Source organism: Manis javanica, chromosome 6 (assembly GCF_040802235.1).
Source record: "Manis javanica isolate MJ-LG chromosome 6, MJ_LKY, whole genome shotgun sequence".
In the NCBI taxonomy this organism is placed as follows: Eukaryota; Metazoa; Chordata; class Mammalia; order Pholidota; family Manidae; genus Manis; species Manis javanica.
The window spans coordinates 108,162,330-108,284,225 of NC_133161.1; the positions used below are offsets into that span (position 1 = coordinate 108,162,330).

The 121,896-nt window shown below is 46.6% G+C and overlaps 3 protein-coding genes across 12 annotated transcripts; 2 read left to right on the plus strand and 1 right to left on the minus strand.

Annotated features, from left to right (window-relative positions):
* Positions 1-10,677: 10,677 nt before the first annotated feature.
* On the minus strand, positions 10,678-93,856 carry OGDH (oxoglutarate dehydrogenase). Of its 8 annotated transcripts, none has more exons than XM_073239196.1 (24): positions 93,739-93,856; positions 69,864-70,107; positions 59,623-59,814; positions 58,129-58,231; positions 52,875-52,919; positions 33,565-33,680; positions 30,438-30,592; positions 30,177-30,323; positions 29,797-29,887; positions 29,262-29,441; positions 27,733-27,861; positions 19,132-19,311; positions 18,698-18,850; positions 18,055-18,211; positions 17,737-17,865; positions 17,277-17,427; positions 16,919-17,046; positions 16,644-16,822; positions 16,203-16,274; positions 15,770-15,898; positions 15,245-15,317; positions 12,049-12,212; positions 11,705-11,859; positions 10,678-11,600 (listed from the first exon to the last, which is right to left on the minus strand). In XM_073239196.1, exons 2-24 carry the CDS (start codon positions 70,080-70,082, stop codon positions 11,480-11,482), a joined length of 3,168 nt encoding a protein of 1,055 aa, XP_073095297.1. In that variant the 5' UTR covers positions 70,083-70,107; positions 93,739-93,856; the 3' UTR covers positions 10,678-11,479. The 8 variants fall into 8 exon arrangements, with proteins under 8 accessions (XP_073095297.1, XP_073095298.1, XP_073095301.1 ...); XM_073239197.1 differs by lacking the exon at positions 58,129-58,231 and adding an exon at positions 58,353-58,443; XM_073239200.1 differs by having other exon boundaries at positions 18,055-18,157; positions 93,739-93,855.
* Positions 93,857-93,973: 117 nt separating this feature from the next.
* TMED4 (transmembrane p24 trafficking protein 4) lies at positions 93,974-103,000 on the plus strand. 2 transcript variants are annotated; one of them, XM_017658612.3, is made up of 5 exons: positions 93,974-94,112; positions 100,947-101,047; positions 101,136-101,261; positions 101,481-101,627; positions 101,983-103,000. In XM_017658612.3, the coding sequence occupies exons 2-5, from the start codon at positions 100,964-100,966 to the stop codon at positions 102,130-102,132; spliced, it is 507 nt and encodes a 168-aa protein (XP_017514101.1). In that variant the 5' UTR covers positions 93,974-94,112; positions 100,947-100,963; the 3' UTR covers positions 102,133-103,000. The 2 variants fall into 2 exon arrangements, with proteins under 2 accessions (XP_017514101.1, XP_017514099.1); XM_017658610.3 differs by lacking the exon at positions 93,974-94,112 and adding an exon at positions 100,661-100,857.
* A 1,817-nt stretch (positions 103,001-104,817) lies between these two features.
* On the plus strand, positions 104,818-112,231 carry DDX56 (DEAD-box helicase 56). 2 transcript variants are annotated; one of them, XM_073239206.1, is made up of 14 exons: positions 104,818-105,448; positions 105,535-105,696; positions 106,165-106,325; positions 106,455-106,625; positions 106,735-106,825; positions 107,297-107,541; positions 107,844-107,963; positions 108,431-108,544; positions 108,638-108,732; positions 109,749-109,822; positions 109,918-110,007; positions 110,418-110,523; positions 111,542-111,612; positions 112,000-112,231. In XM_073239206.1, the coding sequence occupies exons 1-14, from the start codon at positions 105,389-105,391 to the stop codon at positions 112,072-112,074; spliced, it is 1,635 nt and encodes a 544-aa protein (XP_073095307.1). In that variant the 5' UTR covers positions 104,818-105,388; the 3' UTR covers positions 112,075-112,231. The 2 variants fall into 2 exon arrangements, with proteins under 2 accessions (XP_073095307.1, XP_073095306.1); XM_073239205.1 differs by having other exon boundaries at positions 104,842-105,448; positions 111,997-112,231.
* Positions 112,232-121,896: the final 9,665 nt, after the last annotated feature.

Genomic DNA, 121,896 nt, shown 5'->3' on the forward strand with positions numbered 1-121,896 from the left:
CCTGCCTACAGCCACCGCTATCACCATGAAAAGGCAAAAAAATCTGGTCCAGTTGAAGATAGTTACACCTGAGAAAGGATCTGCAGAGGCAGACCTAACCAGTCTCCCTGAAAAAGAATTCAAAATAAAAATCATAAACATGCTGACAGAGCTGCAGAGAAATATGCAAGAGCTAAGGGATGAAGTCTGGAGGGACATTACAGACGTCCAGAGGGATATTACAGATGTCTGGAGGGAGATTACAGAAATGAAACAAACTCTGGAAGGATTTATAAGCAGACTGGATAAGATGCAAGAGGCCACTGATGGAATAGAAACCAGAGAACAGGAAGGCAGAGAAGCTGATGCAGAGAGAGATAGAAGGATATCCAGGAATGAAACAATATTAAGAGAACTGTGTGACCAATCCAAAAGGAACAATATCTTCATTACAGGGGTACCAGAGGAAGAAGAGAGCGAAAAAGGGATAGAAAGTGTCTTTGAAGAAATGATTGCTGAAAACTTCCCCAAACTGGGGGAGGAAATAGTTGCTCAGACTATGGAGGCACACAGAACTCCCGAGAGACGGGATCCAAAGAGGTCAACACCAAGACACATAATAATTAAAATGCCAAAGATCAAGGACAAGGACAGAGTATTAAAGGCAGCCTGAGAGGAAAAAAGGTCACCTACAAAGGAAAACCCATCAGGCTATCATCAGACTTCTCAACAGAAACCTTACAGGCCAGAAGAGAATGGCATGATATATTTAATGCAATGAAACAGAAGGGCCTTGATCCAAGGATACTGTATCCAGCACGATTATCTTTTAGATATGAAGGAGGGATTAAACAATTCCCAGACAAGCAAAAGTTGAGGGAATTTGCCCCACAAACCACCTCTAAAGGGTTTCTTAGAGGGACTGCTCTAGATGGGAGCACTCCTAAAAAGAGCACAGAACAAAACACCCAACATATGAAGAATGGAGGAGGAGGAAAAAGAAGGGAAAGAAATAATCATCAGACTGTGTTTATAACAGCTCAATAAGCGAGTGAGGTTAGACAGTAAGGTAGTAAACAAGCTAACCTTGAACCTTTGGTAACCACAAATCTAAAGCCTGCAATGGCAATAAGTACATATCTTTCAATAATCACCCTAAATGTAAATGGACTGAATGCACCAATCAAAAGATAGAGTAATAGAATGGATAAAAACGCAAGACCCATCTATATGCCGCTTACAAGAGACTCACCTCAAACCCAAAGACATACACAGACTTAAATTCAAGGGATGGAGAAAGATATTTCATGCAAACAACAGAGAGAAAAAAGCAGGTGTTGCAAGACTAGTATCAGACAAAATAGACTTCAAAATAAAGAAAGTAACAAGAGATAAAGAAGGACATTACATAATGATAAAGGACTCAGTCCAACAAGAGGATATAACCATTATAAACACATATGCACCCAATACAGGAGTACCAATATATGTGAAACAAATACTAACAGAATTAAAGGAGGAAATAGAATGCAATGCATTCATTTTGGGAGACTTTAACACACCACTCACTCCAAAGGACAGATCCACCAGACAGAAAATAAGTAAGGACACAGAGGCACTGAACAACACACTAGGACAGATGGACCTAATAGACATCTATAGAACTCTACAACCAAAAGCAACAGGATACACATTCTTCTCAAGTGCACATGGAACATTCTCCAGAATAATTCACATACTAGGCCACAAAAAGAACCTCAGTAAATTCCAAAAGAATGAAATCCTACCAGCCAACTTTTCAGACCACAAAGCTATAAAACTAGAAATACATTGTACAAAGAAAGCAAAGAGGCTCACAAACACATGGAGGCTTAACAACATGCTCCTAAATAATCAATGAATCAATAACGAAATTAAAATGGAGATCCAGCAATATATGGAAACAAATGACAACAACAACACAAAGCCCCAACTTCTGTGGGACACAGCAAAAGCAGTCTTAAGAGGGAAGTATATAGCAATCCAGGCATATTTAAAGAAGGAAGAACAATCCCAAATGAATAGTCTAATGTCACAATTATCGAAATTGGAAAAAGAAGAACAAATGAGGCCTAAGGTCAGCAGAAGGAGGGACATAATAAAGATCAGGGAAGAAATAAATAAAATTGAGAAGAATAAAACAATAGAAAAAAATCAATGAAACCAAGATCTGGTTCTTCGAGAAAGTAAACAAAATAGATAAGCCTCTAGACAGACTTACTAAGAGAAAAAGAGAGTCAACACACATCAACAGAATCAAAAACGAGAACAGAAAAATCATGACAGACTCCACAGAAATGCAAAGAATTATTAGAGAATACTATGAAAACCTATATGCTAAGAAGCTGGAAAACCTAGAAGAAATGGACAACTTCCTAGAAAAAAACAACCTTCCAAGGCTGACCAAGGAAGAAACACAAAAGTTAAACCAATTACGAGCAAAGAAATTGAAGCGGTCATCAAAAAACTACCAAAGAACAAAACCCCCAGGCCAGATTTACCTCGGAATTTTATCAGACATACAGAGAAGACATAATACCCATTCTCCTTAAAATTTTCCAAAAAATAGAAGAGGGGGAATACTCCCAAACTCATTCTATGAAGCCAACATCACCCTAATACCAAAGCCAGGCAAAGACCCCACCAAAAAAGAAAACTACAGACCAATATCCCTGATGAATGTAGATGCAAAAATACTCAACAAAATATTAGCAAACAGAATTCAAAACTACATCAAGAGGATCATACACCATGACCAAGTGGGATTCATCCCAGGGATGCAAGGATGGTACAACATTAGAAAATCCATCAACATCATCCACCACATCAACAAAAAGGACAAAAACCACATAAACATCTCCATAGATGCTGAAAAAGCATTCGACAAAATTCAACATCCATTCATGTTAAAAACTCTCAAGAAAATGGGCATAGAGGGCAAGTACTTCAACATAATAAAGGCCATATATGATAAACCCACAGCCAACATCATACTGAACAGCAAGAGGCTGAAAACTTTTCCTCTGAGATCGGGAACAAGACAGGGATGCCCACTCTCCCCACTGTTATTCAACATAGTACTGGCGGTCCTAGCCACAGCAACTAGACAACACAAAGAAATACAAGGAATCCAGATTGGTACAGAAGTCAAACTGTCACTATTTGCAGATGACATGATATTGTACATAAAAAACCCTAAAGAATCCACTCCAAAACTACTAGAACTAATATCAGAATTCAGCAATGTTGAAGGATACAAAATTAACACACAGAAATCTGTAGCTTTCCTATACACTAACAATAAACTAATAGAAGGAGAAATCAGGAAGACAATTCCATTCACAATAGCATCAAAAAGAATAAAATACCTAGGAATAAACCTAACCAAGGAAGTGAAAGACCTATACCCTGAAAACTATAAGACACTCTTAAGAGAAATTAAAGAGGTCACTAACAAATGGAAACTCATCCCATGCTCCTGGCTAGGAAGAATTAATATCGTCAAAATGGCCATCCTGCCCAAAGCAATATACAGATTCGATGCAATCCCTATCAAATTACCAACGGCATTCTTCAATGAACTGGAAAAAATAGTTAAAAAATTCGTATGGAACCATCAAAGACCCCGAATAGCCAAAGCAATCCTGAGAAGGAAGAAAAAAGTGGGGGGGGGGATCTTGCTCCCCAACTTCAAGCTCTACTATAAAGCCGCAGTAATCAAGACAATTTGGTACTGGCACAAGAACAGAGCCACAGACCAGTGGAACAGAATAGAGACTCCAGACATTAACCCAAACATATATAGCCAATTAATATACAATAAAGGAGCCATGGACATACAATGGGGAAATGACAGTCTCTTCAACAGATGGTGCTGGCAAAACTGGACAGCTACATGTAAGAGAATGAAATTGGATCACTGTCTAAACCCATACACAAAAGTAAACTCAAAATGGATCAAAGACCTGAATGTAAGTAACGAAACCATAAAACTCTTAGAAAAAAACACAGGCAAAAATCTCTTGGACATAAACATGAGTGAATTCTTCATAAACATATCTCCCCAGGCAAGGGAAACAAAGGCAAAAATGAATAAGTGGGACTCTATCAAGCTAAAAAGCTTCTGTACAGCAAAGGACATCATCAATAGAACAAAAAAGTATCCTACAGTATGGGAGAACATATTCATAAATGACAGATCTGATAAAGGATTGACATCCAAAATATATAAAGAACTCACACACCTCAACAAACAAAAAGCAAATAATCCAATTAAAAAATGGGCAGAGGAGCTGAATAGACAGTTATCTAAAGAAGAAATCCAGATGGCCAACAGGCACATGAAAAGATGTTCCACATCGCTAATCATCAGAGAAATGCAAATTAAAACCACAATGAGATATGACCTCACACCAGTAAGGATCGCCATCATCGAAAAGACAAACAACAAATGTTGGCAAGGTTGTGGAGAAAGCGGAACCCTCATACACTGCTGGTGGGAATGTAAATTAGTTCAACCATTGTGGAGAGCAGTTTGGAGGTTCCTCAGAATGCTCAAAATAGATTTCCCATTTGACCCAGGAATTCCACTTCTAGGAATTTACCCTAAGAATGCAGCACTCCAGTTTGAAAAAGACAGATGCACCCCTATGTTTATTGCTGCACTGTTTACAATAGCCAAGATATGGAAGCAACCTAAATGTCCATCGGTAGATGAATGGATAAAGAAGATGTGGTACATATACACAATGGAATATTATTCAGCCCTAAGAAAAAAACAGATCCTACCATTTGCAACAACTTGGATGGAGCTAGAGGGTATTATGCTCAGTGAAATAAGCCAGGCAGAGAAGGACAAGTACCAAATGGTTTCACTCATATGTGGAGTACAAGAACAAAGGAAAACTGAAGGAACAAAACAGCAGCAGAATCACAGAACCCAAGAATGGACTAATAGTTACCAAAGGGAAAGGGACTGGGGACGATGTGTGGGGAGGAATAAGGGCGGGGAATAAGAAAGGGGGCATTACGATTAGCATGTATAGTGCATGGGGGGCACAGGGAGGGCTGTGCAACAGAGAGAAGACAAGTAGTGATTTTACAGCATCTTACTACGCAGATGGACAGTGACTGGGAAGGGGTATGTGGGGGGGACTTGGTGAAGGGGGGGAACCTAGTAAACATGTTCTTTCTGTAATTGTAGATTAATGATACCAAAAAAAAAGAGAAAGTCTCAATATATAAATAGAAAATATAAAGAAGAACCAAATGGAAAATTTAGAAGTAAAAGATACAATAACTGAAATTCAAAAACTCAATGGATAACAGAGCGTTGGGCGGCTAGAAGGAAGATCAATAAAATCACCCAATCTGAACAACAGAGAGAATATTGACTGAAAAAACCGCAAAAACCAGAGACTCAGGGACTTGTGGGATTATAACAAAAGATCTAATATTCATGGTCATTAGAGGCCTGAAAGGAGAGGGGAAAGAGGGCTGCTGGAGAAGTACTTAAAGGCTGAAAACACCCCAGATACGACAGGAGACACAAATGTACAGATTCAAGGTGAGCAACTCCCAAAGCGGATAAACCCAAAGGAATTAATGCCAAGACACATCATGAGCAAACTTCTTAAAACCAGAGACAAGTGACAATTGTTCAAAGAAGCAGGATAACCAATATGAAAAAGGATTTCTCATCAGAAACTACGGAGGTCGGAAGGAAGTGGTACAGCGTTTCTCAAGTACTGAAAAGACAAGAACTGTCACACCAGAATCCTATATCCAACAAAAATGTCCTTCAGGAATTAAAAGGCAGTTAATAGATTCTCAGGTGCAGGAAAACTAAGAGAATCTGTCACCAGCAAACCTACCCTAAAAGAACCAAAAGAAGTTCTCTAAAAAGAAAGGACATGATACAAGAAGGCATCTTAGAATACCTGAAAGGAAAAGAAAAAAATAACACAGAAAATGTTGTTAAACAAAATACAATTTCTTTCTTCTCATGAGTCTTCTAAATTATGTTTGGTGATTGAAGCAAAACTTAAAACACTATCAGATGTGGTTCCAAATGCATATAGAGGAAATAGTGAAGGCAGTTTTATTATTATTATTATTATTTATTATCCAATGTATCATAGTGGTTCAACAGTCCCCCCACCCCACTCTGCTCCCCCTTGATGACCACTAGTCACTTCTCAGTGTCTATGAGTCTAATGCCATTTTGTTCCTTCTGTTTTGCTTTGTTTTTATATTCCACAAATAAGTGAAATCATATGGTTTTTGTCTTTCTCCAAATGACTTATTTCAGTGAGCAATAAGCTCCATCCATGTTGTCACAAATGGCAGGAATTCTTTTCTTTTTATGGCTGAATAATATTCCACTGTGTATATGTATGGCCCTGAACCTAACCCCTCACTGTCACCATCAACATCACTCACACCTCACCATAACTCTAAACCTCAATCTCGCCCTTGCCCTCACATTAAACCCAGACCCTAACTCTAATCATAACACTATTCTCCCTGTACCATTCATCTATTCATCTTTATCCATTCATCTATTGATGAACAATAAGGTTGCTTCCATTATCTTGGCTGTTGTAAATAGTGCAGCAATAAACATAGGGGTGCATATATCTTTTCAAATCAGGGATCTTGTTTTCTTTGGGTAAATTCCGAGGAGTGAATTACTGGGTCAAATGGTATTTCTATTTTTAGTTTTTTGAGGAACCTCCATCCATATTGTTCTCTACAACCGCTGAACCAATTTACATCCCCACCAACAGTGTAGGAGGGTTCCTATTTCTCCGCATCTTTGCCAGCATTTGTTTTTTCCTTGTCCTTTGGATGGTGGCCATTCTGACTGGTGTGAGGTGAGATCTCATTGTGGTTTTAATTTGCATTTCCTTAATGACTAGCGATGTGGAGCATCTTTTCACGTATCAGCTGGCCATTTGTATTTCTTCTTTGGAGAAGTGTTTGTTCAGGTGCTCTGCCCATTTTTTGATTGGGTTATTATTTTTTTTGGTGTTGAGGCATATGAGTTCTTTATATATTTCGGATGTTAACCTCTTATCAGATGAGTCATTTATGAATATATTCTTCCATACTGTATGGTACCTTATTGCTCTGCTGCTGGTGTCCTTTGCTGTACAGAAGCTTTTTAGTTTGATGTAGTCACACTTGTTCATTTTTGGTTTTGTTTCCCTTGCCCATGGAGATGTGTCCAGAAAAAAATTGCTCGTACTTATATTCCAGAGATTTTTGCCTATGTTTTCTTCTAAGAGTTTTGTGGTTTCATGACTTAGATTCAGGTTTTGTGATCCATTTTGAGTTTAGTGTTTGGAGTTAGACAATAATCCAATTTCATTCTCTTCCATGCAGCTGTCCAGTTTTGTCAACATCATTTGTTGAAGAAGCTGGCTGTCTTTTCCCCTTGTATATTCATGGTTCCTTTATCATATAATAATTGGCCATATATATATATGGGCTTACATCTGGGCTCTCTAGTCTGTTCCATTGGTCTATGGATCTGTTCTTGTGTCAGTACCAAATTGTTTTGATTACTGTGGCTTTGTAGTAGAGTTTGAAGTCAGGGAGCATAATCCCCCCAGCTTTATTCTTCCTTCTCAGGATTGCTTTGGGTATTTGGGGGTCTTTGTCTTTCCATATGAATTTTAGAGCTGTTTGTTCTAGTTCATTGAAGAATGCTGTTGGTATTTTGATAGGGATTGCATCTAATCTGTGTATTGCATTAGGCAGGATGGCCAATTTGACAATATCAATTCTTCTTATCCATAAGCACAGGATAGATTTCCATTTCTTGGTGTGTTCTTTCTCTCAAGTGTTTTTCAAAGTACAGGTCTTTTACCTCCTTGGTAGGTTTATTCCTAGGTATTTTATTCTTTTTGATGATTGTATATGGAGTTGTTTTCCTGATTTCTCTTTCTGCTAGTTCACTGTTAGTATATAGGAATGCAACAGATTTTTGTGTACTAATTTTGTATCCTGCAACTTTGCTGAATTCAGTTAATTCTAGTAGTATTTTGGTGAATTCTTTAGGGTTTTCTGTGTATACTATCACATCATCTGCAACTACTGAGAATTTAACTTCTCCCTTACAAATTTGGATGCCTTTTTTCTCTTGTGTTGTCTGATTGCTGTGGCAAGGCAATTGTATTTTAAATGGAAAGGGTAAGGGATGTAATGAGGGCACATTTTCTACACTTTACTTGAATTGGTAAAATAATACCAGTAGATTGTGATAAGTTATGTATATATAATGTCATACCTAAAGCAATTGTTAAAAAACTATAACACCAAAGGTCAAAACACCATAGATAAATAAAAATGGAATTATTAAAAAACATGTAACCCACAGGAAGGCAGAGGAAAAAAAGAAATGAAAAATGGAATGAACAAACAAAAATAAAATAAAATGGCATTCCTTAAGCCCTACTATGGCCACAACTACATTAATATAACAACTAAAATATAACAACTAAAAGACAAAGATTAGAAGAGTGGATTAAAAAAACACAACTCAACCATATGCTGTCTACAAGACACTTAAAAAATAATCTATAGGCAGGCTGAAACTAAATGGAGAAAAGACATACAACTATATATATATATATATATACACACACACACACGTGTATATATATATATATATATATATATATATATATATATATATATATATATATATATACACACACACATATGCAAATATTAACACAAGAATAGCAGGAGTGGCTACATTACCAGATAAAGTAGACTTTAGAGCAAAGAAAATTACCAGAGGGCCCAGAGGCACTCAGCAGACTTTTCCACGTGGGCACCCCTGGAAGGCCGGATCAGAACAGGTGCAGGGAAGGGACACTAAGAACTGTGTGTACAGGCCAAGGGCCGCCAAGTGCAGTGGAACACCCAGCTGGGGTCCAGCTTTGGGTATGGGGACAGGGCGTCTGCCCACCTGACACCAACAGATAGGGGGCAAGGAGGGGAAGTGTGGGAGGTCAGGCCACCATCCAAGCCCCTCCCCTACCATGCATGCAGGGGTGAGGGCAAAGGGAGGGTCGGTGAGGCCCTAGGGGGAGGGGGAGGCCCTGGGTGAAGGTGGTCAAAGGTACCAACTACCAGTTTTAAAGTCAGTCAGGGGCATGCAGTGCGCAGCCTGGTGGCTAGGTAGCCATACTGAATGCACCGTATGTTTGAAAGTAGCTGAGAATAGATTTCAAGTTCTCATCACACACACAAAAATTGTAACTGTGGTGAGGGATGGCAACTGGACTTATTGGGGTCACTTCACAGTATGTGCAAGTATGGAACTATGTTGTACCCCTGAAGCTAATACAACACTGTATGTCAATTGTACCTCAACAAGAATGGCCCCCAGGTGGGGATGGTCGCAGTGGAGGATCTCTGCTTGGAAAGCATGCAGAGCGTGGGAAACCTGGGACATCTCCCTGTAAAGGATGGGGTCACCCTGGAAGGTAGGCACCTGACCCAATCCCGCCCACTGTGCGCCAGGCCTCCACTCAACCTGCGTCGGAGCCCAACAGGTCCGGTCTCTCCCCAGCCAGCAGAGCCTTCTCGCACCGTGCTCTCTTGCACACCAATAGGCCCCACCCACACGCCCCCGCACGTGCACAGACGCACGCGCCTTGACTGGAAATCACACAGGAGGCACTCATGCACACGCGTTGCAGGCTTGCGAACTTGTACACGCACGCACACACTCGTTCGGGAGCGCGCAAGGGCTGGCTGAGTGCAAAAAAGGTCCCCCAAAGTGGGCCCAGACCTTTGTAGGGCCACAGAACACCCCGGCAGTGGGCAGGGCCTCCAACTCGCCAAGGCACCACAACGTTGGCCAGCTGCCTGCCAGAGCTCAGGGGTCTCTCCAAGAAGGAAGGGCTATTCTGCCTCCTTTCTTGGCTTCTCAACTTCATTAATGTTCTATTTTTCATTTTTATATTGAGATACATATAATAAAACGCACAAGACCTGGCACAGTTTTCTGGCTTCTTTCAGCTCTAGTTCACCCTGCCAACCCCATCAGACACAGGGCACACTGGTCACAGAGCACACCGGGTGCAGGCACACGGGGAAGGAAGACATTCTGACAGGCTTCAAGATCAAGGATCCTGGCTGTGGCCTAGAGGATGGGGTGACCATCAGGGAGCTGGCTACTGGAGGGTACCCCCTTGTCCACACCCAGGCCTTTTCCTGAGTTGTCTCTTGGTGCTGGGACCTATCAACACCACAGGAGGCCAAGCCTGGCCTCGTGTGCTCTCAAGATGGTATGTCTAAGATGGAAAGAGCACCCCCGGGGCACCCTCCTTAGGTCCAATTAAGGCTCGAGCTTCGAGGGTGCACTAAGGGGCCAGGGATGCTCTTGGGCGAACCCATCAGACTCCCAGCTCAGGCATATCACAGAGCACTTTTTCAGGTGGAGTGGGGAGAAGGGCAGCAGGGGAGGCTCAGAAAGCAGGATGCCCCAAAAACAATCTGCAGAGGACTCAGCAGGTGGGAAGAAGAGGTGTGGCTCCACCCAGCCCGTGGAGGGGCTGTTTTCCAAGCAGGAAGAGATGCCTGAGCCAGCCCCTTCCTTCAGGCAGAAGTGGAGCAGAAAGGATGACGCACACACAGGCCCATAGGGAACTTAGTTTATGTGTCAAGCCAAATGCAATGCGAAGTTTTTTTGTTCTTTTTTTTAACCAAAATAAATAAATCAGAACTGTCCCTGTGATGGGTGAGGGGAGCTGGCCCTCAGCCTCACGCTGCCTGCCCATCCACCCTCCCCTTCTGATTACTTTGGCATGGCAGAGAGAATGCTTCAGTCTCCACTGTGAAGGGACACAAGGCAGGGGCCGGCAAGGCAGCAGGACCCACAGCAGCCAGCGTCCTAAGCGTGAACCCTGTGCTGCCCAGGACCCTCCTCAGGGGTCCATGTGGGCACTGCAGAGTGGACCTGCCCTCTCTGTGCCATGTCAGGCCAAGGGTACCTCCTTCCAGCTGCCCAAGCAGCCCTTCTGTTCACTGTGCAGCCAGGGCCCTGACAGAGCACCAGCCTCCATGCAGCCTGCAGCAGCCATGGCTTCTCTAAGGCCTGGGACTCAGCGGGAAGAGGAAGTTACCCTGGTCCAAGTGCAGGAGTCCCCCTGCTGGGTGACAAGGACTGCTAGTACTTGGGAAGCCATGAGGCTGGCCCTGTGGGGTGAAGCTGGGGGCGGGGCACTGCCAAGATAGTTGCAGGGGCTTCCCACTGTCTCCAGGTAGGCTGCTCAGTTGGACAGAGGTCACAGGGCCTGGGGTGCATCTGGCTTTGGGGGCAGCCTGACTCCTAGGTGAGTGGGGGTGTTCGGTACAGCGGCAGAGGTGGGCACGCTGAGGCTCTATGCTGTAGTTGAGAAGGGACAGGCAGGGATAGAGTGGGGGCAGTGGCCCACAGAGCCTATAAGAACTTCTTGAAGGCATCCAGATCAAATGCTGTGTCCAGTAGGCGCTGCAACTCTGTGAGGTGAGTCTTCTTGTTGCCGGTGGCTGGAGCCGCTGCTGGGTCCCGGCCGGCATACCTGAGGGGGTGACAGGGAGTGGTGATGGCAAAGGCCACGAAGGGCCTGAGCATGGCACCGTCCCCTGCCCCTGCTAGCTGTGCACCTGTGGTGCTTGGCCTTACCACACAGGCTTGGCACGGTTTATGGTGGTCCGCAGCCTGGGCTTCACATAGTCGTAGTAGCCTTGGTTCTTGTGCTCCTCCTGGCACCAGGCCAGCTCGGCGTTGGGGTACTTGTGGACCTCCTGCAGCAGGAGGTCGAATGGGAACGGTGACAGCTGCGGAGAGAGAGGCGCTCCCGTCAGGGGATGCTCGACAGTGGTGGGGCTCAAGGCCTGAGGGGGCAGTGTTCCAGGCTGGCTGCTGGGGAACCCCTAGTAGGTATTTCAGAAGCTCTGAGAAGGCTCCGGGGGGTCCTGATGCCCAAGGAGGGGTGTGGGACTGGCTTCAGTCCCAACTGCCCTCACCTGCTCGATCCTCGTGATGGCCACCTGCTCTGCCACGCCGCGTGCCTTGCGCTCTCTGGTGAGATCATAGTACACCTTGCCGGTGCAGAAGAGAAGTCTCTTGACATTTTCTGGGTACTGTGCTGCAAGGCCATCTTCCGGGATCACCCGCTGGAAGTGTGTTCCTATGACAGAATCCCCAAGTAGGGTTCCTCTCAGGACTTGGCTGAGGATGTCCTTCTGCTGGGGCCTGCGAGGCAGGGCTCCCCAGGCTGACACCATACCTTGTGGTTCAGGGACTGTGCTGCTCCCCAACCTGCTGGCCTCTGAGGCCCTGGGATGTCCAGACCCAGAGAGCTTGGAGAAGCACATTGCCCATAACAGGCACGGTGGGCAAGGCCAGCCCTGGGGGGCAAGTGACACCAGTTCTTTCCTCAAAAAGCCTGTCTCAGACTCGGGGCAACTAAAGTTATCGAAGAACCCCACTGCCATTCTGCTGACTCACTCCTCATGAGCATGTACATACTGACACTTCCTACACGGCTGAAGCAAATATCCAGAAGCTCCTGGGTGGGACTGTGCTTCCAGGAGCAAGGCCAACTTCATGAAGCTGTGTCCAAAGTGAGGGGCTCATTGACAGACATACATGCGGCACCCCAGAACAAGAAGGAAACACCTCCACACGGAACAGGCTAGAGAGGAAGCCTCTGTGAATGCCGCTCACGGGAAGCTGAGGGCCTTTCCTCTGAGATCAGGAGCAAGACCACGATGCCCACCCCACCACATTATTCAACACAACACTGGATTTCTAGCCAGAGCAATTAGGCAAGGAAAGGAAGTAACAGGCACCTAAATTAGAAATGAAGTAAAATGAACTCCTTTTGTGGATAACACAATCTTATACATAGAAAAAAACCCTGGGGACTCCATAGAAAAACCTGTGAGGTTTTAGTTAGTAGTCCTGTTAGGACTAATAAACAAATTAAGCAAAGTTGCAGGAAAGAAAATATCCCTAAGAACTCAGTTGCATTTCTACACACTAACAAAGTAAGAAAACAATCTCATTGAAAACAGCGTCAAATCTTAATAAAAATATAAAATACTTAAGAATAAACTTAACCAAGGAGGTAAAAGACTCGTATACTGAAAATTATAAAACATTACTGAAATAAACTAAAGATACTGATAAATGGAAAGATACTTGTGGTTTAGAGATGGAACTTAATGTCATGAAGTTAATACTACCAAGGCAATCTACAGATTCAGTGCAGTACCTACTATAATCCCAGTGACTTTTTTTTTGCAGAAATAGAAAAAGCCATCCTAAAATTAGAGGTATCTCAAAGGACCCTGAATAGCCAAAACTATCTTGAGAAAGAACAAAGCGGGAAGACTCTCACTTCCTGATTTTGAATCCTGCTACAAAGCTACAGTAATCAAAACTGTGGTCCTGGCACAGAGTACTGACAGCCCAGAAATTAACCCTCACATGGATGATCAAATGATTTTTTATAAGGATGCCAAACCATTCCACAGGTAAAGGACAGTCTTTTTAATGCACGATGCCAGGAAAACCGGATTTCCACAGGCATGACACTGGACCTGTACACCATATGCAAAAATTAACTGAAAATGCATTAAAGACTTAAATGTGAGCTAAAATCATAAAACTCTTAGAGGAAAAAACACAGGGGCATAAGCTTCATAATCCCAGGTTCTGCAGTGATTTCTGGTTGTGACAACCAAAGTCACAGGCCACAGAAGCAGGAGATGAACCCTGGGTCACAGGGACAATTCAAAATTTTGTGCAGCAGAAGACAACACACAGAATGGAAAAAATAGCTATAAGTCACAATCTGAAGAGGGATTAATATTTAGCATAAAGAAAACTCCTAAAATTCAACAACAAAACAACACAATTAAAAAAATGAGCTTGAACACACATTTCTCCAAAGATATGCAAATGGACAATAAGCACATGAAAAGATGCTCAATATCACTAATCATCCAGGAAATGCAAATCAAATCCACAATGAGGTCCCACTTCACGGCCACTAGGATGCCTTTTATTAAAAACAAAAGCACAATACAGAAAACAAGTGCTGGCCAGGATGTGGTGAAATAAGAACCCCTGTGCACTGTGGAGAATGTGAAATGGTGCTGCTGTGTACACAGTATAGCACCCACCCCCAGAATTAAACCTAGAATCACCACGTGACTGAATAACCCCACATCTGGGTGTCTGCCCAGAAATGGACTCAGGGTCTTGAAGAGATACTTGCACACCTGTGTTCACAGCTGCATCACTCACAATGGCTAATCTATCTACAGAAGCACCCCAAGTGTCCACTGATAGATGAATGGATAGACAAAATGTGGTCGATTTACAATGGTACAGTATTCACCCATAAAAAGGAAGGGAATGCCGACACCTGCCATAGCATGGATGACCCTTGAGGACAGTATGCTGAGTGAAGCCAGTCACAAAAAAAGGACCAATACTGCACGACCCCACTTACATGAGGTAACAGTCAAATGAGATGTTGGGAGTCGGGGCTGGGGAGCGGGGGATGGGGAGTTACTGCTTAATTGGGACCGAGTGTCAGTTTGGGAAGATGGAAAGTTCTGGAGATGATGGTTGGGATGCTGCATGACACTGTGAATGTGCTTACTGCCCCTGAGCTACACGCTTACAAATGTTAAGAGTGTAAATTTTGTTATTATATGTTGTTTACTATAACAACAACAAATTGGAAAAACAAATAAGGGGTTCATCCTGACTGAGGAACACAGGAGGCTGGCCATGGCTCAAGGTGGCTCCCCTGCCCAGGGAGCTGGGGATGCTGTCTCCGGGGAACGTCAATGCTGCAGGCTGCACCTTGCACCACTGTGCAGCTGTGGTGCCCGCGGCCCCATCTCTGGGGTCTCTGCTCCGTGCCTCCTGGTGAGCTGCTGTCACCCTCCAGGAGCAGCACCTGGCAGTGGTGAGCACTAAGCTCTGACTCACTCTGCTGCCTCTGAATGAGGCCTGGGGGTGTACCAGGGCAAAGGTGCAGGTGTGGGTGGGACGCAATTGGTAATGGAAGCTCCAACTTCTGGGCTGTTGTGTGGGTGGTCTTCACCCAATGGCCAAAAATGTGGCACAGGGTCATGGGTGTATGCCCAGGCCCCACAGAGCAGCAGGAAGAGTCCTGGACCGCCCACCCCTTGTGCCCACCTGGAAGCATCTCATCGAAGCTAGTCCTGGCCTCGGGATGTCGCAGCAGTGACTTCGGGGTGAAGACGATGAGCTGAAATGCAAAAGCACTGGCTCAGGACCCAAGAGGGGTCAGCACAGCCTGCACAGGCTTCGGCCCCAGGCAGGCCAGGCACTTGCCCAGCTCTGCAGTCAGGACGGGCTGGGGAGAGGCAGGCCCACAGCCTGTCTGAACCTGGGCACGCCCCACCCTGTGTCTGGGAAAGAACTTTGAGCTCCTCCTCAGCATCCCTGACCCTGTCCTATGTCCACCTGGTGCTCACCTTGACCTGTGGCACAGGTGCTGTCCTCCAGACCATCACACACACTGTGACACACCTTCTACTCCTACCCAGGAGCTGTTTCCTGGGCCTCTACTCCCATGACCCTGCCCAGGCTCCCCTCCTCCAATTCAGAGCATCTCCCATCTCCAAGTCCATCCTCCTACTGGGCTGGGGCCCTGCACTCCTTGGTCCAGGCCTGTCTGAACATGGACATCCAACTGACCGGCTTCCGGAAAGGCAGGAGAATCTGGCGGCGCAACACGTGGAAGAAGTTGCCAGGGGTGGAGCAGTTGACTACAATCCAGTTGCAGTCGTACAGCTGGTTAATGTCAAAGTTGGCCTCCTCCAGGTTCTGCAGCGAGGGGTGGCCAGAGGCCGGTGGCACTGAGCACCCGCCTGGGGCTAGGTCTCAGCCTCGGGTGCCACACTGCACTGCAGGCCCAAATAAGGGGACAGGACAAGAGCTACTCCTGCTCGCCTCCTGCTCGGACCCGGATTCTCGGTCTCAACCTCCTGCAGCTCTGAGAGGTACAGCCTGGCCCACAGAGCAGAGGCCTCGGCAGGGAGCTGGCAGGTGGCCCTGCCTCCCCTCCTCCTCACCCAGCCCTGGGGATCCCAGGGGCCAGAGCAGGGGAGCCAGGGGCGGCTGTCCTCACCGGCAGGACATCTGGATCATCGTTGCACATTTGCAGGAACCGCTCTGGCCTGGCAGAGGAGTGCTCTGGGCCCTGGAACCAGACACACTATTACTGTCCGCAGCCTCTTGCATGTGGACATGTGCTACGTCTCTTCCTTAATGATTTGTGCACTTCTGCTCTGGAAATGCCAAATTCTCGGCTTGGCTGGCATGTTAGTCCCCCACTCTGAAGCATGGAGGCGGCATACCTGCCTCAGGAGTAGGCCCGCCCTGCACAGGGCCTGGCTGGCCTGCATCTGCCACCCCCACCCCCTCCCCAGCCTCTCATGGAGGGGAGAGCAGGACCTGCTTTCCTGCCTTCTGGGACGGGCAGCACCCGGGATGCCCGCAGGACCATCTCTGGGTCAGGGTCCTGAACAGCCCCATACCCTAGGCTGCAAGGGGATGGTGGCAGGCTCACCATGCCCTCCATGCCATGGGGCAACAGCAGTACGATGCCATTCTGCCGCACCCACTTGGCTTGTCCTGGGCAGATGAACTGGTCAATGATGCACTGGGCCGTGTTGTGGAAGTCACCAAACTGAGCTTCCCACAAGACCAGGGCATTAGGACTGGCCATGGCGAAGCCCAGCTCAAAGCCTGCAGGGCAGGAGGGAGCAGAGCAGACCTGAGCAGCCAGGGTGGGAGCAGGGGTGGGGGTGGGGTGGGGTGGGGTCTCACGGCCACAGCGCTCACCCAGGACCCCGTACTCAGACAGCGAGCTGTTGCACACAGTGTAGGGGGCCTGGCTGGGCCAGAGGTGGTTCATGGGAATGCAGGTTTTCTTATCCACATTCTGATCGTGTAGCACGTGGTGGCGGTGGCTGGGGCAGAACAGCACAGGTCAGTAGGCAGGGGCCAGGCCTGTGCTCTGCCCATGGTGGCAGCAGACACACAAAGCACAGTTCCTAACAGAAGAACCCAAACCAGAGCAGGGAGGTGCCTCTGGGTCTGAGGCCAGCCAGCTGGTCGCCTGTAGCGACTTGGGCAGAAGAACAGCACAGCCCCCACCTCTTGTGTGTTAAAGGGCCCACAGTAACCCTGAGAGTGGTACCTGAAGGTGCCCCGCTCCACATCCTGGCCACTCAGCCGGATATGGATGCCCTCCTTCAGGAGGGAGCCGAAGGCCATGTACTCCGCCAGGGCCCAGTCCACGGTCCTGCTCTTCACCAGCTCCCCGCGAGTTTTCAAGATCCGGCTCAGCCCTGCGGAGATGGGCGCTCACCGGCTGCTCTGCATGCTCTCCCCCTACCAGGCCAGAGCCTGGCCATGGCTTCTGGAGTCCTAACTTGCCAGGGAGGGACAGGGAGGCATGGAAGGCAGCTGACTGCAGGCTGGGCCACAGAGTGGTGGGGACGCACTCTCCTTTCCTTCACAGTCTGGCTGGCCAGGGACCACCCTAGGGCAGGGGCGACTGGGGCAGGGTCCCTGTCATTCAACCACCCAGCTTTGACCCAGGGAAGTCATCACTGTGCTCAGCCCAATGCTCCCAGAAACCAGCCAGGTGTGGTTACCTCCATGAATGGTGAAGTTCTCCACGGGCACGGAGCTGGCCACATTCCCAATGTGTGTCAGAATGTCCTCTGTCAGGCCAGTGGAGGGGCAGGTCATGCTCCTGGGCTGCCCGTCCAGGGTGAAGAAGCCTAGTAGAAGGGGAGACAAGCTGACTCCCGGCTGTCACCTTCCAGGAGCTGAAATGTGGCCACATAAGATGGTGGGAAAGGCGGCCTAGGCTGTATCCCTGACGGGTTGGCAGTTGGGGATCTGAATCAGGGGCCTACAGGGGTGCTCTGGAGGTGAGGGAAGGATTCACTGTGATACCCCTCACTCACCAGGCCAGGGGGAGTCCAACCAGTGCTTGATGTGCAAGATCTTCTCATCCTTGGACCTGGCAAAGGCCTCCTCACAGATCTTGTCATACTTGGAGATCTCCTCCTGGCAGGTGGCATGCACGGCTGTTGGGTGCTCTGCACAGGCCCACCTGCCACACTGCAGACCGCAGGACCCTGACCCCACTGCCTTCCAGGGGCCTGTGAGAACCTGCCCCATTCTACTGTTTCCATTCCTGCATGCCAGCTGTAAGCCTGATCTAAGGTTGAGCCCCCACCCCAACTCCTCCTGCACAGCCTGAGGTGGGTGGGGGTGAACCCCACACCTGCCCTAGTCTCAGTGCCGCTCCCACGGCTGCCTGGCGGTGATTCAGCCTGCCTGTTGCTTACTGTTCCCACACAAACCCACCAAGCTGGCCAGATCACACCAGGCACTTAGGGTGGATCCTTCACCTGCCTCTTGCCTGCACGGGGCTGGCAGCTGGGAGGGCCCACGGGCACCTCTCCTGGGTACTGTGCCCCCCAGTCCTGCCAACTCCATGGAGCCCTCAGGACATTTTGCATTGAGATGCTGTGGCTGTGCACACATCCTCCCTGGGATCCTAGAATGCACAAAAGCAGCAGTGGGCAGCGGCCCGAGACGCACCTCGTACTCGGGCTGGTTGACCACACCTTGGGATACCAGCAGCTCTGCATACTTCTGCAGCACTGGCTTCTGTTTCCGGATCTGCTTGTACATGAGTGGCTGTGTGAACATGGGCTCGTCCATCTCGTTGTGGCCATTTCGCCGGTAGCATACCTGGGTACAGCCAAGATGCTGGCATCAGGGGCTGCTGGCTGGACTGGGGACTCATGAGGACCCTCACTCCAGCATGCCGCCTTGGGCCACCTCCTCCGGAGTCAAGGTCCTGCCCATTCTCCCTCACATGTAAGATGAAATAGGAGTGACCTGGGAATGTCCTGGGAGAGGACCCCACCACCTTCTCCCCTAGTGTGGCTCACCTAGGCCGACCTAGGAGTCCTCAGGAGGGGCAGCGAGGTTAGTCTCAGCGCTCTCCAGGACACAGCATGGTCACTCACCAGGTCTACCACCACGTCCTTGTGGAAGGTGCTCCTCCACTCGGCTGCCACCTTGCACACATACATGACAGCCTCCGGGTCATCCGAGTTCACGTGGAAAATGGGGGCATTCACGACACGGGCCACGTCGGTGGGGTAGGGTGAAGAGCGGGCCATGCGTGGGTCGGTGGTGAAGCCTATCTGCAAGGGACAAGGGACAGGCTGTGGGCAGTGCTAAGAGCAGGCAGGCCAGAGCGAGGGTCACTTGCTGGCAGTCGCTTGGACTAGTCTGTGTAAGTTCCTAAATGGCCAGTGAGTTTTTTTCTCTTCCCATTCTGATAACAAAATTCATGCATGTTCGTAGAGTTTGGAAGACTGACAGTATACAAAAATTCAAGTTAACTTGAAGTTCCCTGTATTTCCACCAGATACAGTGTAAATATTTTGATGTTTTCCTTTCCAGACTATTTTCTTTGCATGCATATACATATAATATACACCTAAAATTCTTATTTTTCACTTTGTTCAATTTATGAGCACCGTTTCTTTGAAAAGAAAATGTAAAGGTTTCATAACACCACTAAGATGAACTAAAATCCAATTAGTTGTATATACATAACTCATACCTGCATTTGAAATGTATTTTTATGAAATGTTTCAAACACATGGAGAGTGTAACAATACTGTAAAGATCACCAGCAAGCTCATAACCCTGTGTGAGCAAACCGTAGCAGTCCAGGGCCTTTCATGGCCATCAGGGTAACATTCCTCCTCCCCGGCCCTCCGGGGGAGCATGGCCCCAAGAGTGGAGGGCACTACTCCTGCATGTTGCCTCATGGATGTCCTGTGTCTGTAAACAGTACAATCTTTTAGGCTTGTTGGTAACTTCATAATCTTGATATAACTTCAGATTGGGAAAAGTTGAGAGAATACAAAGGGCGCTCTCCACCTCTCTTCAGGCCCACCACTCTGCCCCTTTGTTACTTATTCTCCTTGCATTACCTGTGCACACACACACCGTTTCTCTTGGGCCACTGAGGGTAAGCTGTAGACTATCCATTTCCTAAAGCGACATCAGGGCCGGTTCTCAGCCTGCCTGATCACAGTCTCTGCACGGTCCATCAGCTGTGCTACCGCTTCAAGACCCAGTCCCCAGATCACACAGCAGATGTCACCTCTCTGTATTCTCCCTGAATCTGGGAGGCTCCCAATTTCCTTGGTTTCTCATAGCTCTGATATTCTGAAGTGTATTTCCATTTGTTTTCAACCAGAGATAAACACTCCATGCCCCTTATATACATTGTCGCCCTCTGTGTGGTGCAAATTCTTTGTGACTTGCTTTCTGCTCCACGTCTTCATGGCTCCTGCACACACCTCTGCCTCCTGCAGCAGAGCCTGGTGGTGAATGCTAAAGGCCAGACACATGTCCTGTGTACACCACAGTACATTCCTCCACGCTCCTACTGGTGGGCATGTGGTGGCTTCCAACTATCACTGCACATTCTGTCACATGGCTCCTCGCCAGTGACACTTGAGTTTACCTGCAGTGGGTGCCTAGGAGGGGAGCCAAGGTCTGCAAGGGCACCAGGCTGTCCTCAACGCCATCAGCCTGCTCTCGCAGCTGGTGGTGCTCTGTGCCTCCGCTCACCATCTTGTATCCAGAACAGCAGGCCTCTTAGTGATTGCACAACACTACTTCGTAGGCTGCACCAAATCTATGCAAAGACTCTTCTACTGCTAGACATACATCTTATGTCCTCATGTTGCAGCAGTGCACATATCGTTTTAACATTCTTATACACAGATGTTTAGCATGTGATGACTTCCTTAGGAAAGAATTTTAGAGGTGAGACCCTAGGTATGTTTGTAGAGAAACAAGGTCCTCAGCAGAGCAGCCACTTCCTCTCCTGCTACAGACCTTACTGACCCCACACCATGTCATGATGTGTCAAAAGCAGTAAAAAGATTAAAGAAAACAGCAAAACTGCAGTTCTTAGAGAAGTCTGAGAATTATTTATGATGATAAATTACTTTGACACAATCTCCTACATCGCCATGACTAAGGAAAAGATTGGAAACATCCAGAAACCAATGAGAACATTAAAAAATGATGTACCAAGGAGAATTGTGATGGACACTTAGAGATCTTGAATCACTACCCATTTGGGTCATCCATTTAGAGGGATGAGGTGGGGAACAGTGGGCGATCTAACATGCATGCTCTATCCAGAACCTCACAGAAGTCACCTGAGGCCTCAGGAGTCTAGCCGCCCTCCCCAGTACTACTGTCACAGCTTCTGTCTTCACACACCTGTGGAGACAGGCGTGCTCCACATATTGCTCTGTTCCCTGCTCCCGCTGTACAGTGTGTGGACCATTCTGACAGTGCACGTGGGTCCAAGGCTTTTACATGGCTCACTGCATCACACTCATGCCCGCAGCTGACTCACACGATGCTGAATCATGGGCCAGTACTATTCTGTTAATTTATGTATATTAACTTACATGTATTAATTTGTTTAAGCCTTGTAACGTGTATGGATGTATCTTAAGCTATTGGCCAGCTCCCTACTGATCCAGTGATGGGAATTTGTATTTCTGATCTTGCTGCTGCAGGCATTTTTTAGAAACGCCTCTCTCCGGACATTCGGGAGCGTACTAGTAGGAGGAACTGCTGGTTTGAGAGCCAGAAAGACCTGAAGGGCTTATCTGTTCATCCTAGTGCAGCCATGTCCACTCCAGCCCATCAGCTGGTCCTCAGTTTCAACGGGTCTGATTGTGGGAAGCACTTCCTTTCATTCAGTGAAATCTTCCTGTTAATTGCTACCCATTCGTGCTAATTCCCCATCATATACTTTGCTGCCTAACTCATTCATCCATTTGAAAACAGCTCTCCTGCCCCCAGGCATCTCCTCTCCCCTGGGCTGCTGGGCACAGCTTATTGGCTTCTTTCTTGTAGGGTGGGTTTCAGACATTCTGCCATCCTAAGTCCCCTCTGGACACAGTCTCACATTAAACCAAAATGCTTGCCTTTCTGTCATGAGAACATTAAGCCCATGGCTTATCTGTGTTACTTGTGTAATATGATTCTGGAAGTGTTATTAAATGTTTATATTGCAAAGAAAGAATGTTTCAAATTAATGATCTAAAAGCAGAAGGAGACTAAATTAAACCCAAAGGGAGTAGAAGGAAAGGAGTAACAAGGAGCTGGTATCAATGAAATATAAGACAGAAAAAGTGAGAAAATGCAGTGAAACCAGATCTGTTCCTTGAAAACAACAGATCTATAGCCAGACCACCAAGGCAAAACGAGACAAGACACAAACGACCAGAACAGGAAATGGAAGAAGGGGCACCACCGCAGGTCCTACTAAGAGAACGTGACTATTAACTTCATGCCCACCCACTGTGCCGCTTCAGTGTACAGATTCCACCAGACAGAAGTTACCAGTACTCAAGCAATCAGGAGCAGCCTGAACAGCTCTGCATCTCACAGGACCCTCACTTCTGGAGGATGGACAAGATGCACTTTCCCTACCCCTCCTCTCGGTACAGCAAAAATCCCAGGATTCTGCACAGAACAGATGTAACTCTGAAGGTTGACAGGAGACAGGCCAGCTGGGGCCCCGGTCCCCACGTGCAGCTCAGTGACAGTCCCCAGGGCTCTCTTTCCGCCTCTTACCTCCCACGCTGGGAGCCAGAGAAGCAGGCTGCTCAAAAGGCCAGCAGCCAGACAAAAGGCAGTTCAGAGGAAAGCCAGAGTGAGACAGGGACCATGGATGTAGTCAGAGTAGAGTGAAGGCCTCCGGAGGGGGCAGGGCAGGATATGTGCAGTCAGAGCAATGTAACTACATGCAAGGAAACCCCCTACTAAAACTCTATGTTAAACATTAAGCTGTAGAATCATTCTTCAGTGAGATCGGTTAATGTTCCCCAGATAAAGAAGAGTAGCACATGTTTCATTATGTTAATCATTTGTAACCATGTGTAAGATTCACTTTAGCATGCTAAAAGGCCCAGGTCTATGTGCTGTCTTTCCTCCTTCAGATCTGACAAGGTGATTTTGCAAACTGACCAACTAACTTAGAATGCAGACCCAGCTGTAGACGGCATGGTAAAAGGCAGGAAGAATTCCATCTTAAAGATAAGATTGCTTTTTAACACCCAAGAAGTTCAAGAGGCAGGATTCTTTAGCAAATACACAATACCTCAGCCCACCTTGGGGGCTGGGCAGGCAGCCTTTTGATATCCTCCCAGACCAAGGCGCTGGTGTCCCAGAGAGAAATCAAGGCAGGAAATTCCTTACGTTAAGTTAACTTTTAATATTCAGGGACCACTTAACAAGTCCACACCCCTAAGTTTTTTTCATGTTCTCGAAAAATCCTCAGCTGCCTATAAAATCCCCTAGACAATGCACCACTACAGGCTCTCTTGTCCCCTCCTGGCGTGAGCCGGGAGCTCTAGTCTCTCACTTTATTTCTAAATAAAAGCCTCTCCTACCTTGAGTGTTTGTGGAGCTCATCTTCGGCTTCGTGAACAAGAACCCCGGCATCAAGAGGACCAGGACCAGGCTGCCTCGACAGACATGACACTCTCTGTGGGTAACCGCCCTGCTGCAAGCCAACCACACAGAAAACCCTGTGGCCTGCCATACCTGCCCCGGTGGGCGCCCAGACTGTGGTGTCAGCGGGCCCAGGGGAGACAGCAACAAAGCCCGCTGGCCCACCGCACCTGCTCTCCCCTCCCTGGGGTACTGACAGACATGGTGGGGAAGCTGGGCTCCACCTCCCACAGGTAGGAACAAGTGCTTCCCATCCAGGTGAAAAGTCCAGAGCAGGCCTGCAGTGTAACAGGCTCCTGTTAAAATGTCCACTCTACCCAACTCAATCTACAGAGTCAATCCCATCCCTAATCAACATACCAAGGGCATTTTCCACAGAAATGGGACAGTCTTAAGATTCATGTGGAACCACCAAAGACCACAAAGAGCCAAAGCAATCTTGAGAAAGAAGAATGAAGCTGGAGGCACCACACTTTCTGATTTCAAACTCTATCACAAAGTCATGGTAACCCAAACAGGGCAGCACTGGTACAGGAGTAGACCCACAGGCCACCGGAGCAGGAACTCAGAAATCCACCCATGCCTGGCCAATTAATCTACCATAAAGGCGCCAGGGATACACAGTGGGGAAAAGAGAGTGTCTTCAGTGATGGGTGGTGAGAAAACTGGACAGCCACATGCAGAGGAGTGAGCCTGGACACTGTCTTACATCACACACAAGTCAACCAGGTGAGTGTCAACAAAAAGTTCCAGAAGAATCCTCAAAAAACTACTGAAAAGTGAGTTTGTAAAGAATGCAAAACAAAGAATGCAAAACAAAATTATATTTCTATACTCTGGTAATAGTTCAAAATTTTAAATTTGAAAAATTACCACGTACAATAGCTTCAAAATAATGAAATAGTTAAGGCATGAACCTAATACAACATGTAAGAATCTGTATGCTGAAAACTACAAAACACCTATGAGAGAAATGAAGTAAGACCCCAACAAAGGAGAGATGTACTGTGTTCTCAGGTCAAAGGGCTCGACATCATCTACTTATTACTAACTTGGTGCCCAGTCAAACTGCCATCATAGCTTTTTCTGGAAATTGACAAGCTGATTCCAAAATTTTTAAGAAAAAACAAAGGACCTAGAACAGCCAAAACAATTTTGAAAATAACCAAGTGGAGGACTCATACAACCTGATTTTAAGACTGAAATAAAGAGAATGAGGTACTGGCAAAAGGCCAGACAGATCAGTGGACAGCACAGAGAACCAGCACAGACCACACACCGTAGTCAACTCATTTCAACAAAGGATAATCCTGTCAACAAACCACTGCAACAACGGGGTATCTACAGGCAAGAAAAAGAACTCTGAACTCCAACAGCATAGACTTCAATATAAAGTCAAAACTATAAAAATACTAGAAGATGGGGGAAATCTTTAGTAAAGCAAAGTTTTCCTAGATCTGACAACAAACACATAATCCATAAAAGAAAAAATGCATGAACTGGACTTCATCAAAATGAAAAACTTTTGCTATGTGAAAGATCTGGTAGAATGAAGATAAGCCACATAGGTGAAGAAAAATCTTCGCAAAACATCTCTGATAAGGGACTTGTATCCAGAATCTGTAAAGGACTCTCAAATTTTAATTAAACAAACAACCCTCCTAATCCCCCAAACAGGCAAAACGGCACAAATGCTCAGCAGAGATGGTTCACACAGGGAAAGCTGCTTGCCACCGCCAGCCTCTGGGGTCCGAGCAGGAGGCAAGAACTTCAGCTCATTAGAATAGCTGATGAATGAAGTGTGAACACCGTGAGCTAGCAAGGACGGGGGCAACAGAAACTCACTCACCATAACACAGTACAGATGTTTCGGAAAGCAGCTTGGCAGGCTCTTATGAAGTGTAACATATACATGACACATAATTCCACTTCCAGGTATTTACAGAGTAAGGAGAACTGAGGCTCACCACAGTCTGCATGTGAGTGTTCATTTCATAGTGACTTCCATCATCAAAGTTCAAAGCTGGGAACAATTCCACCCCTCCCACAGTGAACAGATAAGCAAACTGTGGCACAGGACATGAGGGCTGTGCTGGCCGGGGCAGCCTTCAGGGGCCAAGACTGCAGGGCTCTGTTTGTCAGACTTCTGAAAAATGCAAAATCCCAGTGTCTTCGGGGTGGGGGTGGGGGCGCTGGGAAAGGAATGATAGAACTCTTCTGTCTTGAGAGGTACATGATTATACACATCTGTCAAAACTTGGAGAACTACATACCACCACGGGTGACTTCTACCGAGTGCAAACTACAACAATAAACAAACTAATAAAAACAATGCATGTTTAATCCTTGTCTCCAGACTTAACCCTGTCACTTGTGCCTCAACACCTGAACTTGAATGCTGCAACCTGATTCTGCTGGACAAGTTCTTCTCCTGAACTCTGGGCCAGCTACATGTGCCACCTTCTCTGCTCCCGCCTGTTACTGGTAAGTGTGCTGACCATGGCGGGGCCGTGTGGAGCCCTGCGTGACACACAGCCTGCTGAGTGCCCGTTTTCCTGACTGTGGGCAGGACTGAAGGCCATGACCAAGGGCCTGGGTGGCCCTTCATGACAGTGACACATCACTCATCTAGGTGGAGATTCTACGCATATCTTTTTTCAGAGACTAGAACCTATCCTTTTTATTCCTTACAATGAAATTTTAAAAGGCTTTGGCACCTCTCCTTTTTCTGGGATTCATAAGAAATTGTGAAGTGGGTTCTGCCATCAGAGCAAGTAATCTTTTTAAATCTGGGATGGAATTCATCTGACTCTGAATACTCATGGATAACTGTGCTTTTTTTAAAGAAACTACACCTGTGTCTTGGCTCCCAGCCCTCTGAGCAGCCTTCCTCTGGCAGCACCTGGCCAACCCACATGCGAGGAGCCCGCCCTGCCCTTGGTCATGTGCACAGAGCACAGTGCAGGGAGGGGGTGTGCTTGTTTTTAGGCCTCTCCTTTCCCTTGCATGTTTCCAACACTCCTCCCTATGCCATCCTTTGACAGAACACAGGTCACATACTGATACTGCAGCAAGCTCCCTTGCCTGAGTCAATGTTCTCTCCTGTGAAATGGGGACAGAATCCCTTGTGGCCATACAGCATAGGCTCAGTTAATGTCTGGGAAGCACCTGCTCAGTGGGCACTTACAAGTGACTGTGGTCATCATATTGTTTGGGGTACTCACACTGGGTGGATTTCTCGCCTGCTTCTGTGCCTGACCTTCTGGGCTCTGGCATGGATAACCTCCCCATTTAGTCCATGTTTAAATCCCCCTCCTTCCTCTCTACTCCTGCTGGGACAGCTGCAGCTGTTTCTCGGTCCCTCTGACCTGTCTGCATGGAGCAACATTCATCCTTACCAGTCACACAGCATCCACACGCAATGAGAGCTCCACAGTGGTCCCTAGCACAGGGCTGTCCTTAAAGGCCAGTATTTTGTTAAACAAACATGCACATGTGTTGGTGAGATGGCTGCTGGAGGAAATCACATACAACAGTGATACATATTAGAGTTGGGCAGAAATATTTACTTACAAGAATGTTTATCACATCATTATTTAAAACAGTGAAAAATGAGAATCCTAAAAGTCTAAGATAACCACATGGCAATGTATATTTTGTGAAACAACCTATAATGGTTATTTCCATTAAAATTAGTATTTTAAGAGTATATAATGTCATGAGTAAACAATGTGGTAACTGTGTATACAGAACTCCAGTTTCTGAAGAGCCATCTATATGCTTGTGTGTCTAAGGAAAATACTGTACAATAACATCACTATTTTTAAAATAGTGTAATTAACATCTCTCCATTTAATAAAAGACAGTCTTTCATGTTGTCCAAATTTTTTGTAATTGATGTATCTTAATCAGAAAACAATGAATGTTCTACAAAATTAAGGGATGTCATTATAAGTAAGACTGCCATGAGCATGGGACCCTCAGGAGACAATCTGGTCAGAAACCTGATGACACTGCCTCGGCGGCCTTCTCTGGTATGAAGACCTCCTGGAGCAGGTTACCTGGTTGTTGACGACCACATGGACAGTGCCATGAGTCGTGTAGGATGGCAGGTCGCTCAGGTGGAATGTCTCATACACAATGCCCTGGCCGGCGAATGCAGCATCCCCATGCAGGAGGATGGACATGACCTGCAGACATGCAAAGGAGACCCCAAATGCAACACATATTCACCAGGCACCCTGGATAGTAAGTCATGACCTGCTTTCCAAAAAATAATGTGTTTTGAGATAATATCAAACTCAGGAAGTGCCAAGAGAACATTGAGATCCCTAGCACCTCCCAACTTGCAGGCAGTCCGGCAGCCCACTACACATCTGCACACCGGCCACCCTGCTGCCTACCCTGGACACAGGACAGCAGTGCAGGCCCACCCCATCCAGGGCTGCTACTGCTCCAATGTGCCCAGGCCCACATGGGCTGTGCTGCATGACACTCTCCCACCAGGAGCTGCTTCTCATCCCCTCATTCAGGTGTGTGTCCTTGGCTTCAGATGCTCTGCCTGACCAGACTCAGGAATGGTGCATGCCCCACGGAGATACCCGAGCTGCTGGCCTCAAGCCTGGGCGGTAGGCTGTGATCTTCCTCTACACTCACCATGTCTTCTTGGCAATGAGCACAGTGATAGCATTTGTGCAAGCTATTTCTCTGTCCCATCCATGTCCCCTCCATGGTCCTCAGCACCAGGAAGGGAAGGTCCACAATGGACTTCCAGGAACAAATTCTGGATTTTTAAAACCAAGCCCCATGCCCTGTCTTCAGTGCCAGTTTGAGAAGGCCTTGTCAGGAGTGGGACCGCCGGGTCCCAGATGGGCATGTCACTTCTCCCTGCAGGGTCTCCTGTGACATCTCGGGTGCTGTGCCAGCATCTCAGGGCTGGTCTCCCTTCTGGTAGTACCCAGAGCCCATCCCAGGCCTTGTGGCTGTCCCTGCCCACTATGTCTGACGGTGCCCCAGCGGTTGCCCTGACCCTGGTAGAAGCAGGGCTCTGCGTGGGCCTCCTACTGCAGGGGAGGGTGGGGGTGGACAGCTGCTTTCCCACGCAGATACCCCTAGGGCTGCACCAAGTCAGCCCTGGGCCCAGCCAGGTTGAGCTCAGTGTTGCACCACATTACAGAACCAGCTCATTGCATTTACAAAAAATCATGAAGTTTTTCTTAAATGCTGAAGGTCATGTAACACTCCAGCTCCCTGAATTGTGAATTTCCCAGGAACCAGGTGATGGCCTGGGGGTTTTTGAAGAGCAGCAAGAACAGGTGTGCAGGACTGGGATCCAGACCTGTTGCTGAGGACAGGCTCTGCACAGGAGACAGGGGGCCGCATGCACAGGACCCCTCCCCAGCACAGTGACTGGCCACCACGGCGAGAATGTGTGAGAGTACCACCTGTATGCAGGCCTGTTTAACTATTGCTACTTTTCGAATAATATTTTGTTAAATCCCAGAAGTGTAACATCTGTGACAAGCCCAGGGCTGGGGGCCCTTTGGGTCCATTTGGCCTCAGAACTACCCTGGGTGCTCCCATGGCTCACCTTCTTGCCCTCGGTGTCCCCGCAGTAGAACTGCTCTGCTTTGGTCTTGCCCATCACCACGGGGTCAGCAGCCTCGAGGTGGGAAGGGTTTGCCACCAATGACAGTGTGATGTTTCTGTCAGTCACACGGTTGATCCGCCGGTGATACATGCCCAGGTGGTACTTCACGTCCCCGGAGCCCTGACATTGCAAACATCATGTCTATCCTGGCAGCCCTGCTTGGGGCTGTTTCTGCCCAGAAGCCCCTTCCTGGGAAAACTCTCAGGATGTTTCTCTCTCAGGGCGCAGGGAGGTCCTGGCCAGAGGTGCACATCCTCGTCCCCAGGGGGATATGGTGGGGGCTGCAGGGCCTCTGACTTGCTGGCCATCTCTCTTTTCTCTGAGGGGTCAGCCACGGACCACCTCCTTTGTGGATGGCATGGAAGATCCTGGAAGATCCCACCCTTCGTAAGTCCTTCCCGAGAAACAAGTGGGGCCTGGGGTCTTGTGGGCTGGAGCTATGCTGGAAGCTTCTAAAGGAAACCAAGGGCCTCACCTCATCAGCTGCCTCAAGCTTTGAGTCAAACTGACAGAAGATCTGCTCTAGCTCCTTCCTGATGACATTCGCAAGCACATTCAGCCGCCCCCTGGAACACATGGGGTGAACAGGGTGTGGGCAATGCTGGTCATCACCCCATGGACAGGCAGCCATGAGTGCCAGTCCACAGCCCTTGCACTCACCCACCCTTGGCTGCGGCCCCATGTAGGCATTAGGGTTCAGTGTTTCTGAGATGCAGTACAAGGTCTGAAACCACCAAGGGCCTTGGTGTGATGGTGGCACAGGGGGTTGGGGGCTGAGGCCTTGGTGTGAGGGTGGCACGGGGGGGCAGGGGGCTGAGGCCTTGGTGCAATGGTGGCACGGGGGGTGCGGGGCACCTGTGTGGCATGCCCATGATGACATAGTCCACGCCGTGCTCGCTGGACTTGTCGATGATGGTCTTGAGGGCAGGGATCAGCACCTCGCAGCCTTCCAGGCCAAAGCGCTTCTCTGAAGACCACTTCCGCTGCAGGAAGTCCTCAAACCTAGATGGGAAACATGCCACCCCCAAGAGCCGTGGAACCAGGGCCAGCAGCACTTGCCAGAGGCGGTGACCACACCAAACCCACCCACTGGGTCAACCCCAAAGTTGCTCACACCTGGTGGACCGCACAAGCCTGGCGAGCAGGGTCCGCTTCTCATCGCTGGAGAACTGCATGATCCCAGGCGTCTCGAACTTCTGCCGGATCCACTGGCACTGCTCCAAGTCGTTGATGAACATGAACTCCACCCCAATGTGCTGGCAGTAGGCCATCTGTTCACACATGGCCAAGGGCATGCTCACCTGGGTGCCGGCTGCCCCAAGCTGGAGGGTTGGGAGGAGCAGGCAGCCTCCCTCTCCAGAGCAATGGGCCAGTCGTGACCCAGGGCCCAGATGGAGGGCAGTGCAGGCCTGGGCCTGCAACCTCCTCCCACTGCCCACATAGCCACAGGATGCTTCCTGTCGCACAGGGCCCATCAGGCAGGGAGGAGCTGGGAGAACCACTGGCCCAGGCACATCCTGGGGGCAGGAAGGCACACAGGGCAGCAGGGCTCCTGGGGAGACAGCTCTGGCCTCAAGGCCAGGCTGCTGGCATTATAAGAGGCCCCTGCTGCCATGGGTGACACGGCTCAGTGCCACTTGAGACTTGCCATGTTTAGATCTTAAATTCTCTCAATAACAGACTCCTTGTGGAAACTTCAGGTCCTACAGAGGTGTGACAGCACATGTTACTAGACAGGTCCTGGAAGCAGGTGCTTCCCACGGCACCCTTAGCACCCTTGGCATCCATCTGGGGAAACTCAGGGCCAGCGGGCTCCGTGGGGAAGAAATCAGAGAAAGCAGGACGGCCACAGGTAAGCCCAGCACAGGTGAGTGAACAGGTGAGCTGCAGTTCGCTGGAAAGCCCTCCATAGTGTGCCGGGGCCCATGGCTTTGCTGAGCCAAGGGACCGCGGCTCCTCTCACTCCTCCACCTGCCAGCCATCCTGGGTCAGAACAAAGCAAACCTCAGCCTGGCAACAGAGCTTGTATAGACCCCACAGCAACCACACTGCCCATGCAGTCTGAGAACTGGTCCTGCTCAGTGGCCCCATCCACAGCCCTTTGGTTTTTGACAGCCATAGAACCAGTTGGCATGGCACTGGGCAAGGATGTGCCGGGGTCCAGGTGGTGGGCCTGGACCTGACACCAGGGCCCTGGTCTTCTGCTCCCACTTTCCAGAGCCGGGGAAATGTGCTTGGTGATCACGAAACAGAATGACTGCCTGAACAGAGGATAATGACCAGCCACTCACTCTTGCTACTGTCCCAGCAAGTGGGCCCCGGTGTGTAAGCAGTCCTGTTACCCTGAAACACATCTCCCCGTAACATCTCAGGTGGTAAACAAGGACACAGACCCAGGGACTGGACACGCTGGCCCACATACCTGCCTTGGGAGCCAGTATCAGGCGTGACATCTACTGAGATGGGGGAGCTTGACAGCTCCCATCTGCAGAAGGGAGCCTACCCAGGTAACATGTGTGAGAAACATGGCCAGCCACTGTCGCTGTAAGCACGAGCTTTCTCCGTCAGCTTCACATAGGTCTCCCTGGGGCCCAAGTCTGAGCTGCCAGCCTGGTCAGGGGAACTCCCCTCACATGTAGGGGAGCAAGGCGTGGCCACGCTCAGGCCCAACAGGCAGCATTTCCATTACTGAGCAGCCAAAGGCTTACAGAAAATGATTAGGCCAAAACTCTAGGAATCAGTACATCTGCACTGTCATCAGCATGAGTTTAGCTACTAGCCTGGGCATGTGGTCACCAAGCCTATGGACTGTTTTGTTTTTCTTGTTCTTGGCTCAATACCCAGGAGAGGACAGGAGCCAGCTGTAGGGGCTGATTTGTAGCTTCTCTCTCTGGCAACACAAATATTAGGAGATATACATTAGGAAGCCAAGAGGTCACGATCGCTCCAGCTTTCCAAAGAGCAGCAAGCTGATCATTAGGTGAAGGGACCAAGAAAACTCCCTAAGTTGTCAGCCACCTTGCATGTGTGCAGACTGCATCAGCTCACATACCGCACCATCATCAGGTTTACCCCAGTATTTCTAAACTGAAAGAACAGCGCACCCTGAACCTGGGGTGTGGGGAGCTCTGAGCCAGGAGGTGCTATGGCTGGGACCTGGGGTCCAGGCCAGCTGTTCCCTACAGTAAGAGCCAATTACTGGGCTCCAGGATCAGCCTGGCTGAAGGTGCGAGCTGGGGGGCTGTGCACCCTTCAGAGGAGGACGCCCTGGCACTCACCATTCAGAGAGGAAGTCAGCCACAGGGCTCAGAGCCCCCACCCACCATTCTGCTCCCCAGGAAGGAAAGGTGCTGGGAGGTGGGCCCGAGAGGGACAGGCACAGTGGTGGCTCGCTGGGGCACGGCACCCCCAGGAGGCTCTCCAGTTGGCAGGGAGGGCCGGTTACGGGGCTGTGCTCCCCACACAAGAGCACCTATGTGGCGTGGAGCAAAATCCAGAAGCCACCGAGGGACACTTGGAGCCCAGCTGGGCGGCAGGTCTGACAAAAGAAAGTGGAGTGGCTTTGGGGAGGCCATCCTGGAAGGACTGGAGTCCTTTCTGGGATCTGGACTACAGAAGAACTGAGAGCAACAGAAACATGGCCACACAAGTCACGGCACTGTTTTTAGGAGAGACGAGCCAATTCTCACATTCTATCTAATCTAACACATCAACACATTATCTCTTCAACCCTTAGAGTTATTCAGACGTTTCGCATGCTTAGAGGGCTCAACAGTCACATGTCCTACTAGCCCCATTTGGACAGAGCAGGTGCAGATTTTATGGTCAAGGTGGTGAGGCTGGTGCAAACCAGGAAAAAGGTACAGATCCAAAGGCCAACCCCCTAGCTGACCTTTCCTCGTCTCCCTGCCCCCACAGCTCTGTGCTCACCCCTCCCTGGGGCCTCTCCTAAGCTGGCAGCCAAGGCTGCCCCACTTGCCAGGTGCACAATACACAGGGGTCTCACATGTCTGAAATAATTTGCACTGGACTAGGATGCAGAGAGATTTTTTCTCCTTTCTGTAGTTGATTGTAAAAATAAACAACATGGATTTTTATCTACAAAATAGCAACAAAGTTCCATTTCCCTTACATTAAAAAAAAAAAAAAAGGACCAAGAAGAAAAATGTCTATTCTGGAGGGTTTTTTTTCCCAACATTGATTTTTACAAAACTCCACAGATTTTTCTGGCTTTGTTCCTTACCTCCAGCCGCCGGATTATCTCCCGCAGCGGCAATGCGGACTCCTGGCCCCCGATGAATGTGGTAGTGGGCAGGTGGAAGACTTTGTCTAGGTCAGACTCATCCAGACCGTAGAACCCTGAGGGTGGGAGAGACGGGCACAGCCACACAGCCCAGTTTATGGAAAGTGGAGGGGGCTCCCCAGGGAGAGAAAGGGTAAGAGAACAACCATGAAAACCTCTGATATGTATGAAAATACAGCATAATTACAGCCAAAAACACAAACTTTAGCAACAAACAGAAGCTGAGAATATTATTGGGCATCACAGGTAAATGAGAATCAAATTTGTATTGTCAATATCCAGTGGACCAATACTCGAAATTTAGAGAAAAATGTATTTCAAGGTCCCAAAGACACAACTGATTTTGGTATGAGAAAGCACTGATCAGTGAGTCAAAAAGCAGATAAGAAAGTTAAGGGGGAACCAAGTAGAAAATGAGGAATTGGCACAGAAGGGGTCACTCATGTCTCACGTGGCGAGTGGCAGAAGTAGGGAGACTGAGGTGTGAGGGGCTGCACTCTGCTCCGTGGACAGGGAGGGCGGTTGGCAGCAAGGAACCCAGTGTCCTCTGGTGAAGGACGGAGCCCTCTCCCAGGAGAACTCCAAGCTGCATACTCCAGACAGTCCCTGTTAGCTGCATGTCTGACTTTGCTCGGCTTGGTCCAATATTGGCACACATTTACTGACTGGTGGTTATCTAACCAACTAGCCACTGACAGGCTCCCTGCTCATGCTTCCTGGAGCCCCAGCTCTCTGCAAGGTGCTCCTCTTCCAACAGCACATCTCACATGTGTAAGCTGCTGCAGGGCTCAATTCAGCATCCTCCCAATTGTCCTCAGTGGGGAAGAGATTTGGGGAACAGCCACCAGGCCAACACTGCAGGCTGAGCTCCCATCTGCCCTGAGACAAGAGTGGCTGGAACCAGACAGGTGCAGGGAGAGTCCCTTCACATCAGTGGCCTGGCACCAGGATGAAAGCTGAACCCCAAGTCAGCACCCCGGTCTCCAAGGCCAACCGCAGTACAGTAGACATCCTGTTTGAGGCCTAGTTAGGTGTACATAAGACCTATGGGCTGGCACAGGACTCAGTAAACACAGTTGTTTTCTGAACTGTGGAACTGTGGAAAATGTACATTTCCAGGCTCCAACCCCAGAGTGGACTCAGATGGTCACAGGCGGGCCAGGAATCTACCGCAGGGCTCCTATTCAAGCTGGTGTGGCAACCACAGCCTGTACCTATCTAATGCTTCAGGATACATTTATGAAATTTAAAAGCCAACACTACATTTTCCAGATCCTTTTGTTTTCATAAAAACAAAAGCAACTTGGCCTTTTTACCTGGCGGGGGTGGTGGCGGCAGCTAGGTTAAGTCTATGTATAGTGTCCTGCAGCTACTCTATCAAGAGGGCAGGCCACACAGGGGCCTGGTGAAGCCCGTGGCTCTGGCCGGCCACAGCCCAGCTGTGGTTTGTGGAGGATGAAATACTCAAGCCAGGAGGCTAGACTGTCCAGTGTGCTCGCAGGGAATGCTCTGTGGGGAGCTACCCACATGGTGTGTGCACCAGAGGGGAGCCTTCAGCACAAAGAGCCCCTGGTGTCATGTATGTGCGGTCCCTCACTCCTGTCACCCTGAACTAGTAAATCTCGGCTCAACCTCAAAACCGCTGGCCCTTTTTCTGAGCTTGTGAGCCAGTCTGGAAATTAAGTCTTGGGACATCTGATTCTGGAACGTGGAGAGCCATGTTCTGACCTGCTCCCCTCTAACTGCAGCTCTGCTCTGGGGTCAGGTATGAGACTACGAGATAGCTCTGCAAGGTGGACAAGGCTGACCACTGGGAAAGTCTCTGGGTTCCCGTTTTTCAGACTTGGAGCAAAGTCAGCCACCCAGGAACTCTGACAAGTGCAGACAAAAAGGCCCCCCAAAATAGCTGCTTTCTCTGAACGGGGAGGTCAGAGGTAGCCTAACAGGACAGAATGCTTTCAGGCAATAACTGCTCTATTTTACCCAAAGGCACAGAACACACTTCAGCCCTATCTACACCCTTGTAATGCTGCAGCTGCAGGCACTGTGACCTTTGACCCATCTCCAAGGTTTCAGAGAAGGGCCAAGAGGGAGCCCAAACTTTCATCCCCTCTGGGAGGCAACTAGCCAGAGTACTCCACCAGTAGAGCAGTGTTCAGATCTGCCGTAACTGAGACTTAAATAAGCTCCCAAGTCTCATAATACCCCAAATGTCCTGGTTTCAATTAAAGAACAAATCACTCATAACAAGAACCAGGAATATCTCAGACTGAGTGAGAAAAGATAATAGACACACACCAAAATGACACAGATGTTACAGCTGTCTGAGATTCTCAAGCAGCCAGCACCACATGATTCAGTGAGCAGTTAGAATAGGAGACAAACGAAAAGCAAACAAACAATTAAGTCTCAGCAAAGAAAGAGAAAGTCTCTACAAAAAAATGAGGATATAAACTAAGAGGATTTGAACCTTAACAAAGTTGTCAATATGAGGGGAAAAAAATGAAAAAATAAAATAACACACACAAAAAAAACCTGAAGAAATAAAGAAGGACCATACGGGAAATTTTGAAACTGCAAAGTATAATTATCAAATTAAAACTCTGTAAGTACACTCAACAGCAAAACTCAAAGACCAGTGAACATGAAGGCAGAACAACAGAAATGAACAAATCTGCAGAAGAAAGAGAAAAGAGAATGGAAACAAAGTGAAGAAAGCCTTGGGAATGTGTATGCCATAATACAGATTTCATATTTGTGTAGATGAATCCCAGGAGAGAAAGCATGGCTGAGAAAGGGCACTGGAAAAAATGGCCAAACACTTCCCAAATTTGGCAAAAGACTTAGACCCACAGATTTGAGAAGGTGAGTGAGCTCACAGGATAAACCCAAGGAAATCCATGCCAGAACACACTGCTATTAAACTTCTGAAAATTACAAAGAAAAAATTGTGAAAGCATCCAGAGTAAAATGATGCCGTACTCTGAGGGGAAAGCCACTCAAATGATAGTGCGATGCTCACAGAAACCACGGAAGCCAGGGGCAAGTGGCACAACACTCTTCAAGAGCAGTAAGAAAAGGACTGTGTCCCCAGAATCCTATGTCCAGTAATAATATCCTTTAGGGAGCAAGGGAAAATCACAACTTCTCTGAGGAAGGGAACTAAGAATCGGTCACTCTACATGAACAGCGGAAGGGGTTCTCTAAACAGAAGGGAAAGGACAGCAGAAGATACCAGACACAGGGAAGGAAGAACATGGAAAGCAAAATATGGGTGAATAAAACATTTCATTCTCCACATGGGTCTTCCAAATTATACTTGAATGGTTGAAACAAAATTTGTAACACTGTCTGATGTGGCTCTAAATATATGTGGAGGAAATAGTTAAGGCAATTATATTTAAAATAGAGAGGGAGGAAAGATGCATGGCAGTATGTTTCTCTGCATTTCACTTGAGCTGGTAAAACTATGGCACCGGGAGCTTGTAATAAGTTATGTATATATAATGTTGTACCTAGACAACCACTAAAAAGGCTAAAAACCACAGGGATACAATAAAAAATACTTTGTATAAAGATGAATTTTAAAATACAGGCTTAAAAACCCACAGGAAGTCAGGAAAACTAGAGAAATGAAAAAGACAAACACAACATGAAGAATAAAACGCTACACTTAAGTCCTAAAACATCAGTAATGAAACATAAATGACTTAACTATACTAACCAGAAGACAGGCTGGCAGAGTGCATTAAAAAAACAGTACCAGGAAAACAATTCCATTCACAATTGCATCAAAAAGAATAAAGTACCTAGGAATAAACCTAACCAAGGAAGTGAAAAGAACTATACTCTGAAAACTACAAGACACTTTTAAGATAAATTAAAGAGGACACTAATAAACGGAAAATCATCCCATGCTCACAGCTAGGAGGAATTAATATTGTCAAAATGTCCATCCTGCCTAAAGCAATAAACACATTCAATGCAATCCCTATCAAAATACCTATAGCAAATAGTTCTGAAATTCATATGGAATGACAAAAGACCCCAAACAGCCAAAAGCAATCCTGGGAATGAAGAATAAACCAGGGGAATTATGTTCCCTGACTTCAATCAAGCTCTACTACAAAGCCACAGTAATCAAGACAATTTGGTACTAGCACAAGAACAGGCTCACAGACCAGAGGAACAGAACAGAGAGCCCAGATATAAACCCAAGCATATATGGTCAATTAATATACGATAAAGAAGCCATGGATACACAATGGAGAAATGACAACCTCTTCAACAGTTGGTTTCATGGTAAGAGAATGAAACTGGATTATTGTCCAACCCCATACACAAAAGTAAACTCAAAATGGATCAAAGACCTGAATGTAAGTCATGAAACCATAAAACTCTTAGAAAAAAACAGGCAAAAATCTCTTGGACATAAACATGAGACACTTCTTCATGAACATATCTCCCTGGGCAAGGGAAACAAAAAGCAAAAATGAACAAGTGGGACTATATCAAACTAAAAAGCTTCTGTACAGCAAAGGACACCATCAGTAGAACAAAAAGATGTCCTACAGTAGGGGAGAATATATTAATAAATGCCATATCTGGTAAGGGGTTGACATCCAAATTATATAAAGAGCTCACGCACCTCAACAAACAAAAAGCAAACAAGCCAATTAAGAAATGGGCAGAGGAGCTGAACAGACACTTCTCCAAAGAAGAAATTCAGATGGCCAACAGACACATGAAAAGATGCACCACATCACTCGTCATCAGAGAAATGCAAATTAGAACCACAATGAGGGGCGGAGCCAGGATGGCGGTGTGAGTAGAGCAGCGGAAATCTCCTCCCAAAACCACATAAATCTATGAAAATATAACAAAGACAACTCTTACTAAAATAGAGATCAGAGGACACAGGACAATATCCAGACCATATCCACACCTGCTAGAACCCAGCGCCTGGCGAAGGGGGTAAGATACAAACCCCAACCCGGCGGGACCCGAGCACCCCTACCCCTGGCACCTGGCAGGTGGAGAGGAGTCAGCAGGGAGGGGGAGAGAGCCCAGGACTGCTGAACACCCAGCCCCAGGATCCCCGACCAGAGTGAAGACACAGTGCATGCGTGGGGTCCTGGATACTAGGGAAACAGGGTAGCAGGACCGGTGAGCGGGTGCCTGAGGCTGACACCGGAGAACAAAGAAACGGGAGCGGTTTTTTTTTTTTGGCGAGTGCTTTTTGAAAGCCTTAAAGGGACAGGGACCCCAATACTAGGGAAACAGGACAGCAAGACGGGTGAGCGGGTGCCTGAGACCGGTGCCTGAGGACAAAGAAAATCGCGTGTTTTTCCCTTTTTCTTTGGCGAGTGCTTTTGGGAAGCCTTAAAGGGACAGGGACCCCAATACTAGGGAAACAGGGCAGCAAGACCGGTGAGCGGGTGCCTGAGACCGGCGCCTGAGGAAAAAGAAAATCACGTGTTTTTCCCTTTTTCTTTGGCGAGTGCTTTTTGGAAGCCTTAAAGGGACAGGTACCCCAATACTAGGGAAACAGGGCAGCAAGACGGGTGAGCGGGTGCCTGAGACCGGTGCCTGAGGACAAAGAAAATCGCGTGTTTCTCTCTCTTTTTTTTTTTTTTCCTTTTTCTCTTTTGGGCAGGACACTTAGCCCTGAGGCAGGGAATCTGGGGATCTCTGGGCACTCAAACCCCCTGGGCAACAGGGAGCACAGAGGCCCCTTACGGAGATAAATAGCCTCCTGGACGCTCCCCATCCAACGGGGCTCCACCATTTTGGAGGAGAAGCCCCAGCCAGGCCACGCCCACCGCAACAGCGGAGATAAACTCCAAACCAACCGGGCAGGTAGCTGAAGCCCTGTCTGCACAGAGCTGCCAAGCATAAGCCACTAGAGGTCGCTATTCTCTCAGGAGAGGAAGGCCACAAACCAACAAGAAGTAAAGCTCTCCCAGCTGTCACTCGTACCAGCTCTGCAAACTATCTCTATCACCATGAAAAGGCAAAACTACAGGCAGACAAAGTTCACAGAGAAAACACCTGAGAAGGAGACAGACCTAACCAGTCTTCCTGAAAAAGAATTCAAAATAAAAATCATGACCATGCTGACAGAGATGCAGAGAAAAATGCAAGAGCAATGGGATGAGATGCAGAGAAAAATACAAGAGCAATGGGATGAAGTCCGGAGGGAGATCACAGATGTCAGGAAGGAGATCACAGAAGTGAAACAAACCCTGGAAGGATTTATAAGCAGAATGGATAAGATCCCAGAGGCCACTGAAGGAATAGAAACCAGAGAACAGGAACGTATAGAAGCTGACACAGAGAGAGATAAAAGGATCTCCAGGAACAAAACAACACTAAGAGAATTATGTGACCAATCCAAAAGGAATAATATTCGTATTATACGGGTACCAGAAGAAGAAGAAAGAGGAAAAGGGATAGAAAGTCTCTTTGAAGAAATAATTGCTGAAAACTTCCCCAAACTGGGGAAGGAAATTATCGAAAAGACCACGGAAATACAAAGAACCCCCAACAGAAAGGATACAAGGAGGACAACACCAAGACACATAATAATTAAAATGGCAAAGATCAAGGACAAGGAAAGAGTTTTAAAGGCAGCTAGAGAGAAAAAGGTCACCTATAAAGGAAAACCCATCAGGCTAACATCAGACTTCTCGACAGAAACCCTACAGGCCAGAAGGGAATGGCATGATATATTTAATGCAATGAAACAGAAGGGCCTTGAACCAAGGATACTGTATCCAGTACACCTATCATTTAAATACAATGGCGGGATTAAACAATTCCCAGACAAGCAAAAGCTGAGGGAATTTGCTTCCCAAAAACCACCTCTAAAGGGCAGCTTACAGGGACTGCTCTAGATGGGAGCACTCCTAGAAAGAGTACAGAACAAAACACACAACATATGAACAATGGAGGAGGAGGAATAAAAAGGGAGAGAAGAAAAGAATCTCCAGACAGTGTATATAACAGCTCAATAAGTGAGCTAAGTTAGACAGTAAGATACTAAAGGAGCTAACCTTGAACCTTTGGTAACCACGAATCTAAAGCCTGAAATGGCAATAAGTACATATCTCTCAATAGACACCCTAAATGTAAATGGACTTAATGCACCAATCAAAAGACACACAGTAATAGAATGGATAAAAAAGCAAGACCCATCTATATGCTGCTTACAAGAAACTCACCTTAAGCCCAAAGACAGGCACAGATTAAAAGTCAAGGGATGGAAAAACATATTTCAAGCAAACAACAGAGAAAAGAAAGCAGGGGTTGCAGTACTAATATCAGACAAAATAGACTTCAAAACAAAGAAAGTAACAAGAGATAAAGAAGGACACTACATAATGATAAAGGGCTCAGTCCAACAAGAGGATATAACCATTCTAAATATATATGTACCCAACACAGGAGCACAAGCATTTGTGAAACAAATACTAAGAGAACTAAAGAGGGAAATAGACTGCAATGCATTCATTTTAGGAGACTTCAACACACCACTCACCCCAAAGGATAGATCCACCAGGCAGAAAATAAGTAAGGACACAGAGGCACTGAACAACACACTAGAACAGATGGACCTAATAGACATCTATAGAACTTGACATCCAAAAGCAACAGGATATACATTCTTCTCAAGTGCACATGGAACATACTCCAGAATAGACTACATAGTAGCTCACAAAAAGAGCCTCAGTAAATTCCAAACTATTGAAATTCTACCAACCAATTTTTCAGACCACAAAGGTATAAAACTAGAAATAAATTCTACAAAGAAAACAAAAAGGCTCACAAACACATGGAGGCTTACAACATGCCTCTAAATAATCAATGGATCAATGAACAAATCAAAATAGAGATCAAGGAATATATAGAAACAAATGACAACAACAACACAAAGCCCCAACTTCTGTGGGATGCAGCGAAAGCAGTCTTAAGAGGAAAGTATATAGCGATCCAGGTACACTTGAAGAAGGAAGAACAATCCCAAATGAATAGTCTAACATCACAATTATTGAAACCGGAAAAAGAAGAACAAATGAGGCCTAAAGTCAGCAGAAGGAGGGACATAATAAAGATCAGAGAAGTAATAAACAAAATTGAGAAGAATAAAACAATAGCAAAAATCAACAAAACCAAGAACTGGTTCTCTGAGAAAATAAACAAAATAGATAAACCTCTAGCCAGACCTATTAAGAGGAAAAGAGAGTCAACACAAATCAACAGCATCAGAAATGAGAACGGAAAAATCATGACAGACTCCACAGAAATACAAAGAATTATTAAAGACTACTATGAAAACCTATATGCCAACCAGCTGGAAAACCTAGAAGAAATGGACAACTTCCTAGAAAAATACAACCTCCCAAGACTGACCAAGGAAAAACACAAAAGTTAAACAAACCAATTACGAGCAAAGAAATTGAAACAGTAATCAAAAAACGACACAAGAACAAAACCCCAGGGCTGAACGGATTTAACTCGGAATTTTTTTTTTCCCGATTTCTTAAACGTATTTTATTTTTTTAAAATCACTTTATTTTTGTTCTTGTTGAAGGACATACAAGGAAATTATGTATACCATAAAATGCCCCTCTGGTAATAATGTTGAGGGTGGCATGCTTGAAATTTTCTTACCTACAGGAAAACACGTGGCAGGAATTATTTACTCTGTCATATGTAAGCATGGTAGAGAAAATAACTGAGGTGCAGAGAGGTTTTTTTTTTAGGGGTCAGAACCAAAGTCAGCACCATTTGCAAGGCAATAGCAAAATAGCAAAAGAATCTTGCAATTTTCTACAAACTTCTGCCTAGGGGATCCTCTGTCTCTAGGGACCCATTACCCTGGGACAGGGAGTGATGGCACTCTTTCCATAGCTCCCCAACAAATATCGGACCTCTGTTCATTGCTGTGCTAGTGGTAGAACAGGGCACGCAGACAAGTTCCTAAAATTGAGTGCGTGCGTGTGTGTCTTTGTGAGCAGGCGTGTGTGCATGTCGGTAGATGCGATGTGTCCTCGCTGGAAAGGGGAGGTGAGAAGCTGTACCACTCTGAAGAAACTGTATTTTAAAAACAAAAACAGAGAAGAGGTACGCAAAAAGGTGCTACTTTTTTCTCATCTTTCATTGAACCTACAGCATAAGCACATGATAACAATTTGTGGACCATAGATTCCTACTGTTTGAATTGCAATATATTTGCTCCTCTCTTATGCTCCGTGCATACACATGCCCTGATTTATCTTTTTTTTTTTTTTGAGAGGGCATCTCTCATATTTATTGATCAAATGGTTGTTAACAACAATAAAATTCTGTATAGGGGGGTCAATGCTCAATGCACAATCATTAATCCATCTCAAGTCTAATTCTCATCAGTCTCCAATCTTCTGAAGCGTAACGAACAAGTTCTTACATGGTGAACGAATTCTTACATAGTGAATAAATTCTTACATGGTGAACAGTACAAGGGCTGTTCACCCACACCTTTGTACTGAACATCACAGAAACTTTCGGTTTTGATCACGCATTATGAACTCTAAACAATCAGGTCAAATATGACTATTCGTTTGATTTTTATACTTGATTTCTATGTGGATCCCACATTTCTCCCTTTATTATTATTATTATTTTTATTTTTAATAAAATGCTGAAGTGGTAGGTAGATGGAAGATAAAGGTAGAAAACATAGTTTAGTGCTGTAAGAGGGCAAATGTAGATGATCAGGTGTGTGCCTATGGACAAAGTATTAATCCAAGCTAGACAAGGGCAACAAAACATCCACGGATGCAGAGGATTTCTCTCAAAACAGGGGGGGTGAGGTTCTAAGCCTCACCTCTGTTGATCCCCAATTTCTCACCTGATGGCCTCCCTGCAACTGTGCCTGTCTTAGGTTGTTCCTCCCTTGAGGAATGTTACCCGTCTCTGGCTAACCAGTCATCTTCCGGGGCCATACAGGGAGATGTAAAGTTGGTAAGTGAGAGAGAAGCCATATTGTGTGAAAAGATTAGCTTTTTACTTCTTTGCAGATTTATGCCCTGTGGCTTCTATGCCCAGCACTTGTCTCGAGGTATCTTAACCACCTGGATTATCTCGGAATTTTATCAGACACACAGGGAAGACATAATACCCATTCTCCTTAAAGTGTTCCAAAAAATAGAAGAGGAGGGAATACTCCCAAACTCATTCTATGAAGCCAACATCACCCTAATACCAAAACCAGGCAAAGAGCCCACCAAAAAAGAAAATTACAGACCAATATCCCTTATGAATGTAGATGCAAAAATACTCAATAAAATATTAGCAAACAGAATTCAACAGTATATCAAAAGGATCATACACCATGATCAAGTGGCATTCATCCCAGGAATGCAAGGATGGTACAACATTCGAAAATCCATCAACATCATCCACCACATCAACAAAAAGAAAGACAAAAACCACATGATCATCTCCATAGATGCTGAAAAAGCATTCGACAAAATTCAACATCCATTCATGATAAAAACTCTCAGCAAAATGGGAATAGAGGGCAAGTACCTCAACACAATAAAGGCCATATATGATAAACCCACAGTCAACATTATACTGAACAGCGAGAAGCTGAAAGCATTTCCTCTGAGATCGGGAACCACACAGGGATGCCCACTCTCCCCACTGTTACTTAACACAGTACTGGAGGTCCTAGCCACAGCAATCAGACAAAACAAAGAAATACAGGGAATCCAGATTGTTAAAGAAGAAGTTAAACTGTCACTATTTGCAGACGATATGATACTGTACATAAAAAATCCTAAAGACTCCACTCCAAAACTACTAGAACTGATATCGGAATACAGCAAAGTTGCAGGGTACAAAATTAACACACAGAAATCTGTAGCTTTCCTATACACTAACAATGAACCAATAGAAAGAGAAATCAGGAAAACAATTCCATTCACAATTGCATCAAAAACAATAAAATACCTAGGAATAAACCTAACCAAAGAAGTGAAAGACCTATACCCTGAAAACTACAAGTCACACTTAAAAGAAATTAAAGGGGACACTAACAAATAGAAACTCATCCCATGCTCATGGCTAGGAAGAATTAATATCGTCAAAATGGCCATCCTGCCCAAAGCAATATACAGATTCGATGCAATCCCTATCAAATTACCAGCAACATTCTTCAATGAACTGGAACAAATAATTCAAAAATTCATATGGAAACACCAAAGACCCCGAATAGCCAAAGCAATCCTGAAAAAGAAGAAGTAGGGGGGATCTCACTCCCCAACTTCAAGCTCTACTACAAAGCCACAGTAATCAAGACAATTTGGTACTGGCACAAGAACAGAGCCACAGACCAGTGGAACAGATTAGAGACTCCAGAAATTAACCCAAACACATATGGTCAATTAATATTTGATAAAGGAGCCATGGACATACAATGGCAAAATGACAGTCTCTTCAACAGATGGTGCTGGCAAAACTGGACAGCTACATGTAGGAGAATGAAACTGGACCATTGTCTAACACCATATACAAAGGTAAACTCAAAATGGATCAAAGACCTGAATGTAAGTCATGAAACCATTAAACTCTTGGAAGAAAACATAGGCAAAAACCTCTTAGACATAAACATGAGTGACCTCTTCTTGAACATATCTCCCCAGGCAAGGAAACCAACAGCAAAAATGAGCAAGTGGGACTACATTAAACTGAAAAGCTTCTGTACAGTGAAAGACACCATCAATAGCACAAAAAGGAACCCTACAGTATGGGAGAATATATTTGAAAATGACAGATCCGATAAAGGCTTGACGTCCAGAATATATAAAGAGCTCACACGCCTCAACAAACAAAAAACAAATAACGCAATTAAAAAATGAGCAGAGGAACTGAACAGACAGTTCTCTAAAAAGGAAATACAGATGGCCAACAGACACATGAAAAGATGCTCCACATTGCTAATTATCAGAGAAATGCAAATTAAAACTACAATGAGGTATCACCTCACACCAGTAAGGATGGCTGCCATCCAAAAGACAAACAACAACAAATGTTGGCGAGGCTGTGGAGAAAGGGGAACCTTCCTACACTGCTGGTGGGAATGTAAATTAGTCCAACCATTGTGGAAAGCAGTATGGAGGTTCATCAAAATGCTCAAAACAGACCTACCATTTGACCCAGGAATTCCACTCCTAGGAATTTACCCTAAGAAAGGCATCAAGTTTGAGAAAGACAGATGCACCCCTATGTTTATCACAGCACTATTTACAATAGCCAAAAATTGGAAGGAACCTAAATGTCCTTCAGTAGATGAATGGATAAAGATGTGGTACATATACATAATGGAATACTACTCAGCCATAAGAAGAGGGAAAATCCTACCATTTGCAGCAACATGGATGGAGCTGGAGAGTATTATGCTCAGTGAAATAAGCCAAGTGGAGAAAGAGAAATACTAAACGATTTCACTCATCTGAGGAGTATAAGAACAAAGGAAAAATTGAAGGAACAAAACAGCAGCGGTATTACAGAATCCAAAAATGGACTAACAGGTACCAAAGGGAAAGGAACTGGGGAGGATGGGTGGGCAGGGAGGGATAAGGGGGGGGAGAAGAAAGGGGGTATTAAGATTAGCATGCATAGGGGGGGAGGGAGAAAGGGGAGGGAGGGCTGTGCAACACAGTGAGGACAAGTAGTGATTCTAAAACCTTTTGCTATGTTGATAGACAGTGACTGTAATGTGGTTTTTAGGGGGACTTGGTATATAGGGGAGAGCATAGTAAACACAGTATTCTTCATGTAAGTGTAGATTAAAGATTAAAAAAAGGAAAAAAAAAGAAAAAGAAAGAAAAGGGGGATTACTCCTTGATAGGATAAAACTATTGGTAAATCAAAGATTAACGCATGCTTTAAATATCCTTAATTTTGATCACTTAAAAGGTGTCAGATGATCGGCTATGGAGGTACTCTTTTCTGATAATATTTCTTTCTCTTAATAAAAAAAACAAAAAAAGAAAAGAAAAGCAGTTCCTGTGTGCTGACCTCCAATGAGTTCTACACAGTGGTATAGAGGGCATGTCAAAGTGTGGGCAAAGGGTCTGTTTGTTTTTATGCAGAAGATCAAGGCCTAGCTTGGCTACCCAGAAAATGAACTAAGATATGATATGAGGAGGAGCTTGCGGCATCTGCACTCTCTGGAGGACTTGTGCCAGGGGATGATCATCAAAAAGCCTCCACAGGGATCCGGGCAATGCTGCGGTTGTGGCTGCATCCATCCCACCGTTTCCTGGACTTGCCACTGGAATGAGGAGGGAGATGTCTAGGCTGGCATGTGCATGCAGTGAGACAACGAATTTGAGTGGATCTGTACTGTTGGAACTCAACCAGGAGTTGGGAGGGGTGCAAGTTGTAGCGCTCCAAAATCTTACGACTATAGACTATCTACAGTTAAAAGAACATATGGGATGTGAACAGATCCCAGAAATGGGTTGCTTTAATTTGTCTGATTTCTCTCAGACTGTTCAAGTACAGTTGGACAATATCTATCATATCATAGACAAATTCTCACAAATGCCTAGGGTGCCTAACTGGTTTTCTTGGCTTCACTGGAGATGGCTGGTAATTATAGATTTGCTTAGTTTATGTGACCGTATTCCTATTATGTTAATATGTGTGCGCAAGTTAGTTAGTAGTTTAAAACCTATACATGCTTAAGGTACTCTACAAGAAGATATGTCAAAGAAATAATCAATCCTCCCATGTTTTCTTCCATATGCTACCTCTATAGCTTTTCTTCTTCCTTCCTAATTACAACCCTCAAATAGAATTCGTGCCTCATATCGAATTTACTGAGCATCATAATTCCTCCAGGTGGTAACCTCGAGACAAGTGCTGGGCATAGAAGCCACAGGACATAAATCTGCAAAGAAGTAAAAAGCTAACCTTTTCACACAATATGGCTTCTCTCTCACTTACCAACTTTACATCTCCCTGTATGGCCCCGGAAGATGACTGGTTAGCCAGAGATGGGTAAGATTCCTCAAGGGACGAACAACCTAAGACATGCACAGTCACAGGGGGGCCATCAGGTGAGAAATTGGGAATCAACAGTGGTGAGGCTTAGAACCTCACCCCCGTTTTGAGAGAAATCTTCTGCATCCGTGGATGTTTTAAGGCCCTTGTTTAGCTTGGATTAACACACAGTCTACAGGCACACACCTGATCATCTACAATTGCTCTCTTACAACACTAAACTATGTTTTCTACCTTTATCTTGCATCTACCTACCACTGCAGCATTTTATTAAAAATAAAAATAATAATAATAATAAAGGGAGGAATGTGGGATCCACATAGAAATCAAGTAAAAAAATCAAACGAATATTCATATTTGACCTGATTGTTTATAATTCATAATGCGTGATCAAAACCGAAAGTTTCTGTGATGAATGCCCTTGTACTGTTCACCATGTAAGAACTTATTCACTATGTAAGAATTCGTTCACCATGTAAGAACTTGTTCGTTATGCTTCAGAAGATTGGAGACTGACAAGAATTAGGCATGAGATGGATTAATGATTGTGCATTGAGCATTGACCCCCCTATACAGAATTTTATTGTTGTTAACAACCATTTGATCAATGAGAGATGCCCTCTCCAAAAAAATAATAATATTGAGCTACATATTTCCTAGAAAAAAAAAATAACAGATGAACATGAAATACATTAATTTTATAGAAAATAACTTTAGATAGCCAATTCATTTTTAGTTGGCTATATTTTTTAAAAAATGGAACCATATATGCCTGAAGATAATTTTATATTGCTTAATATGTGGTCATTTTTTTTGCTCATTTAAAATTATTTCTGACTTCTTTAGTATAACTGAGTATGTCATAGTTCAAAATATCAGGTATCTAAACAAGCATGAGAGTCATTATTTTATAACATGTATTTTAAGGTATTCTTTAACCAAGAATATCAGTGCTTTAAAAATCACCATACTACTAGTTTTCTTATTTCTTATCAGTAGCAGAAGAGTTCCTTTGTTCTTCTTTTGGTAACTATAACTTCTTGGAATTCTGTTGTAATACAGAGAAAAAAATCTAGTCTGTAATGGATGTTATAACAGAGTTTACTGTCATAATTCAAGGCTGTGAGAGCTCTAAGGTAAAAGAGAATCACTAGTTATTGCTATCTGAATACTAAGGAAAGAGCAAAGGCAGAAAATCTTTAACAGACATATACTTGACAATAGACTTCTTTTACTTAAATGGGAAATCTAGAATATGCATTAAATTGACTGAAGACTCCCTTAACTGACGCATGTCTAAAGCCTGCCCAAAGGAAAATCAGTAACTGGATTGGGGTAACATCCTTTAATTTCCAGTTCCTTTAATATTCACTCTTTATTAGGATGAGGGAGGCTTCAATCTCTACTACCATGCATGTTTATTCTTGTGATGTAAACACTGGAAATAAAATTCCTCATCAATGTAAAAAAAAAAAAACACCACAATGAGGTATCACCTCACAGCAGTAATGATCGCCTCCATCCAAAAGACAAACAACAAGAAATGTTGGCGAGGTTGTGGAGAAAGAGGAACCTTCCTACACAGCTGGTGGGAATGTAAACTAGTTCATCCATTGTGGAAAGCAGTATGGAGGTTCCTCTAAAAACTCAAAATAGAAATACCATTTCACTCCTAGGAATTTACCCTAAGAATACAGGATCCCAGATTAAAAATACATACGCACCCCTAAGTTTATTGCAGCAGTATTTACAATAGCCAAGAAATGGAAGCAACCTAAGTGTCCATCAGTAGATGAATGGATAAAGATGTGGTACATATACACAATGGAATATTATTCAGCCATAAGAAGAAAACAAATCCTACCATTTGCAACATGGATGGAGCTAGAGGGAACTATGTATAGTGAAATAAGCCAGGCAGAGAAAGACAAGTACCAAATGATTTCACTCATCTGTGGAGTATAAGAACAAAGAAAAAACTGAAGGAACAAAGCAACAGACTCACAGAACCCAAGAATGGACTAACAGTTACCAAAGGGAAAGGGACTGGGGAGGATGGGTAGGAAGGGAGGGATAAGGGGGAAAAGGGGGCATTACGATTAGCACACATAATGGAGCTGGTGGGTGGGGGACACGGGAAAGGCAGTATATACAGAGAAGACAAGTAATGATTCTATAGCATCTTACTACACTGATGGACAGTGACTATAATGGGGTATGTTGGGGGAACTTGATTACTGTGGAGTCTAGTAACCATAATGTTCACGTAATTGTACATTAACGATATCAAAAAAATAAAGAAAAACAGTGCCAAACTATAGGCTTATATTTAAGATACTTCAAACATAATGAGATAGGCAGATTGATCATAAAATGGAAGAAGATACATCCTGTAAACACAACCAAACAAAAGCAAAAGTGGCAACATTATCACCAGATAAAGTAGACTTCAGGGCAAAGAAAATTACCAGAAACAGTGGGATGTTATACACCGATAAAAGGTCAATCTACCTAAAAGACACTGTAATACTAAATGTGTGTGTACCAAACAACAGAGCAAAATATGTGAACCAGAAACTGAGGACAGAAGGAGAAGTAGACAAACTCAGTTATAGGTGGAGACTTCAAAACTTCTCTCAACAACTAATTGACAATAGATAGAAAATGAGCAAGGATATACAAGGACCCAACAATGATCAACCAGCAGGATCTAATGGATATTTATAGAGCACTTCATCCAACAACAGAATACACATTCTTTTCAAGTACTCATGGAACATACACCAAGACAGACAATATGCTGGGCCCCCCAAAACCCCAACAAGTTGATTATAATTGAAATCATACAGAGTGCGTTCTCTGACCACATGGAATCAAACTAGAAATCAATAGCAGAAAGATAAAAGGAAAACCTTCAAATTCTTGTAAACTAAACAACATGATTTTAAATAATCCATGGGTCAAAGAGGAAATATCAAGGGATAATACAAAAATACAGTTAACTGAATGAAAATGAAAGACAACATCAAAGTTTTTGGGAAGCTAAAGCAGCCCTCAGAGGAAAATTTACAGCAGGAAATGCACACAGCAGAAAAGAGGAAAAGCTTCTAATTGGCCATCTAAGTTCCCACCAAAAGAACCTAGAAAAAGGAGGGGTAAAGAAACCCACAAAGAAAGAAGAAAATAATCAAGAGCAGAAACCAAAGATATTGAAAACAGCAGAGCAACAAGAAAATCAACAAAACAAGGGACCCCATACTCTGAAAAGATCAGTAACACTGACAAACTTTTAATGAGTAATAAAGAAAAAGAGAAGACACAAATGACCAATATCAGGAATGAAATGGGATCTGCATACAGACCCTCACATGCAGAGAAGACCCTAAGAAAATACTATGAACAATGCTTTTTATAAACATTTGACAACTCAGGTGGAATGAGCCACATCTGGAATAACACACTCAACATGAAATAGGTCATCTGAAGAGTTCCATGACTGTGAGGAAACTGAATTCATAAATAAAAACTTTCTCTAAGTAAAGTTTATGTGAAGAGAAGGGCCCTGGAACAGCTGAGACAATACTGAAGAAGAAGAAAAAAAAACTTCAGCATCTACTTTACTGATTACTGAAAAAAGTTCAGTAATCAAAATAATGTGGTCCTGGCGGAAGGGCAGACACAGATTATAGGAAAGAACCTGACCCACAGCCAACTCCAGCCAATTTTTAACAAAAGTACAAAAGCAATTCCCTGAAGGAAGGACAAACTTCAGGTAACGGTGCTGATGCAACTGGACATCTGTAGGCAAAAACAAGAAACCCCACCACAAAACCTTGACCTAAGCTTCATATCTTATACAGACATTAACTCAAAATGGATCACAGGTTAAATATAAAACTATAAAATATTCAGGAAAATATATGGAAGAAAATCTTTGGGACTGAGTGCCAAAGAAAGAATTCTTAGGCTTGACACCAGAAACATAATCCATATAAGGGAATATCGATACAATGGACTTTATTAGAATTTAAAATTTTACTCAGCAAAAGACTCTATTAGGCAAAGAATAGAAACAACCCAAAGGCCCTTCAATGAATGACTAGTTAGTACAACTGTGGGGCACATGAGGCAAGGGTGCTGCTTGGCAGGGGAAGGAATATGCTAGTATTGCAGCCTGGACCCAACTCCAGGAACCATGCCGGTAGAAAAATGCCAATTCCAAAATGTTCCCTATTTTGACTCCATCCGTGTAATGGTCTTGAAATGACAAAATTACAGAAATGGGGAGAAGAGGAGTGATTGCCAGGGGTTGACCCGGGGGTGGGAGGGAGAGGACATGGGCATGGTTACGAAGGGCAGCAGGAAGGGCCCTGTGGGGCCAGAGCACCCATGTGATGGGCTAGGATTTACTCAATCCTGCCACTGCGGGAACTGGCTGAAAGGCACATGGGATGTAACACTACAAATGAATCTACAGTTACCTGAAAAGAAAAGGTTTAATCAAAACCAGAGCCTGACCAATGAGTAAGACGAGGAAGAGGGGGACTTGCGAGAGGTGCCTGGCACAGAGGAAGCTGCCTGAGCGAGTGACAAGAGGTGCACGGGCCCGGCAGGTGGCTCTGGATTCTTCAGAGGCACTCTGCCCAGAGCCAAGGGTCTTATTTTATCACATGTTTTTATCAATATTTCAGCTGTCCTTCAAACACAGGAAGACCAAGAAGGAAATCCTGTGAAAATGACCAGGAAGCAGAGTCTGAGAGAATCCAGAGTCCAGCCAAAGGTGGGCACAGAACGTGGTGGGGGTGGGGATGCATGGGGGCGCCGGCACAGGGAGGGTAGGCAATGGCGGGGGGGGGTGCCCTGGCGTGGGGGTGTGCCAGTGTTTAGAAGGTGGTGTGGCCCAAGCCCCACTGGCTACCATGGGGCGGGTGGCAGCCTACACTGCTGCTGGGGGCTCAGCGAAGCCGTGGGGAGACACACATGAAGGTGAAAATGCTTTCATGACACAAAATGGAGAAGAACAAAGGTGACAGAGAAGGGGCTCTCCCTGCTAAGAGCTAACAATGGGAAAACATACTTCATAACAATGGACAGTTGCATCAGCTTTCCTCCAGGTGCATGCTGGGGAAAGCCGCACACCCTGTCCGAATGAAGCCCTCAGCTCCAGAAAGGGGACACTCGCATGTTCATACCTCCTACTGTCAGCATACGCAGTCGGTCCTTGAAAACTGCAAGATCTGAGAGGCAGAGCGGGTAGCAGGGGTGAGCACAGAAGGAAGAAGACAGGTCCATTAGTTAGAACACCCCAACACCCAGAACCGCACACCATAGTTGCAGGAGTGCTAGGACAGACACAGACAGCAGAGGAGGATGGGGTGGTGTGGGGGACAGTGACCAGTGAACACGGGGACAGCTTGTGGACAGCTGAAAGGGAGCTCGGGGACTACGCCACTTCCCACACTTAGAAGCCTCGGTCAGCAGCCAAGACCGCCTAACCTGCAGCCTGAAGCGGCTGACCAGAGCTCTTCTGGGAGGTCACACCCACCCAACCTAGACTACTTCACAATGAAAAAACTGGAGAAAAGAAAATGAAAAGGCCTCATTTCTCATGTGCCATCATCAGAACTGGAGCATCAGGCAATGGGCCAGACACTAAAACCCAAGATTCTGATGGCTCTGAAGGATGGAAGTGGGTCCTTGGTGGCCAAGGGAGGGCGGGCCAGAAGGGATCTAAGCTCCAAGAGTGAGCCAGGAGCCATACATTCTCTTCCTGACTGAGCCATTCTGAAAGCCTCCTTGCTGATGAGAGTCACGATGTGTATGTGGACACACAGACATTTCTCCAGACCTGGTCACCAAGGTGCATGGGCCTAAAAGTGGTTGTGTCAGGGAGGTTTGTGGTAATGGCACACAGGACCCAGGGCCAAGTGGTCTGAGTATCGCCCCTGCTTTGCAGCTGACCCTGCCTGGGGAGCTGAGGAAAGCCAGCCGATGCTGCCTGGAAGCTATTGGCAACAACTCTGACCCAGACTGCACCTGCATGCTGTGCTCCCCTTGGCTGCAGACACCATGCGCACAAAGGCCTCTGAGCCCTGATTTCTAAGATAGCAGAACATCCCATCTCTGCACAAAGGGCTACCTTGCTCTGGGCAAGGATGAAGAACCTTCATTCCCCCTACATCCTCAGAACCAAGACAGGACCACACCAAGCAGCCCCAGCCTCAAGGAGACCACAAACGCACAGCTCTCCAGAATCTGAGGCAGTGTGACAAAACATCCACATCTATTTGCTCTGGGTACTGAGTGTGTGGATGCTTTTGTTTTTATCTGTACCTTTTTGTATTTGAATCAAACACGAACAGGATAAACCAAAGGAAAGTAGAAAGAGAACAGAAGGCGGGAACTGGTTGAAAGTCACAGAGCACTGGGTCCCCAGCACTGTGTCCTGTAAGACCTTAGTATCACTTCTGTGTGTACAAGATGCTCTGCTGGAGTGGCTGGGATGTGGTGCTGGGCTCAGGACTCCAATCCTGGACATCCAGAAGGCAGACTCCTGTGGCCCTGGCCTGAGCACCTGCTGGATCCCCCCTGGGGATCTGACCTCTCCCTCCACTCAGCTGTCCGGTGGCGCCAATAAATATTAAGTGAGTCACTCTCTACTGCTCTGAAATTACGGAAGTTGATTAAAAATCAAATGTATTTTTCACTTAGTTCTCCCAGCCATCAAGGGAGCAAACTGACCCACGAGCTTTGGAAAGATGTGAAGATGGTGGGGTGGCTCATCCCCTTCTGTGCTGGGGACAAACTGATGCACTTAAGTAGCTGAAATGCTGTCCTAAGTCTGGACTCTTGAATTGGCTTTTTAAAGATTTAAGTTCACTTCCTAAGACTGACAATTAGCAAACACTAATGGTAAAGAGAAGTCCCAATGTCTCCTCCTTTTACTCATAGAATTTGTTTTGAGTTAGTTATATTTAAATCTCATATTAAAGTAAATCTTAATTGACTCTCACTATGAGTTGCTGTACTACAGAATTTTCCCAGAAGCCAGACATGATGGCAATTTAAGTGGGTCCAGTCCAAACATTGCACTTGAAAGAGAGAGGAGACTGCACAAGTCAATGAACTGCCTCTCAGACCTCTCAGCTTAGATCGGGCTGGAAAGGAGACTGCTCAGAAGCTAGTCCTGGACACCGGCTGAAACAGCATAGGCGTGGCTACATCTGCAGCTAGTGTGCTTCTAGTTAAGATGGCAATGGCCCCACCCCCAAACCAGTGCCTGAACGGTCAACAGCCACACTCTGGTCTTTAGGGCCAGCCAGGGAAGGCCTGGGTAGGAACCCTGACCCTGCCTGGCAACCTCTGTGGCGCCCCAGGGACTAGGGTTGGAAAGTGTGCTCAGGCACCTCACGTTAGAGCTCACTGTCCTCCACAGGCCACTGGCTGACAGCACAGCCTTGCACAAAGTAAGATGTGCTTCTGGGATCTGCCTGGAACCTGGCCCACAGACACATCCTGGGAAAAGGTACCTTGCTCCCAGCAATAATCACCCACACAATTGTGGAGTGTAACCCACACCTAACTGAGAGACTGTTATTACATGGTTTTAAAATTTTAGTTAAAACTCTAACTGTGCCACCTAGCACTGTCCCTGCTGCATCCAGTGTGTCCCACATGCCCATGATGCCTGGCGGAACCCCTCTGTCCCAGGGCTACCCAGTGGCCAGCAGCTGAGTACCCCAGCCAGGTCTGTGGAGACAGGTAAGAGGCCGCCTAAGTACCTCCCCACCTGCTACTTGGAGTAGCAGGGTGTGCTTCTGAGATGTTCAGATGGGGCTCCTTGGCCAGAACTTCCTGGCTTCTCAGAACTGGCTGGAAGAGGTCAAGAACCCAGAGGAAACGGTTCCCAAATCCCACTCTATGTAAACATCTCAAGTGGGCATAAGCCCTGCATTGCACTGCAGACCAGAGGCAGCTGCCCTTGCCAGGGGCTCATGCCTATTGCTGTCTCTCCGCCCCATGTGTATCTCCAACAGCAAATGTGCTCTCAAACCTTGGGGAGTGAGTATCACCTGGGCCCATTTTCCCACAAGAGAATGGAGAAATGGCTTCTATATCCATAGGGAAATCTGTAGGAAAAGGGGAAGGGCAGCTCAGGAGAGGTGTGGAGACCCAGGGTGGGGTGGTGTCATGTGACTCACACTACCACTGCAGTCTCTCAGACACCCAGACCTGTATGCAGGCCACACATCCAATCACAGCCCCATCCTCAGCACTACCACTCCCATGTGGCCCAGCAACTCACTCCACCTGTTTGTGAATTTATCTCAGCCAGAGTTCTGTAGCTACTGATCGATTTCAAAAGACTTAATAATCACACTAGCTCACACCTCCAGAGCTTGTAAGCTCCAGGCACTGTTCTAAGGAGTTTATTCCATTCTGAAGCAACCATACAGATGAAGAGACAGGGCACACAGGTAGGGTTAGGAGAGCCGGGCTCCCTGAAGAAGCTGGCTCCAGAAGCCAGGCCCTGTGATTCGGATGAGACTGTCTGGTGCTACTACAGAGTGGTTGGGCTGGACTAGCTCTGTTCTGGAAGACCTACAAACATCAAGTGAGCAGCAGCACCTCAAGACTAATTTTCCTGCAGACTCAAATGCTTACTAGGTTTATACTATTTCCATTTTTTGCAGCTAAAGAATTTATCATCACTGTTTGTCACATTATTTCAAATTCTCAGGATGAAAATGCACTTTCTGCCACAAAGGTGGAGATGTTCGCTTATTCACCTGGACAGGGTGATGCCGAATCTCCCAGAAGCACAAGGTCCTAGGGATATGACTCCAGAGGGAGTGGAGTGTCAGTGCGGCCATGATGACCTAGGAAGAACCAGGAGGAGCAAGAGGCCCTGCCTCGGGCTGCCACCCATAGGCCCGGGCTTTCCCCCATTTGGACATGAGGTCTGGCCTACCTTCTTCCAGGGGCCCCCTGCCTGTACCTGTCCACGGCAGCTCTCTCGTGACCTAGCCAGTCTCATGGGGGGCAGGGGAGAGCTTTGTGCCCCCAGCAGTTCTAATGAGAGTTGAGAACCAAAAAATGTCCGGTTTGATACCAAGAAACTGGCCACCATAGACACCACTGGAGAAGAGGACCTCAGGAGATACAGTTCTGGGCAGGGAGGGCGTCCCCCAACTTCCCATGGGCCTTTGGGTTCAAATGCTTCTCCCTGTATTAACACAAGCTTCGAAGGCCCCTGCCAACGGTGGCTTGGCAGCAGGGGGCCCCAGGCCTCTCTCCTGGGGAGGACTCATGGTGCAGGGCGAGGGGCCTCAAGGCAGCTAGCGTAGGCTGGGTAGGGCCTGGTGCGGGAGGGGCTAAGTGATGAGGGGGAGGATAGTCTCCAAGTGTCCTGGGGTAACTACAAAGAGAAGCCCATTTCCTGGAAGCAAAAAGTTGTTGCCACTGAATAAAGTAGAAAGACTGAACTCAATCTCCATGTGCAATCTGAACTGGCCCTGTTGAGCCACCAGGAGGCCTCATTTCTCAAGTCTTTCTTCCTAAAACTGCTAATGTGCAGATACAAAGGAGAGGAAACCCCCACCATCAGGGAGCTTCTGAGACAAGGACAGAGCAATGACCAACTGCCACATTGACTCCACAGCCTATGCTAGGTTCTGACCTTACCTACGAGCGCCTGACTACGAGTGTCATAACGTGGTGATACCAGAAGGGTCTTCGGACATCGCAGAGCATCAGAGACTGTTATTCAGACAAAGAGTAGTGCGGCAGGGCGGCAATCATCAGTGGTGTTAGCATGTGCACAACCTGGCCACATCAGGATTAGTTGTGCATCATTTCTCAGCACAGGGCAGTAGTGCAAGACGCAGCAGACTGGTAGAGGAGGCTGGGTGCGGCACACCTGACAGCCGCCTGGGCGCCACATGTACCTCCTGCACGCCGGGATGCCTTCCCAAGTTTCCTCGGTGTGATCACCGGCTGTGAGAGTGGGATAGCCAGCTGCACAACGTGCTAGGATTCGCCCTGCCAAAGGTAGGCCCTGACGGCTCACCAGCGGACCGCACAACAGCAGCTGTGAGTAAGGCTCATCTGGTGGGGTCTGAAAACCACAGCCAGAAGAGCTCATGTCTGCAACTTCTGACCTGCCTGCCCAGGGGGGCCATCTTTTTCTCTGTGCCAAAAGCCTTTTCTGCTCAGAATTTTACTTTCCAATTTTGAGACTTAGACAATTGGGCTCATACAATCTGGCTGAAAAGCTGGGAAAAAAGTAACTTGCCCAAAACACTCTAAGGCTGCATTGCCAGTAAATTTCAAGTGATCATAACGAAGGAAACTTAAGAGTCTCTCCCTTAGTCTGTGGAAGCCCTGGCTCACAGCTACGATCAGAGGAGCTGAGCAGCACGGTGCTCACTGCTCTCAGACCCTCACCAAGTTTGTCTGTGGATGAGATAATGTCAGCGGGCACGGAGGAGTCCAGATCCGCATCCAAAATCCCAAGGGGGTCCAGCTGCGCTACATGATGCCCACGTATCTATGAAAGGGCCAGCGATGGAGGGAAGGACACACACAAAAGGACAGGAGAAAAAAAAAAGAGGGAAGGGGTAAAAAAAAGTAAAATTACATTAAATTAGCATTTACAGACTAATTCTCACCCACGTTTGAAGAAACAGTTACTGGAGCATCATCAAAATTTACACAACTAATTCCGAGAGGATCAAGTTTTGCAATGTGGTGACCCCTGACCTGGAAGCAACAATACAAGCAGTCGTTAAGCAGGTGCCGCGGGCTGTGGGCGTAAAAGTCACCCTCGGTCAAACCAGTCACCCCAAGTAATAAAACCAGTACTGTCCACGAATGACCTTTGCCAAGGAGGATAAACCTCCGGGGTTATGATAAATGTGCAGTCTAAGGGTCCCCCTGTTGGCGCCCTTGGATTCCCTGGGTAACATTAATGTGAAGGGCTAGGGACTTGCTCTGCTGAGAAGCCCTTGCAGCCCAGGACACAGAGATATCCTGAGAAGAGGAGGTGAGGGGCCCCTTGGGCCAGAGAGCCCACATCACTTGGGTCTGCCTGGGTCAGGGCCCAGGGACCCCAGCACCTGACCTGAACTGTTCAAAACCAGAAGGAGAAAGAAAACCCCTCCCAACTTTGCTTGAAGTCTTGAACATTTTATCCACAGTTACTGGCCAGCAATTTGAGATGAGAGAGGCCACAGAGGGTAGGGTGCCTGAGGCTGTGGACTGGCAGGTGGTGGTGCCCAGTGAGTCTCCTTCCTACAGTCAAGAGCACCAGGAGGAAGGGCGTGAGTGATCATACAGCTCTGCAAGGGCCCTCTTGCCACTGCCAGGCCCCTGAACCCATTCCCTAGGAAATAGCACTGGAGACGGGGTAACAGGGCAGCGCCTCTGCCTGCCTGCCCTGCCAGGACCACCACAGACCAGGAGGCTAGAGTCTGGACTCTGCCCGCCCTTCCTCTGATGGACTGGCCATTAGCCGGAGGGCTCACTGTGGGCTCAGTGGCCTCTCCCTACCTGGTGGGCTCTGCTTGTCCTCAGGGTCCCCTTGGGTTTATTTCCTCTTAATGCACTGGGAAGGGGACAGTGCCTCACGGGGCAGTATGCCCCACGCAGTGACCATACGCCCCCTTGAGGGTCAGGTACTGTCTATGCTTCCCTAATGGTAAATCTTTCCTGCCAACGTATGTAAGAATTAAGGACCTGTGTGCAGGGCAGGTACCATGGTGGATGGATTTGCTCAAGTAGGGTAAGGCTGTCCTGGCTCCTCTCCCTGGCACACTGTATTGCTGCCTCCCAGCCCTGGTGGCCAGCATGCCCTGAGCTTGGCGGGTGCCAGCTAAGTGGCAGTGCTCCCATGAGGCTGACAGCATCCTCTCAGGTGGAAGCCAGCCGGCGCCGCCTTACCTGGTAGGCTCTGATGAGAGACTGCACTGCCAGGTGGTCCTCCACCAGCTTGTCCACATTGGGCTGGGCTTCCACCAGGGGCTGCACTCGGGCTGCAGCCGACAGGAAGCCTGTGCCCAGGGGGAGTGGGCTCTGGTAGGCAGTGCCTGGGGGTGCCCCCGCATTGGTGTTTCGGAAAAAAATGTCCCATGACTGAAGAAAAAGAGGGAACACATGTGTTATTACCCCACTGCTCACCTCGGGCCTAGTTACTTACCTTTGGCCAAAAAAAATTTTTTTCTTGGCAGGCAAGTCATGTTCTGGTCTTATTTGTCCACTAACAGGCTGACCTCCTCTTGCTCTGCACAGCCTGACTCTACCTGGAGGGTGGGTTTCTCTTACCCAAGCCCGACACTGCAGCTGCTCCTCCATCTAGACCCAAAGGCTGGGGCCAGGCAGTTCTGTGCACTTGCTGGCTCCCCAGGAGGCAGGTGATCAAGCTTCTCTGCAGCACAGCCCTGGGTATTATATGGAAGACCCTCCCATCTGTTGCTGCCCCAGGTCCCCCAGCCCCAGGGACTGCCTAAGGGGGACTGAATGTACTCTGTGCAACTCTGAAAACGCCAGGCCTGCCTGGCTTGAGCTCTTAACCCTGCACACAAGGTGAAAAGGGGTACGCAAGCCCGCACTCCTGGCTGCCACGCAAAGCATCCCCCCTTCCTGCCCCCAGAGACGTAGTCCTGTCTGTGCTTCAGAGCTGAGGGCAGACAGCTGCATCTCAGCACTGGGTCTTGGTGCACTTCCTTAACATTCTGTATACAGCTTATTCACCTGGAAAATAAGGATAAAACCTATATTCTCCACAGGCCTGCTGTGAAGACTGAATCACGTAGCTGGAGGAAATCAGGACACAGTCTAGGCAACACAACTTTTCTCCACTTCAATATCCTGTGTGCTGCTGTGAGCTCACTCACTACTTTTCCTACTACGTTAGGCTGTTCCATGTCTGACTCATTCAGTTTATAATCTGTATAATACATGGACTAGAACTGTTAATTCATCTCATATTAAGATGTGAGCTTTTAAAAATTAATTTACAGGTCAGAGAAACAAACTCCTTTGTAAAAAGAAAAGAAACTATTAAAAAGCAGTAAGTTTAGAAACATGAAAACATTGTCTTTCTTCTCTGCCATATGATTTCCAGTTTCTAAGATTCCTCCATAAGTAAATTCTAATGATCAGGCTGGGTGGAAAATCCAGAGAGGAGGCTCCATGGAAAATCCAGAGAGGAGGCTCTTCACGTCTGCATTCGCCTTCCTTGCGCCGCCACCACGATGCTCCCCAGATGTATTTGTCCAGGCCTGGGTGGAGAGTGAATGGGTCTGTGTGTGTCTAGACAGAAACCATGAGGCTAGTCCCACAGGTCCTCTGCCTTTCCAAACATACCCTTCAATGCTGTGTAGGACACAGATGGGTCCCAAGAGACAGCTCCTGCCTGCCGCCAGTCACAAACATGCCCCAAACTCATGCAGCAAGCTCTAGCCTTGGATGCCTGCTTCTTGCTAGAACAGTTTTGAAGGAGCTTTGCAGATGTTTAAACCATTCTACAGTAAGAACATATTTCTTTTGTATTCAGAAAAATTCAGTTTTAAAAACCAAACTATAAGGGTGATGATGGTATGACCCAGCAAATGTACTAAAAGCCAGCTGTGCACTTCCATGTGAACTGCACCTCGACAGTAATTGTAAAATGTTTAAACAAATCTAACCATTCAAGGTTTTACTGTTTTTATCTTTCTGGTTAGTTTTCACATGACAGCTGATGGTATTAGAGATTTGTGGTTCTCTCCTGGCACCTGCTGTGTCACCAACATGAAGCAGCTCTCAGCTGACAACTAGGACATCCCTCTGCATCAAGCTGGAAGCCCCAAGCCTGTCACTTCCTCTGTCACACTGGCTCCCATGGCCCTCACCCTAAGCCTGCTGTAACACAGGTGCAAAGCAGTGTGCCTTCCAGAGAAAGCTGCCTACTTACTACTGGAGAAAAGGAGAGGCAGCTCACTGCCAACTCCCTGGGGCAAGGGCAGGCTGCCTTCCTGCTGGGCACCTGCTGGGTGCCATTTCAAAGATGCAAGAGACACACGCTGGGCACCCCCAAATGTTTCTGACTTGTAGAGCTTTTCCAGCGGGTCTGAGGGAGCTCCCTGCATTCTGGGCACAGCTCTGGCCTAGGACTCTCTTAGGCTTCTGCAGGTCTCCAGTAACTGAGGGCCCAGCATACAAGGGTACATACATGCTTACACGCAGGCAGGGTACCCATCAGATGAGTAACCAAGAGTAGGGCAGCCTTGACACAAACAGCACATTCACCCTGCCTTACCCTACCCAAAGCAGTGATGAAGTGATAGGGATGCCTGTGCAAAGGCTGCAGGCCCTTCCAGCCCAGGCCCTGCAAGGGGCCATCACCACCATACAGCCTCATCTTTCTCACCTTCTTTTGTGCTTGGGACAAAACTGCAGGTGATTTCCAACTGGAGGAGGCCCATGCTCAGCTGCAGTCCTGCACAGCTGGAGGCAGCCAGGAAGAACTGGTTCATGCTTGCACTGGGTGCGCTGAAAGCCACTGATAAAGTGTCTTTCCTGAACCTCTGCAGTCCTCTGCCCAAGAGCCCACCCACCTGCAGCAAGCTCCTCCCACCACAACCAGAGGGACAGTTGTGGAGAGGCAGAGGTATGACCACATACACCTGGCAAAGCCCACTGTGTTGCAACTTAAAACAATGCAACGTAGGCCGGACCTCAAAAAAAGATATAAAAAGCAAGCTTCTGGAGTCACTGGCCTGAAGGTGACCTGTGAGATGTGCTTCTGCCTCTTCAGGGGGCTGTCCTCCCAGCATCCCGACCCTGCATCAGTCCCCAGCCAATCCACCTGTCAGCCCACGTCCTATTTATGCCTGGCTTAGTCACTGTCTGGAGAGGGGCCTGTCTGAGGGATGCAGCCTCTACACACCTCGGCTGTCGGCTCTGCTGTGTGCCCCCTGCTGCCAGAACCAAGGAGCATCCCCAGAGGCTGAAGCGCCTGGTGGTCACAGGGAACCTCTCCCAAACGAAGAGGGCTTGGCCCACTGCTCTCACTTGAGCATGGCCCTCATGCCACCTGAGGCAAGCAGTCCTCAGTTCTTTGATGAGTGAGAAAACTCCACTACCAGTGTATGCCCCCTGCACTGGGGTTTTCTCCTGAGCCCAACTCAGTCCTGACGATCCTTGGTTCTTGTCTGGATGCCCCAAGCCTATAGCTTGATGTGGGAAGAGGTGGTGACTTCTATCTTGACAAGTACTTCAAGTGACAAAGAGCCCACAGGAATGGCTAGCGGGGCCGGACTTGACGGTCAGCATGGCCTCCTAACAGCATGCCTCCTCTGCCCGGCTGAGGACAGCTCTCCAGAAGGGAGGGCTCCTTACCCATGAGGCGGCCCTGCCACACTGGCTCCTGTAAGGGTTGCCACCTGGGGCCTGGGCGTGGCCTCCTGCACCAGCTGGGGTGAGCGAGGCGGGCAGCCCAACCCCACCATGCTGCACGGTGCTCACCCCCTCTGTGGCTAGCCACCTGCAGCTGCCACAAACATGCCAGGGTCATGGCAGACAGTCCCCAACTGCTCATCTACCTGCTTGCACAGCTGCCTCTGAGATGAGGAGGGAGGCGTTGGAGGCCTGAAGGGTTGCGTCTCAGCAGAAGGGTGGGCAAGGGATGGCCCTGCCCCAGGCCAGCTCTTTTGGCAGGACCACGAGCATCTCCCCAAGGGTAGAGGGTGCACTGGATATGTTTCATGGCAGTGAGGCTGTCCCTCAATGTCCAATGCCACAACCACAGACGAGGTGGCTGTGCATGGTGTGCCGAATAGCGTGAGCCCCTCAGCAGTGAGGCCAGTTAGAGGACATGTATCTAGGTGGCAATGCCAGGGAAGGGGAGATGGTGTTCAAGGGGCAAAGAGGCCTGCGCTGCCTGGGCAGCTGGGCTGAGGAACCCAGGACAGGCATGTAGCCCCAAGGAGGGGGCAGATAGCTGGCAAGAGACTAGAAAGGTGGGCCAGAACTGGGTTGGATGCTCAGAGCAGGAGGACAGTGCCCTGGGGGGAGGCATGCGCCTGCCACCCTCTCCAAGGGGGTTTGTCCATCAGCTTGTTCGTGACACTACTTACCCAAAACATGAATAGATTTCAACTGTAAATAAACCTAATGTTGGGCTGAAGTGAAACCAGAACTCTGGCTTTGATTTTAGATAACTGAAAGCATCATAGTAGATGAAGCTGTTTCACAAGCCACCGCCCCAGCTGTGTGCCCAGCAGATCCTAGGAACCCGCACTGCCCCCACAGGAAACTCCTAGGGGCTGCAAGCACCTTCCCTGCGACGTCACAAGGAAGCCAGTTCAGCCTGGGTTACTGAAACCCATTCTGGCTGGCAGATGCCATGACTATGGGGGGCTGACCAGACCATTTCCCCCTGCCCAAAGTTCCCTTTAGGTGCCACCCCATCACCTGTGGCTCCAGCTTAGCTCTGGAACAAGCCCCACTTGCCCACCAACACACATGCTCTGTACCCTGGGCACGTCACCTGAGGATCACCACGACCCCTGCCAGGTGCCTGCCAAGGACCCAGATCGAAAGCCACCCAGGGTGGATGGGGGAGCCTCTAGCTGCCTCTCGAATGCATCAAACCCCAGACTAAAAGGCCATTCCACAGATAAACTGACCTCAGCTTGGGTGTCCAACCCCAGTACACCAGAGACAACCAGGCTGTAAGGTTCTGTTTTAACAATGCTTGTTAACTGGCACCAACATGAAATTCAGGGCAACAGGCAACAGAGGAAAATGAGGCATGGCCATCCTGAAACAAAGGTGTGGCTGGAGCAGGCCAACTCAAACAGACGGACAGGCAGCAGTTCCTGGGGCCAAGGACAGGCACCAGTGACTCACTGACAGGTGCTGCTCTAAGAGGCACGTCTCCCCAGGGCCCTGGCATAGGGACTCTTGGGCTGAGAAAGTGTGCTGGTGAATTACATACTGCATCTGGAGTAACCAGCTTCTGGACATACTAGCCCAGCTATAGTGTGACACTCAATAGCCCTGGTGCGCACAAAAGGCTGCTCTGGATGGTCTCCCCAAGAGCCTGAGGTGCCCAATCTGTGCCCACACCTGGGCCCCAAGCCTTTCCTAAGAACTCTGTGTGACTGTGACTGCCCTAAAGTCCTAATAGGATGCCTGGGGGTCTGAGGTCACGGTGAGGGGCTGCTGTCAACTGCCCATCCCTAAAGAACTTCATGAAAGAGTCGGCTTTAGAGCTAAGCAGGCTCCAAGAGAAGGCGCCACAAGGACGAGTACCTGACCCCCCCACCTGCAGAGCTTTGCAGTGGAGGGCAGTCTGGGGAGGTGGGCACCAGCAGGGGCAGGGACTGTCTTGTAGTGGGAGGGCTGAAGCTGGGGCCATACCAGGGTGTCCCTAAGGCACCGATGCCAACTGAACAGTGCTGTGCTGTCTACAGAGAGCAGCTGAGCACAGATGAGGGAGCGTCTCCAGCCTCCACTGCCTCAGCCCCACCACACCAGAGAGTCTGCAATGGCACAAGGGTATTACATGGCTCCCCTGAAACTAGGGGGCCGTCAGACCACTACAGTAGGGCCCTGGGGACTGCCCAGTGGCCAATCCTCCCACGCTTGTGCAAATACCCATCAGGGCTAGGGCCCATGGGTCTGACCGCCAAGGCCATGGGCAGCAGTGGTGGTGTGAGCTCTGGCCAGGCCTCCAAGGCCATGGTCTTACCTCTCCCCTTGGAGAGTCTGAGGACCTATGAGGGGTCACTCCAGCCCCCGGGCAGATGGCAGGGCCTGGCAAACAGCTGGCACCACATGCTAGGGATGAAGGCAGTCTGCAGGGAGCCTCAGTTACAGAGCCAGGAATCTCGAGAAAGCCTCCACTGGTGGTGTTCTTAGTGGCTGGGTTGGGGGTGGTCTGCTACAGAACGCTCCTGGGAAGCAGGCCCCTGGACTCATGTGATGGCCTTCTCAGCAGCTTCTGAGAGTTTGCACTGCCCTGCAGTGTTCCTCCACCCAGACCCACATGGCCATGAGGAAGCCTGTGCAGCCTTACCAAGCTGCTGCTGAGGATTTGGAGATGGGCCTGTAAGTCCCGATCTTAGAGAAGGCCAAGCTCACAACCCATCCCAGACAGCAGCCCAGAGCCTGAAGACCTTCAGACCTGGTGGCCTGGCCAGTCTGATGCAGGGAGGAGTGGGAAGGTGGATGGGGCAGCCGTTCCAAAGTGCCAGCCAGGAGTTGAGGACAGCCACCTGTGTTCCCTGGGGGAGTAGGTTATTTTCATCTGTCCTCAGTCCTTTGATCACTGGCAGCACTAAAAAATTGTTTCTGCTTAAAGTTTTGCTTACTCGCTGAAGGGTACTCATCAAGACACCTCACTCCCACACACAACACCCCACCCACTAGGCCCCCAGTGCAGCTGGTCTGACACCCTCCAAATGCCCTCTGACTGCTGAGGGGTCCACTCTCCCATCCACTTCACAAAATAAACAAATGTCCTGCTTGGTCTTGGAACCTTTCTTTCCACTTAGGTTGCAGCTCAGATTTCTGATCTTCGCTGGCTGCCTTTGGTTCCTGGCATGAAACCCCTGAGCCCAGAAGTGCTAGAGCAGGGTTCCCCAACCCTGTCCCAGCCCCTCCTCCTGAGCAGACAGCCTGTCCCTCATCCAGCCCCTTCCTTACCTTTCAAAGCTCAGTATAGCTGGCGCTCCCTCAGAACTGACCGGGCCCTCTCTGCGGATGGCTGTTCAGCTGGTACCCCCAGCCTGTGAGCTCAGGGCCCTGCACCAGGCCTCCTGATAGTCACGTATCCAGCCCTCCAACAGGACTGGCAGAGCCCACACCACTGCCCAGAGAGAAGGCACTGTGGCACATTCTGGTACACAGGGGGCAATTCTCCCTCTCTGTTAGAGTAAGACACTGGAGCAAGGGGACTCTCAGCTCATTACCTGACCTAATACAAAAAGCCACTGTGGCTGAGATTCCTGATGTCGGCAGTTCCCAAAGGTTGTTCAACAGCTGTGACCCCTGAAATCCCACCAAGTGCACCATGGGCCCCAGATTCAGGCTTCCCCCAAAGCCAGCACAGCACTGGGCAAACCACAGCCACTTTTGCAGGCAGTCACAGCAACTTCCAAGCTGCAGAATGGCAGGCACAGGCCACGCAGCACTGGCACAGGGTGCCAGCCTCTCCACTGGCCAGGCTCTCACAGAAAGCGGCAACCTGGGCTTCACGTGCAGGCAAGGGGCAGCTGGGCTCCCCAGGCTTGAAGGATTTGAAGGATGGTGGGGCTGAGCCCGAAGAGATAGGACAAAGTTGGGGCTCTTGCGTCAGGTGCCACCCAGCACGCGGTTAAGAAAACATTCCCTTGTTAGGGCCACACCAATGCATTTATGGAAGAAATGACTCAGGTCTGGGATCTGTTTTAAAATATTCCAGTGGGCCCCACCAAAAAATACACCAACAACCAGAAAAGTGGGCAGAGGGAGAGGTTTTTAAGGCCCCACAAACTGTAGAGAACTGCTGTAGCGAGGGTGGGTCTCCTCATGGTTCATTTATACTCCTCTCTACTCCACGTTTGGAGATACGCTAACATTTTTAACCTACCAGTAGGAAAGCAGAGTGCAGCAGGCAGGAGAGCACGCATATGGAAGGCTGTCCTGTAGCTGCCCACATGCTATGCACAAGAAGGGAGACAGGATCACCCTTGGGACAAGGAGCCCCACACCGCAAGCCATGCAAATGGGAGACCCAACACATGATCAATGGGAATCTTAAATCTAATTTACTATCTCAACCTAAAGTATCTGTTCCAAAACCAGAGTGCAAATGAAGCATTCTAAACAAAGTGAAATGTTCTAAATTCTTTCTTGGGTCACTGATGCCTCCGAAAACCTGATGGTGCCCCTTAGAGAATAAGCAACCTTGGGTTTAGGCCTGAATCAGCTTAGAGAGGTGACTGATTTCACTTTGCTGGGATAGGGAGGAGGGGGCCTGTTGCATGCCTACAGTTTACACATCTTGTCCTTTTCCTTCTGGAAGATGCCATGTTCCCTACCCAGATGGCAGTGCAGAGAGCCTGGGCCAAAGGCACCAACCTGCACGTGTCCTCTCATTAAACTTAAAGTTGTTCTCTGAGGGCCACACCCACACCCCTGCACAGTCCGTCCATTGGGTGCCCACCTTGCCTGCTGAGCCTGGAGCCCCATCCTCCCCTGGCTCTTCCCCAGCAGGGTCCTGTTGGTACACGCCACATGAGATGCCAGCCCAGGACACACAGACACCCCCACGGCCCCAAGGGCCTCCCCGTCAACTGTGCCACCTTCTTTGACACCATGTGGGAAAGATGCTTTTCAAGAACAGTTGGGGCACAGTCCTGTCAGGGCAGCAACCACCTAGTATGGACTACAGCCGTCCAAGCCCACAGCACACCCCAGTGGGAGTGAGCCTCTGGGAGGCAGCCTGGGCTCTGGGTGATGGCATGGCAGTGCAGCCCCCCCAGTAACCAATGTTAGGGCTCTGGGAGACAGGGGCAACTGCACGGAAAGGCAAGGAAGGCAGGGGACTCTGCCTGCCTCTCAATTTTGCTGTGAACCTAAACACTGCTCAAAGCAGTTAAGTCTTAATTTAAAAACTGTAATGGTAATGATATTAATACAAATACTAATAATGATAATAACCCAATAAACTTCAGGAGTGGAAAAATCTTCCCATGGAAAATTGGCATCATTTCTGCGTCACTGGCCTAGGATTGTACCTCCAGAGGGCCTCTGCAATAAGCTTCCAGCAGGAGATGCTGTGGCAGGTCCAGCCTGCCTTTCAGAGTTCTGTGCCACAAAGCTTACTGCACATCCTGCCAGGTGCTGGCCCTGGGCACAGATGCCCCTGCTACCTCACAGGGAATGGAGCGAGGCCACCCAGAAGCTGGTCTCTCTAAGGCCAGACATAACAGAATGCTTGGCTGTCACAAAGGTGTCATGTTTGGGAAAAGGAAGGGCCATGTGACCCAGAACCTCTGGGTGGAGCTTCCTCTAGGAACAGCCCGCAGTAGCTGCCTGTGGGACCTCATGTGCCCATGCTGGGTAGGCCTCCCCTTAGGGCTCCTCTTCTGGCAGTCCATGTGTTTGCAGGCAACGCAAGAGGCCCCAGACCCATTCCCAGGGAGCCAGGCCTCACCTTACCAGTCAGCAATGTAGCTTCCAGGCTGCCGTGGAAACAGGGAAGGACCCAGCTAGATGTCCCCCTTTGCTGAGCAATGAGGTTCAGGCCAAGAGTTGGCTTCTGATGACACAGAGCTGGTGGCTCCAGCAGCCACACAAATGTGCCCATCTTAAATGTCAGCAGCACTGATGTACAGCTTATTTTCAGCGACCCCAAAGAAACAGACCACCTTTTGGTGACAAGACCCCAGATTCACAAGTAAGGAGGAAGCCAAGTCAACAGTGGTGATGGCCAGCCTCCACTGGGTACCTCCTGAGCGCAGACCTAAGCCCCTCACACACACAGCCCCCTACAAATCTCCCTGCAGCCTGTGACTGGAACAGAAGAGTGCTACCCTCCCACCCTTGCTGTGGGCCAGCTGCCCAACATGAAAACCAAGCATTCCTGAACAAAGTGCTGTGAAGGAGTTCTGCCACTGGGCTCATCCCAATCAAACAGAGGTGTGAGGAACGGTCTGAGGAGCACCTTCCAGCTGCACAGAGGGGGCAGGAAGAAGCCTGCATAGAATTTGCTTTCCAATCAGGAGAAAGACACGAGAACAGGGTCCTAAGATGTCATTCACACAGCAATTCCACGTGACGGCCAAAGGCTTTCATAGGAGAGTGGGCCGGGGAGCATCCTGCAGGGCCATCCCTCCTGTCCGTTTCCCCATTCAGCATCTCCGTCCTGTAGCAGGCCTGTGAGTCCCTGGATGCAGGCACATGCTCCTTCACACCCTGGTGGGTTAGACACGTCGTCTGTCTTGGGGAGCGAAGCACAGCAAGCAAGAGGGAACACCCTCCGGAGAGGCAGTTCCTGTGAGGCCTGAGTGTTGGCCAAGCTGGGCTGGTGCAGAGGGCTTGGGTCTGTGGCTCCCAGTGCCTGGCCTCCTCAGACCACACACTTACCTGGATGCCAGGCAACATCGGGCAGTGACATCAAATGAGGACACGACTTCTGTGAGCCTTACCTTGTGCACACTTTTGGGGTTGTCCAGCCAGGCAGAGTACATTTCCTCCACATAGTTGGAGCTAGTCCCACTGAGGAAGGGTTCAGCAGCAACAGGGGCTGCATAGCAGTGCACCTGCCCAAACGTCCTCATTGCTGCTCTGCTGTGTGAAAGTGCCTTCACAGTCTGGGAGGCCGTCAGCGGCCTCAGTTTAGTAGCACAAGTCCTTAAGTGGAACATTCCTATCCTGAGTGTCTCACACTGCCTGCACATGAAGAGAAGAGAAGTCAGAAAAAGCATTTTAGTAGCTGAGGTTCCTGGGAAAAACTTGCTGGCTGGCTGGAGGAGAAAGACTGCAGGTGCCTCTGCCACAAGGGCCCTGCTCAGGGCACAACAGGGCCCGTGAGTCACCCAGACCAAGCCTCCACACACAGGGCGGGACCCAGAAGGCAGGCATGCTGCAGTGGTTCTGGTCTTCACCAGCAGGTTTAAATTTTGTTCCAGCGATAGGACACAATCTAATACAACGAACATGTGACGGTAAATTTTATACATCGTAAAAGCAACAAGGATCAACTAAGGAAGGATTAGATTAGGCTTAATTGCAAATCAAAAACAATACTTTCTTATCTATCTGGAAACTACCTAGTACATGCTGGACCCACAATGTTCGGGAGAATACAGAGAAACTGGAAAATATTTTGTTCCCCCTCAAATAATTTATCTTTCAACAGAAAATAGAACATATTTTAAAAGAACATTACAGAGAAAGCATGGAGTGTTTGAGGGACACAGAAAATGCCAAGCAAAGTATACAACAGGAGGGCCAGTGCCTTCCACGGGGTAGGGGGCAGCTTCTGGTCTCAGGGGGAAGGGCTTAGACATGAAGATGGGGAGCACAGGCCTTCTAACCCAAGAATAATTAGGAGGAAACAGGGGAAAGTGCAAAGGGACCCAGAGGAGGAGGAGCCCTGGTTGCTGGGTAGGAGGAGGTGAGCCCTCAGGGCCAGGCGGAGGAGGTCTGACAAGGGAGAGGACTGGCCAGATGTTCAGGAGGAAGTCACCAAAAGGTGCCACCCTCACATGGCAAGCTGTCACGGCAAGGCTCTTCACCAAGCCCGCAAGCCACCAGAAGACAGGCACAAGCTTGTCCATGCACAGACTGCCTTTCTGAGTTCTAGTGTTCTTCTTTCCCCAAGGTCGCAGGGTCAGGAACAGCTGAGCCAAGGCCCTGTTCCGCCTGGCCACCAGGGCTGCACACTCAGGCTGGAGAGGAGGGAAGAGCCAGAAGGAGGCCTTGAGCCCAGAGGGAGGGACCCAACTCCAGGAGGGGAGAAGGGAGGGGTGTACTTTAATCTGGAAAGACCTTGTACCCAATGGCTGCAATTTTACTAAGTCTAATCTAACAAAGAGAACTACTAAGTTCTATCAAAAGCCACCACTTCATAAAAGACGCTCTTGTGGCCAGACCATGAAAGAGTTCAGACTGTTCCCAGAGGGTCTTGGACAACTTCAACCCATCTAAAAATTGAGCATGCCTCTGGGTGGGACCCTGGCCAGAGGGGACGGGCCCCTCTGCCCCATATCTACCATAGGGCTGCTCCCAAATGTCCCTGAAAGCAAGCACCCCACCTGTAAGCCTACCTGATGGAAATCCAAGCTCTGAGACAGCATATTCTGAGAATTACCCAGAAATAAACATGGAATAACTATCCTCTTTACTGTTTATAAGAACCCTTCCTCTTGGCTCAAATATGATCAGAATATGAACAGGGCACTGATGGAAACAGCATCCAGCTGCTCAGAAAAGACAGGTCCACGAAGGGGAAAAGGCAGAACAGGTACTTGAAGGATAAACTAAACAACAAACAAAAACTTGCTCCTTAAAAATTAAAGATGCCCAAGCAACATATTCTGGATATAGCTAGAGAAAGCAACCTAACCACTCTGGGTTTTAAGTTACTTCAGTAGTTTCCCACCTTCAACTGCACCCCAGGTTTTCCCACTAATAAACTCAAGGTACAGGACCATCAAAGGCTTTCAGTGCTGATTTTTTTATTATTCATGTCAAAGGGAAATGCTCGTTTTTTTCTTCCAATGTCATTACTATCTAGGCAGAGTGAAACACTCCCATGGATTTTCCTCCTGGAACACAGCTCAGCACCTCCATTAACTGCCGTCTTCATTCTGCACTGCTGTGCCCTGCAGGCAGATGAGGCACTGCAAAACCCTCCTTCCAGCTGCTCTCATGGCAGGGCCCTTCCAGCATGATGCTCTAAGCATTATGGAGCTATCTGTAGTCACAGAACCAACAAATAGTTCAGTATGGCCAACACAGTTACCAGGACAGCTAGTGATTTTTAAATCTCCTTTGAGATGACTTCTTGGAAAACTTGCTCTTCAGCTGATGGCTCAAAGTCCTGCCTCCATCCACAGATGACCAGGAACAGTTGTTCTCGGCCATGAACTGATGGACCCACAGAGCAGACACTAGGTTTACAGATTTTGTAATTTCAGGTTACAAAGTTCAGGGTCCGTCCTTCCAAATGCAGAGTCAACTTTAAGGATAGCACATCACTTGCTAGAGAGACCCAACTGTTCAAACACATTCATGAAAGTGTTGAGTTGTTCAAAAAGCCCAAGGGTTCTGATGTTTGGTTTAGTAGAATATTTCTATTTGACAAGGACGCCAAAAAAATTCACTGGAGAAAGAAGAGTCTTTTCAACAGATGGAGCTGGGATAACCAGAGTTCCATATGGAAACGATGAAGTCTGACCCCTACCTCACACCATACACAAAATTAACTCAAATGGAATGAAGACCTAAATATAAGAACTAAAGCTGTATGACTCTTTAGAGGCTTTATAACTTCCAAGTTAAAATACAATAAATCTTCATGGCCTTGAGTCACACAGTGAATTCTTAGGACACCAAAAGTACAAATGACAATAAAGAAAAAAAAGGTATAGTAGATTCCATCAAAATAAAAACTTCTGTTTCAAAGGACACAGGACACTCTCAGGAAAGACACAGGAGAAAATATTCACAAATATTTTTCTAAGAGCTTTATACATAGAATGTATAAAGAATTCTTATGATTCAGTAGCAAACAAGAACAAACCATGCAATCAAAAAGGTAGGCAAAGGATACAAACAGACATTTTTCCAAAGAAGACAACCAAATGCCCAATAATCACCTTAAAAGATGCTCAGCATCATTAATCATTAGGGACATGCAAATCAAAACACAAGATACTACTTCATGCCCAGTAGACTAGATACAGTCAAAAGAAAACAACAAGATTTGGAGGACACAGATAAACTGGAACCCTCATAGAATTCTGGTGAGAATATAGGCCACTGCAGCCACTTTGGAAAAGTTTGGCAGTTCCTCAAAAAAGTGAGTTACATACAATTCAGCAATTCTACTCCTAGGTACAAAACCAAGGGAAGTGAACACATATGCCCACACAGAAACTTGTACACAAATGTCCACAATGGCATTATTCACATGAGACAAAAAGTAGAAACAACTCAAATGTCCATCACTTGACAAGGGGGTCTACAGAGTGGCTTGCTGCACAACATGATGGCATTAGACAGTGAAAAGGAATGAAGTATTGATACACACTGTAACACATGCTGAAAATATTAAGTGAAAAGAGCCACACACAAAAAGAATGACTTCATTTATGGGATATGGTTGGAATAGACAAATTTGTACAGGTAGAAAACCCACTGGTGGCTGCCTAGGGCTGGGCGTCGGGGGTGGGGCAGGAATGAGATGTGACTGCTAATGGGTATGGGATTTTTTTCAGCAGGGATAAAAATGCTCTAAAACTGGGTTAGGTTGATAGTTGCACAACCTTCTAATAAACTGGAAAACATTCAATTGTGCAATTTAAATGGGTGAATTGTATGGTACAAAGTTGCTTAAAAAATTAAGAAAAAAAATGGACATGAAACTATTCATGTTAATAGAGTACATAAACTACATAAACCTGTACATTTGAGGGGAAAAAAATTAAAAAAAAAAAAAAAAGAGCCAACAATGAGATATCACCTCACACCAGTTAGGATGGCCAACATAGAAAAGACTGGGAACAACAAATGCTGGCAAGGGTGTGGACAAAGGGGAACCCTCCTACACTGCTGGTGGGAATGTAAACTAGTTCAAGCATTGTGGAAAGCAGTATGGAGGTTCCTCAAAAGACTCAAAATAGAAATACCATTTGACCCAGGAATTCCACTCCTGGGAATTTACCCTAAGAATGCAGTAGCCCAGTTTGAAAAAGACATATGCACCCCTATGTTTATTGCAGCACTATTTACAATAGCCAAGAAATGGAAGCAACCTAAGTGTCCATCAGTAGATGAACGGATAAAGAAGATGTGGTACATACTCACAATGGAATATTATTCAGCTGTTAAGAAAGAAACAAACCCTACCATTTCCAACGACATGGATAGAGCTAGAGGGTATTATGCTCAGTGAAATAAGCCAGAGAAAGACAAGTATCAAATGATTTCACTCATCTGTGGAGTATAAGAACAAAGGAAAAAATGAAGGAACAAAACAGTAGCAGACTCACAGACTCCAAGAATGGACTAGGAGTTACTAAAGGGAAAAGGACTGGGGAGGGTGGGTGGGAAGGGAGGGAGGGAGAAGGGGAATAAGGGGCATTACGATTAGCACACATAATGTAGTGGGGTGGCACGGGGAAGGCAGTATAGCACAGAGAAGACGAGTAGTGACTCTGTAGCATCTTACTATGCTGATGGACAGTGACAGTAATGGGGTATGTGGTGGGGACTTGATAATGGGGGGAATCTAGTAATCACAATGTTGCTCACGAAATTGTACATTAATGATACCAAAAAAAAAAAAAAAGAGCCAAAGCAAAATTTGTTTTTAAAAAGCTCAGTACCTTGCCCTTAGGAAACTGTGCTGAAATAAAACAGGACTTCACCTGTGTTTGAACCTTCCTCAGTCAGGAGCACACCCTTTATCCAAGGCCACCTCCCCCTCACAGAATGGAGAAACAAACTGACTCCCAACCATATCAATGTCATGCTGGCTAGGTACAGGGGCCGTTAAGGAGACAATGTCCAGCAAAATCCATCTGGGCTGCTTCTCAGGAGAGAGTTTCTGAGGGAAAAGGATTGCACCATAAAGTCATTAAGGGACTATTACCCGTGGGTGTTGCCTGACAACCATTTAAAGAGAGCAACTCATTGTGAAAATATTTTCCATTTTCTCTTCTTCTTTTTTGGTTTCAGACCCATTAAGAGCTTTATGATGAATCAGAAGACAATGCCACACCCCATGGCTGTTACCAGAGCCTGCAACAATTTCAGTGCTGCAGAGTGACAGAAACACAATGTACAGAAAGCTCTGCACAGCACCAATTCTCCTTTACTGGCTGAGAATGTCAAAGATTTCAACGTCTTCCACTTGCAAACCTCCTCTCACATAATGATGAGGGAGGAAGTGAGTATAATTTGTCACTGCTGGGGAACTGAAGGTGGAGCCTCCGGGCAAACAGGCAAAGTGACCCCACCTTGCTGCAGGACCCTAAATGTTGCATCACCTGATCTGTACTCCCAACCCTTGACCTCTTAAGGAGGAATCACTCTTGGTTCCTCATGAAGTTATCTGCAATTTTGATACCAATATGAAGGCACTTTGTACATTTTTAAAGTGTTTTTATGACTAAAGAATCACAACTTACCAGGAAAAAAAAAGACTAAACACTGAAGGTGAAGCTCCCCAGATAACCCTAAACACAGGTTAGTGTGCAGTGGGTCGCTGATCAGGTCACTGCGAGGGATGCTCCCATGGAGTCAGAGCCCTGAGCCAGCCTCAGTATTGGGTCTGAAGGCTGCTCTGTCTGTGCCCAGACCTCCACTGAGCAGCACTCCAGCAGGCAGGAAAACAGATACATTACAAAGGTACTGACTACAATATAAATTATTACTGCGTCTTTATGGAAAGCAAGATCACTTGTCCTTAGTTATTACACAAGACATTACATTTAAAGCAAACAAAACATGAGACCCTGGATGGTGGACAGGATGAGACAGACTGGGCAGGACCCTGGGGGGCCGAAGAGACACATACACAGTCCACATCTCCCTGGTGCTACACATCCCAGACTAGGTGCTGAAGGCTGGCTATCCAGAGATGTCAACCAATGCAGACTAGAAAAACATAACAGCTTGCTCTCTCCCAACAGAGGACCAGGAGTGAGACTCCTTCCAGGATATGACATCATCAGACAAAGGGTGCTGTACTACAGCCAACCCCACAGAAAACACGTGGCCCATCCCCAACCACCTGATGGTGTCACAGGAGATAAGGAACTTTCATTCCCACCAGGTGATGAGTACCCCCATTGTTAGTGGGACTCAGAAGAGAGTCTGGACTCCACCCTGCCTGGCAGTAACACCCTTGCTTCCCTGGCAGGGTGGAATCACAAAGGGCAACTTGGGGACTTACACCCAAAGTTGTAACTAGGGGTCCTTCCCTACAGATACCAAGGAGACTGAGTGGGGAACCTGGACACCACCCTGCCTAGCACTTACCAGCAGCACATACTGCTTCCCAGTGTCAGAGGAAACTTGCTCTGCTGTGCTCAGACACTTTAAGATCCAGAGCCTCCTAACACCCAAAATGTCCAGGATGCACTCAATGCCCACTCATCACATCATGAACCAGACCCATCTTAACCAAAACAAAAAAGACAATCTATAGATGTCAACACCAAGATGATACCAATGTTGGAATTCTCTGGCAAAGAATTTCAAAGAGCCAGCATCAAACTGCTTTCATGGGCAACTATGCACATAATTGAAACCAATGAAAAACTAAAAGACTCAGAGAGAAGATATAAAAAAGGAACGGAAATCCCAGAACAGAACAATATCCAAAATAAAAAAGATTTGATTTATGGGTTAAGCTGCAGAACGGAGGGGAACCAAAAAAATTCAGTGAAAATGAAGATATAACAAAAGAAATCACTCAATCTGAATAATGAACAAAATAGGCTGAGAAAAAAATAAACAGGGTCTCAGAAACGTGTGGGACTGTAACAAAAGATCTAATAATAAATATAAATGTGGTCATATTAATTATGACATGAAAATGTCATCATAATCTCAGGAGATGCGGGAAGGACTGAAAAAATGTTCAAAGAAATAATGGCTGAAAACTTCCCAAACATGGCAAAAGACATAACTCTGCAGATACAAGAAGCCAACTAAGACTCAGAGATTCTTGGCAAGGCACATCATGACCACACTTCTGAAAACTATAAATGGTTTGCAAAGCATACTTCTCACCAGAAGCTGCAGAGGCCAGGAGGAAGTGCACACTTTCCAAGGGCTAAAGGAAAATAACTGTCAACCCAGAATCCAATTATCCTGTGAAAATACCCTTCAGGAATGAAAAGAAATCAAGACACCCTCAATGAAGAAAAACTAAGAAAATCTACAAACAGCAGATCTGCCCTAAATGAATGCCTGAAAGGAAATTCTCTAAATGGAAAGGAAATCACAAAGGAAGAAATTCTGCAACATCATATAGGGAAAAAGGACGATGGGAAGAATAACATATAAGTAAATATAATTTCCCTCTTTCAAGTAGCAATGGATGTGTGATGGAGGAGGCAAAACCTACATGTCTGATGTGGTCCTAAACCTAAGTAGAGAAAACGTTTAAGACAATTTTAAACGGGGAAGGGTAAAGGGATGTGGATGGAGGTATTGTTTTACACATCAAACTGATCAAATGATGACATGAGAGGACAATGACAAATTAGGTATATGTAATATAATATCTACACAGCCATTAAGTCAGCTATACAAAGAGATACATATAAAACCACTATATATAAATAAAAGCAGAATTCTAAAATGTGTTTAAGTAACCTCCAAGAAGTCAGGGGGAAAAAAAAGCAGAGGAAAAAGAAACAGAACAGAAAATAAAGAATAAAATGGTAGTCTCTAAGATATCAATAACAACACAAAATGTAAATAATCTAAATCTACTAATTAGAAGACAGATTGGGAGAGTAGATAAAACAGGAATCCAACTATATGCTTGTCTACAATAATTCACTTCATATATAACAATGATATAAGAGTTGAAATCAAAAGAATGAAAAATTACTTCCCATGCAAACATTAATCAAAGAAAAGCAGAAGGACTTACTATTATTAGATAAAGTAAAGGTCAAAGCAAAGAAAATAACCAGAGACAGAGAAAAACATTACATAATGATAAAAAGTCAATCAACCAGAAAGACAAAGCAATCTCAAAGGTGTATGTGCCAAACAATGGAAGTGCTAAATATCTGAATCAAACTAATAAAAGTGAAAAGAGAAAAAGACAAACACACAATTATAGTTGGAGACTTCAAGCCCCCTCTTTCAAAATGGGGTTAGAACAGATAGATATAAGATCAGTGCAATAGGGATCACGGGAAGATGGCGGCGTGAGTAGTTCAGAGGAAATCTCCCCAAAACATATATATTTATGAAAATACAATAAATACAACTATTACTAAAAGAGACACCAGTGGATGCAGTACAACAGCCAGGATACATCTACATCTGTGAGAACTCAACATCACATGAAGGGGGTAAGATACAAGCCACGGCCAGGCAGGACCCGAACACTCCCCCACCCCAGAACCCAGCGGGAAGAAAGGAGTTGGAACGGGGAGGGAGTGAAAGCCCAGGACTGCTAAACAAACAGCTCTAGAAATCCGCACCCGGAGCGCAGACACAAGGTGCACGGGGTGCTGGATATTAGAGAAACGGAAAAGCAAAACCTGTGGGCAGGTCCCCACAACCAGCGCCCCTGAGACAAAAGAAAAGGGAGTGCTTCCTGCAAGTCTTAAAGAGACAGGGACCCCATAGGTGGACGAAGTTGTCCCAGCAGCTGGGAATACCGGGGAAACTTAGGTGCCCTAAACGGAGGCAGTGTAATTCTGAAGCCCCTCTGGCACTAAGCAGCCTGCCAGTCATTCCTCAAACTGGCATGGACACTGACACACCGGCCCAATAGCAGGAGAGTGGAAGCACGTGCTGGGGACGGCAGCGCCGGAAGGGACTAGGAGCAGATTTGTGCGCCAGTGGCGCCAGACGGGACCAAGAGAGGCTTGTGCAAGATCGCAGTGGCGTGACCAAACAGCCCGGGGACACCTCGCATGCACCAGTGGCAGTGAAGCCAGAGGAGCCCAGTAGACGCCCGCGCTGGAGAGCCCCACGCGCACCTGCAGTGGAGCCAGAGGGAGCAGGTGGGCTCCCAGCAGCCAACCAGAATCCCAGCCCAATGCACAGCCACCCGGGCCAGACCCAAAGGTCACTGCTGCCACACAGCTGCCCGGCAGGGGTGCTGCTAGCATGGAGGAGCACACCTGGCGTGCCTGCCACTCCCCACAGGGCTCCAAGCTGCTCTGACAGACACCCCGCCCACAGCAGCTTAGGGGACAAACCCAGTGGTGGCTCCAGGAGTGCGGGTAACCGTCACAGGCAGCGGAGCAGAGCAAGGCATCCAGGAAGCAGGAAAGCACTTTCTTCTCCCAGCGGCCACACCCACAACCTGGCTACAGCCACCGCTATCCCCATGAAAAGGCAAAAAAAATTTAGTCCAGTCCAAGATAGTTCAAACAACACCTGAGAAAGGATCTGCAGAGGCAGACCTAACCAGTCTCCCTGAAAAAGAATTCAAAATAAAAATCATAAACATGCTGACAGAGCTGCAGAGAAATATGCAAGAGCTAAGGGATGAAGTCCAGAGGGAGATTACAGACGTACAGACGGAGATTACAGAAGTGAAACAAACTCTGGAAGGATTTATAAGCAGAATGGATAAGATGCAAGAGGGCATGGATGGAAGAGAAACCAGAGAACAGGAACTCATAGAAGCTGACGCAGAGAGAGATAAAAGGATATCCAGGAATGAAACAATATTAAGAGAACTGTGTGACCGATCCAAAAGCAACAATATCCGCATTACAGGGGTACCAGAGGAAGAAGAGAAAAAGAGATAGAAAGTGTCTTTGAAGAAATAATTGCTGAGAACTTCCCAAACTGGGGGGGGGAAATAGTTGTTCAGACTACAGAGGCACATAGAACTCCTGAGAGATGGGACCCAAAGAGGACAACACCAAGACACATAATAATTAAAACGGCAAAGATCAAGGACAGGGACAGAGTATTAAAGGCAGCCAGAGAGAGAAAAAAGGTCACCTACAAAGGAAAACCCATCAGGCTATCATCAGACTTCTCAACAGAAACCTTACAGGCCAGAAGAGAATGGCATAATATATTTAATGCAATGAAACAGAAGGGCCTTGAACCAAGGATACTGTTCGTGCAAGGATAATCCAGCACGATTATCATTTAAATATGAAGGAGGGATTAAACAATTGCCAGAGAAGCAAAAGTTGAGGGAATTTGCCTCCCACAAACCACCTCTACAGGGTTTCTTAGAGGGACTGCTCTAGATGGGAGCACTCCTAAAAAGAGCACAGAACAAAACACTCAACATATGAAGAATGGAGGAGGAGGAAAAAGAACAGAAAGAAATAATCATCAAACTGTGTTTATAACAGCTCAATAAGTGAGTTAAGTCAGATAGTAAGGTAGTAAACAAGCTAACCTTGAACCTTTGGTAACCACGAATCTAAAGACTTCAATGGCAATAAGTACATATCTTTCAATAATCACCCTAAATGTAAATAGACTGAATGCACCAATCAAGAGACACACAGTAATAGAATGGATAAAAAAGCAAGACTCATCTATATGCTGCTTACAAGAAACTCACGTCAAACCCAAAGACAGGCACAGATTAAAAGTCAAGGGATGGAGAATGACTTTTCATGAAAACAACAGAGAGAAAAAAGCAGGTGTTGCAAGACTAGTATCAGACAAAACAGACTTCAAAACAAAGAAAGTAACAAGAGATAAAGAAGGACATTACATAATGATAAAGGGCTCAGTCCAACAAGAGGATATAACCATTATAAACACATATGCATCCAATACAGGAGCACCAATATATGTGAAACAAATAGTAACAGAATTAAAGGAGGAAATAGAATGCAATGCATTTATTTTGGGAGACTTTAACACACCACTCACTCCAAAGGACAGATCCACCAGACAGAAAATAAGTAAGGACACAGAGGCACTGAACAACACACTAGAACAGATGGACCTAACAGACATCTATAGAACTCTACAACCAAAAGCAACAGGATACACATTCTTCTCAAGTGCACATGGAACATTCTCCAGAATAGACCACATACTAGGCCACACAAAGAGCCTTAGTAAAATCCAAAAGATTGAAATCCTACCAATGGTGAAATACTGAATGCTTCTTTCTAAAATGGGAGCAATGCAAGGATGTCCAATCTCACCCTTACCATTCAGCATAGTACTCAGAGTGGTAGCTAGTGCAATAAAACAATTAAAGGAACTAAAGTGAATTCAGATGAGACAGTAAAAAACTCCTGTTTGCAGATGACATGGTAGTCTATGTATAAAACCTCAAGAAATCTACAAAACCATAGAACAAACAAGTGAATTCATTAAGGCCACGGGATACAAGTTAAACATACAGAATTCAATTGTTTTACTTCTGTGTACTATCAAAGTACACATAAAACCCAAAAATTTAAAAAGGAAATACTTAGTGTAAGTCTAACAAAACATGCATGACTTACATGCTAAAAACTACAAAATGCTGATTTTAAAAAGTCTGGAGAGACATACTATTGAGGTACAGCACAGATGTGGGACAAGCATCATGATTAACTCTTCCTGCCTATCATGAAAAATGCTGATATATAAACAGTATAGTAAGAACAGGAGGGCTTAAGGCTTCTTAAGGCTTAAGGCTAAGATTTCATTTTAAGTATCAGGGAGTTAAGAGGTAAGATTCCCAATATATGCTTTGGTAATCAGACAATAACCCACCCTATTTTGAAAACAATTCAGATTCCAAAAGACATATGCACCCCTGTATTTATCGCAGCACTATTTACAAGAGCCAAGATAAGGAAGCAACCTAAGTGTCCATCAGTAGATGAATGGATAAAGAAGAAGTGGTACATACACACAATGGAATACTATTCAGCCATAAGAAACCAACAAATCCTACCATTTGCAACAACATGGATGGAGCTAGAGGGTATTATGCTCAGTGAAATAAGTCAGGCAGTGAAAGACAAATACCAAATGATTTCCCTCATCTGTGGAGTGTAACAATGAAGCAAAACTGAAGGAACAAAACAGCAGCAGACTCACAGACTCCAAGAAGGGACTAGTGGTTACTGAAGGGGAGGTGTGGGGGAGGGAGGGAGAAGGGGATTGTGGGGCATCATGATTGGTGCACATGGTGTGTGTGGGGTCAAGGGGGAAGACAGTGTAGCTCAGAGAAGACAAATAGGGACTCTGTGGCATCTTACTACACTGATGGACAGTGACTGGATTGGGGTATGGGGGGGACTCGATAATATGGGTAAATGTAATAACCACATTGTGTTTCTTGTGAAACCTTCGTAAGAGTGTATATCAATGATACTTTGAAAAAAATAACCCACCCTATCTTAAGGCAGGGTAAGCAGTCCTGATAAGTTCCCAGTGCTTGAGGGCCACCACTATCTTCGAGAAGAACAAGATCAATAAATTCTTTATGTTAAGTTTATCTTACAGAATTCTCTAGAGGACTGTGGGTGAGAGAAACATCATGAAACCACAAGTAAAGCCTACACCCAACACCCCCCCTGCCCTTTACTCCATTCCTGAAAGCCTTAAAAGACAGAATCCTAAGTCCTTAAGTGCGTTTCCCCTCAGAGGTTGCCCGTACTCCACTTTCTTCGAGTGTGTACTTTTTAAATAAAGCCTTCTCACTGCTCAACTTCCTGCGTTATGTCTCTGCACTCTTCCAGTGGTACATTGCATCACTTTGCCATTGCAATCTATTTTCTAGACTTGAGCACAAGTCTTCATGCTTTTTGTCCTACTTCAGGCAAGCAGGGAAGGGCTACTGAGATCTCTGATTTGGTTTTGCAAGTTACTGTCACCTAGGCGACCTGGGTAGGACTGCAACTGAATGATCACACTCTTTAGTAGCCTGCCTGAAAATATCCTTTATTTGCCTTTGGAAAGTTCTCAGAACATAATCTCACTCCATCCAGTGCTCTGCGGCTCCCCCAAATCTTGGGATGATAGGCGCTTAGTTCCCATGCTGTGAAGATTCAAGCAGACACTGAATATCAGGCAACCCATGCTTCAGGAGTTGGGAAGGGATCTGCCCTATGCTGCGCAAGAGTTCAGTGAGCTTCACTCTCCTCTCTCTGTCCTCCCTCGCTCTCTGCTGCCTGTACAGCTACTGCCATTCTCTAGTGCTCTTGCTTTAATGAATTCCTTCCTTACCTATACTTGTCTGACCTGCTTGAGACTTCTTACCTGTTCAGAGTCAAGAACCCTCCATGGTCTAGGATAAGGTCTCACCTGGTGTGCAGGAGACATCTCCCCAGATGCAGCTGCCTGACATTATGTTCATGGGTTTTTAAGTCTGAACATAGTAAAGATGTTGATTATCTCCAACTTGATATACAGGATAACACAATTCCTATCAAAATGCCACTAAGATTTTTTTGTGTATATAGGCAAGATTATTCTAAAAATTTATATAGGAAGAACGCAAAGGAACTAGATGAGCTAAAAGAATTCTGAAGAAAAGTAATAAAACGGGAGAAATCAATCTACCTGATTTCAACATTTATTATGTATGTGCAATGATCATGAATGTGTAATATTAACAGTGAGGACAGAATGACCAATGGAACAGAATGCTGAATTCTAAAAGACCCACAGAAAAACAAACAATTTTTAAAATTAAAGTATCATTAATATACAATCTTATGTTGGTTTCAAATGTACATCACAGTTCCCATGGTCCCAAATGGACCAAGACTTCCCATGATTAACTTATATTCTGATTGTGAATTGCTGTGCCCCTTTACGCCCCCTCACACCTTGCACCTATCCCAACCCCTCCCGCTGGGTAACCACTAGTCATTTCTCAGTGTCTATAAGTCTAATGCTGTTTTGTTCCTTATGTTTTGCTATAATATTCCACAAATAAGTGAAATCACATGGTACTTGTCTTTCTCTGCCTGCCTTATTTTACTTAGCATAATACCTGCTAGATGCATCAATATTGTTGCAAATAGCAGGATTTTTCTTTTTATGGCTCAATAACATACTACTGTGCATATGTACCAAATTTTCTTTATCCATTCATCTATTGATGGACACTTAGGTTGCTTCCATGCTGGGGTACTGCAAATAGTGCAGCAATAAACATAAGGGGTGCATGTGTTTTTGTGAATCAGGGACTTTGTTTTCTTTGGGTAAATTCCTAGGAGTGGAATTACTGGGTCAAATGGCATTTCTATTTTTAGCTTTTTGAGGAACCTCCATACTGCTTTCCAGAGCAGTTGTACCAATTTGCATTCCAACCAACAGGATAGGAGGGTGCCCCTTTCTCTGAAACCTCTCCAGCATGTTGTTTTTCATTTTTTGAAGTGGCCATTCTAACCGATGTGAGGTGTTATCTCATTGTGGTTTGAATTTGCATTTCCCTGATGATTGGTAATGTGGAAATCTTTTCATATGCCTGTTGGCCTTCTGAATTTCTTCTTTTACATCTGAATTTCTTCTTTGGAGAAGTGTCTGTTCACCTCCTCTGCCCACATTTGAATTGTCTTATTTGTTTTTTGTTTGTTGAGGTGCATGAGCTCTTTATATATTTTGGATGTCAACCCCTTACCACATGTCATTTATGAATATATTCTCCCATACTGTAGGATGTCTTTGTATCCTGATGGTGTCCTTTGCTGTACAGAAGCTTTTTAGTTTGATATAGTCCCACTTGTTCATTTTTGCTTTCATATTCCTTGCCCGGGGTGATATGTTCATGAAGAAGTTGCTCATATTTATGTCCAAGAGATTTTTGCCTATGTTTTTTTCTAAGGGTTTTATGGTTTCATGACTTACATTCAGGTCTTTCATCCATTTGAGTTTACTTTTGTGTATGGGGTTAGATAATCATCCAGTTTCTTTCTCTTATATGTAACTGTCTAGTTTTTCTAACACCAACTGTTGAAGAGGCTGTCATTTCTCCATTGTATATACATGGCTCCTTTATTGTATATTAATTGATCATATATACTTGGGTTTATATCTGGGCTCTCTAATCTGTTCTATTGGTCTATGGGTCTGTTCTTGTGCCAGTACCAAATTATCTTGATTACTGTGGCTATGCAGTAGAGCTTGAAGTCAGGGAGTGTAATTCCACCCATTTTATTCTTCCTTCTCAGGATTGCTTTGGCTATTCGGGGTCTTTTGTGGTTCCATACGAATTTTGGAACAATTTGCTCTAGTTCATTGAATAATGCTGTTGGTATTTTGATAGGGATTGCATTGAATGTGTAGAGTGCTTTAGGCAGGATGGCCATTTTGACTATTAATTCATCCTATCCAGGAGGACAGGATGTGTTTCCATTTATTGGTATCTTCTTTAATTTCTCTCATGAATTTCTTGTAGTTTTAAGAGTATAAGTCTTTCACTTCCTTGGCTATGTTGATTCCTAGGTATTTTATTCTTTTGGATGCAACTGTGAATGGAATTGTTTTCCTGATTTCTATTTCTGCTAGTTCATGGTTAGTGTATAGGAATGCAACATATTTCTGTCTATTAATTTTGTATCCTGCAAGTTTACTGAAATCAGATGTTAGATCTAGTAGTTTTGGAGTGGATTCTTTAGGGTTTTTTATATACAATATGTCATCTGCAAACAGGGACAGTTTAAGTTCTTCCTTGCCAATCTGGATGCCTTTTATTTTTTTGTGTTGTCTGATTGCTGTGGCTAGGACCTCCGGAACTATGTTGAATCGAAGTGGGAAGAGTGGGCATCCCTGTCTTGTTCCTGATCTTAAAGGAAAAGCTTTCAGCTTCTTGCTGTTAAGTATAATGTTGGCTGTGGGTTTGTCATATATGGCCTTTATTACATTGAGGTACTTGTCCTCTATACCCATTTTGTTGAGAGTTTTTATCATGAATGGATATTGAATTTTATCAAATGCTTTTTCAGCATCTATGGAGATGATCATGCAGTTTTTGTCCTTTTTGTTGAAGTAGTGGATGATGTTGATGGATTTTTTTTAATGTTGAGCCATCCTTGCATTCCTGGGATGAATCCCAGTTGATCATGATAGATAATCTTTTTGATGTGTTTTTGAATTTGGTTTGCTAATATTTTGTTGAGTATTTTTCCTTCTATGTTCATCAGGGATATTGGTCTGTAATTTTCTTTTTCTGTGGTGTCTTCACGTTGTTTTGGTATTACTGCTTTCAGATCAAACAGACGGAAAGTAAATAAAGAGACAGAGGCACTGAACAACATATTAGAACAGATGGACGTAACAGACAACTACAGAACACTCTATCCAAAAGCAACAGGATACACATTCTTCTAAAGTACACATGGAACATTTTCAAACATGGATCATATTCTTTCAAACAAAGAATCTGCTTTCACTGATTCTTTCTATTCTTTTATTCTTCTCAATGTTGGCATTGTAGAATGGGTTTGGGAGTATTCCCTCCTCTTCTACTTTTTGGAAAACTTTAAGGAGGATGAGTTTTAGGTCTTCACTAAATGTTTGATACAATTCAGCAGTGAAACCATCTGGCCCAGGCATTTTGTTCTTAGGTAGCTTTTTGATTATCAATTCAATTTCTTTGCTTGTAATTTGTCTATTCAGGTTTTTTGTTTCTTCCTGGGTCAGCCTTGGTAGGTTGTATTTTTGTAGAAAATTGTCCATTTCTTCTAGGTTATCCAATTTGTTAGCATATAAATTTTCATAATATTCTCTCATAATTGTTTGCGTTTCTGTGGTGTCCATCGTGATTTTTCCTTTCTCATTTCTGATTCTGTTTATGTGAGCAGACTCTTTTTTCTTGGTAAGTCTGGCTAGGGGTTTATCTATTTTGTTTATTCTCTAGAAGAACCAGCTTCTGCTTTCACTGATTCTTTCTATTCTTTTATTCTTCTCAATGTTATTTATTTCTGCTCTAATCTTTATTATGTCCCTCCTTCTACTGACTTTCTTTTGTCCTCATTTGTTGTTCCTTTTCTAGTTTCATTAATTGTGAGTTTAGACTGTTCATTTGGGATTGTTCTTCTTTCCTGAGGAGGCCTGTATTGCAATATATTTCCCTCTTAGCATGGCCTTTGCTGTGTCCCACAGATTTTGTGCTGTTGAGTTATTGTTGTCATTTGTCTCCATATACTGCTTGATCTCTGTTTTTATTTGGTCATTGATCCATTGATTATTTAGGAGAATGTTATTGAGCCTCCATGTGTTTGTGGGATTTTTCATTTTCTTTGTGTAAGTTATTTCTAGTTTCATACCTTTGTGATTTGAGCTGTTGGTACAATTTTAGTCTTTTTGAATTTACTGAGGCTCTTTTTGTGGCCTCATATATGATCCATGTTTGAAAATGTTCCATGTGTACTTGAGAAGAATGTGTATCCTGTTGCTTTTGGATAGAGTGTTCTGTAATTGTCTGTTACGTCCATCTGTTCTAATAAGTTGTTCAGTGCCTCTGTCTCTTTATTTACTTTCTGTCTGTTTGATCTGTCGTTTGGAGTGAGTGGTGTGTTGAAGTCTCCTAAAATGAATGCACTGCATTCTATTTCCACCTTTAATTCTGTTAGTATTTGTTTCACATATGTAAGTGATCATGTGTTGGATGCATAGATATTTATAATAGTTATATCCTCTTGTTGGACTGATCCCTTTATCATTAGGTAATGTCCTTGTCTCTTGTTACTTTCTTTGTTTTGAAATCAATTTTGCCTAACAGAAGTACTACTAATCCTGGTTTTGTCTCCCTATTATTTGGATGGATTATCCATCCTTTCACTTTTAACCTGTGTATGTCTTTGGGTCTGAAATGAATCTCTTGTAGGGAGCATATACATGGGTCTTGTTTTTTTATTTCATTCTGCCACTGTATGTCTTTTGATTGGAGTATTCAGTCCTTTTACATCTGAGGAATTAAAACAGAAATCAAGCAATACATGGAGACAAATGACAACAAAACACAAGAGCCCAAAATCTGAGGGAGGTAGCAAAGGCAGTTCTAAGAGGACATAGCAATACTGGCTCACCTCAATATAAAAGAATAATCCCAAATAAACAGTGTAAACTCACAATTAAGGAAACTAAAAAAAGAAGAACAAATGAAACCCAGAATCAGAAGGAGGGATGTAATAAAGACCAGAACAGAAATACAATAAAACAATGGGAAAAAAAATCAATAAGACCAGGAGCTGGTTGTTCAAGAAAATAAACAAAATAGATAAACCCCTAGCCAGACTTATCAAGAAAAAAAGAGTGTACACACATAAACAGAATCAGAAACAGAGAAGAAATAATCACAATGGATACCACAGAAATACAAAGAATTATTAGAGAATACTATGAAAAATAATATCCCAATAAATTGGACAACTTAAAAGAAATGAAGAGCTTTCTGGAAAAATACAGCCTTCCAAGGCTGACCCAGGAAACAGAAAATCTTTGTCCTCCATTCTTTGTATATTATCATATTCTGTACTCTTTGTCTATCCCTTGGGTGACATCTATTTAGACTTAGGAATACTTCCATTTATAGCAGTCACTTCAGAATGCACTGTAGAGGTTCAGATGTCTGCTGTTGGCCTGATGGGATTTCCTTTGTAAGTATTCTTTTTTCTCTCTCCAATTTCAACATTCTCCTTATCTTTGATCTTTGCCATTTTAATTATTGTATTATGTGTCTTGCTGTTGTCTTCCTGGGGTTCCTTTTGTTAGGGGATCTCTGTACGTCCATGATGAGTGTCTATTTCCTCCCCCAAATTGAGGAAGATTTCAACAGTAATTCCCTTAAAGAGACTTTCTCTCCCTTTGTCTTTCTGTTCTCCTTCTGGTTCCATTATGCAAATATTGTTTCATATGGATTGGTCACAAAGCTCTCATCATTCTTTCATTTCTAGAGATCATTTTTCTCTCTGTTCAACTTCTTTGTATTCTTCTTCTCTAACTTCCATATCATTTACCATCTCCTCTACCTGTTCTAACCTACTCTTAAATCCCTCCATTGTATGTTTCATTTCAGATACTGTATTCTTCAGCTCTGAGTGGCTTTTTTCAGGTTCTCTGTCTCTTTGCTGAAGTCCACCCTGAGATCTCGAATACTTTTCTGTAAATCTGTGAGCATGTTTATGACTTTCATTTTGAAATCTTTATCAAGAAGATTGGTGATATCTGTTTCATTTAGCCCTCTTTCTGGGGTTCTGTCCTGTAGTTTTGTTTGGATCATTTTCCTCTGCCTACTCATTTTGTCAGGGTTTCTGTGTGTTTTCCTTTGTATTTATCAGATAACTCTGTTAAGCTTACTGTCCTATATAGTTTTATGAAGAAGGCATTGTATGGTGCTCAAGATTCTTTACTCTTTCATTTTGTTCTTCTTTCTCTTGCCTGTAGGTTGGGGTCAGGGGAGGGCTTGGGTCCTGCTCTTGATCAAGGCTCTGCCACTTCACGCTTTCATGTGTGGTTTTCTCTTCTTTCCTTTCTCTTTAGTGTCTGGTTCTATTTTGCAGGAGACCGTTGTTGATGTGCAGTGGGGCAGGACATTTTTCTGCAGGTGCTGGCAGTTTGCTTCAGCTGCTGCCTTTGTGCTCAGCTCAGAAGACTCTGTTGCACTCACTGTGGGCAGCCTGCAGCAATGGCGGGGCTGTAGGGATAATGGGGTGTGTGGACCAATGGGCAGCTCTGCATGGGCTGAAGGACCACAACATGAGGCCTGGATACTTGCATGGAGGATGGAGCCCCTGGGGTTGGCTCCTGCAGGCATTTCCCTAGTTGGACTAAAACGGAGCCAAGGAAGCTGGGAGAGTCTCCTGCTGCCTGTCAGGGAGCAAAGTCCAAGGCTGGCACTGGGTCTACCAGCATGCACATGGAGGAGCCTTGGGACTGTGCTGCCAGCAAGGGGAATGGACAGTCTGGGGTCCCCGAGAGTTCCCAATCTGTTGGGCTAAAGAATGGCTGGAGTGGGTATCCTCCACCCACCCTTTCTCCTGAGGAACCAGTTCCATCCAACCCTCACCCCTCTGGCCCTCATCCCACTGCTAAGTCTCTCAAACTGCCACCCTGCTCTGGGTCTCAGGGCCATTGGAGTGCATCTGTCCTTCACAATGACCAGAGTCCCAGTCTCCCAGAGTGTTCCACCTGCTTCCGGTGTCCAGCCTCACCAATCACGAGAACCCAGTGTAATATAGGCCCATGATTCCAGGGCAGATCTCCAGGGCCAGGTATGCAGTGCTCCTGGGCTCCTATTCCTTCCCTGTTTTGTTCCTCTTTCTCTTGCCTGTAGGCTGGGGTAGGGGGAGGGCTTCAGTCCTGCTCTTGATCATGGCTCTGCCACTTCACCCTTTAATGTGTGGTCCTCTCTTCTTCCCCTGGTGTAGGTGTCTGTTCTGCAGTCTTCTGGTTGTTTTCAGGTTTAGTTGTATTTGTTGTGTTTTCTTCTTTTATGTGTTTTTGCGATGAGGTTTCTGCCTCGCCTTTCTACGCTGCCATCTTTTCCTGAACCCACAAATGATTTTTGACAAAAGTACAAAAGCAATTCAATGGAGGAAGAATAGTATTTTCAACAAATGGTGTTGGTAGGATATCAACCAGGTAGTTTTTCAAAAATGAAAAACTAAAATAAAAAAAAAGAAACCACTCAAAGTAGACTTCACACCTTATACAGAAATTAACTCAAAATGGATTACGAATTTAAATGTACAGCACAAAATGTAACATTTAGAAAAGTACACAATAGAGAATCTTCAGGGCCTATAGCAAGGCAAAGAATTCTTAAGCTTGACACCAAAGACACAATCCATAGAAGACAAAAATTGATAAACTGTACTTCATCAAAATTTAAAACTTACAAACAATCCTGTTAAGATGAACAATCAAGCTAAAGGAGAAAATATTTGCATACCATATATCCATCAAAGGACTAGACTATATAAAGAATTCTCAAAAATCAACATTAAAAAACAGCAGAAAAAACAATTATGGGCACTAAAGAGGATATACAGATGGCAAATAAGCACATGAAAAGGCATTCTATCACTAGGCATCAGGTAAATGCAAATTAAGGCCACAATGAGAAATCACCGCACACACATTAGAATGTCTAAAATAAAAAATAGTATCATCAAATGCTTGCAAACATGTAGAGAAAGTAGATCACAAACACATTACACATCATAAAATATAGAATGGTGCAGCCACTATGGAAACTGGCTAGTTTTTAAACCAAATATGTAACCACCATATGCTTGCACCTAGTGCTCGCACTCTTAGGCACCTATCCCAGAGAAATGAAAAGTTATGATTACATAAAAACCTGTATGTGAATGTTTACAGCAGTCTTATTCATATTAGCCAAAGAATGTAAACAATGCGTATGTCCTCCAATGAGTGAACAATTAAACCAACTGTGGTATATCCATTGCCTGGAGGCACAAAAAAGAATCACTGATAAGGTCACAATTGCATGCATCTTCAGAGAATTAATGCTCAGTGAGAAAAGCCAATCCCCCAAAGGTTACATACTATATGATTCTCTTTTTTTATAAATTGAGGTACATATAATAAAATGCACAAATCTTAATACACTGCTCAATGAATTTTGATATGTGTATACACTCACATAACTACCCAAATCAAGATATCAAATATTCTCATTTTTTCCCCCTTCACCTGTTTCACCCCTCCCCCAAGTTTTCTACCCTATGGCAACCACCAGTCTGTTCTCTGTGTTTATGAGTCCTTTGTTTTGTTTCCCTGTTCATTTGCTTTGTTTAGATTGATTTTCTTTACATGAGATTCTTGACATGCCAAGAGAATAGATGAGTGGTTGCCAGAAGCTGAGGAGTTGGAAGTGAGATCCTTGTGGTAGCTGAAATGTTCTGTATCTTGACTGTTATCTGTACATATTTCAAACCATACAATTCTCAAAATAAATTTCTCAATAACTGTACAATTATCACAAAACAAAAAGCATCTAAAATTTAAAAGGTAGATGGTATGGTTTTTTTTCAAATGGGGCAATAAGGAGTGAGATCAGTTAAAAGTTGATCTGATGCATATATGTGCACATATATGTATATGTATGATATAAACAAATACAGTATTTGGTATATAATAAGCAAATTTAAATGAAACCAACATGTTTCTTAAAGTCAATCTTTAAAAATAACTGAATTGTGGAAATGGTTCAATAACTGAATACACTACAAATCATTTAATTATATATTTTGAATGAATTTACAGTACACAAATTGTATCTCAATAAAGCTGTTAAGGAAAAAAAACTAAAGCATGGAAAGTGCTCTCAAAAAAATAATTAGGATACTTTGATCTTCCTTCCAACTTTCCAAGAGCCAGTCTGCACCTAATTTGCAAAGCTAGAACAGTTGTCATATTTCCATAAACCTGCACAAAAAACTGGTTTGAATGTTGCACCTCTTGCCACACAGCAAACAAGGCTTCATTCCAGGACATTCATCCTAAAGCTGCTCAGAGAGTGTACCTGGAAGTGGGCCTCCACTCCCTTCTTCAAAGTACAGAACTACAGAACAAAGGCACAGAGAAACCCCAAGACATTTCACAACTGGTGCCTCAGAGTCATCTCTCCTCTGTTCTGGGCAAAGGGCAGAGATAGCAGGTTGCAGGTTCCTGTCAACTCAGTGCCTGCCACCGGTATGCAACTCACTTAAGTCACACAGCTTTGTGAAAGGGAAAAGGTGGTGTTCCCTCCAGGAAATGAGCTACATCTAAACATGGGCTACCACACCTCTGGAAGAATGAGTATGGTGGAACCCTGTAGAGCATACACGACCATCTAGGTTGTCACCCTAAACAGCACGCAAGGAGATGATGAGTAGTACAGTGGGTGTTGCAGAGTAATCTATTCCTTTAGGGTATCACCCCAAGGAGCACAGGAAGAAGGATGGGTACAGCAGGGTGCTGAGTACAGTGGGGTACTGAGCATGAGTACATGGGCGCTGGAGGGTATTCTGCTCAAGGGATCACCCCAGGAGCGTGAGGATAGGTAGGGTGGCATACTGAGCACGGTGGGTACTGCGAACGTGGGGTGGTGAAGAGTATTCTACTCAAAGGCGTCTCCCCAGGAGCTCAGGACAGATGGGTATGGTGGGCATTGAGTACGTGGGGAGTTCTCTTCAAGGGCGTCACCCCAGGAGCGCAGCGAAGGCCAGAATAGGCGCCGACCCCGCCCCATACTCTAGGCGGGCACCACCCAAAGCCCGCAGCCGCTTCAAGGTCGGGCAGCCCCTCCGTCCGCCCTGCGGGTAAAGGACACCGCCGGGCGGCACACGTGACGCCCCCTTGACCTTGGGGGTCACCCCGGCGTGCCCATTTGCTCACATCCGCCGGCCGCCACAGCCAATGCCCCGCCGCTCCGCGCTCCTCTTGACACCCGCGCGCGCCCGCAACCGCCAATCTCCGCCAGTCAGGCGGGGCCCGCCGGGTCATTGGCCGCCACGCACGTCCGTCAGGTCCCGACCGGCCCACTTCCCCTCCACAGCCCGCTCCATCCGGCTTCACTCCTTGTCACCAAGGCGCCGGCGACAACGAAGGCGCGGCGGTTTGGCCCTCTGCCGCGACTCCCGCCGTCTGCCCGACAGATGCGGAACCTCTCCGACCGGGCGGGGCCCGGCAGCAGCGCGCACTTACCTGTCTTGGACTCGGCTCCACCCGAAAGAGGATCCGATGCCCCGCTCCGGGTCTCCAAACTCTCGACCCCGCCCCAGCGTGTGGCGTCAGCACGCAGCCCCGCCCCTGCTGGGGTCGACGTCACTGAGTCGCGCCGGCTGGGGCGGGGCGTGGGTTGTGGGCGGGCTCCGCCGGGTGGTTGGGGAGTGAGAGTGCCCCAGGGGGTCAACGGGCTGGGCGAGTGCGGGTGCCGCTGCTTTGAGGCGGTACTTCCCTGCGGCTGAGGACAACGGCGTTTCTGGGGTGCCTCGTTGATCGGAAGCTGCATGTGGAATGTGTACATGGGCGCTGGAGGGTATTCTGCTCAAGGGATCACCCCAGGAGCGTGAGGATAGGTAGGGTGGCATACTGAGCACGGTGGGTACTGCGAACGTGGGGTGGTGAAGAGTAAAATACTTCGTGATGTGGAATGTGTAAAATAAGGCCTCAGAATTGACGAAATGTGGTCAGTTGTAGTAAGTCACATGCTAAGAAAGTGCCCTGCGGTTCTCCACTCTTAGTTACAGCAAGGAGTGTTAGAAAAGAGTATAAAACCTAAATGTGATTTATTCCCACTAGGATCTTTAAACATTTTAACAGGTATTAACAAAGGGCCACGTGGTGGAAGCTGCTCAGGCTGAGAGTGGGGGTGGGGGAATTGATAAGGGCCTGGCAATACCTGTTAGAGTTTTTTAAACCTACCAATAAAATTAAGACAAATGTAAAGAAGCCAGATATAACTGGCTTAGGCGACTTCCGGGAAGGAATGTGAATCCTGTAGTACTCAGCCAATGAGAAACCAGGGGAGGGACTCACGTACTTGGAGATAAATTATTGGCGCCAAACTCCCCAGGTGTGCCTGCCCACCAGACACCCGATCTTGCAAGACTCTCATTAAAGCCTCGCTCCGCTGTTCCCTTTGTCTCCGTGTCCACTTATTGAATTTGGACCAGTGAGTGTGTTTCTCACAGGAGAAAGCCTCATTTTGTAGTAAGTGGTTCCATTGTGTGGGAAGGTGGCATCCTAATGACATTAGGGAAATGCTGTTCCACACTCTCGAATTGTTCTCCTGCGCATGTTCCCAACAACTTGAAGACAAGGGCTGTCATGTGACACAGCAGAGGATACTGAGGTGACAAGGGACGGCGATCTGACCATGGTAATTACATGGAGAACACAAATATCTGAATCTGGCCTGGAATTCAGACCGACGACTATACCATCCACTCTCGGGTGTAATAGCGACTTTGATCTATTTCTAAATTTTTCCTAGGGAGAGTTTTAGCCACGTCTGTTGTATTGTTGCTTGTGTCAGAGCTAAGAATCCATTGCCAAGTCCAAGGTAATGAAGGTTTACCCCTGTGTTTCTTCTAGGAGTTTTACGGTTTCAGTTTTTATTTTTAGGTTGTTTATCCATTTTGAATTTGTGTATAGGATGTGCAGTGGGAGTCCAACTTCATCCTGCATGTGGAACTTAACCTGTCCAGTCATCACCTGTTGAAGAGATGATTCCCCATTGAATGAACTTGGCAACCTTTTGGAAAATCAATTGGCCATATGTGTTGAGTTTCTTTCTGTACTCGCAATTCTATTCCATTGGTCTGTGTGCCATATTTAATGCCAGTACCACACCGTTATAGTGTAGCTTTACAGTTTGTTTTGAAATACAGAAGTATGAGTTCTCCAACTTTTTTTCAAGATTGTTTTGGCTATTTGGTGCCTCCTGCAATTCCATATAAATTTAGGTATTGGCTTTCCACTTCTGAAAAAAAGGCTCTTGGAATTTTGACAGGGATTCTGTTGAATCTGTAGATCACTTTGGGTAGTATTGATAACAATAATTAAATCAATTACCTCATGAACATGAAGGTTTTCCCATTTTATTTGTGTCCTTTTTAATTTCTTTCAATAATGTTTTTTGTTTTCAGTGTACAAGTCTTTTACCTTGTTTAAATTATTCCTAGATTTTTTTATACATTTGTAAGTGAAATTGCTCTTTGAATTTCCCTTTCTGATTTTCCATTACTGGTTTATTGATTTTTGTGTATTGATACTGTGCCCTGCAACTTCAGTGAATTCATTTATTAGCTCTCTTGTAGACTCTTTGGGAGGATTTTCCATGTATAGGATCTTGTTATCTGTGAACAGGTATATTTTACTTCCTCTTTTCCACTTTGGCTGCCATCTGTTTCCTTTTCTCTCCTAATTGGTCTGGCTTGAACATCCAGTACAGTGTCAAATAGCAGTGTTTGTGAAAGCTGTCCTTGTCTTGTTCCTGATCGTATGGGGAAACCTTCAGTCTTTCACTGCTGAGTATGTTTGCTGTGGGATTTTCATAGATGTCCTGTATCATGTTGGGGAAGTTCCCTTCTAGTCCCACTTTCCTGAGCGTTCTTGATCATGGAAGGGTGTCAGATTTTGCTAAGTGCCTTTTCTGCATCAGTTGAGGTAATCAAGTGTTTTACCCCTTATGTTGAGCCATCCTTGCCTTTGTGGGATAAATCCCACTTGGTCATGATGTCTGATCCTCTTGGTAGGCTGTTGTATTTGGTTTGCTAGTATTTTGTTGAGGACTTTTGCATCTCTATTTGTAAGGGTTGTTGGTCTCGTTTTCTTTTTTTGTGATCTCTTTGGATTTATTATCAAAGTAATACTGGCCTCATAGGGTGAGGTAGGAGGTGTTCCATCCTCTTCAATTTATTGGAAGAGTTTAAGTAGGATTGGTGTTAATTCCTCCTTAAATATTTGGTAGAACTCACCAGGGAAGCCATGCATTCCTTGACTTCTCCTTTCTGTGTCACTTCAGGTAATTTTGTGTGTTTCAAGGAATTTGTCCGTTTCACATCTTACCTTATTTGTTGGTGTACAGTTGTTCATAGTATTCTCTTATCATCCTTTTTTATTCTATAAAGTCAGTAGTAATGTCTATTTGCCTTTCTGACTTTAGTGATATTTGTATTCGCTCTTTTTATTTTTTGTCAGTCTAGGTAAAGGTTGATCTTTCCAAAGAACCAACGTTTACATTCATTGACTATTGTTTTTCTATTCTGTTTATCTCCACTTTAATCTGTTACTTGTTAACTTCTGCTAGGTTTGAGTTTAGTTTGCCTTCTTTCTCTTTTTTAGTTTCTCAAAGTGTAAAGTTAGATTATTGATTTGATATCTTCTTTAATGTACACATTTACAACTGTAAATTCTCCTCTGAGTACTGCCTTTGCTGCATCCCATGGCTTTTGCTCAGTGTGCTTTTTCATCAATGTATACATGCTGCTTTCATTCAACAAATATTTATACCAGTTTGGCTTTAGGTGCTGGGGATACAGACGTGAACAAACAGGCAGGACCTATCATGGAGGGTAAACCCAATTGATGGTTTGAAATCCTTAAAAACAGGGTACCTTGATAGAGAATAGTGGTAGCTCTGCTTTGGTTTTTAAAATTTGTTTATTAAATGGATAACAAATTCACATGGTTCAGAAATCAAGAAGATGAAACAGTCTAGTCTGCAGTCTCCTTTGCACCCCGTTACCATTGACATTATCTGTTGGGCTGCCAGGACCCTTTCCTGCCAGAGGAACTCTGTTGGAGCATGGGACAATCAGGGACCCAGGGTGGCAGCAGAGGTCGAGGGAATTCAGGGGCTTGGAGAGTTTTCATTTCCCGTAGGACAGAGGTATTTCTATATTTTAATCAGCACAACCATACTGGTATTTGGCTGAATGTTTGTTAACTGTAAGTAACCACTTATATTAGAGTTTTATGTGTTCTTCCAGTGTTTTCCATGCAAATAAAAACACCAAAGATGGCTTACTCTGTCCTCTCTTCCTCTCTTCTGCACCTTGCTTTTTAAACTTAGCAATATGTTCTGGACTCTGTCAGTTCATAGAGCATCCTCATTTTCTTCAGTTGCATAATTGTGTACAGTGGTTTTTGTGGGGCTAGCTCATCCTTGTTCCATGTGGTATTGGCTGGGGAATCTTCTCTGGGCCTGGAGGATCCAAAATGGCTTCATTCCAATGACTGGCTGCTCAGTTGGGTTGGCTGGACCTCCTTTCAGCTGGGTTCTAAGAGAGTGAAAACAAGCCACAAGGCCACTTAAATCCCAGGCCCCAGAGCCATATACTTCTTCTGTTGATTTGGTCAGAGCCAGTTCCAGGGTTAGGTCAGATTCCAGTGGAGGGGAAATAGATTCCACCCCTCCATGGTGAAAGCAGCATGTGGGTATGGGACTGGGAGGGATTGGCACCAGTCTTCACAGACATTCTACCATCCCAAGGTCCAGTCAATGTTCACATGTCTTATTTGGTATTATGCATTTTTGTCTCTTAAATTAGTGCATTTCCACCACTTTTTGCTCCTCTTCTTGACTTTAGTTTTTGAAAGGTTCAATCCAGTTCCATATTGTGTATAGATTTCCCTTATTGTTTCCTCATGATGTCTCTACTTCTAATTCCCTGTAAACTGCAAGATGTAACTGAAGGCCTGATTAGATTGAATGTTACTTACAAAAATATTTTGTACCCATTGATGATCCCTGTGTTTTACAGTGATTATCTTTTGCCTGGACAAGATGATCTTAAAATCTAAGTCAGATCAAGTCATTCCTCAGTCAAAATCCTGTAGTTCTCATTTTCCAGAGTTCTTCAAATGGTCCAAAAGGCATACCCAATCCCCGACCCATCTATGACCTCATTTCCTCCCATTGCCCCCTGTCTCTCCTCCTCTCACACTGGCCTCCTTCCCCTTCCTCAGGTATCTGTTGACCTGCCTGTTAAGGGCCCTTCTCACATGGCACCTTCTCAAGTGAACCTTCCTGAGCCCTCTGTTGTACATCCTGCCTCTAGCCAGATGCCTGATAAAGAACTTCCTGTGTGTGGCTGCCAAAACAAATTTTCACAAACATGGTGGATTAAAACAACAGAAATGTATTCTCTCACAATTCTAGAGGGCAGAAGTCTGAAAACAGGGTGTCAGGTGAGGCTCTAGGGGGGATCTCATTGCTGGTCTCACCCTGTTTCTGGGGGCTACAGCTTTCCTTGGCCTATGGCTGCAGTACTCCAGTGTGTGCCTCTGTGATCATACTGCCTCCTTTCCTGGGTGTGTCTCTCTTTTATAAGTTCAGTGGCAGATCTCCAGAACTTCTTCATCTTACAAATATGAAACTATACCCATTAGAGAACTCCCCATTCTCCCCAGCCCCCAGTTAATTATCATTTTACTTTCTGTCTTTCGTGAGTTTGACTTTAGATACCTCATATATGTGGTAGTATCAGTCTTTGTTTTTTGTGATGGGCTTATTTCACTCAGCAAACATCCTCAAGGGTCATCTATGGTGTAGTAGGTGTCAGGATTGCCTTTTGAAGGCTGAATGCTACTCTATGGTATGTAGGGAGCACATTTTCTTTATGCACTGATCCATAAGTGGACATTGCATTGCTTCCACTTCTTGGCTCTTGTGAATAGTGCTGCTATGAATATGGGTGTGTAATTATCTTTTCAAGATTCTGCTTTCAGTTCTTTAGTCATCTATCCAGAAGCAGGCTTGCTGGATTGTATGGTAGCTCTATTTTTTATTTTTTGAGGAACTTCTATACTGTTTTCCATAGTGGCTGTACCAATTGTAATTCCCACCAACAGTTCACATGGGTTTTAATTTCTCTACATTCTCACTAACATTTGCTATATTCTATTTGTTTTTTAGTGGTAGCCATCCTAATGTATATGAGATAGCTCTGTGTGTCTCTTAGAAAGATGCTTGTCATTGGGTCTAGGGCCCACATGGACAATCTAGGGTTATCTCATCAAGATCCCTAATTATTTTTGTACAGACCCTTTCTCCAAGTGAGGTCACATTCATGGATAGGTTCCAGAGACTCAAACATGGACATATCTTTTTAAGGGCTGCCATTCATTCCACTACACTCCCTATCTTCTTCCTTGCCTTATTTTTCTTCCAGACACTTATCTCCATCTGACATGTTATATATTTACTTATCTTCTTTATTGATATACAATAACATAAATTCATGAGGATGAAGATATTTGTTTTGTTGGTCATTGTGTCCCCCTCGTTTCGAAGAATGACACAAATGGCTGCTTAGCAGATGTTGGTTGAATGAATTGAGTGGAGGGGTAGCTGACCTAGGTAATGCTGGCAAAAAGTTTTTCGGCTTGGGGAGTAGATACCTGATGTAGGTTTTCTACTGTGGGGAATGCAGTCTCTTTAAAATCACTCATCAGTTAGAAGAAATGTCAGGATCCTCTTTAAGAAAAAACAAAATTAGAAATATAAATACCGTTGCTCACTAAAGTTAATTTGGATTCCTTGTATAAATAGCTGTGTGTGTCAAGGGCAAGAAATTTACAAGGAAGGAAGCCCCAAAGACTACTAGAATTGTGTCAAAGGGGCACAGAGAAGCAATGGTTTATGAGACAATTTGAATATATAAAAAAGGGTAACTGTTATAATGGATTAAAATACATTTCATTTTACTGTTAAATCCTGGCTGGCTCAGTATTTACCTCTTTACAAGATACACAGTGGCAGGGAAGCACGTTAAATGATACATGAAGATACAATAAGCAAATCCATAATGCGGAAAATTCTATTGGTCAGTGATCAAGTTGCTTCAATAAGTAAACGGCATCACTACCGTCATCAACTAAAAGGGAAGGGAACTGCTAGATAAGGACATTTAGTTTTTGTAGCAAAGAATGCAGTAAGTAGCCCTTGTTTGCACACTGAAAACGGGTGGGCAGTGAACGAGTCGGCGCATGCGCACTCTGAGCCGGGCCGCGCAGCGTCACCTGGAAGTGCGGCCCAGCAACGCTCACGGAAACACTGCGGAGGTTGGGGGATTCCCGGCGTCACAGCGCGCGCGCCCCCGTCCGACTGAGAGGCACCGTCAGGCAGCGGAGCGCATGCGCGTCGGGCACGGGCGTGCGTTGGCAGGTGTCGCCGGCCGCGGGCGGTGATGGCGCATCGGGCGCTGCTGCTGCTCGCGCTGTGCGCGGCGGGCACCTGGGGGCTCTACTTCCATATCGGCGAGACAGAGAAGCGCTGCTTCATCGAGGAAATCCCGGATGAGACCATGGTCATCGGTCAGGCGGGGCGAGGGTCGGGCGCAGCGTGTCCCCGCCAGCGCAGAGCTGGGCGGAGCAGCGGTCGTGAATGCTCTGTCTGCCCGCAGGAAACTACCGCACGCAGATGTGGGACAAACAGAGGGAGGTCTTCCTGCCCTCGACCCCCGGCCTGGGCATGCATGTGGAGGTGAAAGACCCCGAAGGCAAGGTAGGGCCGCGTCGGCCGGCGCTCAGGCCCTCGGGGACGCCCGGATCTAGTGCGCGCAGGCGGACTTGCCCTGACTGCTGTGTTGCAGGTGGTGCTGTCGCGGCAGTACGGCTCCGAGGGCCGCTTCACCTTCACCTCCCACACCCCTGGCGACCATCAGATTTGCCTGCACTCCAACTCTACTAGGATGGCTCTCTTCGCAGGTGGCAGACTGGTAAGTTTTATCTTTGGTCACAGCTCAAACTTGGCTCCGAAGTTTTGAGTTATTGTGACTTTGTGGCACAGTCACAATTAGGGAGACAGATGTTGCTTCTCCATCCCTAAGCTAGGGACAAGAGTGGGTCACATTGCCTGGAACACACATTTGGAGGCCTCAGTACTCAAAACGCCATAACCTGTGAGCTTTGGGGATCCAATTCTGTTTTTTTTCTAGCGTGTGCATCTAGACATACAGGTTGGGGAGCATGCCAACAACTACCCTGAGATTGCTGCCAAGGATAAGCTGACCGAGCTGCAGCTCCGAGCCCGCCAGTTGCTTGATCAGGTGGAACAGATTCAGAAGGAGCAGAATTACCAGAGGGTAAGGGCACATCGCTGCACTCAGACATGGCAGGTGACCTTTAAAGCCACTACACCACACCTTCTGCTTGCAGCTGTCCCTGTTTGGGTGATCAGCTGTTCAGAGAATGGAATGGAGTTTATCAGACTAGATAGCTGTTTTTAAACTCTATAGAATAAAATGAAGAGGACATTTCCTTATCTAGCAAGGCCATTGCCTACCTCTTTACCTTGGGATCTGCGTTGAGCAGTAGGAGTGTGATTTCTGTCCAGGTAGAGCTGCTTGTGGATGAATGGGTGCATGGGAGAGAGAGGCCTCCCAACAGCCAGGACCACCTCTCCTACATGTTTAATCCTGGGTTCATTGTCATACACAGTATCGTGAAGAGCGCTTCCGTCTTACCAGCGAGAGCACCAACCAGAGGGTCCTGTGGTGGTCCATTGCCCAGACCATCATACTCATCCTCACTGGCATCTGGCAGATGCGTCACCTCAAGAGCTTCTTTGAAGCCAAGAAGCTGGTGTAATATTCTCTGTGTGTGACCCTTCCCTGTCACCTCAGTTATTTGGTACTTTCCCCACCCAATACCTTATCCACCTGGATTTTAAGGGAAAAAAATGAAAAAGAATATTAGCCACATTGGTTCCATGGCAACAAAGCATTCAGATCAGCCACTTGTCAGCATTGGTTTTCAAGGACACAGGACATTGGTCCAAGCTTTTAAAGATCTGGCTCAGGTTTTCTGCGGAGTTGGAACTGACCCAGGACTGTCTTACTTCTCTGCCTGCAGTGACTTCCCTCCATCCTGTCACAAAAAGAGCAAATGAAACAATCTGTCCTACCCCTTTAACTTTTCTCTCTGCCTATTTACAACTGAAGGGCCCCACTGACGAGGCCCCATCTCACAGCTCCCATAAAGTCCTGGGTTCATTCAGTGCCATTGTGAATGTAAATAAGGGGCAGAGGCCTCAGAAGATTGAGATGTTTTTCTATATATTGGAATTATTTTTTGATAAATTATATATTTTCCTTCCTAGTTTAGGTGTTACTTCTGTGTGTGACTAGCCCAAGACCCCAGTGCAGTCCCCTCTGCATCATCTGTACCCACCACAGCAGCTCTCAGGACTTCAGTGGTCTGTGGGCCAGAAAGCAGATGTTACAGCTGCTTTCAAGGCCCTATGGAAGGGCCAGGCAGAGGCTTTCCTGGGACACTTGTGATTTCCATGATCTGGCTTTGGAGTAAGAGTGAGGTGGTGATAGCCAGCATAAGGCAGGGCACTCTTTCATCCCTCTTACCTTCATCTTTATTTAAGCTTTGGTAAATGTTTTCTTCAGGGGAATAAGGTTTGGTTCTTTATGCAGATTTTTCCAATGAAATAAAATGTGTTGTAGTAGCTGTGTTTGAAGTGAAATGAGAAGGTATGGGCAGAAGGGAGGCACAAAGGGAAATGCAGGAAAGGCCCTTGGCCTGGACAGCCTGTCTGGCTACCAAGCTGGCACAGCAAGTGGGCTGTGGGGCACAGACAGGGCAATTGCTCAGCCATTCAGAGGTCTGCCAGGTAGACCCATCATCAAGGAATCATGCAAGATTAATCACCTGTTTGCCCCTGGAATCATACATTTAAATGTGTCTTAGTATACTCCCTTATGCCCTTATGCTGTATAAAACAGTACCATTTGTTGCCTGTTCTTGACATTCTATTTTCATGGTTTTATTATGTATTTACTCATTTAAAATAGGTTACTTATCTGACCTGCAGAAATGCTTCCCTTCTTGTTTTTCTCTATATGTCCCATACTATCCATGTACCTTTTTTTAAAATTATAAAGTATATCCAATTTTTTATAAGCATTTCTTCTTGTTAGAATTAACTGAGAAAATCAGGTAGCCTTGGAACTAGGTAGTGTGGACCTCTGGCCTGAGGCTCTAGTGGGGGAACACATTTCTGCTTTGTGGCTGTTACTGGAACTCCAGCCAGAGAAGCAGACACTGAAGCTGGGCTGTGGGAGGACAGCAGACAACAGTTAAGAGCTGGGGTGGGTTTCCTGTCTGTCCACCTGTAGATGCAATTTCAATTATGCCTATAGGTCAGTATGTCCTGGATTTCTTCTCCTCCGAATATCTGGTAGGTGTGGGGATGAAGTGAGGACAGCTGTGGGAGAGTATCATACCTGCATGCTGATGGGCAAGTGCACTAGCAATGGACAGAGGAGGGGCTGGCATGTGGGGAGAAGGAGTTCCGGTCTGCTGTGGTATTCACAGACACATTAGGGCCTAGGAAAGTTTTTTAGAAAAGAGTTTGGCTACATGGAAGAAATTCTGACCTCCCCACAACCCAATACTACTACTATTTCATTCTGAAATTTTTGCTTTCTTAGGACTGTATAACAAACAGCCTTCTGCTTCCTTATCACCAAAAAAAAGTGGGAGAGAGCAGTCCTACTCATGGTGTTATCCCTGGACAGGTCCCCTCCTCTGAGTGAAGGGCTGTGTCAGTTGACTTTAAAATAGGGAGAACAACCTGGAGTATCTGGGTGGGCCCAATGTCATCACAGTATTTTTTGGAAGTGGGAGAGAGAGGCAAAAGGTCACTGATAAGATGTGAGGACTCAACCCTGCATGGTTGTCTTTGACAATGGAGGAAGGGATCCATGTGCCAAGCTTGGAAAGGCAAGAAACCAATGATCCCTAAGGGATGCAGGCTTCTGACATGTTTTCAGCCCAGTAAGACTTTGTCTTACTTCTGACCTACAAAATTGTAAGATAATTTGTGTTACTTTAAGCCACTAAAGACTTGTTACAGCAGCAAAGGGAAACTTGTACATGTGGGGGGACCAAGAATCTTTATTTTTAACTAGTCTGATGGGCAGCCAGGTTGAGCACCTCTAAGTCTGGGGAAAGTAAATCCCGGGGCAAAATACCTCTTAAAAACTGAAATCAGTCAAAGGGAGAAATAAAGTTTAAAATCTGTTTATTGCTCACAAACTGCACTCCTGGGCCGTCTCTCCTGTTCCAGCAGAAGCAAAACTGGCCCCCCTCTCTCACCTCTTGGGTACAGATAAGCCCTCCTTGCTCAGGTAATTACCCACTGATACGGAGATGAACTTCTCTCCACCCTTGAGGAATGATGCAAATGGACTAAAGCCATACTTCTTTCCACCTCTGAACACCTATTGATATGCAGGTGTACTAAAGCCAGGCGAGATATTCTGGAAATGTTACAATTTTACCCACAGCACTCCAGACCCACCTTCCTTTCCTTTTCTTGTGCTACTCATTTTCCTAACCCCCATCCTCGCACAGTCCAATTGCTGTAGCGTCCTTCGGACCGTCGGCGGTCCCTCCCACACGGTGGAACGCTCTGCTCTCAAAGCGGTTGTGTCGTTGGGTTTCCTGCTTCCTCCCTACGGGCCCCTCTCCTGAGTGCAGATGGCGGGTGCGCAGACGCGTCAACCCGTGTGTCGCTGACACTAGCCGGGCAGCCTGTGGGTTGCCTGCCGCGCGGGAGACTGACACTACACGGAGGGCCACACCGGCCCCCACGCAGTTCCGCCCCAGCAGGGTGCGAGGAGGCAGCGTCAGGTAATGAGAAAAGACTCCGCCAGCCACCGGGGTCCTGCGTGCGGCCACCGCCGCAGAGCCCCGCAAACACCGGAAGCCTAGGTTCCAGCACTTCCGGGAGAGAAGGTCTTCTGAAGCTGACTGGTTGTTGCGTTGCCTCGCGCACGCGTCGTCGCGCTTTTCCTTGCGCGCGTGCGCGTTGCTACTGCCGAGTAGGAGCATGGCTGATCCGGTGGTGTTGGGATTCGAACACATGGGTCTGGACCCCCGGCTCCTGCAGGTACCGGGGAGGGTTGGGGGAAGGCCACACCGTCGTGGAGGGCACGGCAGGGCAGTGCGCTGTCTGAGCTGCCTCTCTTCTCCTAGGCCATCACCGACCTGGGTTGGTCGCGACCCACACTCATTCAGGAGAAGGCCATCCCACTGGCCTTGGAAGGGAAGGACCTCCTCGCCCGAGCCCGCACGGGCTCGGGGAAGACGGCCGCCTATGCCCTTCCGATGCTGCAGCTGCTGCTCCGCAGGAAGGCGGTGCGTCGTGGGAGGAGCCGCCGTGGGCGGCCTGCGGAACCTGGGCTGTGTGGTGGCGCTTAGGGCTGGAATTCAGGTTCCTTGGGCACAGTCTCCGCTACCACCATTTCTGCATAATTTTGAGCAAATGAATTTCTCCTCGTTCTGTAGAAAGTGGGCCCATTTCTTTCGCTAGCTTGTAGAATTACTGTGAAACTGCAGTGCCTTACTGGTACATTTTAAGTAGCTACATAACTATAAAGTAGTAAGCTGTTCTTTTTGAGGGCCAGTCCCTGAGGAAAGATTACCTTCTATTCTGTGTTTTGAGGTGGGTAGATGTAAGCAAGGAGTTGATCCGAATACAGCTAAATTGTTGTTTTGAAGTCACAAGAGCTGGGTCAGATTGCCTGGAAGAGGTAGAGAAAAGCATTAGGTGGCCATGATGATACAAAACTGACTGGCTGACGTCTTTCATTTGTACTCCTGCAGACAGGCCCTGCAGTAGAGCAGGCTGTGAGAGGTCTTGTGCTTGTGCCCACCAAGGAACTGGCACGGCAGGCCCAGTCCATGATTCAGCAGCTGGCTGCCTACTGTGCTCGAGACATCCGGGTGGCCAATGTCTCAGCCACTGAAGATGCAGCCTCTCAGAGGTGGGTGAGAGCAACAGAGCTGTAGGCAATAAGGCTTCATAGCAATGTGAGATTGGGGTTGTGTGCAGTAGGACAGAGGGCTGGTCTGGGGTGAGGTCCCAGCTGCCACCTTCTCTCCAATGTCCACAGAGCTGTGCTGATGGAGAAGCCTGATGTAGTGGTGGGGACCCCGTCTCGAATCTTAAACAGCCTGCAGCAAGACAGCTTGAAGCTGCAAGACTCCTTGGAGCTGCTGGTGGTGGATGAGGCTGATCTTCTTTTCTCCTTTGGCTTTGAGGAGGAGGTCAAGAGTCTTCTCTGGTAGGGAAGAGGCAGATGGGGTTGTGAATAGACATGAGAACCTGGAGTGGGGTAGCCAGGAACAGAGACCCTTGGAGCTGGACTCTGATGGGGCTCTGTTTCGTTTTAGTCATTTGCCCCGAATTTACCAGGCTTTTCTGATGTCAGCTACTTTTAATGAAGATGTACAAGTGCTCAAGGAGCTGGTACTGCATAACCCGGTAAGGGCACCATGGAAATGTCTTGAACCACTCATGTATGATACTCAGGATTTGATCCTCCTTCAAAGGAACACTTTAGTATTTTGGGAGGACAGTCATTACTGGTTTAGTCTCCCTGGTTCTGAGGTACTAGAAGCTGGTAGCTGTCAACATGTCCCCCAACCATCTAAAATCACTACTTAGTTTCAGATATTCTTTGCAGGGAATTCAAACCATGCTTCATGGAACCACCTGAGCAAGGACCCTGCACTCTCCTGGAAGTTTTTGCTGCAGGGCCTTCCTTTGCACTTCAGTCACATGTGTGTTTCTCCCTCTTCTGGCCCCTTATGCTTTCTATGTAGTTTTATGTCATCTGTTCACACAGCCATGAGGGGCCTTACACTGACACATTTGTGTTATTGGCTGGTCAGTGGCTTGTAGTAGCATTTCTGTTTTTTATTCTTTCCTGACCACAGGCCTGTCCTCCCCTAGGTTACCCTCAAGCTACAGGAGTCCCAGCTGCCAGGGCCAGACCAATTAGAGCAGTTTCAGGTGGTCTGTGGAACAGAGGAGGAGAAGTTTCTATTACTGTATGCCCTACTCAAGTTGTCTTTGATTCGGGGCAAGTCTCTTCTCTTTGTCAACACTCTTGAGCGGAGCTACCGGCTGCGCCTGTTTTTGGAGCAATTCAGCATCCCCACCTGTGTGCTCAATGGGGAGCTTCCACTGCACTCCAGGTATGCACAGCTGGTTTCAGGGTGGGGTGGTTGGAGGTAGGGATTGCAAAGGGGACACGGCTGATGTTCCTGCTTCTTAAGCTCTCAGGCCTGGCTCTCTTGACCAGCTCTCTGACTATCTCCTTCATGATTTTGAGGCACCTGTTACTCCATCTTCAACTGAGGAAGTTGAGGTGCAAATATTAAGCTGGGAAGGAGTTTAAGGAGAGGGTAGGGTCAGAGCATGGTGGTCACCACAGTGTTGTGGGAGCGGCCTCCAGTCTGCTCTTGGACCTGACCCTCCCTTTGCTTTTGGGGCACAGATGCCACATCATCTCACAGTTCAACCAAGGCTTCTACGATTGTGTCATAGCGACTGATGCCGAAGTCCTGGGGGCCCCAGTCAAGGGCAGGCGTCGGGGCAAAGGACCCAAGGGGGACAGGTGAGTCCTCCCCAGGGAGATCTGCCTCCAACCTTTCAGAAGACAAAACCAGGTGCCAGAGCAGGAAGCCAGACATTCCAGGCCTGGCTGCTAGCATCATGCACAGAGCCCTGGCTCAGCTGCCTGGGTGGTTGGCTCACTGTCCTGCAAGGGACACAGCCGAGCCTGCTTTTGGGTGTGCAGCTATGACTTGTTGGAGGGAAAAGGGAACCTCCAGTCTCTGTCTGCTTGAGAGATTGGCTGGCCAGGAGTGGTTCTCAGTTCTGTTGTTGCCCTAAGCTGAGGTCAGGGCAAGGGTTTGATCCCCACTGCCACCCCAGCTCCTGGACAGTTCTGACATTAGTGTCTTAGATGTGTCAGGGTCTTGTGGTTCCATACAAGGCTTTTTTAATAAATCTTACTGATTAAATAAGCTTGTGATTCCAGCAGAGGGGAGGAGGGTCTGATGGTCGGGAGTCTCCCTGCAGGGCATCTGACCCAGAGGCAGGTGTGGCTCGTGGCATAGACTTCCACCATGTGTGTGCTGTGCTCAATTTTGATCTCCCACTCACCCCTGAGGCCTACATTCATCGGGCTGGAAGGTAGGAGGGCTGGGATGTGGCGGGCCAGGCACCTGGACCGTGGGCACCCTGCAGAACTCGGATCAGAGTGCCGGCTGGGCTGTCTCCTTGCAGGACAGCACGTGCCAACAACTCAGGCATAGTCTTGACTTTTGTGCTGCCCGCAGAGCAATTCCACTTGGGCAAGATTGAGGAGATTCTCAGTGGAGGTAAGAGCCAGGCTCTCATCAGCCTGCACTGGGTCCAGGCTTCTCCTGTGATACCTTAGGCCTGTGGCTGGTGATGGCAGCAGGACATGTATATTCCCAGCAGCCCCTGGCTGCTTGGTCCTGCTCTGCAGTGTGTCTCCCAACCCTGCCCTGGGTGGCAGACACTGTCTCCCTTCCCAGATGAGCAGGCTGGGGTCCCAGTCGAGCAGGCTGGGGTCCCAGTCTGTCAGCTTTACTGTCCACCTCATGGAGCAGAAGACTAAAGGCAGGGGAAGGGGTTTTGGAAGATGAGGAGACTGGTGTAGCTCCAGAGATGACCCTTGGAGAGGGAGCTGCCTGGGGGTTCTTCACTGATTCTGAATTACTGGGCCCTGGCCCAGGTCTGGGCACTGACATGCCTTCCAGAGGCTACACTGTAGCAGGTCAGCCAGGCAGTATTCAAAGGCAAGGAATGGGAAGACTGGCAGGGGGTCCACAAGGGGCTCCTCATGGGACCTCATCCTGCCTTCAGTGGGACAGGGGAAGGACACTTGACTGCGTGGCATCCAGCCTCTGGGCTAGTGTAGAGGGTGGCCTAGGGCCCCACTTCTCTAAGTGCTCGTTCTTGTGCCTGGGATGGGCAATGTCACACCCCTCATTGGTTTGTCCTGGATGTCAGTGGCCCAGCATGTTCCTGTGACAGCACTGAAACCCATGTTTGACTGTCAGCTCCTTGTGGTCCTACTGCCTGCCCCTGTGTCACATTGCCCTTGTGGCCAGAGTGACCATGGAAGAGGAGAGTCGTGACCATGGGGCTGGTTCTGAGGCTGAGGGACGTGACAGGCACCCAGGCGGTGGCCACGGCAGCCCAGGGCAGCTGTCGTGCATATCTGTGAGATTTCAGGTCTCACATGTGCATAGTGTGGGGAAGGCATGTGCTGGGCCCCCAGGTGTCTCATCCCAGGGGGATGCCCGAGGCTGTGAGCAGAGGCCCCCAGCAAACCATCCCTGAGCCTCAGCTGGAGCCTTCTGTGCAGAGGATGGGACCCCCGTGCTGCTTCCCTACCAGTTCTGCATGGAGGAGATCGAGGGCTTCCGCTATCGCTGCAGGGTGAGGGCCCCAGCAGGGGGCAAGCCGGGGGACCTGAGGCCCAGAAGCATGGGTTCAGGCAGCCCTGCCATTGTGACCTTCTGTTTCCACCCCAGGACGCTATGCGTTCGGTGACAAAACAGGCCATTCGAGAGGCAAGACTGAAGGAGATCAAGGAGGAGCTTCTCCATTCGGAGCGGCTCAAGGTGAGGCAAGGGCCAGTGGTGGGCTGCAGCTACAGGCCTCTGGCCAGAGGTGTGGGAGATGGACCGCCAGCGGCCGCAGGTGAACTGGATTGCCTCCCCACTGCTGGCACACATCCTCGATGCAACTGCTAGTGGGTGGTGTTGTCTTGCGTTTGCCACCATTCCAAAAGCTGAAACGCCAGGAGTTGCTCATCAGAGTGGGCCAAGTCACAGGCTTAGGACAAGGTGGCAGTCTATAGGACACGCTGAGTGAGAAGGCTGCTGTGGTCACAGGAGTGGGCACATGAAGGCAGCTGCAGGGCCAGGAGGGCAGGAGACCAGCCTTTAAACCAAAACTTGGTCCTGTTTGCAGCCTGTGCTGTGGAGTAGAAATATGGGGCTCACTCTGAGGTACTCGTGTCTCCCTACAGGCTTACTTTGAAGACAACCCCCGGGACCTCCAGCTGCTGAGGCACGATCTGCCCTTACACCCTGCAGTGGTGAAGCCCCATCTGGGCCACGTCCCTGACTACTTGGGTGAGCAGGCTGGGTTGGGTGGCCACTGTGCATTGGGCTGGTACAAGAGCCTGGAGACAGGGCAGGCAGCGCACACACATGCCCAGGCACCTCCTTGCTTAAACAGCCTGTGTGGCACTCTGGGTAGATGCCACTCTGGAGACAGGGCCTTGCCTCGTGTGCTGGCATACCCAGCCTTGAGGCCAAGCGGCCTCACCCCAGAGCCCCACCCTGTGGAAGGATGGGCAGCTGCTGTCTGGGCAGCATGAAGTGGAGTGGCCAGGTGTGTGGAGAGGCACAGGCCTGGGCTGCCGAAGTCGGGCTTTGGGGGTGGTGGGTGGCCAGAATCTTAGACGTCATCAGGGAGAGCACGCCTGCCTGAGCATGTGGGACCAAAAGCCATCAGGTTGAGCTGGGGGGTCAGGAATCGACCCTGGGGGGTTTCTGTGGTGTAGACAAGCCAAAGCCCAACCCCAGCGCCAGGCACTTGGTTCCATTTGTTCAGCTTTGTGCCTGGAAAATGACTCTCTATGATGTCTGCAGTAACAAGGGTTCAGAGCAAGGAGCTGTGGGCCTCCTGCAAGCCGGTGGCATGGTAGGACAGGCCATAGCAAGCAGGAGGGAAGGATTCTGGGGAGATAGGAAGATGTGGGAAGATGGGTGGGACCCTGTCCCCCACAGTGGACAGTGAGCTGGAGGGGGCCCCACCAGGTCTTGTGGCTGTGGGTGGGCCCCACACTGTGCCCCTTTGTAGTGGGTTGGATATGGTGCTGGGCACAAGGCAGTGGAGGTGAGGACAGAGGCCAAGCAGGGGAGGGGAGATCAGTGGTTCGAGGTGACTGTGTAGTGATAGGCACACATGATGAAGTCACACAGAGGCTGCCTGCTGCTTCTGTCCCTCGCTTGCTGCAGCAAGCTTAAATGCATAGGGTGCTTGAGAGAGCAAGTGGGGCCCTGCCCTCCCTTCCCAGTGCCCAGCTCTGGGTTGGGGCTGGGCAGCCGGGTACAGGGCAGTGTGCTCAGGCCATGTCTCTTCCAGTCCCTCCTGCTCTGCGCAGCCTTATCCACCCTCACAAGAAGCGGAAGAAGCTATCCTCTAAGAAGGCTAAGGTGAGTGCCCAGGGCTTTCATGGCAGCTGCAGGGCCCCACCTGTCCCATTGTCACCAGGGTATGCATGCATCTGGGCAGGGAGGAGAAGGACCCTCACTGGCTCCAAACTTCTGGCCCAGGTTGGAGCCCTTGGAGCCAGGATCCTTGGGCTGCCCAGGCTGTTTGAACGCAGGATGGCTTATGTGCTGCCCCATCGCCCACCCATGTCTGAGGGGCAGGGAGTGTGGCTGGATGGGCTGCCTTTCCAGTGACCACAGCAGCCCTTGTCCCCGGCTCGTGGGCTGCAGGGCCTTACCAGGTGGCTGCACCACCCTCCCTGAGCCTGGCTCAGTTTGGGCAGCAGATGCCCGACTTCCCGGCTAAGGTGTGCCTTTGGCCCACAGAAGGCAAAGACTCAGAACCCGCTGCGCAGCTTCAGGCACAGAAGAGAGGGACACAGACCCACAGCAGCGCCCTCCTGAGGTCTCCCAACTGTCCCAGAGCTGACAGAGCTGGGAGCTGGGTTCCGCCTTGGACAGATGGGATCCAGGTGGCCAGAGCCACGGCCCTCCAGGTCCATGACACTGCCCGGCTGGTGTTTTATCCCTTAACAGCAGAATAAAGGTTCTCGCTACCCAGTTTCAGTCCTGTGTGTGGGAAGGACCATCCCCAAAGCCTTGGGAGTCAGAAGCCCCTCTGGGAGGCACTGTCTAGTTGTCACCTACTGCACGTAGTGCCCTGGGCCGGCAGAGGTCAGTGTGTGGCATCACATTCTTGGGCCTTGGAAACACCTGCCCACATCCAGGGCTCCAGTCCAGCCCCAGGTGCTCCTGTTGCCTGCCTCTTTGCATCAGGCTGACCACCCTGAGGGACTACGGCCTGGTACCTCTGTACCTCCTCCTCCAAACACGGGTGTGTGAGTCAGGCTTCTGTACTCCCTTGATTCGGTGCTGCAGTCTGCGCACCTGCATGTGTCAGCATGGCGCATGCTGCCCTTTGCTCTGTGCTCAGCTAGCAGGCCTCCTGCAGCCTCTGGCATCCAGGAGAGGGATTTTCTGCTGACAGTACCCTGGATCATGCACACTTAGCACAGTGTCCCTGCCACCTGCTTGTCAGGCTCCTTGAGGCCAGCTGGCCAGGGGATGCTGAGTTGGGGAGGAAGGGGGTGGGGGCGTGCCTGAGTGTTTCTTTCGGAGGGAGAGCCAAACTGTACTCTCAGCCCCAGCTGGTCTGCACAGTGGCCAGGGGCTGGCCCCTGCGTCTGTGAGGGTGTAGAGGACTCAGAGTTGGTGGGACCTCATTTCCTGCTCCTGCCTTGGAATTTCTAGGGAGCCAGGCTGTGGTGGCCGCTGCTACTCAGTGGACTGTCAGCGGTATGAAGTGGCAGCTGGAACCCCAGTCTGCCGTGGTGCAGATACATTGTGGACAAGCTATCAGTGGAGTCGGTCCCAGAGCTGCCACAGAGCATCGTGGTCAGAGCAGGGGCTAGGTCTGCCCTGGGGGCCATGTGCCAGACACGGGCGATGCTGAATTCTGGGTACATATGGGAAGTCTCACTCACATGGGGCTGAGGCCATGGCAAGTCAGGGCTGGGCTGTGGGCACTGGTGCAGGCACAGTGGTGCCAGGCCAGCCTGTCCCCGCAGCGGGGAGGGACGGACACCATTGGCTCTTGCTGTCATGTCCAACTGAAGCTGGGCCCCTCTGAGCGCTCCTGTGTGTGGAATGTGCTGGCTTTTGCTGGCATGTCCAAGTGGAGCTGGGCCAGGGCCTGGTGGTGGTAGTGGGGTAGCATGGTTTGTCCCTGCACCCTGACCCTGCCAAGGGACAGGGTACAGGCCCCAGGTGTCTGGTTCAGTCCCCGTGCGCCCTGGGGTGGGCAATGCTGTGTCTGTCGGCATACAGAAAGCAGGCCCTGGGAGGGAGGATTGGTCTAGCTGAACTGTGCTGTTCACAAGCATGGCCCAACCAGAACTGGACAGGCCCTTGACCTGGTGTGCATGTGATGGGCACCCTGGGCCTGGAAGGGAAGGGGTAGAGTGAGCCTGCTCTAAGCCCAGCTTCACTGAGCAGCAGGTAAGCTCTACTGGCTCTGGGTTTTGGCTGGCTGACACCCAGAGCTTGGGGGTTCCTTGGAGTGCAGTGGCCATCCCAGCTGAAAGCTCGCAGCCCCACAGAAGCCTGAACGGTGCCTGTTCTGGGCCATGGGCTAGGGTCTAGGGAGATGGGGAGGGCATAACCCTCACTATGAGGATTTGGGGCTCAAGGGTCAGACCTTCAGTGCTCCCCACCTTCCCAAGCTGCAGTGTCTTCAGAGCCTCCGATGGCCCTGCTAGCACTTGGTGGGGCCTGCCAGGAACAGGTCTGCGCTGGGGGCAGTGCCCTCTAGCCAGCACACAGATGGTTGGACAGGTACCTTTCAGAGGTAGTCCTGCCAGCCCAGCTTCCAATAAGCCTGGGCCAGGGCTGTAAGGTTGCTGTGACCTGTCAGGCTTGGCTCTGTGACCAGGCCTCTGCCCTGGCTTGGGGGTCCTGGACACAGGGGCCATGCCAGGTTGTTGGGTACTCCTGGCCCCACCTGAACTCAGTGTTCTAAGGGCCTTTTCCCCTGAGGGTACGCCAGTGCCCAAGGCTCTTGACTGTTGCCAGTTAAAAGTGGAAGGAAAAGGTGTACCTAGCAGGCTGGACTCTGCCCCGAGACAGTGTCAGGGTGCTCTCCACATCACTCTGCCATCCCTATGACTCAGCAGAGACCAGGCCCCGGGGCAGCCCTAGCTCGGAGCTGATTGTCAAGGCTGGGGTGTCGGGGGAGGCCGAGGTCCATCCCTGCCTGCCTTCCCCACCTACCTGGGCAGGGGCTGTCCCTCACCAGGGACCCTGCCTCAGGGATCCCTCAGCCCCTTGGATACCTAGCTCACTGTCCAGCTCGAAAGCTCCGGTTGAGAGAATATGGATGGCAAGGAAGGGCCCACCAAAGCTGGCGCCCACAGGGACACCAGGGGCTGATGCTTGTGAAGTGGAGAGTCAACCCCAGCGCCAGCCTCCCAGACCCATCCACACTCCACCTGGATGTTTCGGCTCCATTTCCAGTGGCCCCACTCGGTCACCTGTCTGCTATGTTCTCACCCTCCTCAGTAGTTCTCCTATTGAGACCTAAGGCCTTTCACCAGGTCCCAGAACTGAGCTAGGTACACAGGGGGCAGCAGTCAGGGGTGGTTGTTTGGCCCACCCTTGCCCTCCGCGGAGCCCTCAGGAAGGATCCAGGACTTCATTTAGTGTAAAGCAGACACTTTTCTTTCCTGCCTTGGGCTTGTGTTCTCCTGTCTGTGAACCTGCAGGCCCGCCCCAGCACAGCAGTGGGCTGGAGGGGCAGACATGCTGGTGGCTGCCCTGTGGAGGGTGGGAAGACAATGGCAGACAGCCCTGAGCCTTTCACCTGTATACCCATGGTTCCTGCCTGCAGCCAAGCTCCAGGGATGAGCAGCCCAATAGGTTCACTAAGATGTGTGGATTGGACCTTATGTGTGCAAAGATTCTTGCCCCCAGGAACCAGGACCAACCTCCAGGAGCAAAATGTGCACACAAAGCAACAGAGAGGCCAAGTGCTGCAATGGCCGGAACAGGGAGAACCGGCATGGGCCTGGGGTGGTGGTTGAGGTCCTCACTGCTGATGGAGAATTTGGCCTGGGCTGTAAAGGACAGGATTTGGGAAGACCTGGTGGGAGCCTTGGTGGGGTCACAGCACAGCTGGTAGGAGGGAACCAACAGGGCTTGTGAAGCTCAGGATGGCTGGTGTAGCAAAGGTTTCCTTGAGGCATTTGTTCTCAGCCTGGGGGAGGTGGGGGCAGGCAACCCTGGAGACATCTAGTGGGCAGAGGCTAGGGATGCTATTGAAGTGCTGCGATGCCCAGGGCACCTCCCACATGAAAGAGATACTCAGCTGAAAATGTCAGTGGTACAGAGCTTGAGGTCCCCCTGCAGAACAACAGAAGGGTACAGGATGCTAAAGGACTTGCAGGCATGTCCCTTAAGGCTGCATGCTGCTACAGTAAGAGGAACTGGATGACGGATGCTGATGAGCAGCTTGTCCTTGTCTCAGGAGACCAGGCCAGGCAGCTGCAGGGCCTGTGCAGCAGCATGACAATGCTGTGAGGCGTCCAAGTTCTCACATCCTGCTGCCCTGCCATCTTTCTAAAAAATACACGGCACGTAATATTTACCATCTTAATTGTTTTAAGCGTGCAGCTCGGGCAGGCAGTAAGCACATTCACACTGTTCAGCGTCCCCACCATCACCTCCAGAACTTTTCATCTTCTCAAACTGAAGCTCTATCTGCATGAAACACTCCCTCACTTCCTCCCCCAACCCCTGCAACCACCCTTCTATTTTCTCTCTCTGAATTTCACCACTCTAGGCACCTCGTGAAAGTGGAATCATACAGTATTTGTCCTTCTGTATTTGGCTTATTTCACTCAGCATGATATATTTGAGGTTCATCCATGTAGTAATGTGTCAGAACTTCATTCCTTTTTGTGGCAGAGTAATATTCCATGGCATGTGTGTGCTGCATTTTATCCCTTTACCTATTGACAGACACTTGAGTTGTCTCTTCCTCTGGGCTATTGTGACTAGTGCTGGTATGAACATTGGTGCACAAGGATCTGTTTGGGTCCCTGCTTTCAGATCTTCTGGGTGTGAACATAGGAGTGGAAATGATGGATCATATGGTAGTTCTCTGTTTAACTTTTTGAGGTGCTTTCAAGCTTTTCCACAGTGGCTGCCCTACTTTACATTTCTACTAAGCGTTCCAATTTTCCCACATCATTGACAGCGCTTGTATTTTCCATATTTTTGGTAATAGCCAACTTAATGGGTGTGAAGTGGTATCTCATTCTGATTTGATGTGCATTTTCTTAATGACTGACGATGTTGAGCATCTTTTCATGTGATTCTTGGCCATTTGTCTTATCTTTTTTGGCAAAGTCTATTCAAGTTTTTTACTCATTTTTTATTAGGTGGGGTTTTTGGGGGGGAATTCTGTATGTTTTCTGGATATTAATATTAATATCTTAGCAGATACATGTTTTGCAAATATTTTCTCCCATTCTGTGGGTTGTCTTTGCATTCTCTTGAGTGCCCTTTGATGCACAAAAGATTCCAGTTTATTTTGTTGGCTGTGCTTTTGATAGCACAGAAATCACTGCTAAATTCAGTGTCATGAAGACTTTCTCCTAAGAATTTTATAGTTATATCTCATTTAGATTTTTTATCCATTTTGAGTTAATTTTTTGTTTATGGTATAGGTAAAATTCTGACTTTATTCTTTTACATGTGGCTATCCAGTTTTCTCAGTCCTATTTGTTGAAAAGACTATCCCTGGTCTATATATTTGCTTACTCTAGTATCACAGTGTTTTGATAACTGTAACTTTGTAATAAGTGAGTTTTGCAACTTTGTTCTTTTTGGTTAGGATTGTTCTGGCTATTTGGGACCCCTTGAGTTTGTTTCCATATGAATTTTTGCCAAAAACATTGGGATTTTAATAGGAATTACATTAAGTCTGTAGATTGTTTGGGGTAATACTGACATCTGAACAAAATAAGTCTTCCAGTCCATGAACATAGGATGTCTTTCCATTTATTTGTGTCCTTTTTAATTTCTTTCAATAATGTTTTTAGTGTTCAGTGTACAAATCTTTTATCTTGGTTAAATTATTCCTAGATTTTTTTTATACATTTGTAAGTGAAATTGCTCTTTGAATTTCCCTTTCTGATTTTCCATTACTGGTTTATTGATTTTTGTGTATTGATACTGTGCCTTGCAACTTCAGTGAATTCATTTATTAGCTCTCTTGTAGACTCTTTGGGAGGATTTTCCATGTATAGGATCTTGTTATCTGTGAACAGGTATATTTTACTTCCTCTTTTCCACTTTGGCTGCCATCTGTTTCCTTTTCTCACCTAATTGGTCTGGCTTGAACATCCAGTACAGTGTCAAATAGCAGTGTTTGTGAAAGCTGTCCTTGTCTTGTTCCTGATCATATGGGGAAACCTTCAGTCTTTCACTGCTGAGTATGTTTGCTGTGGGATTTTCATAGATGTCCTGTATCATGTTGGGGAAGTTCCCCTCTAGTCCCACTTTCCTGAGCGTTCTTGATCATGGAAGGGTGTCAGATTTTGCTAAGTGCCTTTTCTGCATCAATTGAGGTAATCAAGTGTTTTACCCCTTATGCTGAGCCATCCTTGCCTTTGTGGGATAAATCCCACTTGATCATGATGTCTAATCCTCTTGGTAGGCTGTTGTATTTGGTTTGCTAGTATTTTGTTGAGGACTTTTTTTTTTTTTTGAGAGGGCATCTCCCATATTTATTAATCAAATGGTTGTTAACAACAATAAAATTCTGTATAGGGGACTCAATGCACAATCATTAATCAACCCCAAGCCTAATTCTCAACAGTCTCCAATCTTCTGAAGCATAACGAACAAGTTCTTACATGGTGAACAAGTTCTTACATAGTGAATAAGTTCTTACATGGTGAACAGTGCAAGGACACTCATATCACAGAAACTTTCAGTTCTGATCATGCATCATGAACTGTCAACAATCAAGTCAGATATGATTATTCGTTTGATTTTTATACTTGATCTATATGTGAATCCCACATTTCTCCCTTATTGTTATATTTTAATAAAATGCTGAAGTGGTAGGTAGATGCAAGATAAAGGTAGAAAACATAATTTAGTGCTGTAAGAGGGCAAATGTAGATGATCAGGTCTGTGCCTATAGACCAAGTATTAATCCAAGCTAGACAAGGGCAACAAAACATCCACGGATGCAGAAGATTTCTCTCAAAACGGGGGGTGAGGTTCTAAGCCTCACCTCTGTTGATCCCCAATTTCTCACCTGATGGCCCCCCTGCGACTGTGCCTGTCTTAGGTTGTTCCTCCCTTGAGGAATCTTACCCATCTCTGGCTAACCAGTCATCTTCCAGGGCCATACAGGGAAATGTAAAGTTGGTAAGTGAGAGAGAAGCAATATTGTTTGAAAAGGTTAGCTTTTTACTTCTTTGCAGATTTATGCCCTATGGCTTTTATGCCCAGAGTTTGTCTTGAGGTATCTTTACCACTTGGAAGAATTGTGATACTTGGTAATTTTCGATATGAGGCATGAATTCTACTAAAGGGTTGTAATTAGGAAGGAAGAAGAAAAGCTATAGAAGTAGCAGACAGAAGAAAACATGGGAAGATTGATTATTTCTCTGACATATCTTCTTGTAGAGTAACATAAGCATGTATAGGTTTTAACAAACTACTAATTAAATTGCATACACACATTAACATAATAGGAATACAGCTACATAACAAAAGCAGACCTACAATTACCAGCCATATCCAGTGAAACCAAGAAAACCAGTTAGGTACCCTAGGCATTTGTGAAAACTTATCAATGATATTGTTGAGGACTTTTGCATCTCTATTTGTAAGGGTTGTTGGTCAAGTTTGGATTTATTGTCAAAGTAATGTTGGCCTCATAGGGTGAGGTAGGAGGTGTTCCATCCTCTTCAATTTGTTGAAAGAGTTTGAGTAGGATTGGTGTTAATTCCTCCTTAAATATTTGGTAGAATTCACTAGGGAAGCAGTCTGACCCTGGGATCACAGTTGTTTGAAGGGTTTTGAGTACTGATTCAATCTCTTTACCAGTTGTAACTCTGTCAGATTGCCTATTCATAATTCAATGTGGTAAGTTATGTGTTTCTGTGAATTAATTTTATCTGATTTGTTGTATAGTCATTCATAGTATAGTCATATAATCCATTTTATTTATCTAAAATCAGTTGTAATGTCCTCTCATTTCTGATTTGAGTCTTCCTTCTTTTTCCCTTTGTCTAGCTAAAGTATCAATTCTGTTCTTTTCTAAAAACTAGGTTGCATTGATTTTCTCTCGTTTTCAATTCTCTGCTTTGTCCATGCTCTCTGTAGTCTTTTGTTCCTTTGCTAGCTTTGGGGTTAGTTTGTTTTTTTTCTAGTTCCTTAAGGTGTATAGCTAAGGCATTGATTTGAGATCTTTTTTAATGTCTGCATTTATAGCTATAAATTTTCCTCTTGGTACTTGTTTTCCTGCATCGTATAAGTTTTGGTATATTGTGTTTTTGTTTTTGTTTCAAGGCATTTTCTAATCTGCCTTGTGATTTCTTCTTTGGCCCATTGGTTAAGAGTATGTTGTTTAATTTCTACATATTAGCAAATTCTTCAGTTTTCCTTGTACTTTTGATTTCTAGTTTCATTCCATTGTGAATAGAAAAGATACTTTGTATGATTTCAATCATTTAAAATGTTTGTGTCCTAATACATGGCCTATCCTGGGGAATATTTCATTTGCACTTGAGAAAATGTGTATTTTGCTATTGTCAAGTAGAGTTGCTAACATATATCTTTTCTAATTGGATAATGTGTTGTTCAAGTCCTCTCTTTTCTTACTGATCTTCTGTCTGGTTGTTTTGTCCATTACTGTGAGTGGGGTTTTGGAGTCCATAACTATTATACAATTGTCTATTTTTCCCTCAATTTTATTTTTGGTTCATATAATTTGGGGCTCTGTTGTTTGCTGTATGTATTTTCATAAGTATATCTTCTTGATGAATTGACCCTTTAATTAATATATGATGTCTTTCTTTGTCTTTTATAATAGCTTTTGACTTATGGTCTATTTTGTCTGGTATTAGTATAACCACCTCTGCTGGAATATCTTTTTCCACTGTTACTTTCAACTTGTGTTTTTAGATCTTGTAGACAGCATATAGTTGGAACATCTTTTAAATCCATGCTCCAATCTCAACATTTGATTGAAGAATTTAATATGTATGCATTAGAAGTAATTACTGAAGGTCATCTGCTCTTCTGCTGTTTGTTTTCTGTGTCCTCTCATTTCCTTCATTACTACCCTCTTTGTGTTTGGCTAATTTTTTGTAGTGACATATTTTCATTTCCTTACTTCCCTTGGTGTATATTCTATAGCTATTTTCTTTGTAGTTACTGCTGGGACTACATAGAACATCCTAAAATATAACTATCTAATTTGAATTGATACCAACTTAACTTCTACAACCTCTAATACAATTCCATCTCCCTTTTTATGTTGATGTAACAAATTACATCTTTTTATATTTTCCCAATAGCATCAAATTATAACTTTATGCATTTGTCTTTTTTTATTTTTTATTAAGGTATTATTGATATACGCTCTTACGAAGGTTTCACATGAAAAAACAATGTGCTTACTACATTTACCCATATTATCAAGTCCCCACCCATACCCCAATGCAGTCACTGTCCATCAATCAGTGTATTAAGATTTATGCATTTGTTTTTTAAATGATAATAGAAGATCAAAAATGGAGCTACAAACCAAAGTTACGATAATACTAGCTCTTATATTTGCCCATGTATTTACCTTTACTGAAATCTTTATTTCTCCAAACAGCTTTGAGTTCCTTGTGTCCTTTAATTTCAACCTGTAGGACTCCCTTTAGCATTTTTTTTACTTTATTATTTTTATTTTTATTAAAGTATCATTGATATACAATTTTATGAAGGTTTCACAAAAGCAACATTGTGGTTACTACATTCACGCATATTATCAAGTCCACCCCCACACTCAATTGTAGTCACTGTCCAGCAGCATAGTAAAATGCTATAGAGTCACTACTTGTCTTCTCCATGCTGTACTGCCTTCCCTGTGACCTACCTATATTGTGTGTGCTAATCATAATGCCCATTAATCCCCTTCTCCCATCCCTCCCCACCCAGCCTCCCCAGCCCCTTCCCTTTGGTAACTGCTAGTCCCTCCTTGGAGTTTGTGAGTCTGCTGCTGTTTTGCTCCTTCAGTGCTGCTGCTGTTTTGCTCCTTATACTCCACAAATGAATGAAGTAATTTGATACTTGTCTTTGTCCGCCTGGCTTATTTCACTGAGCATAGTACCCTCCAGCTCCATCCATGTTGTTGCAAATGGTAGGATTTGTTTTCTTTAAATGACTGAATAATATTCCATTGTGTATTTGTTCCACATCTTTATCCATTCATCTACTGATGGACACTTACATTGTTTCCATGTCTTGGCTATTGTAAATAGTGCTGCAGTAAACATAGGGGTGCATGTGTCTTTTTAAATCTGAGTTCCTGGGTTTTTTTTGGGTAAATTCCTAGGACTGGAATTCCTGGGTCAAATGGTATTTCTGTTTTTAGTGTTTGAGGAACCTCCATACTGCTTTCCGCAATGGTTGAACTAATTTACATTCCCACCAGCA

Excerpts from the sequence above, each read along its gene's own strand:
- OGDH (XM_073239196.1), bottom strand. The coding sequence starts at position 70,082 with ATGTTCCACTTAAGGACTTGTGCTACTAAACTGAGGCCGCTGACGGCC. Across the intron at positions 27,862-29,261 it reads GGGACACCGAGGGCAAGAAG|GTCATGTCCATCCTCCTGCA; the intron begins GTGAGCCATGGG and ends GCATGTCTGCAG. Across the intron at positions 19,312-27,732 it reads ATGTGGTCGTCAACAACCAG|ATAGGCTTCACCACCGACCC; the intron begins GTAACCTGCTCC and ends TGTCCCTTGCAG.
- TMED4 (XM_017658610.3), top strand. The coding sequence starts at position 100,731 with ATGGCGCATCGGGCGCTGCTGCTGCTCGCGCTGTGCGCGGCGGGCACC. Across the intron at positions 101,048-101,135 it reads TGAAAGACCCCGAAGGCAAG|GTGGTGCTGTCGCGGCAGTA; the intron begins GTAGGGCCGCGT and ends GCTGTGTTGCAG. Across the intron at positions 101,628-101,982 it reads AGGAGCAGAATTACCAGAGG|TATCGTGAAGAGCGCTTCCG; the intron begins GTAAGGGCACAT and ends TGTCATACACAG.
- DDX56 (XM_073239205.1), top strand. The coding sequence starts at position 105,389 with ATGGCTGATCCGGTGGTGTTGGGATTCGAACACATGGGTCTGGACCCC. Across the intron at positions 106,826-107,296 it reads AGCTGGTACTGCATAACCCG|GTTACCCTCAAGCTACAGGA; the intron begins GTAAGGGCACCA and ends GTCCTCCCCTAG. Across the intron at positions 107,542-107,843 it reads GAGCTTCCACTGCACTCCAG|ATGCCACATCATCTCACAGT; the intron begins GTATGCACAGCT and ends TTTGGGGCACAG.